The following is a 144,179-nucleotide window of genomic DNA, read 5'->3' as shown; positions in this document are numbered from 1 at the left end:
CTAGGTGTCTGGTTAGACTGTAAACTCTCCTTCCAGACCCACATTAAGCATCTCCAATCAAAAAATTAAATCTAGAATCAGCTTCCTATTTCGCAACAAAGCGTCCTTCACTCATGCTGCCAAACATACCCTTGTAAAACTGACTATCCTACCGATCCATGACATTCGGCGATGTCATTTAAAAAATAGCCTCCAACACTCTACTCAGCAAATTGGATGCCAACTATCACAGTGCCATCCGTTTCGTCAACAAAGCCTCATATACTACCCACCACCTCGACCTGTATGCTCTCGTTGGCTGGCCCTTACTTCATATTCATTGCCAAACTCACTGGCTCCAGGTCATCTATAAGTCTTTGCTAGGTAAAGCCCCGCCTTATCTTTGCCTTAGCTCACTGGTCACTGGTCACCCACCTGTAGCACTCGCTCCAGCAGGTATATTTCACTGGTCACCCCAAAGCCAATTCCTAATTTGGCCTGCCTTTCCTTCCAGTTCTCTGCTGCCAATGACTGGAACAAATTGCAAAAATCACTGAAGCTGGAGTCTCATATCTCCCTCTCTCACTTTAAGCACCAGCTGTCAGAGCAGCTCACAGATAACTGCACCTGTACACAGTCCATATGTAAATAGCCCATCCAACTACCTCATCCCCATACTGTTTTTCTGCCTTTGCACCCCAGTATTTCTACTTGCACATTCATCTTCTACACATCTATCACTCCAGTGTTTAATTGCTAAATTGTAATTATTTCACCACTATGGCCTATTTATTGCCTTACCTCCCTTATCTTACCTCATTTGCACACACTGTATATAGACTTTTCTATTGTGCTTTTGACTGTATGTTTGTTTTTTCCATGTGTAACTCTGTGTTGTTGTTTGTGTCGCACTGCTTTGCTTTATCTTGGCCAGGTCGCAGTTGTACATGAGAACTTGTTCTCAACTGGCCTACCTGGTTAAATAAAGGTGAAATAAAATACATTTAAAAATACCCCATAATGTCTAAGGGGAATTATGTTTAAATTTCATTTTTATTATTAATTAAAAATGAAAAGCTGAAATGTCTTGGGTCAGTAAGTATTCAAACCCTTGGTTATTGCAATCCTAAATATGTTCAGGAGTAACAATGTGCTTAACAAGTCCCATCATTTTTACATTTTTTTATTTGACATTTATTTAACTAGGCAAGTTGAGAAAACATTCTTAGATGGCCCACCCTGGGCCAAACCCGAACAGCGCTGGGACAATTGTGCGCCACCCTATGGGACTCCCAATCATGGCCGGATGTGATACAGCCTGGAATCGAACCAAGGATTGTGGTGACGCCTTTTGCACTGAGATGCAGTGTCTTAGATCGCTGCACCACTCAGGAGCCGTAATAAGTTGCTTTGACTCACTATGTGTGCAATAATAGTATTAAATATTTTTTTCTGAATGACTACCTTATCTCTGTACCACACACATACAATTATCTGTATGGTTCCTCAGTCAAGTAGTGATTTCGAACACAGATTCAACCACAAAGCTGAGGATGGATCAATTACATTGTAGTTACTTCCCAATACTAACTTCATTGACAAAGTGAAAGAAGGAAGCCAGTACGGAATACAATACAACACATTACTGAGTACCACTCACCATATTCAAGCATTCAAGCATAGTGGTGGCTGCATCATGTTATGGGTATGCTTGTAAATGTTAAGGACTGGGGAGTTTTATGGAGCTAAGCACAGGCAAACTCCTAGAGGAAAACCTGGTTCATTCCGCTTTCTGGGAGACACTGGGAGATGAATCCAACTTTCAGCAGGATAATAACCTAAAACATAAGGCCAAAACTACACTGGAGTTGCTTACCAAGAAGACAGTGGATGTTCCTGAGTGGCAGAGTTACAGTTTTGACCCGGAAATGGTTGTCTAGCAACGATCAACAACCAGAGCTTGAAGAATTTTGAAAAGAAGAATGGGCAAATGTTTCACAATCCAAGTGTGGAAAGCTCTTAGAGACTTACCCAGAAAAACTCACAACTGTAATCGCTGCCAAAAGTGCCTCTGCAAAGTATTGACTCAGGGGTGTGAGTACTTATGTAAATGAGATATTTCTGTATTTCAATACATTTGCAAAAATGTCTAAAAACATGTTTTCACTATGTCATTATGGAGTATTCTGTGTAGATGGGGTGAGGAGAAAATATATTTAATAATCCATTTTGAATTCAGTCTGTGACAACAAAATGTGGAATAAGTCAAGGGATATGAATACTTTCTAGCACTGTTGTGGATATGCATTTTTGGATTCATTCCAGTATGCATATGTCACACTGCATATTGTCTTTCCATAGTGAAGGCCTCATTAAAGGGGAACTGCACCCGTTGATATGGCCTCATTATTTGGCTTGCTCCTCAAGAAATAATGGTGACCAAGACAGAAGCCAAACCTGAGTTGGCTTGGGGTTGTAGTTTGAAGTGGGTGTTTTTGGGGTGTGTTCTTGCCACCACCAAGACTGTCAGAACCTTACCTGCAGCTATTCCCCCCCCCCACTCATTCACAAAAACAAACCCTCTGCAGGATGTGTTCAATAACTACAGGCAGATGTATGGTGAGATGCTGGAAGAAGCTTTGAATAGGTAAATAGCCTACAGAATAATATGAGAAATATGCAATTGCTGAATTTATGTGGATATTTTAATAAAAGTGTTTTGATAACTTTCAAATGTATCCATGTAGAATAAACAACACTTTACATAATACCATAGAAGCAGTGTTCTGCTAATATAACAATGTGGACCTTTCATTGTCATTCCCAGCCGATACAGATCCTGTGTCTATCAGCATTTTGTCTGGTGGTAATGGGGCTACCGTATCAAACATGTCAGGGTGGTCATACCTTCCTGTGTCGTTCAGTCATTTCATTTTTAATACATTGGCAAACATTTCTAAAAACCTGTTTTTTGCTTTGTCATTATGGGGTATTGTGTGTAGATTGATGAGGGAAAAAACTATTTAATCCATTATACTGTAACGTAACAAAATGTGGAAAAAGTAAAGGGGTCTGAATACTTTCCGAATGCACAGTATACAAAAATCAATGTCTTATATATATACACACAAGACCATCCCAATAGGTTACACAATAGGCATTCTATTTTCACTCACTTTTGAGGCATGCTACTTTTTTTTTATCAGTGTTTTCAGTTAGAACTTGAAACTGCCTATGGAGGTTATCATTTTCAAATTCTTTGGAAGACTGAGTACAAAATGGTTTCTTTCCCCATCCCACTATTACATCTAAAAGTGGAATAGTGGAATAGTTATTGTTATCTCGGACCAAGTTAAAGTAGTTATATTGGGGACCATAATGTGGATAATATTATGTACAAGACACAATTTAATCTGAGACTCTCTCCTCTACTGAGCCATCTGAGGCTTTCAAAGTGGGACTGGTCAAGATGGGTTCGTGCTGGAAGTTTAATAATAATCCTGACTAATTTGTTCTGAGATGTCTGCAGTTTGTTTTTAATTATCTTAGGGGCACTATTGTACCAGGAAGAGCACACATAGTCAAAGTGGCACTGAACAGAGCCTCCGCCAATGCCACCATTGCAATCTAATCTAGATATTTGAAGGGGATCTTGCCAGAAACCTAATTTTATGGTTCACTTTGGAGAGCCATGCTCTCCCCTGTCAGATGATTATCTAGCACACATCCAAGATACTTAACAGAGTCTTTTGCTATGATCACTATGTTACCTACTCCCATCTTAAAGTCAGGGGATTTCCTCAGTTTGGACCCTTACAAGCACTGACGGCTTTCTCAACCACATGTTTTGTCTTTGTGGGAAACCAACAGTGCAGAATCATCTGCATAGAGGAAAAGGTCATGTACAGGAAGATTTCAGATCATTTTTGTACAACAGAAAGACAAGTGGACACAGCCCACTCCCTTGGGGTACCTGCAGTTCAAGGTTTTGGGTTTAGACAGGGTCCCACCCACATCTACCATCTGTTATCTTCCTTGCAGATAAGAGATAACCCACTTTATGGCTAAGTTGTTAAAGCCCATGGCTCTTAGTTTGATTAACATAATTTCATGATGCTCTATATCAAACGCCTTTTGGAGATATAACATAACCATACCACAAATGTTCCCTCCATCTACTTCCTTCCTGATGTGGCCAGTTAGATATAGTAGGCAAGTGTTGGTAGAATCGGATTTCTTAAAGCCAGTGTGGAGCTCATATAGTAGGTTATGTAAGGAAATCTAACTGTAAATCTGGTCGAACATAATCTTTACAATGTGAGTTACGCAGGGGGTGATAATTACCACAGCAGCCCTTAGAAATCTGCCAGGAATATTGTGAAGGCCAGTTGCCTTGGAATGGTCAAGTTTTTCAGCTTCTTTTTACAGTTGACACTTTTTCAAGCGGAAAAAAAAACAACATCTACTTGAATCCCTCGCCGCGAGTCAAACTGCTGGACTTGACTCTTCCCATAACAACCTGATTGACCATGTAACTAATGTATTAGCTATAGTTGTAAAGTAGCTATTCAGAGTGTCTGCAACCATGGTCTTGCCTGATGTAACCTTTCCTCCTATGTCCAGGCTAAGATTTGGATCTTTAGTCTTTGATCTGTTACTGTAACCTAACAGCTTCAGACACTTCCATAGTTTATTTGGATTGTTCCTGTTCTCAAACATTGTGTTATTAAAATACTCTTTATTGGCCTTCTCTATCATCCAGGTAGTCTCATTTCTCACTTTCTTGTAGTTTATAAAAACATAATGTACCCTGGATATCCTGAACTCCAGAAAGTGTTCATTTCTTAGCTTAATTGCTTTTGAAATGTTATCGTTTATCCATGGTGCTGTTCTTTGCTTAATTCCCCCCCAAAATTCTGAAGCCAGCTTGTCAACAGCATCTAAAAACAATTATTTAAAATTGCCCCAGGCATTTTCCACTTTATTGCATTTCAATACAGTGACCAGTCCGATTTGCTCGAACAATTAACAAAAACATCTGCACTATAGTTCTTCATATACCAACTTTTTATTGAGTTATGACAAATAAAACCGTTTTCTGAACCTTCCTATTACAGAAAATGATGGAACGATCACTGAGCCCGTAGTTTACAACCCCACTCTTTGATATCCTTGATCTCTCTGACACCAACATGAGGTCAATGATGATTTAGGTAGAAGGACAGACCCTGGTGTGCCCTTTAATCAGCTGGTGTAAAGTATGCAGATTACAAAAATTCTGAAGAGCTTTAAAATAAGCATTTTTCTTTTGAGCATGTCTGTATTAAAATCACCAGTAACAATAACCTCTGATTAAATCAAGCTAATTCTAGGGCGTCGCTAATCATAAACAGCTAATAATCCTATCTATTATTATGTCTCACAATGTGTCTGCATACCAATAACGGACAAAGACATGACCAGAGGTGACTGTGGACAGATTTACAGCATATAGAGGGGAAACAGATTTACACTCTGATTAAATGTGACATTAATCAACTTCTATCGTCGGCCCATGAACTCTATTTCTACACTACAGCCATTGACTCTATTTCTACACTACAGCCACATGACCTTATGTCCAAGCCAGTAACCTCCCACTAACCAAACAAACCCCAACAGGAAAGCACGAGCCTATGCCAGAATGTCCTGGTTAATGTAGTGTTTCGCAAAGTGTTTCTGTGAAGCATAAATGCCCATAGATGTTCTATATGTGTACCAATTATACAGTAAGTTGTACCATACTATACTGTGTTGTATAGTGCCGTGTTGTGGTCTCAACATCCCAAGGACTCCACGCCACCAGTCGCTCTAAACATCCACCATTGTTACATTGTAAACCCTCACCAGATGAGGCAGAGCTGACTCAATAATAACCACCTGGCATGACGCATTTCAGGTCACTGAGCCGGGATAGAACCGTACAATGCTGATTCCTCAGGGTGTTCTGAGGAAGTCGGTGGGAGTGGGGGGGGGGGGGTGAAGGGGAGCACAGAGATCCTCTCTCCTACAAGAAAGAACGTTTAAGTTCAAAGCATGGAAGACTTGTCTGCGAAGTGAAAACAATTGGCCAGTTCAAGTTCCCATTCATCAAAGTGACAGTTGTCGCCACTTGGAAATGAATTAATAAATAAAGGGAATGCATTCAGTGTGCAGATTAAGTGGAGCTGACTGTGTAACGCAGTCAGCTAAAGTGAAGACTGTCAGTGACAGTGTCTGGCAGCACAAGCCCATGTCAGCAAATAACATTCTGATGGTTGGAGGAGCATTCATCTGTTTTTACCCTGCATGATTCTCTCACTCTCTCTATCACTGCGGCCCACATATGCTTTTTGAAAGGGAAGTGATTTTGTGTGTCCCCAAAAAATCTTGTTTTTTTCACCTTTTTGTGGTATTTTTCTTTTTCACGAGAGTAGTCCAGGCCAGGGGTTTGTGTTTGTGTTTGTGTTTGTGTTGTGTACACGCATGGAGAATTTTAAGATGACTTTGAATGTTTATTGATTACCACAGGTACAGTATTTGTATGCATGCAATGTGAGTCATATAGAAATATGTGTTTACCCATCACTGCCCTCCACTTGAGCTATGACCTGTCACATATTTATTATTGACTATCATATTCTGGGGATGCTGAGTGCGGAGATTTCAGTTGCCTTGGTTACCTATTAAAGAAATCCATGTTGACCGAAATGTCCCCTTCTGTTCCGTGCTGTATTTAAAAGTGAATAAAAGCCTTTGATACAAAGCCTCACGTTCCCACGGAGTTTGAACTCACAAATGATCTCACTTCTCTTATCGTGACCGGTTAAAAATGTACCATGAAAGTAGATTCAGACTAATAATGTAGAACTCATTTAAATATTTTTTTAACTATAGTTATATGGTATAGTTTAATTTCAATCCATTGTTTATGAGGCAAGGATCTGTAGGATCTACATACGAATTAAAGCACCATAGTTCTGTCTCATCTGCCCTTCAAAATCACTTACTATTCTTCACTTGAAACCAACTTTTCATGCGATATGTTGGATCAATCTATCATCTTGGAGTGAGACATTGCATAGAGCTAGCAACTTTTTCTGAGGACAAAAAGCTGTTATTTTCATTATGGTGTAGAACCTCTCATCCATAGAGTATCAGTCTAAGAGTGACACCTTCATCATAAATTACACGGCAGCAGACGGCTTGTGTCGCCCAACTTTGCGGAAAGTAGCCTATAACCAGCAGGTGGGATGACTTGCAGCGAACCTTATTGATTACCACTCATGTTCCTTTTGAATCAATCTCCATCACCCAATGGCCATTTTCGCCATTATATTTCATTTGGAGAGACATATGATGGGATGGCCTAAAGTAGAGGCCTATCTGTTCTCTAGGAGAGATTCCATCATGTAAAGGGCTTTGTGTCCCTCACACACAGCACAACACCGGCTCATAGAAGGGGCAACTCCCTGCACTGCCTCGATTCCCCTGAGGATTCCACAGAAAACATTTACTTTGGCTGATTAAAACTGCTGCCAAATAACATTACTCCCTTTTTATTTTGGATCAGAACCCCTGTAAAGAGCAAATGAATGCACCGATTCCATATGTGTTTCTCTGTTGCTCATTAAACTTCTTAGGGCTAGGCCCCTTTTTTCTCCACTTTCTGTCTGAATGACGTGCCCAAAGTAAACTGCCTGTTGCTCAGGCCCTGATGCCAGGATATGCATATAACTGGTACCTTTGGAAAGAAAACACTTTGAAGTTTGTAGAAATGTTAAAATAATGTAGAAGGAGAATATAACACAATAGATATGGTAAGTGGAAATCCAAAGAAAAACCAACCATCCTCTTAGAAAGGCAAGTAAAAAGTCATGTTGAACATTTGCTCCCTGGGTGCAATTCCTATGGCTTCCACAGGGTCTCTGAAGTCTATGTTCAAGGCTTCAGGCTTGTAACTTCCAAATCAAATTAGAAATATCTGTTTTAGCAGAAGGACACAGTCTTGGAAATTTGTGCTCACTGAAGAAATGACGCACCTGTTAAAATCAGTTTCCTATTCAACATACTTCTTTCCGTAAGAAATATTATAGTTTGATTACATTTCAGGGTATCTGAGGAGTAAATCGAAACCCATTTTAACTTGTAGATTTTCGGATTCCTTTCTCTGTATGTTGAACGAGTGTATTACTCAAATCCATGGCGCCAATTAAATTGACTTTTTTGGGATATAAAGAAGGATTATATCTAACAAAACGACACTACACGTTATAGCTCCTCCTCTCCACCCTCTCCGAGTTGGGCATCTCCGGCGCGGCCCACGCTTGGATTGCGTCCTACCTGACAGGTCGCTCCTACCAGGTGGCGTGGCGAGAATCTGTCTCCTCACCACGCGCTCTCACCACTGGTGTCCCCCAGGGCTCTGTTCTAGGCCCTCTCCTATTCTCGCTATACACCAAGTCACTTGGCTCTGTCATAACCTCACATGGTCTCTCCTATCATTGCTATGCAGACGACACACAATTAATCTTCTCCTTTCCCCCTTCTGATGACCAGGTGGCGAATCGCATCTCTGCATGTCTGGCAGACATATCAGTGTGGATGACGGATCACCACCTCAAGCTGAACTTCGGCAAGACGGAGCTGCTCTTCCTCCCGGGGAAGGACTGCCCGTTCCATGATCTCGCCATCACGGTTGACAACTCCATTGTGTCCTCCTCCCAGAGCGCTAAGAACCTTGGCGTGATCCTGGACAACAAACTGTCGTTCTCAACTAACATCAAGGCGGTGGCCCGTTCCTGTAGGTTCATGCTCTACAACATCCGCAGAGTACGACCCTGCCTCACACAGGAAGCGGCGCAGGTCCTAATCCAGGCACTTGTCATCTCCCGTCTGGATTACTGCAACTCGCTGTTGGCTGGGCTCCCTGCCTGTGCCATTAAACCCCTACAACTCATCCAGAACGCCGCAGCCCGTCTAGTGTTCAACCTTCCCAAGTTCTCTCACGTCACCCCGCTCCTCCGCTCTCTCCACTGGCTTCCAGTTGAAGCTCGCATCCGCTACAAGACCATGGTGCTTGCCTACGGAGCTGTGAGGGGAACGGCACCTCAGTACCTCCAGGCTCTGATCAGGCCCTACACCCAAATAAGGGCACTGCGTTCATCCACCTCTGGCCTGCTCGCCTCCCTACCACTGAGGAAGTACAGTTCCCGCTCAGCTCAGTCAAAACTGTTCGCTGCTCTGGCTCCCCAATGGTGGAACAAACTCCCTCACGACGCCAGGACAGCGGAGTCAATCACCACCTTCCGGAGACACCTGAAACCCCACCTCTTTAAGGAATACCTAGGATAGGATAAAGTAATCCTTCTCACCCCCCCCCCTTAAAATATTTAGATGCACTATTGTAAAGTGGTTGTTCCACTGGATGTCATAAGGTGAATGCACCAATTTGTAAGTCGCTCTGGATAAGAGCGTCTGCTAAATGACTTAAATGTAAATGTTAAATGTAAATAGCTGGGACCCTTTGGATGACAAATCAGAGGAATATTTTCAAAAAGTAAGTGAATATTTAATCGTTATTTGTGAATGTATGAAACCTGTGCCTGGGGAAAAATATTTTGATGTGGGGTACCGTCCTCAAACAATCGCATGGCATGTTTTCGCTGTAATAGCTACTGTAAATCGGACAGTGCAGTTAGATTAACAAGAATTGAAGATTTCAGCCGATATAAGACACTTATATGTGCATAAAGGTTTAAAATCTATATTATTTATGATTATTTATTTGAATTGCACACTCTCCAGTTTCAACGGAAGTTGTCCCGCTAGTGGGACCCCTAGCCAACCTCTTGCGACGAGCAACCCCTTATCCGGGAGCGTAATCATAGCCTCAAATGCATTAGCATAACGCAGCAGACATAAATACCCCTAGAAACTTTTCCTATTCATGAAAATCGCAAATGAAATTAAATAAATATATTCAAACACAAGCTTAGCTTTTTGTTCACAACACTGTCATCTCAGATTTTAAAAATATGCGTTACAGCCAATGCTAGACAAGCATTTGTGTAAGTTTATCATGACATAATGCTATGCTCTCTCTGCTGGCAGCAGCAACATTTTCACGAAAATAGGAAAAGCAACCAAATTAAATAATTTACCTTTGAAGAACTTTGGATGCTTTCACTCGGGCAACTTTCCAAAAATATTATTTTTGTAGATGAAATAGCTCCCGTTTCTTCATCATGCTTGGCTGAGAAATCGACCGGAAAATGCTACAACTATAACGCCAAACTTTTTTCAAAATTTGCTCCATAATATCGACAGAAACACGGCAAACGTTGTTTAGGATCCATCCTCAAGGTGTTTTTAACATATATATTCGATAATATATCCGTAGAGGCAATTGGTTTCTCATAAGAAGCGATTAGAAAAATGGCTACCTCAGTATTTTACGCAAGATTTTATGCAGGAGACACCATGTGACCACATGCTATATATGGTCCCTTACGGCCATTCGTCAATGGAAATGCCTAAAAAGACGTCACAATGTTGTAGACACCTTGGGGAATACGTGGAAAACGTAAGCTCATTCGTAGCTCATTCACAGCCATATAAGGAGTCATTGGCATGAGGCGGTTTCAAAAAATGTGGCACTTCCTGGTTGGATTTTTATCTGGGTTTCGCCTGTGACTTCAGTTCTGTGGCACTCACAGACAATATCTTTGCAGTTTTGGAAATGTCAGAGTGGTTTCTTTCCGAAGCTGTCAATTATATGCATAGTCGAGCATCTTTTTGTGACAAAATATCTTGTTTAAAACGGGAACGTTTTTCATCCCAAAATTTTAATAGCGCCCTCTAATGCATAACTGGTTTTAAGAAAACATTTGATCTTGGGGGTGTGGTTCAATTAGGCAGTTACTGATGTTTGTCCCCCATGAGACACTATAGGAACAAATCCTGTATCACTTCCACAAAATAGAAATCTGTAATTAGCTCTGCTGAGGAGGTTTTAGTCATACAAGTTTATATTTACATTTACAAAAATGTGTGACGTGTTGTCTTATGTGCTGCTGGGCAGTCTGTCTCACTGGCTGTGTGTTCTGCGATAGGATTGGATAGAGGCAATCACTGCAGCTGTGTATCCCATGTTAGTGGGCAATTGGGCATTGTCGAAATCAAATCCCAACCCTCAAAGTCATGACATACTCACAAAACTCCGTTTTGGACAAGAATTTATGACAAAAATTATGACAAAAATTTACACTTTGTTGTCAATTTCGACACTAGAATAAGTGTTTCGACACTAGAATAAGTGTTTCTGACTAAAAGGCCATTTTCTGTCAGAGAAGTTGTTTATTGCCTTCAGTTGCACTTTAATGGCAGTAATCTTTGTGTTCTTTGAGCTTCTCCTGGTTGGTTCTGACGCATCAGGGAATTATTGAAATGTTTTTATTACTGACACCAAGGAAAATCAATGCCTGATCTTAAAGCTTTTGTGTGAGATATGGTTTCAATTTACGTTTTTAAAATACTGTGCTGAGGGAAGTATGAATGGGGATATATTTACATTGAAATTGAAAGATTGCAAAGAAAGCATTGGAAAATGTATAAATGTACAATTTAGTAATACACAAGATTTATACCAAACAAAATCAGTCAAGACCACATTATGTTTGAGCAGTAGTAACCTTACTGGTTACTGCTGACACAAACCTTATTGTGGCCACACACCATGGGCTTATCCTTATAACCAATCTCCCCCTCTCCACTCAGTATCCTCATAAGCCCTTTCTGAGAGATATATCATACCTTATACAGACTCTCTTCCGGCTGGATTTATATCCCTCCCCGCTCCCAGAGTGAGAGCTCTGTCAGCTCTTGTCCTTCACTCGCCCAAACCCCTCTGGTGCTCTCACCAGTCTATCAGGTCCATCAGTGTTTCATGTGTCCTGTGGCACAACAGCGGGCAGCTCAACTAGCTCCCTTTTCTCCCTCTGCTTAAGCAGGCAGTGCCAGCAATGCCCTTTGCTCCTTCCACCAAGTATGGATCTCTCTCCTATAGTGTTTTTTCAGAGAAATGTTTGACTCCTCAGATCTCCTCGAAGTAAGAAAACTCTCCCCAGTGGTCCACCTGTACCATAAATAATTTCTCTGGGGTATGTATAGGAATGGGTTCAGTTAGATCAAGTGTGGCCAAGTAAATTGGTGGTCCAACTGGCATTTGACTTTGGGATGTTTCCTGTGTACTTTATCTGTTTGTATATATTTTAGTCTGTGTATTCATCAAAGTAGCATATGATATGCAGATTAGTTAGAAATCCCGAAGGAGATGAATGATTTAAAAGAAGGCCAAGTTTTATATCATCCTCCATAAAAAAAGTGTGCAACTCTAAAATAGCGGAGCCGATAGGCTTGTGAAGGACATTGCAGAGTGTTGATATACAACCAAAGCAGCCAGCATGTAGCAACCACATCTTCTCCTCCCTCAGCCCAGTCCAGTCCACACAGGCTTCCAATGCCAACACTACATGAGGAAGGTACGCCTTTAAATCAACTTGTCACCTATGCTTCCTGATCCAATTTACAAACAGTACAGTACAGTAATTGTTTGAAAAGGTCACCCTATTCAATTCCTCATGGAAAAAGTTGAAGGATGAAATAGCACTGTGTGCTCATAAATGCATTTCCTTCTAGGCACAGATGTCAAATCAACGTCGATTCCACATTGGTTCAACCAGTGTGTGCCCAGTGGGTTGTTTTGTCACACTCTTACTTGGATGTATAACATGTTGAAGGCTTATGTATGAATAAAAGGTCTTGAAGTATTACAGTATAGGGTGTAGGAATTATTCAAAACCCTATACTGCCTAACTAAACCCAAACTCCCTTCACATCACAACTGCTCACTTCTCCAACAAGCAGCTCTTAGCTGTCAGCCTGTGAATGCTACTCATGCTCCATTTTAGTGGAGTGCACCTTGGCCATCAACTGTATGGTTTTTAATAAAGGGATCTATTTACTCCGCTAGCACATGGAAGAATAAAGTAGACTCCTAAATCCCCATGGAAGTTTCATGGAGTTGGTGGTGCACTCTCTCTCGATGCTGCAGGTAACCTGATGTAAAAAAGGGCTTTATAAATACATTTGATTGATTGATTGATTGATTGATTGATTGATTGATTGATTGATTGATTGATTGATTGAGGTGGCACTGTGGTAATGCCAGAAATTAAAATGGTTGTGCTTTATTTTACAGGACATACAATTACCAGGTATTGTTTCCAATAAAAATACTTTCTGTAAAACCACAGGAAAAAAACTCATGATTAGTTTTCCAATGAAGAGTTTAAGACCACAGAGAGGAGTAAGTGACCGTATCAGTGTGATATAATGAACAAGCCGATGGGCGCAACCAGCCATATCTTCATTATAAATATCACACAATCATCTAGAGATGCATTACATTCTTAATGTTTTTATTCACATAATTTATAGATTCATTTAGACATCAAAAGTTGCAACTTCTTTTAAAATATCAGGCAGGAAATGGAAAATTGAACAGTGTTCTCTGAACTTCAACAAATCTTTCTATGTTTTAAGCAAGATTCCCCAGATTGAAACGTAATGTAACCAAAAACTTTAAGAATGATCAATTTGTTCTGTTGTCAGTAATATGTAATATTATATACGGTAACTGAGGATTTGTCTTATATTGTGCCAATACAGAGAGGGTTTCCAGTTGATTGCCAGAGCTAAGTTTGACCTCTTGTGCTTTTCTTTTGCATTGAGACTGGGAGAATAGAGTGGAATCTACCCTGACAGCCAGGGATAGGAGCCCTGCAGCGCTGTCAGCTTATCTTCATCCATTCATCCTCTCCTCTTCCTCCTCCTCCTCCTCCTCTTCATTTCCTGCACCAGACTAAATGCATCCTCCATGTTCCTTGAAATTGAGAGTGAAGAGTAGCCCAAGGTTTGCAAATGTTTCTACTGTCAAGATAATGTAATGACATTATATACACACTTCCATATACGGGCCCTATTCATTCCTACGGTACCTGTAAGAGACATAGAAATTAGGTGTGGTAGAGAGGATACACACACATATTGTACAATAAATGTCAATCGAGACAGGGAATCTGGTATTCGTTTTGATGCCAAACAAACATTTACTTGTTATGATAGTAATACAGAGGCAAATATGTTTCTATGTCATAACACAGTGGCTTCCATGCTTTTTATGGACGATTTATTTTCCTTGCCATGTAATGAAAGACATTTCCAATGTGTTATCAGACGGTAGAAGCAACCTTGTGAGAATTATTGCTCAACCTTGACATTGGAGGGAAGCTTAACCTGTTTTAGATGTTTTATTTTTAGAATAGGGAAATGGATTCAAATGTAATATTGTTTTTGTTTTGTTCCCTGCCGGGTAGCCTACAAAGCGTTGGACTAGTAACCGGAAGGTTGCAAGTTCAAATCCCCGAGCTGACAAGGTACAAATCTGTCGTTCTGCCCTGAACGGGCAGTTAACCCACTGTTCCTAGGCTGTCATTGAAAATAAGAATTTGTTCTTAACTGACTTGCCTAGTAAAATAAAGGTAAAATAAAATAAAAAATTGTTTGGGCATTTGTATTGTGGGTGTACTGTCGGTGAAGTTCAATCACTGGAATAAGTCTGATAATGGCTATTCAATCTCCCAGTCGGGTGTAAACAACAAAGTCACACATACCCTCCAAAGAGCATAGTGTCTTGGTCTCGTCATCATTGGTCATTGGAGTAAAGAGCTCCCTTGTGAGAAGTAGCAGTGAAATTCCCCTGTATTTTCTAACACCCTGCACACATTGTGCTTTCTGGCTGTTTGACTGCCTGGCAAGGCACGCAGGAGGGATCCCTCAGATCTGATCTGAGAGACCGTGGCTGATGTTCTATCTCCCGGGCATCACAACAACACTTACTCTTTTCAGACCCTGGGGGTCCCAAACTGTCTCAGAACGACTGTGGATCAAACACTGTGAAACAGAGCTGGTAAGACTGCTATTGTCTCTTTGTAACTTAAAAGGACTGACTCTGAGTAATGTTTATCAGTATGACATGGAGAATAACCGGACCTTATTTACTTGTACTCAAGTTGAATCTGGTTGTTGGTTAACATATTATTTCATAGTACTTATGTTTCAGAGTCATTGCACTGTCCTAGTTACTCACCACGCATACTGTAGGGTTAAATTGATTGCAGCTATACCACCTCTTTCATAATTCACAAGCTCTGATGTTCTGAATGATGCACTGGGGATAAGATGGCCTGTTTATTTTCCCTTAGAAACCTGTACAGTATGTAGCATATACAGGGGGGAGTGAATAAAAAACAACAAGGTACTCTAGATATACAATACGCTGGAAAGATTAATGACCATTCCTGAGTATCCCAAATTAAAACACGGTTGTTGTACACACTCCTCTGGCAAAACACAATTAATTACCAACCCAGTGCATACAATTAGTTTTAAAAATATTGTATTTACTACATGGGCAAAATGGCATAGTTTTGATGAATTGTTCTTGGGGATTAGTTAGACTCCTAGCCCTGATGTGAAGTCAGAATAAGCCCTGCTACATCCTTCTATTAATGAAGGGAAATGCATGGTGATTTTAATCATTCAGGCAGGGGGAAAACAGTACCAGCACCTAACAGTAGAAACTATAAACAGAAAACAACTATAGGAAAATTGGGTCCAATGCAGATGGTCTGATCGCAATATCAAATCATTTCTGGGTAACAATTAAGTACCTTAAAGTGATTGTTTTCAATGAAAATGGTCAAATACAAACAAAAATAGCAAAGAGCAATTTCTCAAGCAAGAAGTTTGCTCGGACTGTCTGGGAGTGGTCTGAGTGGGGACGGGGAAAACTGAAAATGAGCAGTTATTGGCAGAGGATTGGAACTATCTTTCTTATTGGTCTATTAACTAATGTACCTCTTGGTGATGTGACCATGCAGGCCAAAATTCCATCCCACTAAAACAGGCTGAAATCTCAGGCGGTCTTTTCAAACAGTTCTTACAACTAAAAGGGCATGTATCACAATGATCACAATTTCACAGTATTATTCCAACCTCATGGTCTGGAAATATATATAAAACCTAGACAAATTAAATGTTTGAATGCTCTGGGCCTTTAAGTCAAGGAGACTTATTAAAGTTTAGTTTGGGAAATGCCTAAATAAATTACGTCCCATCTCACAATATAGACACAGCAGCTTGTATGTTATTGAGAGGTATTTGGCAAGATGGAAAAGAGAGGAAGGCAGAGGAATCACAGACCAACCTATAAAATATACTCTGATCTGAATTGATGTGCCGTTTTACACTCTGAGTGGAACTGGAATACATTGACTGCATCCCAAATGGCACCCTATTATTGCCTATGCTGTATAGTGCACTACTTTTGACCAGGGCCCATAGGTTCATGGGGTTCTGGTCAAAAGTAACGGACTAAATAGGTAATAGCTTGCCATTTGGTACACACCCATTGCCTCTTAATCTAAGAATGAGAGAACAAAGAAAGGTTGTACAATATTGTCTGAGGTTGGTGAAATGTTCATTACATGTAAACCAGGACAGTGGCATGCCACAATATCATGAATATTCCATTATTTCTCCTCCAAACTTAGATTTGCCCTTTTCAAATGAGGAGACAAGGAAATGTACTACAGGAAGCAGGCTCCTTCCAATAATAATGCATTGTTGTTATGTAAAAGCAAAATACGGCATGTGTCATTTCAGATTACAGCGATATGACATGGCTGCTAGAGTGGGCACAAGGTGAACAATGGGGCGGCAGGGTAGCCTAGTGGTTAGAGCGTTGGACTAGTAACCGGAAGGTTGCAAGTTCAAACCCCCGAGCTGACAAGGTACAAATCTGTCGTTCTGCCCCTGAACAAGCAGTTAACCTACTGTTCCTAGGCCGTCATTGAAAATAAGAATTTGTTCTTAACTGACTTGCCTAGTTAAAGAAAGGTAAAAATAAATAAATAAATAAACAGTGCAATTTTTCAATTATGGGACAGCTTATAGCGAAGGGATAGCATGCTGTTCATAGGCTCCAACATAAGGCACATTTGATGTGCCTTATGTCTCACTCATGAGTTCCATGAGTGAGACATTCAGCACAACAACATCTACATGTCAATGATAGATGACATGTTATTTCCACATCATCACATATGGCTTGCTGATGATTTAATCGGGCTAATAATTTCTTACCTTTTTGTAGACACTGTTCAGACAAAAATAAATTACAGGGGTAATGTTACACCTGAAAAATCTGTTTTGATTATATGGACAGACTGTGCTTTGTGTTATTACATTCTCCCAATTACCTGTGTGCTTCCTGAGTAAAATACATTGGTTTCCTGAGTATAATACATTGGTATGCATTAGTCCACATAGTCCCTTTTTAAACAATGGGCTACTTTCCCCTAATGATAATCATCTTCCTGGTGCAGCACAGAAATGGTGATTAAATGTTGATTTTCCATCTGAGAGAAGCTGCGGGTAATGTATTTTATCACATCTCATAGGGCCGATTACAGAGGTAATCTAAGAGCAAGAAAAACTCTCCCTCCCTCTCCCCAGGAAAGACCTTGAGGATACTAGCCCTCTTCTCTGTCTCCTGGTAGTACTAGAAGGCTATAATTCCTTCCACACTAAAGTGGAACTCCTTGTTCTCTTTTGAAAATGTCTGTGGACTCATGTCATTACAGAGACAGGAGTATGTATAATTGCTGACCTTGTCACTTATGTGTGCTGTGCAAATTTCCCTTCTACAAACGAAATCAAGGGTGAGGGGTTATGCATAGATTTGAACAGACATGGTTGATTATTGAATGAGATAAAGCAAGAATAATTTTCATTCACATGGCCGTGGAGAGTACATTGTGGCCTCAAGTCAAGGCGGGTATCAGTATTGCAAATGAAAATAGACTATAAGTGGCACCCTTGGTCAAATTGACACTATGACAATAACAATAAATAGGAAGAGAAATGAGTCACTGACTTAAAATTCATTTCATGTCCTTGGTTTTATAGCTAATATTCATTGGCAGCATGATACCAGTTTGAAAGCCACTGTACAACAGCATAAAGGCTTGTGTTCGGGAAAATATTCTTAGATTATGCCCAAATCCAGGTAGCGAATATATCTTTAGTAGAGCCAAGAAGCAGTCAAGTTATTTTACGAAGACATTCAAACAATAGTTGTTCAGAAATGCTTTGAGAAAACAAGAAATGGTTCATTTTCAGAAAAACTATACAAGTCAAAGTCTGCTCTCTCCTCATCCTAATATGAGCCACATCTGTTGAAACTGGTTCCCTAATTTGGTTAGGGAACCATGCCAGACTAATCTCTGACTGGCATTTAAACAAAGCTTAGAGTGTCCTGGAGTGGATTGACATTTGCTCTTAAGACAAGGAGCTTTGTCTGCTCTGCTTTCTGTACCTATCCCTGTAAAATCATACACCACATAACCAAAGGTATGTGGACACCTGCTCATCTAACATCTCCTTCCAAATGCATTGCCATTAACATGGAGTTAGTCCCCCTTTGCTGCTATAACAGCCTCCACTCTTCTGGGAAGACTTTCCACTAGATGTTGGGACATTGCTGCGGGGACTTGCTTCCATTCAGCCACAAGAGCATTAGTGAGGTCGGGCACTGATGTTGGGCGATTAGGCCTGGCACGCAGTCGGTGTTCCAATTCATCCCAAAGATGTTCAATGGGGTTGAGGTCAGGGCTCTGTGCAGGCCAGTCCAGTTTTTCCACACCGATCTCAATAAATCATTTCTGTATGGACCTTGTTTTGGGCACAGGGGCACTGTCATGCTGAAACAGGAAAGGGCCTTTCCCAAACTGTTGCCACAAAGTTGGAAGCACAGAGTCGTCTAGAATGTCATTGTATAATGTAGCGTTAAGATTTCCCTTCACTGGAACGAAGAGGCCTAGCCCGAACCACGACCATTATTCCTCCTCCACCAAACTTTACAGTTGGCACTATGCATTCGGGCAGGCAGCGTTCTCCTGGCATCTACCAAACGCAAAGTCCAATGGCGGCAAACTTTATACCACTCCAGCTGATGCTTGGCATTGCACATGGTGTTCTTAGGCTTGTGTGTGGCTGCTCAGCCATGGAAACACATTTTGTGAAGCTCCCAACGAACAGTTATTGTGCTGATGTTGCTTCCAGAAGCAATTTGGAACTCGGTAATGAGTGTTGCAACCGAGGACAGAATATTTTTTACTCGCTACATGCTGCAGCACTTGGCGGCCAAGTTCTCTGTAGCCTACCACTTTGCGGCTGAGCTGTTGTTGCTCCGAGACGTTTCCACTTCACAACAACAGCACTTACATTTGACCGACTGACTTTTTGGAAAGGTGGTATCCTATGACGGTGCCAAGTTGAAAGTCACTGAGCTCTTCAGAAAGGGCCATTCTACTGCCAATGTTTGTCTATGGAGACTGCATGTCTGTGTGCTCAATTTTTTACACCTGTCAACAACAGGTGTGGCTGACAAACTACGCTGAACAAATATCTAAACACAACATTCAACAATTTCAAATATTTTACTGTTACAGTTAATATAAGGAAATCAGTCAATTAAAATAAATTCATTAGGCCCTAATCTATGGATTTCACATGACTTAGAGTACATAAACTCAGCAACTGCATTTATTTTCAGCAAACTTAACATGTGTAAATATTTGTATGAACATAACAACTCAGACATAAACTGAACAAGTTCCACAGACATGTGACGAACAGAAATGGAATAATGTGTCCCTGAACAAAGGGGGGGTCAAAATCAAACGTAACACTCAGTATCCGGTGTGTCCACCAGCTGCATTAAGTACCGCAGTGCATCTCCTCCTCATGGACTGCACCAGATTTGCCAGTTCTTGCTGTGAGATGTTACCCCACTCTTCCACCAAGGCACCTGTACATTCCCAGACTTTTCTGGGGGGAATGGCCCTAGCCCTGGCGTTCTGATCCAACAGGTCCCAGACGTGCTCAATGGGATTGAGATCCGGCCTCGTCGCTGGCCATGGCAAAACACTGACATTCCTATGTTACAGGAGATCACGCACAGAACAAGCAGTATGGCTGGTGGCATTGACATGCTGGAGCGTCATGTCAGGGTGAGCCAGCAGGAAGGGTACTGCAGGAAGGGTACCACATGAGGGAGGAGGATGTCTTCCCTGTAACGTACAGCGTTGAGATTGCTTACAATGACAACAAGCTCAGTGCGATGATGCTGTGACACACCGCCCCAGACCATGATGGAGCTTCCACCACCAAATTGATCCCACTCCAGAGTACAGGCCTCGGTGTAACACTCATTCCTTCGACGATAAATGCAAATCCGACCATCACCCCTGGTGATACAAAACCGTGACTCGTCAGTGAAGAGCACTCTTTGCCAGTCCTGTCGGGTCCAGCGATGGTGGGTTTGTGCCCATAGGCGACGATGTTGCCGGTGATGTCCAGGGAGATCCTGCCTAACAACAGGCCTAGAAGCTCTCAGTCCAGCCTCTCTCAGCCTGTTGTGGACAGTCTGAGCACTGATGGAAAGATTGTGTGTTCCTGGTGTAACTCAGGCAGTTGTTGTTGCCATCCTGTACCTGTCCCGCAGGTGTGATGTTTGGATCTACTGATCCTGTGCAGGTGTTGTTACACGTGGTCTGCCACTGCGAAAACTATCAGCTGTCCGTCCTGTCTCCCTGTAGAGCAGTCTTAGGCATCTTACAGTACAGACATTGCAATTTGGCCTGGCCACATCTGCAGTCCTCATGCCTCCTTGCTGCATGCCTAAGGCATGTTCACGCAGATGAGCAGGGACCATGGGCATCTTTGTTTTGGTGTTTTTCAGAGTCAGTAGAAAGGCCTCTTTAGTGACCTAAGTTTTCATAACTGTGACCTTAATTGCCTACCATCTGTAAGCTGTTAGTGTCTTTACGACCGTTCCACAGGTGCATGTTCATGAATTGTTTATGGTTCATTGAATAAGCATGGGAAACAGTGTGTAAACCCTTTACAATGAAGATCTGTAAAGTTATTTAGATTTTTACAAATTACATTTTAAAAGACAGGGTCCTGAAAAAGGGACGTTTCTATTTTTTCCTGAGATTATATTATATGCATCTATTGGTCACAGGTACAAAAAAAGGTAGGGGCATGGATTCAAAAACCAGTCCGTATCTGGTGTGACCATCATTTTCCTCATGCAGCGCGACACATCTCCTTCACAAAGAGTTGATCAGGCTGTTTATTGTGACCTCTGGAATGTTGTCCCTCTCCTCTTCAATGGCTGTGCAAAGTTGCTGGATATTGGCAGGAACTTGAACACGTTGTTGTACACGTCGATCCAGAGCATCCCAAACATGCTCAATTGGTGACATGTCTGGTGAGTATGCAGGCCATGGAAGAACGGGGACATTTTCAGCTTCTAGGAATTGTGAACAGATCCTTGTGACATGGGGCCGTGCATTATCATGCTGAAACATGAGGTGATGGCGGAGGATGAATGGTACGACAATAGGCCTCAGGATCTTGTCACGGTATCTTTGTGCCTAAAAATGTCCATTGGTCAAATGCATTTTTTTCCGTTGTCGGTAGCTTATGCCTGCCCATGCCATAACTCCACCGCCACCATGGGGCAGCATGCTAACTGCATGCTCCCTCTAGACTTAAGACATCTGTGGCATTGTGTTGTGTGACAAAACTGCACATTTTAGTGTCCTTTTATTGTCTCCACTACTGTGTAATGATCATGCTGTTTAATCAGCTTCTTGATATGCCACACCTGTCAGGTGGATGCATTATCTTGTCAAATGATAAATGCTCACTAACAGGGATGTAAACCAATTTGTGCACAAAAGCAGAGAGAAATAAGGTTTTTGTGCGTCTGGAAAATGTCTCTTATCTTTTATTTCAGCTCTTTACATGGGACCAGCACTTTACATATTGTGTTTATATTTTGTTCAATGTACCTTCAGTGTACCTCGTTCCTGAGTGGGGCAACGGTCTAAGGCACTGCATCTCACCCTGGTTTGAATCCAGGCTGTATTACAACTGGCTGTGATTGGGAGTCCCATCGGGCAGCGCGCAATTGGCCCAGCGTCGTCTGGGTTTGTCTGGTCTAGGCCGTCATTGTAAATAAGAATTTGTTCTAAACTGACTTGCCGAGTTAAATTAAAAAATGACCATAGTCATCTGCTTTGACATTTTGTGCTGAGAACATATTAAAAGTTACATATGAACTGTCGGTGCCATTATGACGTCCTTTACTTTGTATGTGGCTCTGGCTGGAATGGATATTGGAGGAAAACCTACAAGTTGTAGTAAGTGCAGCACCAACGCTAATGTAAGTCTTAATTGAGGTAAGACACATTAAAATGCTAATAAGGGAGTGTGGTCCCACAGCGAAAGCATATTCTAGAAACTTCAGCACATACTGCTCACTGAAGACTGTGGTCTGAGTGAGAATGGGATCTGCAGTTCTGTTTGTTTATTGAAAACAACTGACTTTTCTGTAGTTGTTTTCAATCAACAATATTATTTTCTGTGGCAGTTGACATTAGCATTTATAAAACACTTACCCACTGTTATGAATGTGTTATGAAGTACTCATATACTGTAGGTACCCTTCAAAGAAAGTAACACCACTTTTCTTTGTGTAGGGAAAGTCAATTATTTTTTGTTTTGCTGCGAAAGTCACTTCCTTTGGTTTTAAGTGAACACTGAAGGGCCCAGCCTCCGTCAATGATAAGTGCTGGTACTTTATCAGATAGGCTGCAGAGGCATATTGTATTTTCAGCACGATTCTTTAGTGACTTTCAGGAAAAATCAAGGGACGTTTGGCTCAAAGTAAGACTGTTGAGTACTTTTAGTTGGAGAGCGTTGTGAACCAAAGTGCTGCAAACTAATGTAATTAACTTTGTTAGACTTGAAATAGCAAACGTAACTCCCATTGACGGAAATAAAAAGACAATCAATCATTCATGCAAGCACGCACACACACACGCACTCACACACATACACACACACAAACACAAATGTCCAGTGCATCGCTAAGGTTTAAGAGACACTGAACAGATCAGCACAGATCATCTGTTCAACTGTGTCCACTCTACTGCAGTACTTTATTCCACTTAGCCCTCTGCACACATAAAATAATGCATGTCGCATTACCACATCAGTGCTAGGGGAGATTGATTTCATTCAGCTGTATTATTAGAGAATTGGAGGAGAGCCAATGGACAGGCAGTACAGGGGTTGTCTGTGACAATTCAATTACATGGCTCCATCTTTATGCCATTGTCAGCTGACCTGCCCAACTCAGTGGCCTTGTGGTTAGAGTGTCCAACCTGAGTTTGAAAGGTTGCGAGTTTGATCCTTGGTCGAGTCATACCAAAGACTGCAAAAATGGGACCTGATGTGTCTCTGCTTGGCACTCAGCATAATACGGAGGCCGTATGCACCACTTCCAGACGTGTTTTTCTGCTGATAGTTAAGAAAAAACAGATTTTGGTCTTGGGGGTATGGTTTGATGTGGGTGTGTCATGTTCGCTATATCGTACCTTGGCAGTTATAGTTGTTTGTCCCTCTAGAGTCACGGAGGCAACATTTCCCCCTCTAAATAGTCAGAATTAGATAAGTCAAGAAATCTGTAATTAATTTAGATTTTTTTGGTCAAGGAAGTCTTAGTTGTACAATTTTACATCTAGCTAAGGTGTTTGGTGCAATATTTCTCCAGTAAAAAAATGCATTAAAACAAGTAGTGCACTGCAGTGCAGACAGTATCGAGTCATCGGTTGCTGCATTCCAGACTGATTTCTGAAACATGTTTACAACTTCAACAAGATGTCAAACTATCATAAATACAGCACAACGTACATGCTGTTTATCAGTGCCTAAAATCACTATCTGTTCTGAACAAAAATCGAAAGTCAACTTGCAACAATTTCTAAGATTTTACTAAGTTACAGTTCATACAAGGAAATCAGTCAATTGATATAAATTCATTAGGCCCTAATCTTTGGATTTCAAATGACTGGGAATACAGATATGCATCTCTTGGTCAGAGACACCTTTAAAAAATGTAGGATCAGAAAACCAGTCGATTTCTGGTGTGATCACCATTTGCCTCATGCAACGCGACTCCTCTCCTTCGCATAGAGTTGATCAGGCTGTTGATTGTGGCCTGTGGAATGTTGTCCCACTCCTCCTCAATGGCTGTGCACAGTGACTGGATATTGCCGGAAACTTGATGATGTTCTTCGGCTTGCAAGCCTCCCCCTTTTTCCTCCAAACATAACGATGGTCATTATGGCCAAACAGTTCTATTTTTGTTTCATCAAACCAGAGGACATTTCTCCAAAAAGTACAATCTTTGTCCCCATGTGCAGTTGCAAACCGTAGTCTGGGATTTTTATGGCGTTTTTTGAGCAGTGTCTTTTTCCTTGCTGAGCGGCCTTTCAGGTTATGTCGATATAGGACTAGTTTTACTGTGGATATAGATACATTGTACCTGTTTCCTCCAGCATCTTCACAAGGTCCTTTGCTGTTGTTCTGGGATTGATTTACACTTTTCGCACTAAAGTATGTTCATCTCTAGGAGACAGAACGCGTCTCCTTCCTGAGCGGTATGTGGAGACTTGTGGAGGTCTACAATCTTTTTTTCTGAGGTCTTGGTTGATTTCTTTTGATTTTCCCATGATGTCAAGCAAAGAGGCACTGAGTTTGAAGGTAGGCCTTGAAATGCATCCACAGGTACTCTCAAATGATGTCAATTAGCCCATCAGAAACTTCTAAGGCCATGACATAATTTTCTGGAATTTTCCAAGCTGTTTAAAGGCACAGTCAACTTAGTGTATTTAAACTTCCGACCCGCTGGAATTGTGATACAGTGACTTATAAGTGAAATAATCTGCCTTTAAACAATTGTTGGAAAAATTACTTGAGTCATGCACAAAGTAGATGTTCTAACCAACTTGCCAAAACTATAGTTTGTTAACAAGAAATTTGTGGAGTGGTTGAAAAACAAGTTTTAATGACTCCAACCTAAGTGTATGTAAACTTCCGACTTCAACTGTATATACTGTAGCTATGCAGATTACCCATTACACAAATTTCAGGGTAGGATTCAATTTATTTAAAAAATCTAAAATGTGCTGCCCATTTATTAATGTATTTACCTTTAGTGATTTGGTGCCCAGAATTATGTGCATTTTGGTTAGGCCAGAATGAGACAGTAAAATAAATATTGGATGGGGAAATTATAATTTTATCTCAGGGAGCTCATAAACATTAACATTAATACATTAGACGCGACTTATTCAAATTCAACATAAAGTTACCTCTGACAAATAGTCAGGAATTGCACAGGGTGTTTCTTGAACTGAACTATTATTCTTAATTAATTACGAGTTAAGATTCAACAGAATAGATAATAGATGGATTATAATGAATGTTTTGGGGCTTTCAATTGTAGACCAATGGGACATTTTATTTTACATATCTTCAAAGTATCCTATATCTACAGCCTACAGTGGGTTTATGTTTATTTTGAAACCTCATTAAACTATATGCTTCAGTGCTCTCCTCTTTCTTGTACGTCCCAGTAATTGCCATCAATGTTTCTGTAGAATAATTATCTGATTGCAGTAACAAGCTGCCTACATATATATGTGATCAGACAACGCAACACAGTTTATAGGCCAATAGTTTGCAATGTTCCCAAACCAAGTCTGACAGAATCTCACAGCAGTGTGACTGACTGTATTTCGCAATGGGTCCTATGAGATTCTGTGTGACTCACCCTTCCCCCTTCATTTGTCAGAGAGTGCTCCCTTCGTCTGTCTGAATAATGAAGTCACCTCTCCCTGTTGGCTGGGATCCAGGCATAAAAATACTATTGTCAGCATGACAATGAGAAACTACCAGGTCTCCTTCCCATGAGAGTTATGTGTCCTTTTCCACCTGCACCTCTCGCCCCCACACCGCTCCCTTTTCTACCACCCCTCTGCCACCCAGCTCATCACTCACTGTCACACTATCTGTCTGTACGGCACGTGAGCGAGAATGAAACGTGTAATGCATACCCTGTCCGACGAACCGCTTTGGTCTCCGCTAGGAGGTGCACAATATCTATTGTCTCGTATTCAACCGCTTAATGCTAATCCACGAGATGACATTCAATGACATTTCTTGCAAGTCACATTCATCAGCTTTCAAAATATCATCCCTTTGTAAAGAAAATGTTATGGGCACATGAGTCATAGCAATCACAATCCCCTTTGCACGTACATTTTGACCATTCAGTATAAATAAATGAGAGACAAAATATGAGAGGCACCAAAAAAGGTTTAGAGAGAGTTATTTATCTTCAAAGCTGTTCACTTTTTGGCCGGGCATCAGAAAATACAGTGGGAAAAGAGTTTCTTGCTGAGCGTAATAAATTGGAACGCTTTCAGTACTTTGTGAAGACCTGTTATTCTGTGGGTGGGTTTTAACGATTAGAGAGTTGCGAGGCCATTATCCAGTAGGAGGCTGTAAGTGGAAACACAACAAAGGCAGGTAAGTGGGCTTACACTGTCAAAGTCAAACAACCACCCGCATCTGGCTTTACATCTGTAAAAATAGGCCCTGGCTTCCATGTAACATGCAGTGAACATCATTGTGGGTAAGGAACATCTTTAGAAATCCTGAAATGTTCCCATATGTACACTGCCTGGCTCTGTACACAGTGGTTTAAAATATAGCTTCTTTTTTTATTAATGCAGTTAATTAAAACATTTTATTATCCTAACTTTTCTTGGAGGACTGATACCAATTTCTATTTTACAATATATTACTATTATTTAGACATCTTTACATTGGCTTATATATTAATTACTTTAACATAATTTGTACATGCTTGTGGAATTGACATTCCCTGGTCAGATGAAGCATAAGGATGTAAAAAGGCACGCTGTTGCTCTGATAATTAGTGGCAAGCAATACAGTCAAAAGAAAAATACAAAATAATATCCTTTTGTATTTGTAAGAACAGTAGTTGCTTTGCATTCTTATAAGTTCATCAGGAAGATGAACAGCTTTTTGAGTCATATAAACAAAATCTCTTATCAGGATTGTGAAATGTCCAAAGCAATTATCCAAATGACAGCCTGAAGTAATTACAGATTGATATGGCGACTGATACGCAATTTCATATTTTGATCTGCTCAGTCGAATTAACAAAATGACTCGCTCCAACCTCATCTGCAAAGATTCCTGGGATTGGCTTTATATCAAAATCACAATTCTTGTCATTGTCAGTGTTGAACTACATTGGGAGTTTCATTCAAGTGTCTTATTATTATTTTGTACAGGTTCTGTAAGAAATGTAGAGTATTTCAAACAGTACTATATAGCTCGCTGTAAGCCTATGGTATGGTCTCCACATTTGACCCCCAGCTCAGCTGAACACATACTGTATATTGATCATATTCTTCTGAAGATTCAGCAGTTGAAAGCTTTTTGCTCTAAGGGGAGGGCTCAGTGCACACAGTCCATGGAATAATCCATACACTGTGAACTCATCTCATCAGTCCCAGGGCCTATAGCTATCTCATATGAAATGCTCTCTGACTGTCTGTCCATTGGTTTGTCTTCCAAGACTGAAATTATATAATTTTCTCATAGGTAATGTCTTGCCTCAATGCCTCGGATGCTTTATCCAGTTCCGTATCACCCACTTTTGACCAGAACACCTCTGCACCACCAGTCGAAGGCCAAAGTTGGCATCTTTGGACATCTCCACCTCCAGGCACCGTCCAGTGTCCCTGCTGATGATTGGACCATTCTGCAAAACAAGACATGAAAGGATCCTATCAAAAACACTGATGTTTAAATAGAACACATTGTATCCTCAAATCACTCTCTATATTCCTGATGGTAGGTATTATGTTCAAATAGTGTTACTATTACCCGCTCCATACAGGCACACTTGGTCATGTGACAGTTGTGAATGCAAATGCACTGAATGGACGTGGGATTTGGCATACTCTTCTACAATGGAGGGACCTTTATCAGCAGTAACATTTAACACATAGCTCATACTATTATAGAGAACAATTGATTTTCCTCTATGTATGCAATACATGACTCAGTTCATTTGAAGGCTCTTCCAGAAACATGGATCAATTATTGTATTTGAATCCATTTGTGTTTTGATTTTACCTGTGTAAAATCCCACAGCCTCTGCGAAACCCGCGAAACAGAGTCACATTTTTTCAAGCTGGGCGTGCGCCCTCTTCCGTCGTCAATGAGACATTTTGTATTGGGCAGGAAGGTGGTTGACCCTAGGGGTCCTAACTGCAGCAGGCCCTCTGTTGAGTAACGGGCAAGCTGAAAAACAGAGATGAGCATCAGGCAGTTAATTTGATTATAACAAAAAGAAACATGGATCCAAAATGCTGTACATTTGAGAAATAGTTGGCTGCAAATACAATTGGTAAGTAGTGCACCAGGAAGTATTTTCACCATCCAACTCTAATTCAGTGAGCCAATTCATTAGCTGTATGCAGACTGTATGTCTTAGGACATGATAATACAGAACAGAGGCACAGTTTATTAATGCTAAAGACATTTTCAACCAGACATAATCCCTGGTCATTCAATCCAGTACTAGAAAGTGTGTGCGTCTGTCGTATCTGTTACTTAAGGATACAGTAGAAATAGCATCCATTATTCATTACACTGATCCTCTCACAGAAATGAGTAGATAATGATAGGTGGGTCTTCAATACAGCCCAACATCGCAATATTCTGCTCTTCCCCATTGTTCCACAGTCATCCAGGTAAAAGGGGGTGTTGTAACGGAGGTAACTGTATGAACCAGAACAAGAGGAGGTCGGGGTCGATCAATATAACGGAATGCTTTTGAACCCATATTGTTGACGACCCGGCTTAGATGGACATTATGTGAGCCTTGCAGCTGAATGAATGGCTGCTGCTGCAGGCTGATATTTTCTGTTACCACTCCCTTAAACCACATACTCAGAGCTGGATAAACAATATACAAGCCAGCTCATGTGGGGACAGTGGCGGTCCTGGAGCTCTGGCTGAAGGTTACAAAGAGCTCTTTGTGCAGAGTGCAGCACATAAAGAGACACCGATTTGGAACAGATGAAAAATGTGGAATTAGGTTCATCACTTACTTGTCCAGACTTTTTCTACCTTGGATCTGGTGAAGGTCCTGTGGCTGATTGCCTTTTCACTATTTCTATTGAAATACCAAGGGAATGTACTTCAAATACCATCTTTTCAAATCTTTTTCATGCTGAAAACAAGTGTATAATGTATATCCTGGAGGAGTAAAGTCGATCCTTGATGTTAAACTCCATCCATATTTTTCTGTGTCTTGGGATGTTAAAGTGACCATATTGCCAACACACCGGCAGTCACGAATCATGACCAGTCAAACTCCACCTGACAGTTGAGACCCCATAGGCTTCTCCAAAAGTGCGCTCCGATGCCGCTGATGGTCATTAGTAGCATGCCAAACTTGCCAATGGCTAGTCGCTAATGGCCTGGTACTCTATTGGTACTCTATTGTCCCTCTAATCACTCTGACATCAATGCAAATGGATTGAAAATCAAATCAAAAACTTAATCAGAGCCCTGGCATTAAGAGTCTGAGCGGAATAGGATCACCTATTGAGCAGCGAGAGCCTGCTCCTCATAGCTGGTTGATGCATAGAATGAAATGTGTTCATATGAGCCCAACGTATACTGCCTATGCTATGTAATTGCGTGAGAAAACAGAGTTTTGATGGCCTCTATTAAAAAGAGGAGGATCCCATCAGCTTTCTATAAACTAGGCCTACTAATAGCCTATTAAGCATATTGCTTCACTTTACAACCGGAGTAGCCTACCTGGCTGGCACGAAAAAGAACAGCGGGAAAAGTGTCCTCCATTAGTTATTGAAGTGCATGTCTATTTTCCCCCCTGCTCCTGTTCTGACAGTTGCATAATAATTGCCCATTCTACAGTAAATCAAAACTAATTTCACACATTTATTATGAAGTACATGTAAAGACAAGATTACATTGAGAATAGTCTGATGGGTGAGAATATTATCACTTGTGAATGATGCCCAGCAGGTGCAGAAATATGTATTTTTATAAACCCGGTCAATGTGCAATCACGTGTGAAAAGTTTTGACTTGCAACTATTAAAAAGAGGATCCCAGTTTTCTTGTGATACAGTATATTTATTGTTCAATTCTTAAAAGTAAGCACATGAATACGCTTTACAACCGGTGTAACCTACCCGGCATATTAAAAACTGTAACCACCGGAAGCTCTTCCTCCAGTCACTATTGGAGTGCATGCTATGTTTTTTTGTGGGCCATTTTCAATAAAACAAATTCCCACACTTATATTAGTAGGCTAATTAGTAGACTAGAGCAGATAAGTTTCATGCAACTTTTTTCAAATCATCATCAGACTCGCATCATGCAGCTTTAGTTATGATACAAACCATAGCCGAGATGTTTTGATTTCTAATATATCCTAAAGTTGCATAAATCCCTCATACAGTTATAAATGAAGCATACAGTGCCTTCAGAAAGTATGAACACCCTTTGACTTTTTTTTCACATGCTGTGTTACAGCCTGAATTTAAAATGGATTAAATTAAGATTTTGTGTCACTGGCCTACACACCCCATAACGTCAAAGTGATGAATAAAACATGAAATATTTAACCCATTTGTAATTGTCAGCCTAAATAAAATGACTACCTTATTTCTGTACCACACAAACAATTATCTGTAAGGTCCCTCAGTCGAGCAGGGACTTTCAAATACAAAGGCCAGGGAGGTTTTCCATTGGCTAGCAAAGAAGGGCACCTATTGGTACAGTACATGGGTAAAAAAATGTAAAAAGCATACAATGAATTTCCCTTTGAGCATTGTGAAGTTATTAATTACACTTTGGATGGTGTATCAATACACCCAGTCACGACAAAGATGCAGGTGTCATTCTCAACTCAGTTGCCACAGAGGAAGGAAACTGCTCAGGGATTTCACCATGAGGCCAATGGTGACTTTAAAACAGTTACAGAGTTTCATGGCTGTGATAGGAGAAAACCAAGGATGGATCAACAACATTGTAGTTACTCCACAATACTAACCTAAATGACAGTGAAAAGAAGGAAGGCTGCACAGAATACAAATATTCAAAGAAAATAACTTTACAGTATGCCCTGAATATAAAGTGTTATGGGTATCCTTGTCATCAGCAAGGACAAAGGTGTTTTAGGATAAAAGGAAACAGAACAGAGCTAAGCACAGGCAAAATCCTAGAGGACTTCCGGCGCCGACTGAGATGGCCGCCTCGCTTCGCGTTCCTAGGAAACTATGCAGTTTTTTGTTTTTTTACGTGTTATTTCTTACATTAGTACCCCAGGTCATCTTAGGTTTCATTACATACAGTCGAGAAGAACTACTGAATATAAGATCAGCGTCAACTCACCATCAGTACGACCAAGAATATGTTTTCCGCGACGCGGATCCTGTGTTCTGCCTTACAAACAGGACAACGGAATGGATCGCATGCAGCGACCCAAGGAAACGACTCCGAAAAAGAGGGAAACGCGGCAGTGTTCTGGTCAGACTCCGAAAAAGGGCACATCGCGCACCACTTCCCAGTATTCTTCTTGCCAATGTCCAGTCTCTCGACAACAAGGTTGATGAAATCCGAGCAAGGGTGGCATTCCAGAGGGACATCAGAGACTGCAACGTTCTTTGCTTTACGGAGACATGGCTTACTGGGAAAACGCTATCCAGGGCGGTGCAGCCAACGGGTTTCTCCACGCATCGCGCCGACAGAAACAAACATCTCTCTGGTAAGAAGAGTGGGGGGGCGTATGCCTCATGACTAACGGGACATGGTGTGATGAAGGAAACATACAGGAACTCAAATCCTTCTGTTCACCTGATTTAGAATTCCTCACAATCAAATGTAGACCGCATTATCTTCCAAGAGAATTCTCTTCGATTATAATCACAGCCGTATATATCCCCCCCAAGCAGACACATCGATGGCTCTGAACGAACTTTATTTAACTCTTTGCAAACTGGAAAACATTTATCCGGAGGCTGCATTCATTGTAGCTGGGGATTTTAACAAAGCCAATCTGAAAACAAGACTCCCTAAATTTTATCAGCATATCGATTGCGCAACCAGGGTGGTAAAACCTTGGATCATTGTTACTCTAACTTCCGCGACGCATATAAGGCCCTGCCCCGCCCCCTTTCGGGAAAGCTGACCACGACTCCATTTTGCTGATCCCTGCCTACAGGCAGAAATTAAAACAAGAGGCTCCCACGCTGAGGTCTGTCCAACGCTGGTCAGACCAAGCTGACTCTACACTCCAAGACTGCTTCCATCACGTGGACTGGGACATGTTTCGTATTGCGTCAGATGGGAATATTGACGAATACGCTGATTCGGTGTGCGAGTTCATTAGAACGTGCGTCGAAGATGTCGTTCCAATAGCAACGATAAAAACATTCCCTAACCAGAAACCGTGGATTGATGGCAGCATTCGCGTGAAACTGAAAGCGCGAACCACTGCTTTTAATCAGGGCAAGGTGTCTGGCAACATGATTGAATACAAACAGTGCAGCTATTCCCTCCGTAAGGCTATTAAACAAGCTAAGCGTCAGTACAGAGACAAAGTGGAATCTCAATTCAATGGCTCAGACACAAGAGGCATGTGGCAGGGTCTACAGTCAATCACGGACTACAAGATGAAATCCAGCCCAGTCACGGACCAGGATGTCTTGCTCCCAGGCAGATTAAATAACTTTTTTGCCCGCTTTGAGGACAATACAGTGCCACTGACACGGCCTGCAACGGAAACATGCGGTCTCTCCTTCACTGCAGCTGAGGTGAGTAAGACATTTAAACGTGTTAACCCTCGCAAGGCTGCAGGCCCAGACGGCATCCCCAGCCGCGCCTCAGAGCATGCGCAGACCAGCTGGCCGGTGTGTTTACGGACATATTCAATCAATCCCTATACCAGTCTGCTGTTCCCACATGCTTCAAGAGGGCCACCATTGTTCCTGTTCCCAAGAAAGCTAAGGTAACTGAGCTAAACGACTACCGCCCGTAGCACTCACTTCCGTCATCATGAAGTGCTTTGAGAGACTAGTCAGGGACCATATCACCTCCACCCTACCTGACACCCTAGACCCACTCCAATTTGCTTACCGCCCAAATAGGTCCACAGACGATGCAATCTCAACCACACTGCACACTGCCCTAACCCACCTGGACAAGAGGAATACCTATGTGAGAATGCTGTTCATCGACTACAGCTCGGCATTCAACACCATAGTACCCTCCAAGCTCGTCATCAAGCTCGAGACCCTGGGTCTCGACCCCGCCCTGTGCAACTGGGTACTGGACTTCCTGACGGGCCGCCCCCAGGTGGTGAGGGTAGGCAACAACATCTCCTCCCGCTGATCCTCAACACGGGGGCCCCACAAGGGTGCGTTCTGAGCCCTCTCCTGTACTCCCTGTTCACCCACGACTGCGTGGCCACGCACGCCTCCAACTCAATCATCAAGTTTGCGGACGACACAACAGTGGTAGGCTTGATTACCAACAACGACGAGACGGCCTACAGGGAGGAGGTGAGGGCCCTCGGAGTGTGGTGTCAGGAAAATAACCTCACACTCAACGTCAACAAAACTAAGGAGATGATTGTGGACTTCAGGAAACAGCAGAGGGAACACCCCCTATCCACATCGATGGAACAGTAGTGGAGAGGGTAGCTAGTTTTAAGTTCCTCGGCATACACATCACAGACAAACTGAATTGGTCCACTCACACTGACAGCGTCGTGAAGAAGCGCAGCAGCGCCTATTCAACCTCAGGAGGCTGAAGAAATTCGGCTTGTCACCAAAAGCACTCACAAACTTCTACAGATGCACAATCGAGAGCATCCTGGCGGGCTGTATCGCCGCCTGGTACGGCAACTGCTCCGCCCTCAACCGTAAGGCTCTCCAGAGGGTAGTGAGGACTGCACAATGCATCACCGGGGGCAAACTACCTGCCCTCCAGGACACCTACACCACCCGTTGTTACAGGAAGGCCATAAAGATCATCAAGGACATCAACCACCCGAACCACTGCCTGTTCACCCCGCTATCATCCAGAAGGCGAGGTCAGTACAGGTGCATCAAAGCTGGGACCGAGAGACTGAAAAACAGCTTCTATCTCAAGGCCATCAGACTGTTAAACAGCCACCACTAACACTGAGTGGCTGCTGCCAACACACTGTCATTGACACTGACCCAACTCCAGCCATTTTAATAATGGGAATTGATGGGAAATGATGTAAATATATCACTAGCCACTTTAAACAATGCTACCTTATATAATGTTACTTACCCTACATTATTCATCTCATATGCATATGTATATACTGTACTCTACATCATCGACTGCATCCTTATGTAACACATGTATCACTAGTCACTTTAACTATGCCACTTTGTTTACTTTGTCTACACACTCATCTCATATGTATATACTGTACTCGATACCATCTACTGTATGCTGCTCTGTACCATCACTCATTCATATATCCTTATGTACATGTTCCTTATCCCCTTACACTGTGTATAAGACAGTAGTTTTGGAATTGTTAGTTAGATTACTTGTTGGTTATCACTGCATTGTCGGAACTAGAAGCACAAGCATTTCGCTACACTCGCATTAACATCTGCTAACCATGTGTATGTGACAAATAAAATTTGATTTGATTTGATTTGAAACATGGTTCAGTCTGCTTTCCAACAGACACTGGGAGACAAATTCACCTTTCAGTAGGACAATAACCTAAAACACAAGGCCAAATTTACACTGGAATTGCTTACCAAGATGACATTGAATGTTCCTGTGTGGCCTAGTTACAGTTTTGACTTAAGACGACTTGAAAATCTATGGCAAGACTTGAAAGTGGCTGTCTAGAAATAATCAACAACCAACTTGTTAGAGATTGAAGAAATTAAAAATAATAAGTTAGCCAACAACACAGCTATCACAATCACTTCAAACTGAAGCTGGAAAGACTGAAAACTATCTACAATTAATTTTGTTTGACATGTTTTCTATTGGCATTTGTTTGTATATATCCATAAAAATTAAGCCAGCTGATTCTTGATTTCGACTGGCTGAGAAAAGCGGTCTGCCCTTCTGTCTCAACCCAATTCCTGACATGTGCATTACTATGGGACAGCTGATGATCGAATTTCAGTAGTGAAACAATGTACAAATGTCAGAAAGACAGACAGTAAGGTTTATACAAACTTCCGCTGTTGACAACCAAATGCTAGTCTAAAAATTTGGGAGATAATGTCTAGATACTTTTATAGTGGAGATCAAGATTATAAATTGTCTGCATGGGCTGATGAGACAGTGGATTGGAACAGAGTAAATAGGCATTTCAACATCATAGTTTTAGCCGGTTATAAATTGTGGAATAGATACCGGCTGGAATGTGGTTTTAACCAATCAGCATCCAGGATTAGACCCATGTGTTGTATAATGTGCAAATATTGTACAACTGTGAGAGAAAAATAACACATTTACCTGATTTGTTTGATATTAACAGCTAACAATTAATAGTTAACAAATAGTAAGACATTTATGTTATATTAATGCTGTGTTTCTGTAAAGGGATGGTTTCCACTCTAGCTTCCTGCAGTTAGTCTGGGCGTATGGTCAAGAGAATGGGTTTTTGCTAGAAATAGCTTGAGCTGACAATGACTTGGTGATACATATCTACAGCTGGCATTCCATAGACAAGATGTGGTGTGTGTGACCCGAGACAGAGATAGCCTGGAAGAGTTTAGAACAATCCCTCATTGTCTCATCTTCATCCTGGCATCTGGGAAACTAAGCCAGGTTGGGGGTAAAACAACATCTATGCAGATAACCAGGAGATGAACCCAAGGTGGCTTGTGGTGCCCCTAAGTCAGCACAGGAGGGGTGGAACCAGCCCTGACTAAGCATTTTTAGGTCTCCTATATAAGATCTCTGTTTATTCATTATCGGTTAAGCTCTCTGCAACATGCACTTCAGAGTGTGCTGTTTACCAGCTTCGTTATTGCAATAATCAATCGCTATTAAAGAAAAATGATTGTTTGAAGAAATGACAAAGTCTCTCTCAGTATAAATTTCCACGACACAACCCAGGTGTGCTAAGCTTTTAGAGATTTATTCAGAAAATACTCACAGCTGTAATCGACGCCAAAGGTGATTCTATCATGTATTGCCACAGGGTGTGAATACTTATGTAAATTAGATATTTCGGTATTTAATTTTCAATAAATTTGCAAACATTTTTAAACACACTTTGCCATAATGGGTGTTGTGTGTAGATGGGTGAGAAAATTATCTATTTAATCCATTTTGAATTCAGGCTGTAACTCAACAAAATGTGGAATAATTCAAGGGGCATGAATACGTTCTGAAGGCAATGTAGGAGGACCTGTTTCAAATGATCACTTTGTTAAAGAACAGCTGCATGTGCACACTCCCTCAGAAATCGTTTGGGGAAAATGTCCTTTCTATTTTATTCAGCTACATTCAATTGTTTACTTCTTACCATATAATAATATAAAATAATGCCCCAGGAATTTTAAGCAAATCTTATCTGCTAAATGAACTAGTGTAGCCCACAGCCATATGGCATAGCCAGATCTGGGCCTGACATAAGGACAACTCAGAATATGCTATTCTGTTCTTCTGAAATAATCCACATTTTCTTCACATCATTATGTTTCTTTAGACCTGCCTATAATAATGGATGTATTGTGATGGTGTAGGCTATATTACATTTATTTACTCAATTTTTTCAAAAGGTCTGCATCACTGGCTTGTATGCAATGTGTGGAAGCCTGGAGATGCTAAATGTATTTATGTTCATTTATGGTCAATTACCATGAGACCGGCAGTTATGTGCTTGACAGTTACCGTCTGACAAAATGACCGACACAGCTCTATCTGTATCACAAAGTGGTAGCCGTTTTCCATACTGTTTTTAATCACTATAACCCTGTTTGAACATGGATTCCTTCCTGGCAGCAAGACAAATACATCATAAACGATTATGTGATTTCATTTGTCATTCATTCATTTCACTCTTCTTTTTTCTTCTTTCAAATGTCCTCCAACTGACTTTCCATCCTGGTGTTTAGGGGTTGTGTAAATGTGTAGCAACTGGCGTGATAAACCGATTCATCAGTAGTGGAAATGAGAACTGTAGACAGTCCAGCAATATAATCCCTGTTAAAATGTGTTTACAGTGTTAAGGAGTGGATGCCTTTATTTCCTAACCCAATTAAAATCTGACTATAACAAATCATTTGCCACCATAAGGAAAGTATTATGCCAAGCCAATCAACCTGTTCTCAAAACATTAGAGCCTGATGCTCAATTACTTGGCGCAGTAAAGTTTGGGTGGGAGCCTCTTTGGGTCAGGCTAATCATGAGTTTCCTAATTGGCTCATTAACACTAAGCTGGGGTACAGTATAGTAAATATGATGTATGTGTGTTATTGTATAGCAGGAAGTATTTCAGAGTGAGACTTCTTGCTATGGAAATCCACCCCTCCGCACCTCGGTCTACCACGGAGCGACAGCTCTGCAATGTGCCACTCTGAGATTGCTGTACTGTACTCCACTGTACAATTACATTAGTTTGAGGCCTATCATCCCATTTCTATAAAGCTGCTGACTATGCTCTCCGAACAATTACACTGCATTAGTAGCTTTTCAATGTAAATAGTATATCTTTTTATGACTGTCGTGCAGGTGAAAGAGGACCCAAACGCGACTTAACAGAAACAGAGTTTATTAAAGTCCAAAACGGAATAACAGAAATCCTCTAGATTTGTAGAGGGGAAAACAACTGGAGAAGCGGCCACAGACTGCAGGTCGCTTCGGGTAGGCGCAGGCCGTAGTCGACTGAGACACCTGCTCACACGCAGCGTCTGATGAAGGCACAAAACACGACAGGACAGGGTGATACACAATCACGGCAAAAACACGACAGGACAGGGCGAAACGCAATCACAGCATGGTGAATACAATACAAGGAACCGACGGAACAGGAACGGATCACAAAGGAATAAATAGGGACTCTAATCAGGGGAAAGGATCGGGAACAGGTGTGGGAAGACTAAATGATGATTAGGGGAATAGGAACAGCTGGGAGCAGGAACGGAACGACAGAGAGAAGAGAGAGCGAGAGAGTGAGAGAGGGAGGGGGAGAGAGAGGGATAGAACCAAACAAGACCAGCAGAGGGAAACGAATAGCATGGGGAGCACAGGGACAAGACATGACAATAAATGACAAACATGACAGTACCCCCCCACTCACCGAGCGCCTCCTGGCGCACTCGAGGAGGAATCCTGGCGGCAACGGAGGAAATCATCGATGAGCGAACGGTCCAGCACGTCCCGAGACGGAACCCAACTCCTCTCCTCAGGACCGTAACCCTCCCAATCCACTAGGTATTGGTGACCCCGTCCCCGAGAACGCATGTCCATAATTTTATGTACCTTGTAAATAGGTGCGCTCTCGACAAGGACGGGAGGGGGGAGGGAAGACGAACGGGGGTGCGAAGAAAGGGCTTAACACAGGAGACATGGAAGACAGGATGGACGCGACGAAGATGTCGCGGAAGAAGCAGTCGCACAGCGACAGGATTGACGACCTGGGAGACACGGAACGGACCAATGAACCGCGGAGTCAACTTACGAGAAGCTGTCGTAAGAGGAAGGTTGCGAGTGGAAAGCCACACTCTCTGGCCGCAACAATACCTTGGACTCTTAATCCTGCGTTTATTGGCGGCTCTCACCGTCTGTGCCCTGTAACGGCAAAGTGCAGACCTCACCCTCCTCCAGGTGCGCTCACAACGTTGGACAAACGCTTGAGCGGAGGGAACGCTGGACTCGGCAAGCTGGGATGAGAACAGAGGAGGCTGGTAACCCAGACTACTCTGAAACGGAGATAACCCGGTAGCAGACGAAGGAAGCGAATTGTGAGCGTATTCTGCCCAGGGGAGCTGTTCTGCCCAAGACGCAGGGTTTCTGAAAGAAAGGCTGCGTAGTATGCGACCAATCGTCTGATTGGCCCTCTCTGCTTGACCGTTAGACTGGGGATGAAACCCGGAAGAGAGACTGACGGACGCACCAATCAAACGACAGAACTCCCTCCAAAACTGTGACGTGAATTGCGGACCTCTGTCTGAAACGGCGTCTAACGGGAGGCCATGAATTCTGAATACATTCTCAATAATGATTTGTGCCGTCTCCTTAGCGGAAGGAAGTTTAGCGAGGGGAATGAAATGTGCCGCCTTAGAGAACCTATCGACAACCGTCAGAATCACAGTCTTCCCCGCAGACAAAGGCAGACCGGTAATGAAGTCTAAGGCAATGTGAGACCATGGTCGAGAAGGAATGGGGAGCGGTCTGAGACGACCGGCAGGAGGAGAGTTACCCGACTTAGTCTGCGCGCAGTCTGAACAAGCAGCCACGAAACGGCGCGTGTCACGCTCCTGAGTCGGCCACCAAAAGCGCTGGCGAATAGACGCAAGAGTGCCTCGAACACCGGGATGACCCGCTAACTTGGCAGAGTGAGCCCACTGAAGAACAGCCAGACGAGTGGAAACAGGAACGAAAAGGAGGTTACTAGGACAAGCGCGGCGACGCAGTGTGCGTGAGTGCTTGCTTAACCTGTCTTTCAATTCCCCAGACTGTTAACCCGACAACACGCCCATAAGGAAGAATCCCCTCGGGATCAGTAGAAGCCACAGAAGAACTAAACAGACGGGATAAGGCATCAGGCTTGGTGTTCTTGCTACCCGGACGGTAAGAAATCACAAACTCGAAACGAGCGAAAAACAACGCCCAACGAGCTTGACGGGCATTAAGTCGTTTGGCAGAACGGATGTACTCAAGGTTCTTATGGTCTGTCCAAACGACAAAAGGAACGGTCGCCCCCTCCAACCACTGTCGCCATTCGCCTAGGGCTAAGCGGATGGCGAGCAGTTCACGGTTACCCACATCATAGTTGCGCTCAGATGGCGACAGGCGATGAGAAAAATAAGCGCAAGGATGAACCTTATCGTCAGACTGGAAGCGCTGGGATAGAATGGCTCCCACGCCTACCTCTGAAGCGCCAACCTCGACAATGAATTGTCTAGTGACGTCAGGAGTAACGAGGATAGGAGCGGACGTAAAACGTTCTTTTAGAAGATCAAAAGCTCCCTGGGCGGAACCGGACCACTTAAAACACGTCTTGACAGAAGTAAGAGCTGTGAGAGGGGCAGCAACTTGACCGAAATTACGAATGAAACGCCGATAGAAATTAGCGAAACCTAAAAGCGCTGCAACTCGACACGTGACCTTGGAACGGGCCAATCACTGACAGCTTGGACCTTAGCGGAATCCATCTGAATGCCTTCAGCGGAAATAACGGAACCGAGAAAAGTAACGGAGGAGACATGAAAAGAGCACTTCTCAGCCTTTACGTAGAGACAATTCTCTAAAAGGCGCTGTAGAACACGTCGAACGTGCTGAACATGAATCTCGAGTGACGGAGAAAAAATCAGGATATCGTCAAGATAGACAAAAACAAAAATGTTCAGCATGTCTCTCAGAACATCATTAACTAATGCCTGAAAAACAGCTGGCGCATTGGCGAGACCGAACGGCAGAACCCGGTACTCAAAATGCCCTAACGGAGTATTAAACGCCGTTTTCCACTCGTCCCCCTCTCTGATGCGCACGAGATGGTAAGCGTTACGAAGGTCCAACTTAGTAAAGCACCTGGCTCCCTGCAGAATCTCGAAGGCTGATGACATAAGGGGAAGCGGATAACGATTCTTAACCGTTATGTCATTCAGCCCTCGATAATCCACGCAGGGCGCAGAGTACCGTCCTTCTTCTTAACAAAAAGAACCCCGCCCCGGCCGGAGAGGAAGAAGGCACTATGGTACCGCGTCAAGAGACACAGACAAATAATCCTCGAGAGCCTTACGTTCGGGAGCCGACAGAGAGTATAGTCTACCTCGAGGAGGAGTGGTCCCCGGAAGGAGATCAATACTACAATCATACGACCGGTGAGGAGGAAGGGAGTTGGCTCGGGACCGACTGAAGACCGTGCGCAGATCATGATATTCCTCCGGCACTCCTGTCAAATCGCCAGGTTCCTCCTGAGAAGTAGGGACAGAAGAAACGGGAGGGATGGCAGACATTAAACACTTCACATGACAAGAAACGTTCCAGGATAGGATAGAATTACTAGACCAATTAATAGAAGGATTATGACATACTAGCCAGGGATGACCCAAAACAACAGGTGTAAACGGTGAACGGAAAATCAAAAAGAAATAGTCTCACTGTGGTTACCAGATACTGTGAGGGTTAAAGGTAGTGTCTCAAATCTGATACTGGGAAGATGACTACCATCTAAGGCGAACATGGGCGTAGGCTTATCTAACTCTCTGAAAGGAATGTCATGTTTCCGAACCCATGCTTCGTCCATGAAACAACCCTCAGCCCCAGAGTCTATCAAGGCACTACATGTAGCGCCCGAACCGGTCCAGCGTAGGTGGACCGACAAAGTAGTACAGGACTTTGATGGAGAGACTTGAGTAGTTGCGCTCACCTGTAGCCCTCCGCTTACAGATGAGCTCTGGCTTTTACTGGACATGAATTAACAAAATGTCCAGCAACTCCACAATAGAGGCACAGGCGGTTGGTGATCCTCCGTTCCCTCTCCTTATTCGAGATGCGAATCCCTCCCAGCTGCATGGGCTCAGTCTCAAAGCCAGAGGGGGAGATGGTTGCGATGCGGAGCAGGGAAACACCGTTGATGCGAGCTCTCTTCCACGAGCCCGGTGACGAAGATCTACCCGTCGTTCTATGCGGATGGCGAGAGCAATCAAAGAGTCCACATCTGAAGGAACCTCCCGGGAGAGAATCTCATCCTTAACCACAGCGTGGAGTCCCTCCAGAAAACGAGCGAGCAGCGCCGGCTCGTTCCACTCACTAGAGGCAGCAAGAGTGCGAAACTCAATGGAATAATCCGTTATGGACCGTTCACCTTGGCATAAGGAAGCCAGGGCCCTAGAAGCCTCCCCACCAAAAACTGAACGGTCAAAAACCCGAATCATCTCCTCTTTAAAGTTCTGGAAATCGTTAGAGCAAACAGCCCTTGCCTCCCAGATAGCTGTGCCCCATTCTCGAGCCCGGCCAGTAAGGAGTGAAATGACGTAAGCAACCCGAGCTCTCTCTAGAGTATGTGTTGGGTTGGAGAGAGAACACAATCTCACACTGCGTGAGAAAGGAGCGGCACTCAGTGGGCTGCCCGGAGTAGCAAGGTGGGTTATTAACCCTAGGTTCTGGAGGCTCGGCAGGCCAGGAAGTAACAGGTGGCACGAGACGTAGACTCTGGAACTGTCCAGAGAGGTCGGAAACCTGAGCAGCCAGGTTTTCCACGGCCTGGCGAGCAGCAGACAATTCCTGCTCGTGTCTGCCGAGCATGGCTCCTTGGATCTCGACGGCAGTGTAACGAGCGTCTGAAGTCGCTGGGTCCATTCCTTGGTCGGTTCCTTCTGTCGTGCAGGTGAAAGAGGACCCAAACGCGACTTAACAGAAACAGAGTTTATTAAAGTCCAAAACGGAATAACAGAAATCCTCTAGATTTGTAGAGGGGAAAACAACTGGAGAAGCGGCCACAGACTGCAGGTCGCTTCGGGTAGGCGCAGGCCGTAGTCGACTGAGACACCTGCTCACACGCAGCGTCTGATGAAGGCACAAAACACGACAGGACAGGGTGATACACAATCACGGCAAAAACACGACAGGACAGGGCGAAACGCAATCACAGCATGGTGAATACAATACAAGGAACCGACGGAACAGGAACGGATCACAAAGGAATAAATAGGGACTCTAATCAGGGGAAAGGATCGGGAACAGGTGTGGGAAGACTAAATGATGATTAGGGGAATAGGAACAGCTGGGAGCAGGAACGGAACGACAGAGAGAAGAGAGAGCGAGAGAGTGAGAGAGGGAGGGGGAGAGAGAGGGATAGAACCAAACAAGACCAGCAGAGGGAAACGAATAGCATGGGGAGCACAGGGACAAGACATGACAATAAATGACAAACATGACAATGACTGCTGAATACCAACTATCAATCACTTAGATCGTGTACTTTCAGATAGATAGCTCATGAAACAACTACTCTATATCCCTCTAGATCGTGCGTTCTTCTGTCTCTTCTCTCAACTCCCTACTACATCGCACAGTTTGGGCTTGATCTAAATTTATCTCCAGAGAAACTGCACATTGCGCTCACAGAAGAAAACTTAACAAAATGGAAATCAATTCAAATGAACTGACGTTAGTAATTTAGTTGTTTAATAAACAAAAAATACACTTAAAGTCGTTAGTTTACATACACTTGGAGTCATTGGTTGGAGTCATAAAAACTTGTTTTCAACCACTCCAAAAATGTATTGTTAACAAACTATAGTTTTGGCAAGTCGGTTAGGACATCTACTTTGTGCATGATACAAGTCAAATTTCCAACAATTGTTTACAGACAAGTTATTTTACTTATAATTCACTGTATCACAACTCCAGTGGGTCAGAAGTTTGCATACACTAAGTTGACTGTGCCTTTAAACAGCTTGTAAGATTATGTCATGGCTTTAGAAGCTCCTGATAGGCTAATTGACATCATTTGAGTCAATTGGAGGTGTATCTGTGAATGTATTTCAAGGCCTACCTTCAAACTTGGTGCCTCTTTGCTTGACATCATGGGAAAATCAAAAGAAATCAGCCAAGACCCCAGAAAAATAATTGTTGACCTACGCAAGTCTGGTTCATCCATGGGAGCAATTTCCAAATGCCTGAACGTACCACGTTCATCTGTACAAACAATAGTACGCAAGTATAAACACCATGAGACCACACAGCTGTCATACCGCTCAGGAAGGAGACGCGTTCTGTCTCCTAAAGATGAACGTACTTTGGTGCGAAAAGTGCAAATCAATCCCAGAACTGCAAAAGACCTTTTGAAGATGCTGGAGGAAACAGGTACAAAAGTATCTACAGTATATCCAGAGTAAAACAAGTCCTATATCGACATAACCTGAAAGGCCACTCAGCTAGGAAGGAGCCACTGTTGGTCTGATGAAACAAAAATGTAACCGTTTGGCTATAATGACCATCGTTATGTGTGGAGGAAAAAGGGGGAAGCTTGCAAGCCAAAGAACACCATCCCAACTGTGAAGCATGGGGTTGGCAGCATCATGTTGTAGGGGTGCTTGGTGCAGGAGGGTCTGGTGCACTTAACAAATTAGGTGGCATCATGAGATCAGGAAATTATGTGGATATATTGAAGCAACCTCTCAAGACATCAGTCAGGTTAAAGCTTGGTCGCAAATGGGTCTTCCAAATGGACAATGACCGCAAGCATACTTCCAAAGTTGTGGGAAAATGGCTTAAGGACAACAAAGTCAAGGTATTGGAGGGCCTACAAACCTGACTCAGTTACACCATGTCTGTCAGGAGGAATGGGCCAAAATTCACCCAGCTTCTTGTTGGAAGCTTGTGGAAGGCTACCTGAAACATTTGACCCAAGTTGAACAATTTAAAGGCAATGCTAACAAATACTAATTGAGTGTATGTAAACTTCTGACCCACTGGGAATGTGATGAAAGAAACAACGTGCCGTCCTTGGCCAGCTCTCCCGCTATCTCTCTCAGAATGACCTTCTTGATCCAAATCAGTCAGGTTTCAAGACTAGTCATTCAACTGAGACTGCTCTTCTCTGTATCACGGAGGCGCTCCGCACTGCTAGAGCTAACTCTCTCTCCTCTGCTCTCATCCTTCTAGACCTATCGGCTGCCTTCGATACTGTGAACCATCAGATCCTCCTCTCCACCCTCTCCGAGTTGAGCATCTCCGGCGCGGCCCACGCTTGGATTGCGTCCTACCTGACAGGTCGCTCCTACCAGGTGGCGTGGCGAGAATCTGTCTCCTCACCACGCGCTCTCACCACTGGTGTCCCCCAGGGCTCTGTTCTAGGCCCTCTCCTATTCTCGCTATACACCAAGTCACTTGGCTCTGTCATAACCTCACATGGTCTCTCCTATCATTGCTATGCAGACGACACACAATTAATCTTATCCTTTCCCCCTTCTGATGACCAGGTGGCGAATCGCATCACTGCATGTCTGGCAGACATATCAGTGTGGATGACGGATCACCACCTCAAGCTGAACCTCGGCAAGACGGAGCTGCTCTTCCTCCCGGGGAAGGACAGCCCGTTCCATGATCTCGCCATCACGGTTGACAACTCCATTGTGTCCTCCTCCCAGAGCGCTAAGAACCTTGGCGTGATCCTGGACAACACCCTGTCGTTCTCAACTAACATCAAGGCGGTGGCCTGTTCCTGCAGGTTCATGCTCTACAACATCCGCAGAGTACGACCCTGCCTCACACAGGAAGCGGCGCAGGTCCTAATCCAGGCACTTGTCATCTCCCGTCTGGATTACTGCAACTCGCTGTTGGCTGGGCTCCCTGCCTGTGCCATTAAACCCCTACAACTCATCCAGAACGCCGCAGCCCGTCTGGTGTTCAACCTTCCCAAGTTCTCTCACGTCACCCCGCTCCTCCGCTCTCTCCACTGGCTTCCAGTTGAAGCTCGCATCCGCTACAAGACCATGGTGCTTGCCTACGGAGCTGTGAGGGGAACGGCACCTCAGTACCTCCAGGCTCTGATCAGGCCCTACACCCAAACAAGGGCACTGCGTTCATCCACCTCTGGCCTGCTCGCCTCCCTACCACTGAGGAAGTACAGTTCCCACTCAGCCCAGTCAAAACTGTTCGCTGCTCTGGCCCCCCAATGGTGGAACAAACTCCCTCACGACGCCAGGACAGCGGAGTCAATCACCACCTTCCGGAGACACCTGAAACCCCACCTCTTTAAGGAATACCTAGGATAGGATAAAGTAATCCTTCTATCCCCCCCCCCCTTAAAAATTTAGATGCACTATTGTAAAGTGGCTGTTCCACTGGATGTCATAAGGTGAATGCACCAATTTGTAAGTCGCTCTGGATAAGAGCGTCTGCTAAATGACTTAAATGTAAATGTAATTTGGCTAAGGTGTATGTAAACTTCTGACTTCAACTGTAACTGACATTTTAGTTAATCGCTCAGCACTACATTGAGTAGAACTTTCAACTTTAAATATTTTTTTCTACAAAACTTAGAAATATGCTGTTTTCACATATGTTGACACTGGTATTGTGCTGGAGATAATGAAATGAGGTTGAAAAGTGTTGAAATTTCACTTAATAAATCCCCTTTGGGCTAGGGGTCCCGCTAGTGGGACAACTTCCAGTGAAACTGGAGGGCACGCAATTCAAATAAATAATAATAAATATGATGGATATTAAACATTTAGGTACATAAGTTTCCTATATCAGTTGAAAGCTGAAAAGAAGTATGTTCAATAGGAAACCGATTTTAGCTGTTGCGTTCTGTCTTCATTGCGAGCAAATACATGAATTTCCAAGACTGTGTCCCTGTACTAAAACTGATATTTCTTATTCGTTTTGGAAGTTACAAGCCTGGGCTCTCAAAAAAAAGAAATCCGGTTGATTTTTCTGTGGGTTTTCTCCTACCATCTCTATTGTGTTATATTCTCCTAGGCAAGCCGACCATACAGTACAGAATCATTGGACAGAACACATGGGGGTTGAGCAACAACAGGAGACCAGCGTCTGATGTGAAACACCCTGCTTGCGTGCACAATGGCACCCTATTCTGTATGAGAATGACATCCTATGCCATTTGGACGCAGCCCCTGACTACTACAGATCCCTATGCTGGGGTCTTAAAAAGCCTCTTAGCATAAATGGTTCAAACAGAGTGCAACAAACATCATCCACTGCTCCATGTACACCACACACATCAGGTATTCCTGCTGGGATGAGCCAGATGGGTTGAGTGGGGCGACCCTGGCCCTGGAATCACCATCCTCTGCCATGCCCTATATCAGGATTAGCCCAAATGGACAAGGTGAGCCATTGTCATCTTGGTTTTAAACCTCCTTACAAGAGGCATGAGGGAAACAGAGAGACTAATAAAGATTTATTCCGCACAATTACATTTTTTAGACATAATAGGAAAAGTTCAGTAAAATCAAAATGACTCTAAAAATGGAATTGGATCCTGTGTAGTAGCTTTGTAATCTAATGATACAATGACATAACATTCATTTCCATTTGTTTATTTCCCCTGAGGGTCGGATTAAAGACTCAGTGTAGCTTTACTGGACCGCACTGAGCTCTCTCCGGAGGAGGGAAGGGGAAAAGAGCCAGCCAACACTGCAACTATTTTATATTCAGCATGCGACTGATAATAAACATGTCACTCCGCATCCAGAGGGGAAAAAAAATCAGCCATGAATAATATTTGCATGATTGCAGGCACAGAAAAATAGTTGCAAAGACCCTTTTGCCCTCACACTCACAGGTCAGCACCTAGTGAATATTCTATAATAGAACTACCAGGGAGGACATTGATTAAAATATTAGAATAAACAAATGGGAAAGAAAAAAATCAATCGAATTATGAATTTTACTGAACAAAATTATAAACCCAACATTCAACAATTTCAACGATTTTACTGAGTTACAGTTCATAAAAGGAACAAAGTCAATATATGTTTTATTTTATTTATTAGGCCTTAATCTATCGATTTCACATGACTGGACAGGGGCGCAGCAAATGGGTGTTCCCAAGAGAGCATAGGCCCCTCCCACTTGGGAGCCAGGCCCACCCAGGCCCAGCCAATCAGAATGATTTTATCACCACAAAAGGGCTTTATTACAGACAGAAATACTTCTCAGTATCATCAGCTGTCCAGGTGGTTGGTCTCAGATGATCCTGCAGGTGAAGAACCTGGATGTAGAGCTCCTGTGCTGGCATGGTTACAAGTGGTTTGCAGTTGTGAGGCCATTTGGACATACTGCCAAATACTCTAAAACCACATTGGAAGCAGCTTATGGTAAGGCAATTAACATTACATTATCTGGCAACTGCTCTGGTGGGCATTGCTGCAGTCAACATGCCAATTGCACTCTCCCTCAAAACTTGAGACATCTGTGGCATTGTGTTGTGTGACAGAACTGACCTTATAATGTCCCCAGTGTAATGATCATGCTTTTTAATCAGCTTCTTGATATGCCACACCTGTCAGGTGGATGGATTATATTGGCCAAGGAAAAATGCTCACTAACAGGGATGTAAACCATTTTGTCCATAGAAATAAGCTTATTGTGCATATGGAACATTTCTGGGTTCTTTTATTTCAGCTCATGAAACATGGGATCAACATTTTACATGTGGCGTTTCTATTTTTGTTCATTATATTCTAAATATAATCACAATTCTGAGCTTATTTCCCCAAAATGAAAAGTGATTTGTAGATTTTGCTTGGCTGTCAATATTGAGATAAGTGTTATACCAAGGCAATACACTGCATACTGTAAGAATGATGTTTAAATTATTTTGTGAAGAAAGAAGGTACCTTCATGTTCAACCAACCGAAAATGTAAACAGTCTTTATATTATTTGTAAATATACAAAAGAGAGTGAAATCTGCTAACCTGTGAGGACATCCCATGGCAGGGGTAGAGAATTGCTTTGTCATCGTCCTCTGATCCTTGGTCCAGACAGTAGCCACTGGCCTTACTGTTCCTGACCTGCAACACACCAAAAAGCATAGACACTTTACTGTTCCTGACCTGCAACACACCTAACAATAGACACTTTCTGTTCCTGACCTGTAACGTACCAAACACAACATATACAGTAAGGCAAAAAAGTATTTAGTCAGCCACCAATTGTGCATGTTCTCCCATTTAAAGGGATGAGGCCTGTAATTTTCATCATAGGTACACTTCAACTATGACAGACAAAATGAGATTTTTTTTCTCCATAAAATCACATTGTAGGATTTTAAATTCATTTATTTACAAATTATGGTGGAAAATTAGTATTTGGTCACCTACAAACAAGCAAGATCTCTGGCTCTCACAGACCTCTAACTTCTTCTTTAAAAGGCTCGTTACCTGTATTAATGGCACCTGTTTGAACTTGTTATCAGTATAAAAGACACCTGTCCACAACCTCAAACAGTCACACTCCAAACTCCACTATGGCCAAGACCAAAGAGCTGTCAAAGGACACCAGAAACAAAATTGTAGACCTGCACCAGGCTGGGAAGACTGAATCTGCAATAGGTAAGCAGCTTGGTTTGAAGAAATCAACTGTGGGAGCAATTATTAGGAAATGGAAGACATACAAGACCACTGATAATCTCCTTCGATCTGGGGCTCCACGCAAGATCTCACCCCGTGGGGTCAAAATGATCACAAGAACGGTGAGCAAAAATCCCAGAACCACACGGGGGAACCAAGTGAATGACCTGCAGAGAGCTGGGACCAAAGTAACAAAGCCATCAGTAACACACTACGCCGCCAGGGACTCAAATCCTGCAGTGCCAGACGTGTCCCCCTGCTTAAGCCAATACATGTCCAGGCCCGTCTGATGTTTGCTAGAGAGCATTTGGATGATCCAGAAGAAGATTGGGAGAATGTCATATGGTCAGATGAAACCAAAATATAACTTTTTGGTAAAAACTCAACTTGTCGTGTTTGGAGGACAAAGAATGCTGAGTTGCATCCAAAGAACACCATACCTACTGTGAAGCATGGGGGTGGAAACATCATGCTTTGGGGCTGTTTTTCTGCAAAGGGACCAGGACGACTGATCCGTGTAAAGGAAAGAATGAATGGGGCCATGTATCGTGAGATTTTGAGTGAAAAACTCCTTCCATCAACAAGGGCATTGAAGATGAAACGTGGCTGGATCTTTCAGCATGACAATGATCCCAAACACACCGCCCAGGCAATGAAGGAGTGGCTTCGTAAGAAGCATTTCAAGGTCCTGGAGTGGCCTAGCCAGTCTCCAGATCTCAACCCCATAGAAAATATTTGGAGAGAGTTGAAAGTCTGTGTTGCCCAGCAACAGCCCCAAAACACCCCTGCTCTAGAGGAGATCTGCATGGAGGAATGGGCCAAATTACCAGCAACAGTGTGTGAAAACCTTGTGAAGACTTACAGAAAACGTTTGACCTCTGTCATTGCCAACAAAGGGTATATAACAAAGTATTGAGATAAACTTTTGTTATTGACCAAATACTTATTTTCCACCATAATTTGCAAATACATTCAGTAAAAATCCTACAATGTGATTATCTGGATTTTTTTTCTCATTTTGTCTGTCATAGTTGAAGTTTACCTATGATGAAAAATACAGGCCTCTTATCTTTTTAAGTGGGAGAACTTGCACAATTGGTGGCTGACTAAATATTTTTTTGCCCCACTGTACTTTACTCTTCCTGAACTGCAGCACACAAAACAGCAGACACTCTACTGTTCCTGACCTGCAACACACAAAACATAGACAATTTACTGTTCCTGACCTGCAACACAATAAAAAAACACAGGCACTTTACTATTCCTGACATGCAACACACCAAACAACATACTGTTCCTGACCTGCAACACACCAATCACCACATCAACTTTATTATTCCTGACTTGCAACACACCAACCAACAGATAATTTACTGTTCCTGACCTGCACCAGACCAAAGAAAACAGACGCTTTAATGTTCCTGACCTGCAACATAACAAAGACCACAGATACTTTTCTGGTCCTGACCGGCATCACACCAAAAAACAGATACTTTACTGTTCCTGGCAGGCAACACACAAAACAACATACACACTTTACTGTTCCTGACCTGCAAAACACGAAACAACACAGATATACACACATGAAGATGGAAATCAGGCTATGCTTAGATTCAGCGAAAGATGTACTAATTCCACTGGATGTCATAAGGTGAATGCACCAATTTGTAAGTCGCTCTGGATAAGAGCGTCTGCTAAATGACTTAAATGTAAATGTATGCATGTGTCTGTGCAAAGTTTACATTTATTATTTTCAGAAGGGAATTATTAATGGTATAAACACAAAACTGTTGATATAACAGTCTTATCGAACCTATTTTCTATCATTTTTAGAACCTCTTGTCCAGAATATACTGTAAAAATATATATTTCTGTAAATATTAGTGACAAGAAACAGCAGTTTATCATTTCACATCTCATAAAGTAAGAATGTACACACTACAGTGATGAAAGATTCCATTTTAACCCAATGAGTCCCACCGTAACACCGGGATGTTTTGGACCCCTTTAAAACAGCTACAGACTTATGGGATTTGTTCTGGACCATTGTATTTGTCTATTTCTTCCGCATCCGTATATACTGTACCAACCATTATTCTGTGTTTGTGAGACAAGGGCGGAACCAGAGGGAACCCGGAGTTGGGTCTTTTTACAAAAGTATGTGTAGAGTCTTAATAGTTTGAGCTAGTAAAAGCTGAGACTCTCATGAATACGCACGGGACATGTCTATGACACTGACAAGCATTAGAAGGTAAGGGGTTCTTCTACGTAGAAGATCATTGGAAATCCCAGGACATAGTGTCTATAATACTCTAATAAGCTCACATAGTTGCTGTCACAAACTCCAAACTCCACACAGTTGTCACTGAATAGTTGTATATTCATTTCCCAGTGAGCAAACAAATCCATTTTTATCAGGTTTTTGCTTTGGCAGACCTTATTTTTTTATTGACATCTGTCAATAAAATTCATGAATGCTCCCAAGTTGCGCAGTATCACATCCGGCCATGATTGGGAGTCTCATAGGGTGAAGCACAATTGGCCCAGTGTCATCCAAGTTTGGCACGGGGTAGGCCGTCATTGTAAATAAGAATTTGTTCTTAACTGACTTGCCTAGTTAAAACTTCTCTGGGATATGTGGGACGCAAGCGTCAACAACAGCCAGTGAGATTGCAGGGCGCCAAATTCAAAACAACAGAAATCTCATAATTAAAATTCCTCAAACATACAAGTATTATCCACCGTTTTAAAGATAAACTTCCTGTTAATCCAGCCACAGTGTCTGATTTCAAAAAGGTTTTACGGCTAAAGCACACCTTGCGATTATGTTAGGTCAGCGCCAAGCCACAGAAAACCATACAGCCATTTTCCAAAGAAGGAGAGGTGTCACAAAAGACAGAAATAGCATTAAAATGAATCACTAAACTTTTATGAGCTTCACCGGATGGCACTCCCAGGACTCCATGTTAGACCATAAATGTGTGTTTTGTTCGATAAAGTTCATCTTGGTGTCCAAAAACCTCATTTGAAATTGGCGCGTTATGTTCAGAAATGCATTGTCTTAAACAAACATCCGGTGAAAGTGCAGAGAGCCACATCAAATTACAAAAATACTCACCATAAACATTTATCTAAGATACAAGTGTTAACTTCACTAGGGTAGGGGCAGCATTCAGAATTTTGGATGAAAAGCGTGCCCAAATTAAACTGCCTGCTACTCAGGCCCAGAAGCTAGGATGTGCATATAATTAGTAGATATGGATAGGAAACACTCTAAAGTTTCCAGAACTGTTAATATAATGTCTGTGAGTATAACAGAACTGATATGGCACGTGAAAAACCGAGTAAAATCCAACCAGGATTATTCCAACTATTATTTTGAAAGGCTGTTTTTCCATTGAATGCGTATCCACTATACAAAGACTTAGGACCCAGTTCACAGGCTCTGTGGCTTCCTCTACATGTGACCATTCTTTAGGCATTGTTTCAGGCTTTTACTCTGAAAAATGAGGGAGATACTGCACTTTCAATCAGTGGCCAGTGGAAATTTATATTCATCAGCCATGTGCCTGATCGGGAACACACCTTTCTTGTTTCTCCTTTCATGTTGACGAAGCTTTTGTCCACTTGAAATATTATTGATTATTTATGACAAAAACAAATTGAGGATTGATTTTAAACATCATTTGGCATGTTTCTACTGACTTTTATTGTACTTTAAAAAAACGTTTATTCTGGACTTAGTGCACGTGCCTTAAGCATTCGGATTACTGGACAAAACACGCAAACAAAAAGGAGGTTTTTGGTCATAAAGAGGGACATTATCGAACATAACAAACATTTGTCTAACATGGAGACCTGGGAGTGCCACCAGATGAAGATCATCAAAGGTAAGTGATTCATTTTAATGCTATTTCTGACTTTTGTGACACTCTCCTTGGCTGGAAAATGGCTGTATGGGTTTCTGTGGCTAGGTGCTGACCTAGAAGAAAAAGGAACGCACACCTATTAAGACGAGGTGCTGGCTAGCGGAGTAGAAACTTGATAATAAAAGAGAGCAGCACACTCTAGGAGCTCATATGCAAAAATGTAATTACCAACGTTTCGACAGCCAAGCTGTCTTCATCAGGGTATAATCACAAACACTGCGGGATGACTCATTTATATAGTGTCAAAAGACACAGGTGTCTGTAATCATGGCCAAGAGTGGCATAATATCATTGGTTAATAATCAAATATTAAAATGTCATACAAAGAACAGCATACAAACAACAAATGGATAGCATACGATCATAGATTAATTTGACTACACAAGTTTACAAACAATTACAATGGCAAAGTCACAATAATCACAATAATGGCTTCAGATAAAAGTCTACGTCAAAGTCTAACATAATCGCAAAGCGTGCTTTCTCCGTAAAGCCTTTTTGAAATCTGACACAGTGGTTACATTAACCTCTCTAGGGTATGTGGGACGCTAGCGTCCCATCTGGCCAATATCCAGTGAGATTGCAGAGCGCCAAATTCAAATACAGAAATGCTCATTATAAAAATTCAGAAAACAAAACATATTTTCCATAGGTTTAAAGATTAACTTCTTGTTAATGCAACCACTGTGTCAGATTTATAAAATGCTTTTCGGCGAAAGCATACCGAGGCCAGAACATACCTAGCCCAGATCATAGCCCAGTTGACAAATTATTACAAACAGTAAACAGCCAAGCAAAAGCGTTACAAAACTCAGAAATAGAGAAAATTAATCCCTTACCTTTGATGATCTTCATATGGTGGTACTCAGAAGACATTAATTTACTCAATAAATGTTTCTTTTGTTCGATAAAGTCTCTATATATCCAAAAACCTCTGTTTTGTTTGCGTGTTCTTTTCAGTAATCCACAGGCTCAAACGCAGTCATAACAGGCAGACAAAAAAATCAAAATTGTATCCATAAAGTTGTCAAACAATGTTTTATATTCAATCCTCAGGTTGTTTCTAGCCTAAATGATCTATAATATTTCAACCAGACAATAACGTCGTCAATATAAAATTTCAACAAGAAATGCACTCTCTCGGGATTGCGCATGAAAAAGCTCTGTGACATGTCAGCATCCACTCATTCAGACTGGTCTTACTCCCTCATTTATAAGAATACAAGCCTGAAACCATTTCTAAAGACTGTTGACATCTAGTGAAAGGCATAGGAACTGCAAATTGAGTCCTAAGTCAATGGATACTGTAATGGCATTGAATAGAAACAAAAAAATAAACTTCCTGAATGGATTTTTCTCAGGTTTTCTCCTGCCATATCAGTTCTGTTATACTCAGACACTATTTTAACAGTTTTGGAAACTTTAGAGTTTTCTATCCAAATCTACCAGTTATATGCATATCATATCTTCTGGGCCCGAGCAACAGGCCGTTTAATTTGGGGATGCTTTTCATCCACAATTCTGAATGCTGTCCTCCTACTCTAGAGAGGTAAGGAGAAGTATCTTTATTCGTATGTTTAACACTTGTATCGTTTATCAATGTTTATGATGAGTATTTCTGTCATTTGATGTGGCTCTCTGCACTTTCACCGGGTGTTTGTTTGAGACAATGCATTTCTGAACTTAACGCGCCAATGTAAACTGAGATTTTTGGATATGAACTTTATCGAACAAAACATACATGTATTGTCTGACATGAAGTCCTATGAGTGCCATCTGATGAAGATCATCAAAGGTTAGTGATTCATTTTATCGCTATTTCTGAGTTGTGAGCCCTTTCCTTGGCTGTAAAATGGCTGTATGGTTTTCTGTGACTAAGTGCTGACTTAAGATAATCGCATGGTGTGCTTTCGCAGTAAATCCTTTTTGAAATCAAAACTGTGGTTGGATTTAAAAGGAGTTTATCTTTAAAGTGGTGGATAATACTTGTATGTTTGAGGAATTTTAATTATGGGATTTCTGTTTTGAATTTGGCGCCCTGCAATTTCACTGGCTGTTGTCGAGGTGGGACGCTAGCATTCCACTTGTACCAAGAGAGATTAAACATATGATTCAAGATAAACTTCTCCTTAATGCAACCGCTGTGTCAGATTTCAAAAAAGTTTTACGGTGAAAGCACACCATGCAATTATGTTAGGTCAGCGCCTAGCCAAAGAAAACCATACAGCCATTTTCCAAAGAAGGAGAGGTGTCACAAAAGACAGAAATAGCATTAAAATGAATCACTTACCTTTGATGATCTTCATCTGATGACACTCCCAGGTCTCCATGTTAGACAATAAATGTTTGTTTCGTTCGATAAAGTTCATATTTATGTCCAAATACCTCCTTTTGTTTGCGCGTTTAGTCCAGTAATCCAAAAAGCATAAGGCGCGGGCACTAAGACCAGATGAAAAGTCAAAACTTTCTATTGCAGTTCGTAGAAACACTTCAAACGATGTATAGAATCAATCTTTAGGATGTTTTTATCATAAATCTTCAATAATATTCCAACCAGACAATTCATTTGTCTTTAGAAATTAAAAGGAACTGAGCTCGCGCTCACGGCTGCAGGCGAGACTTAGCTCATGGCTTTTAGTCAGACCCCTCATTCAAACAGCTTTTATTCTCTCCCCTTTGATAGTAGAAGCCTGAAACAACGTTATAAAGACTTGACATCTAGTGGAAGCCTTAGGAAGTGCAATATCACCCCATAGACACTGTATATTGGATAGGCAATCACTTGAGAAACTACAAACCTCAGATTTCCCACTTCCTGGTTGGATTTTTCTCAGGTTTTCGCCTGCCATATGAATTATGTTATACTCACAGACATCATTCATACAGTTTTAGAAACTTCAGAGTGTTTTCTATCCAAATATAGCTACTCAATACTGCCCCTGTTCACATACTGCCCCACCTCTTTAAGGAATACCTAGGATAGGATAAGTAATCCCTCTCACCCCCCCCCACCCTTTAAGATTTAGATGCACTATTGTAAAGTGACTGTTCCACTGGATGTCATAAGGTGAATGCACCAATTTGTAAGTCGCTCTGGATAAGAGCGTCTGCTAAATGACTTAAATGTAATGTAAATGTTCACAAAGAAGTTAAATAATGGTTAAATATAAAATAAATAAATACATGTTTTGTGTTCTAATTATATTTAGCCTCTCTTCATAGTGAGGCTAAATATAAGGGCTGAACATGCAACTCAATTAATGTCAGATATATGAAAAGCCTATTTTTGCTGGGGTCTCGGGACTAATTGGCTTAATCTAAGATCATGTAAGCAAAATAAACCTCTCTAATCTCTTAGACTCCTCCTAGTCCAGATGGTAGTGTGGATTAATGTGCTTTTAAGACTATGTGATTGAATGTGTATCACTTTATTTCCACCTTGTGAATGTAACTGGTGTGAAATGGCTAGCTAGTTTGCAGTGCGTGCTAATAGCGTTTTAATCAGTGACCACTCTCTCTGAGACATTGGAAGTAGTTGGTTCCCTGCAGCAGCTTTTGTGAAGCGATAGCTAACGATGCTTTGTAGGCAGCAGTTGCTGATGTATTCAGAGGATCCTTGATTCCAAGCCCAGGTTGTGGTGAGGAGAGGGACAGAAACAATACTGTTACATGAAGATATCTATCATGTTGTGATGGCTGGTTAAAGTTTAAAGTTTTATTAGTCGTATGTATTTGATACACATGGTATACACTGTCCAACCAAATGCAACAACAATAAGAAATAATAAAACACAAGAATAAAGACAACTATAAAGTAAATGGCTCAGTAGAACAGAATAAACATTTTAGCATAAGTATAATACAGGAAGGCAGAATTTATAGTCGTGTGTTGACACGTGTTTTGGGGAAGGGGGGATTGGGGAGGCAAATGTTTAAATTGTGCAGTATTGACAAATCATAGTAAGAAACTGGTAGCAGCAGTTGTGATGTGTGTGTAGCATGAATGTGTTTGTGTGTGTATGTGTGTATGTCTGAGCTGGTGGTCAATCCAGTTCAAGTGTTCAGCAGTCTGATGGCTTGTAGATAGAAACTGTCTCTGAGCCTGTTGGTATCCGACCTCATGGTCCGATAACGTCTGCTCGACAGTAAGGGAGTGAATAGCTCGTGGCTGGGGTGTGTGGGGTCCTTGATGATGCCGCGGGCCTTCCTCAGGCACCGTTTTCGAGTAGATGTCCTGGATGGATGGGAGCATGGTCCCAGTGATGTACTGGGCCACTGGTCTGGTCAGTGCAGGGGGTGCAGCTGTGGTTCAGCTGATGAGGTGTGGCAACACAAGGTAACTGTTCCAAGACTTGAATCCATTTGAAAGAAGCAGGGCTAGCAGCATTCATGGGGCCAGGGCCGCCAACATTGTGCTGCTTGATGAAGTTACGGCCTATTTTAATTCTGATATATGCCGACCATAAACTTGAAAAGCTTATTGATTTTCTCCCCCGACTCTGATGTCGAAATCAATAAGTAAAAGTCTTTTTATTTTACAATGATTCTGAATTGGCTGTCTGACTTCTTGCGCTCAATTTCTCATCCTGTCATAATCTTTTCCGCTGTGCAGGGTTGTGCAGCCGAGCCCAAACAATCAAGTCGGCATCGAAAGCTAATAAGTGTGTAATTAAAACTCATTACGGGCAAAATTGCATCAAATTTTGTAGCTGCGCAGCGTTTCTGTGGAAACATGATACCTTTACCTTTCAATGACTCCCTGTAAATGAATGTATTTCCTTCAACATGTAATCTTTGCAGAAGTGGTGAAATATAATGTCAATGGTAGATTGATTGAGTGTACATTATGTAAACATAGCTTGTGTAGTACTGTATGTGACACTAAAGAAAACACTGCTTCTTATATGGAAGCTCTTATATGCAAATACAGAGAAAAAAAACAAAGCACACCCTGCAATCACTGCAAGAGACAAGTGCGTGCCAAATAATTCAACAAAAGACTGAAGGGAAGATTTCAAGAATTGGTGGGTTTGCAAATTAACTCATTTGAAATGTGTTTTTTTTTTGTAGAACGTGTCTTCAAACACACAGTAGGCTGCAGCTATTCCACTCAAATATATTTTTTTATAATTTTTTTTTATTGTGTCATTGATAGTGAAAATGTAATCAGGTATTCCACTACATATAGTATAGGTATTCCACTCAAAACATGTTTTTGTATCGCTATCGTTGATAGTGAATAGTGAACAGTGAATGTCTCACCTCCCCATATGTGATTGTGTTGTTGTAGATGCGCATCTCTGGGTAGACATTTTCCAGGTACCAGCGGAAGCTCCGACACTGCAGCCTCTTCCGCAGGGCTACCCGCTCAGACACGTCCCCATAGTCAACCCCAGGGTTCTGGTAGCAACAGGAAAATAAATCACATTTAACATTTATGCAGGAGGCTATTACTTATTATCTACTTAGCGAAGCAACATGTGACTACACTTGTTTGTGGTTTGAATAGAAAAATGGAGGCCTGGAAAGACTGCTGGAGGGAGGAAGGGTAGAAAAAAGGAAAAGAAAAGAGAAGCTGAGAGAGGAATAGTGGATTTGGTTTAGAGATGGATGGATGGTGGCCTGTCATGTGGGACCCTCATTGTTCTTTCATTAGACATGTATGCTGTGCAAATTCTAATAAGCTGCTTAATTATGAGTCCTCACGGCCCCGCCGTGCCGGCCGGTGTTGTGCATGGAGGTGTCTGCTTAATAACTGCTCTGCACTGTGCCCTGGCCTCTGCAGCAGACATACACTGCCTCGTTAAGAGGCACACTGACTTTAAAAATCTCCCCTTTCCACAGGCATCAACCATATTTTAATATCTGAGAATAATGGCATTGTCCTCTGTCTTTCTAACTAGCTGTAACATTAGGCTAACAGATGCATTCCATTTGGGAGACGTTATTTGGACTACCTGATGGTGGTAACCACAGTGAATCATAGACCCTGCCCTCCTAGCAGAGTAACCAATAACCAATTATTCTGTGTGTGTGGTGGAGGGAATGGGAGATGGATTAGTTAGAACATTATATGTTTTGTACAGTACATAAAATAACTTCTGTGCCATGGGACAGAGAGGCAAAAACACCATGCCACTGGGATTGTAATTACATAAAGAATGTTATGCAATGAGCTAGTTTGTCTATAGGGTGCTGTCTTAGTTACTGTCGGAGGCCTTCAATCAGTAGGCTCCTCCTCCTGCATGCATCCATTGTACCTCTCCCTTCTTCTCCCTAGCTTTCTGCCACATTTACAGAGGCATTGGCCTCCCTAGGATTCTTACCTTAATGTGCTCCTGTGCAGGAGGCCTTGTTTGAGTGAAACACAATCCAAAGCTTGTTTCTACTGACAATAATGTTTTGAAAAACATACAATTTCTACCAGGCTGTGTTTTAATAAAGCATTGTCACCCGCACCCTGTGACACACAGATCATTTGCAGTACAGAAATTAGTGTTCTGCATTAAGCTCTTTTTATTTTTTTATTTTATTTTTTATTATTATTTTCAAAGCCCATCTCAATGGCTCTTGAAAGCAATTACATCTAAACTGTTGTGTATGAACGCGGACTCTGATTAAATGAAAGGCCCCCTCATTCATTTGGTTTCAGCTCTCAGCTCCAACACCCAGAGCCAGACGTCGTCGTTCAGATCTCACTGAGCAGCTCTGAAGGTTGAGTGGGATGAAATCTGAATTCTGAATTTCTATCGAGGCATAGTCTCTCTAGAGGGGCTCTGCCCGGCACAGAACAGGATGCTGGTCTGAATGAACAAGTTGTGAGGATGGATGGATAGATGGATGAATGGATGAGTAAAAGAGCAGACAGACTCATGTGACCAACTGTGTTCAAACTCGGTCTCCTGTGCCCCATAATACTGTGTTACCCTGCTGAGCTAAAGCTTTGGTATGAGCTAACACAAGTCTTCAGGTCTTAGACAAGGTTTCTCATGAGCTTGGTTCATAGAACCACCTCCATTACACTCAATAGAAATAAGCCCTGTTTTGTCATAGAATGTCATTATATTTATATCATCAATAGATGATAGCCTTGACCTTGGCCATATGTTTCTCCATAGGTCCGGCGCTGTCAGACTATGGCTATGCTCACATTCATAGGGATGTTCCAGGCCATGTAGACGTGGGACTTGTACTCATCCATCCAGACCTCGGCGGCCCGCAGGGCGTTCCTCTTGGCGTAGTAGTCAATGTCATTGTTGTACGGCTTCTTTGTCCGCTCGATGTGTGCCACTCTGGCGCAGGGCAGCACCTCCATGCTCCCACCACACTGCCACACCTAGAGAGGAGACCGCAGAGAGAGGACAGAGTCAAGCCTAGTCTAGAGGATTGTTTAGTAGTTCAGACAGAGAAAACATCTGTATCTGCAAGATTTCCTGCTAGCTGTGATAGCTGCCTCCTTGTTTATCTTTTTACGGAGGAGGGTGTTTGCTTGATGCAGCAATTAGGTTCCACAGGCCATTATTTTCTGCTGAAGTGGGTGAAAACAGGCCTGATAAATGTGTCTGTATGGGAATGGCCCATAAATATGAGTGTCCCTAGAGAGTTTCCTGTGACAAACAGTAACCCTGGCACTGGATTGTGGTTGAATAGTGTCTGTCTGTGAAAAAGTGGTAATACATAAAAATAGGTGGTAAAAGCATGTAACCCTGGAGAAAAACGTCCATCACTGCAAAAAGTATTGACTGACTACGGGCCTGAAAAATGCAGTGATACTCAACTGTGACTGACTCAATACTCAAGGAAGGAAAATGGTGGCTGCATCATCAGCAACGACTACCAGAATGAATTCTTCCAGGTTATTGGAAAACAATTCCAACCTAAGGTGTCACACCCTGATCTGTTTCACCCGTCTTTGTGATTGTCTCCACCCCACTCCAGGTGTCACCAATCTTCCCCATTATCCCCTGTGTATTTATACCCGTGTTCTCTGTTCTTCTGTTGACAAACAAGACAAACTGGCAAGTCAACCAGTGTTTTTGCCCCACCTCCTGCTTTTCCCAGTCTCTCTTTTTCTCACCCTCCCTTGCCTGTCCTGAAAATGAGCCCGACTGCTTGCCTGACACTGAGCCTGCCTGCCGACCTGTACCTTTGCCCCACCTCTGGATTACTGACCTCTGCCTACCCTGAGCCTGCCTGCTGTCCGGTACCGTTGCCCCACCTCTGGTTTACAGACCCCTCCCTGCCTTGACCTGTCTTTTTCCTGCTCCTGTTGGATTATTAAATCCTTTTTAATTCGATGTTGTCTGCATCTGGGTCTTACCTTCATACCTGTTATAAGGATAACACTTGCCCAGACACACAATTATAGCATACAAAGGAAAATCAAAAGTAGAGAGGGAGAGAGAACTTAAACGAGAACATTTCCAACACCAGAGCAGGAAAGATAGAGAGGACAGCATATGGTAATGTAGTCCTCCTGTCTTTTGAACTGCAGCGCCACCAGCACTCCGAGAGTCTCTTAATGACAATCTTCACAATGCAGAACAGATGTTCCAAACCATTAACATTCCACTGAACCCAACATTTACCTCATGCTCAGCACAAGAGGACACAGATAACTGCCTGCATGCCGCAGAAAAATACCCTGAAGAAACCAGGACATCCACCAGTCAAATTTATAGTACCGAAATACTAATACGTTTTTTAAATTACATACTGATGAGTCACCCCCCTAAAGTAAAAAAAACAACATTTAGACTAGCAGTGACATCACCATTGTTTTGGAGGGGGTAGTAAGGAATACTTGACATGATTGTGACTTACTGTAGGTGTACCACAAACTTTTCATATTTTGTGTTAGCATGGATTCCACTGTGCTCCTACTTTACGTCAAACCTAAAAGGGTTTCATTCCAAACTGCATGCAATGACGTGTGTTGGTCGACTGAGTGAGTGTGGGCATGAGGCAGAGCAGAGGGAATTGAGTCAGTAGGAGAAATGTCATTGCTCAGATTCCATTGATTGATGGATCCCCAGTAAGGATACATTGCGGCAAAAGTTTGTTCTCCACCCTTTTTGCTGGACAGGGCAGCATAAATTAAACCCATTGCATTTACTTGGGCTTTCCACTGACACTAAAAACATTGGAAAACATCCCTTTGTTAAGTGTATGACCCCAAAAAGACTGCTGCTATGCAGAGCATATACTCCATCTTTTCCCTCGCAGTTTGTGGCAGTTTATGTTGGAACTTCTTGTACTTCACCGCACATCTTGTACTTCACCGCACATAACACAGAGATAGTTGAGAGATTGTATTACAAGCACTATACAAATAGAGTATGTTGCGCTGAGTGCTAACAAAAGGAGAAGTCAAATCAAGTATTCAAATAAACCAAATGCATTCTTGCTGGTCTGTGAAATTCATTGAGGAAAGATGTTGGAGCCGCTAAGCCCCCATGCCATATGGTACTGTGTGCCATGTTCATGGAAATTAAATACAGCAAATATTAATCAAGTCACTGTTACCATAATTTGCATGTACTGTACAGTAGCACTCAAGTGTGGGTGAGTGTTTCATTGAGTGTTAATAAAGGCATAGCATTAATACATTTGTTTTCTGATCCATTCCCTAGCTGTGAAGGCCTTTGCCCTCCATCTCACACCCTCAATGGTCGCATTTGACTCAATCAACCCTCTCTTAGATTAAACAGCAGTGAAGTGAGGAGTGACCCTGGACTAATAAATCAATCAGCGCTATTACCATTACATGACCAATATGCTCCTTCATGGCTACGGCAAAGAAACTACTTGCATTCATTGTGTGTCTGTGGATGACATTGCATTCACTAATAGATGACTTATTATTTTACTGATCAATGGTTAGGTTTCAAATAACAAAGACCTAATAAAAAAAACAGACTCATCTTCCAGCCTGCCTCTACTAAAGCACAAGCACTTAACTGATGAACACGCAGTGGTAATACACTATTATCAACATATTCGAATAATGATTGACATTTTAATTAAAAACGTTATTTTGATGAATTTATTTATACTAGTTCATCCTTCCACAATATATTGTCCCGACACAAATCTAGGGTTGCTACCCAAGCCGACTGGTTGTTCGTTCTATCAGTTCGGTTGCCAGAGATGCTACCCAGTAGTTCATTCTTTTTGCTCTGTATCTATGGACGTGACCCAGTCGTTTGTTTTAAATGTTTCATTGCCAAACTGGCTGGCAACGTTCGTATCTCTTGCTTGCTAGCTAGCCAACTATAGCTAACTTACAGTCACGTCAAAAAGTGCAGCCAAAATAACAGCAAAGTAGCTGCATTTGCATTTGTTTAAGCTGTTTTCTAGTGACATTTATTTGGATACATCCATAACGATGAGCTAATGAGTTGCAATTTTGCCTGGCATAGAAAATGTGCTCACTCGTCGGGAGCTAGCCAACAACGCAGCTAACACAATCACTTCCATTCTCAGTCAATGTGCAGACCAGAGTAATAGCTGGATCGTAAACAGGGATTTGCCAGATAAACGCTGTCACTTTAGTCTGTGCATAAATCATAACCCTCTGTGGTGTTTATCAGCTTCAACAAGAAACTCCTAGCTTGGCCTCTGTTACAGTCAGGACATTTTCAATGTGTTCTTTTTAAAACTGTGTAGGGTAGCATTTGGTGATTGCAGAGATGGATCTGCACAGGTAATGCTTGTTTACTTATGGGAGAATCAAGTGTGTCAGAGTGGGTGTATCAAATCATATCCAGTTCTATTTGTCACATGTACCTATTATAAATGGTGTAGACTTTACTGTGAAATGTTTGCTTACAAGCCCTTCCCAACGATGCAGAGTTTAAAAATAAAATAGTAACACAAGAGGAATACAATTAAATACACAAGCATGTGCCTATGCAGGGAGGACAAGTACCAGATCAATGTGCAGAGGTACGAGATATGAGGTAGATATGTCCTGTACATGAAGGCAGGGTAAAGTGACTAGGCATCAGGATAGATAATAATAAGAGTAAAATAAGGAACAGAGTAGCAGCAGCAAAGGATCCGTGTAAAAGTGTGTGTCTGTGAGTGTGCATTTGTGTTTGTGTCGTGTCGGTATGCGTCCCTTTGGGACGTATGGTTTTAACAGTGTGCGTTTATCTAAGATTGTCCTTTCTGTCCTTTCTGTCTATTTTGGTAATCAGCCCGAATGACATTGAAAAAGCCTAATCAGACCAGACAAATCCTCTATGACAGGGTAGGTTTGGGAAATAAATAGCTAACAGACATCACAGAACATGGGAGTCTGAGGAGAGTCAGGTCAGTTCCTTTTTTAAAACACACAAAATCATCCGTGATAATGTGACCTTTGCAGCATAAGAGAGAGAGTTTTAGCCAATCCGAGAGAGAACAGGTGGCGTGCAGCAGGCCAGGACCAGGCAGAGGAAGGAGCAGACTGCAGGCTTCTCATGTACGTCACGTCACGTCTGTTCCGGGATGTCTTATGACGCTGCTGCCACTCTCTAGTAACTTTGGAGGTCTCAGCCAGGGCATTAGCTAAACAAATCAGACCAAATGCCTTTTTGTCCCTGGACACAAAAGGCATAATGATGATGTGATGATTGCACCAGGGCTGCGTGGAAAACACATTTATGCCATGCTGAGAGAGCCTCGCCAGCACAGCTTGCGCCTGATCTCCTCAAATAGACAATAATAGATCTGTATGTGAATCATCTGGCCTGTCAAGTCACGTTAAAAAGTGTTTTCTATAAGCAGTAATCAAACTTCTCACTACCACAGTAAACCAACAATTATCTCAAATATATTAAGTTAAATTGGAGTCTTGCCCTGATATATGGTTGTTGATTCATATGGCATCATAGGAGTCAACAGTCATGCATCAGGGCAAGTTGGTGACCAACACAGACGTATCATACACACATTACCTTTACACCTCTAAATAGATTAGGAAACAAACATCTTTAAGTATTCAATTCAATTCAAGGGCTTTATTGGCATGGGAAACATGTGTTAACATTGCCAAAGCAAGTGAGGTAGACAACATACAAAGTGAATATATAAAGTGAAATACTATGGTTTCATAGTAATATATAGTGAAGTCTGATTTGCATAAATTCGTATTTAAACACAGGATAGAGATCGCATCACTTAACATAGGAGACTGTTTACTTTGATGTAGAGGTTATTTAATTGCTAATATAATTGCCGCTGTGTGGCGTTAGTTAATTGGCACAGGACCATTTGGGTGAGCTAAGCCCTAGAGGGATATAGGAAACATCAACTGTAAAAACCATAAAAACTATTAACAGCAGTAAACAGAATTGGAAACAGCACCATTACACAGTATCACTACTAACCCAACATATTGGATAATCTAAGGTCTATATAAGGTTCTGTTATTCAGAGGATCTCTTACATTAGTGTTCTTCAAACTTTCTTTTCCCATGTACTTTCTTTCATGAACACTGCTACGCAGAGTCTGCATTTAATCCCTCTAATCTACCAGAAGTCATGAAGTAAGGAGACAAGGAGAGGAGACAAGGTTGGAACACCCAGCAATGAGACTTAGTCGGGGATCATCATCATCAGAAGGTTTCCTGAAGTCCTGCTCACTTCATTTTCTGCCTCATCTTGCTTGGTCGCTGTCTGATTTGACAGACAGCTTGGAAAATTGTTCAGTAACGCAAATAATATAATTCTAATTAAACTCTTTATGACAAAACATAAGGCCTTATTTTGAGGCATAGCTTTACCTGTAACATCTGCTTCCAACTCACACCCTCAAACATGTAGATCCCCTGAACGCAACTCACTTTCCAGCCCACTTTCTAGCCCACTTTCCAGCTCACACTCTCAAACACCTCGATTCCCTGAACGCAGCTCACTCTCCAGATCTCAATCACCTGAATTCTAGTCACCTGTTCACACACCTGCATGTCATTATCACACATTATTTAGTTCAGTTCTTTGCACTCCATCACACTCCTGTGTATGATAGTTTTTGCCTGCCTCACGAATGATGCCTTTTGCCTATTCCCTGCCTGTAATTTAGCCTATTGGACTTCCTGTTATCTACCTATTACCTGATCTCCCGGACTATGTTACTAGCCTTTCCCCTGCTTGTACTTTAGCCTATTGGACTTCCTGTTATCTACCTATTGCCTGATCTCCCGGACTATGTTACTAGCCTTTTCCCTGCCTGTACTTTAGCCTATTTGACTTCCTGTTATCTACCTATTGCCTGTCTCACCTCATGTTCATTACATTACCCTCATTCAGTGGCCTGAAACTCATGGTTTAAAGGCCACAACAGGCCTGTAAGTTGGGTTGCAAAATTCAGGTAACTTTATCCAAAATTCCCCGATTTCCAGGAATCTTCCAACTGGGATTTCTGGAAAATGTTCCGGAATTTTGTAACCCTACTTGCAAGTCACAGGTAGGGTCTGGGCCCTGATCTCTCTTTTGACGAACATATCAAGACTGTTTCAAGGACTGCTTTTTTTAATCTACGTAAAATTTAAAAAATCAGAAACTTTCTGTCCAAAAATGATGCAGAAAAATTAATCTATGCTTTTGTTACTTCTAGGTTAGACTACTGCAATGCTTTACTTTCCGGCTACCCGGATAAAGCATTAAATAAACTTCAGTTAGTGGTATATACGGCTGCTAGAATCCTGACTAGACCCAAAAAATGTGATCATATTACTCCAGTGCTAGCCTCCCTACACTGGCTTCCTGTCAAGGTAAGGGCTGATTTCAAGGTTTTACTGCTAACCTACAAAGCATTACATGGGCTTGCTCCTACCTATCTCTCTGATTTGGTCCTGCCATACATACCTACACGTACGCTATGGTCACAAGACACAGGACTCCTAATTGTCCCTAGAATCTAAGCAAACAGCTGGAGGCAGAGCTTTCTCCTATTTATAGAGCTCCATTTTTATGGAATGGTCTGCCTACCCAGGTGAGAGACGCAAACTCGGTCTCAACCTTTAAGTCTTTACTGAAGACTCATCTCTTCAGTGGGTCATATGATTTGAGTGTAGTCTGGCCCAGGAGTGTGAAGGTGAACGGAACGGCTCTGGAGCAACGAACCGCCCTTGCTGTCTCTGCCTGGCCGGTTTCCCTTCTTTCCACTGGGATTCTCTGCCTCTAACCCTATTACAGGGGCTGAGTCACTGGCTTACTGGTGCTCTTTTCATGCCGTCACTAGGAGGGGTGCGTCACTTTAGTGGGTTGAGTCACTGATGTGATCTTCCTGTTTGGGTCGGCGCCCCCCCTTGGGTTGTGCCGTGGCGGAGATCTTTGTGGGCTATACTCGGCCTTGTCTCAGGATGGTAAGTTGGTGGTTGAAGATATCCCTCTGGTGGTGTGGGGGCTGTGCTTTGGCAAAGTGGGTGGGGTTATATCCTTCCTGTTTGGCCCTGTCCGGGGGTATCATCGGATGGGACCACAGTGTCTCCTGACCCCTACTGTCTCAGCCTCCAGTATTTATGCTGCAGTAGTTTTGTGTCGGGGGGCTAGGGTCAGTTTGTTATATCTGGAGTACTTCTCCTGTCTTATCTGGTGTCCTGTGTGAATTTAAGTATTCTCTCTCTAGTTCTCTCTTTCTCTCTTTCTTCCTCTCTCTCGGAGGACCTGAGCCCAAGGACCATGCCTCAGGACTACCTGGCATGATGACTCCTTGCTGTCCTCAGTTCACCTGGCCATCCTGCTGCTCCAGTTTCAACTGTTCTGCCTGTGGCTATGGAATCCTGACCTGTTCACCGGACGTGCTACCTGTCCCTGCTGTTTTCACCTCTCTAGAGACAGCAGGAGTGGTAGAGATACTTTTAATGATCGGCTATGAAAAGCCAACTGACATTTACTCCTGAGGTGCTGAGGTGCTGACTTGCTGCACCCTCGACAACTACTGTGATTATTATTATTTGACCATGCTGGTCAATTATGAGCATTATAATCTCCACCCGGCACAGCGAGAAGAGGACTGGCCACCCCTCATAGCCTGGTTCCATTCTAGGTTTTGGCCTTTCTAGGGAGTTTTTCCTAGCCACCGTGCCTCTACACCTGCATTGCTTGCTGTTTGGGGTTTTAGGCTGAGTTTCTGTACAGCTATATAAATACATTTGATTTTGCTTGCAAAGTTATGTTGAATTTATTTTGTTGATGTGACATTTAATTGAGTCAGTACCACGACCATAAGTAACAATGACTTTTTGAGTTTTGAGACAAACAGTTTTGAGTTTTGAGTTCAACTTACAAGAAGTATTTGTGTAAAAAATGCAATGGGTTTTGTCATGTAACTTCTGTGCCGAGTTGGTCCTTTTCAGTGACTATAGGAGCTTCCTGGAGGGTCACGGAGTTAAGCGCCAATATTTATTGGTCATATTGTAAGCATGGTTGACTAAGCTAAGGACAATGGATCCTGGCATGACCCCAGCGGACCTCATGACCCCAGCGGACCCTCATGTTGTGAATGTCTGTTATTCAGAAAACTGTGGGGACTGGAGGGCATTTGCTAAATGAAGAACATACATTTTTCATAACTATTTCACAGACAGTCAACTCTAAATGTATTGTAAAATGCCCTTGTTCTGCAAATTGCACACCTTTTGAGATTGGTAATCATATATACATGTACAGTGCCTTCGAAAAGTATTCAGATCCCTTGACTTTTTCCACATTTTGTTACGTTACAGGCTTATTCTAAAATGGATTAACTATTTTATTTTAATAGTCAGCAATCTACACACAATACCCCATAATGACAAAGTGAAAACAGGTATTTTGTTTTTTAAAATGTAATACAAATTTAAAAATACCTTAATTACATAAGTATCCGACCCCTTGACAGATGCATCCTGTTTTCATTGATCATCCTTGAGATGTTTTTACAACTGGATTGGAGTCCACCCGATGGTCACTCTGACAGAGCTCTAGTGTTCCTCTGTGGAGAATCCTACAGAAGGACAACCATCTATGCAGCGCTCAACCAATCAAGCCTTTATGGTAGAGTGGCCAGATGGAAGCCACTCCTCAGTAAAGGGCACATGACCTTTACATGACCTTTACTAAGTTTTAGATGCACTATTGTTAAGTGACTGTCCCACTGGATGTCATAAGGTGAATGCACCAATTTGTAAGTCGCTCTGGATAAGAGCGTCTGCTAAATGACTTAAATGTAAATGTAATGCTTGAAGTTTGCCAAAAGGCACCTAAAGACACTCAGACCATTAGAAACAAGATTCTCTGCTCTGATGAAACCAAGATTGAACTCTTTGGCCTGAATGCCAAGCGTCATGACTGGAGGAAATCTGGCACCATCCCTACGGTGAAGCATGGTGGTGGCAGCATCATGCTGTTGGGATGTTTTTCAGCTGCAGGGACTGGGTTACTAGTCAGGATCGAGTGAAAGACGAAAGGAGCAAATTACAGAGAGATCCTTGATGAAAACCTGCTACAGAGCGCTCAGGACCTCGGACTGGGGCGAATGTTCACCTTCCAATAGGACAATGACCCTAAACACACAGCCAAGACCATTTAGGAGTGGCTTCGTGACAAGTCTTTGAATGTCCTTGACTGGACCAGCCAGAGCCCAGACTTGAACCCGATCGAACATCTCCGGAGAGACTTGAAAATAGCTGTGCAGCAACGCTCCCCATCCAACCTGACAGAGCGTGAGAGGATCTACAGAGAAGAATTGGAGAAACTCCTCAAATACAGGCCATACCCAATAAGACTCTATGCTGTAATCGCTGCCAAAGGTGCTTCAACAAAGTACTGAGTAAAGGGTCTAAATACTTATGTATATGTGATATTTAAAAAAAAAAATGGGGTATTGTGTGTGGATTGATTAGGGGGAAAAAAACACTTTGATCAATTTTAGAATAAGGCTGTAACGTAACAAAATGTGGAATAAGAAGGGGTCTGAATACTTTCCGAAGGCACTGTATGTGTACATACAGGGAGGTTTGCCATCAGCCATACGGTTATGAAAATCTACACGTTAGGTTAGCTAATGAATGGTCTTCTCCCATTGACAATCACACAAATCACATAATTGAAATTGAGTTCTAGCACTTGATACATTCAAAAAATATATTCACCTCTCCCCACTCTTACATACTGTAAATGTATCCAATTAGCATAATCAAAGTTCTGGTAAATAGTCAAGCTTCTCAAAGACAGCGGCTCTCTTAACCCGTTTTTGTATTGAGATATACAGTCCCAGCTACAATGCCTACAATCTTTTGAATATTCTTGTGACCTGTCAAATAAATTAGCTTTGACTCAGTTTTCCTTCTATATACTAATAATAATATAATAGTATATACCATTTAGCAGATGCTTTTATCCAAAGCGACTTATGCAAGCATACATTTTTACGTATGGGTGGTCCTGGGAATTAAACGCAATAACCCTGGCATTACAAACTCCATGCTCTATCACATGACACAAGGGGACCAGCCACCAGTGTCTCCTGACCCATAGTTGGGAGGGAGACACACTGACTGCCCTAAAGGTCCTCATTTCCATTTCTGCCACTGAGCTGCAATTCTGGGATCAATTTTGTGTCAAGTCAGAGCGAAGCAACCAATGGATGAGAGAGGATTAAAGGGATTGGGATATCTTATCCCTTTTAAACAAAGCCAGGTGAATTCCTTTAACAGTTTTACCGCCAGAGCTCCTACAGAGATTAACACTACAACACAGAATGGAAATATTCACAATAAAAAATAAGACATACTTGCATTTGTGGGCTTGTTTTACCACTTGAGCTGTGTGTGTGTGTGTGTGTGTGTGTGTGTGTGTGTGTGTGTGTGTGTGTGTGTGTGTGTGTGTGTGTGTGTGTGTGTGTGTGTGTGTGTGTGTGTGTGTGTGTGTGTGTGTGTGTGTGTGTGTGTGTGTGTGTGTGTGTGTGTGTGTGTGCTTAGTTGTGTCTTAGGACTTTGTGTCTCTGATCTTAATTGAAATGTTTCTCACTGGCTTCTAGAGTCTCTCTCTACCCAGGAGAGCTCTCTTCCTTTTAATGTAATATCTGATTTGCCCATTTCAAAGACATCCTGACCACAAAGTGATATATTCTCCCATGAAGCTGTTTGGCTTTATAAAATGAAATACATACTCCTCACATCTGTTTCTTGTATGTTTTTGTGATGTACAGTGTGACTTTAAAGATGAATTCAATTTGAGAACCCCCACTGTGTAGTGTGGACATCTATAGCATTCAAACCACTGATGTAATCACTCCTCCATGAAAATCCCAAATACATCAATTGATTCAGTATGTGGATATGAAGAACAAAAAAGGCATGATAGCATAACATCTTTCCCTCAAAGCATTAGCTTGAATAGTAGAATACTTAACATTTCCTCTATAACAGGCCATACTAATAAATAATGAGTGGTAAACCTTGGTTTGAGCACAATTCATTGGGCCTACACCCCTCAACTGATGCTTTTGTCAGCATCCATTTTACATGCGTGCAACACCATAGTTAACACATTCAGAACTAGTCAGACCATTGTCTCTAAGCTGTTAAGAATGACTAGAAGACCAGGCAGCAGCATCATAATGTGTTGTAATGCAGAGTCTATCCCACCCCTCCCAATGGGGTGTCCAATGAGATGAGTGATGTTTCAAGCAGAATGAACCGAAGGTCTCTCTCTCTCTCATACCCAAGATGTATAGTTCAAATCATGATGTCTCAGTGATGTGATGCAGCGCTTTCAACTCTACTGTCAAACCGCGCAAAGCAATTGAATCCCCTTTCTCATCGGCAGTCCCCTTAATTGTAGTGAGTTTGTCTGACATACCAGTGCTTTCCTCACTACTTAAGTGTTTTTTTTTGTTACAGTAGATTAGCTGTCAAAATCATTTCCATCTTGTCAAACACATCTAACACCATCAAACACCCTCCAATTAAACTAACAAATTAAAAACATGTTTTCTAAAATGAGAAGGATGATCCAATTTCAAGTATGTGGATTTTAAAGTTTATTTAAGTAAGTATGGTGACTTCAGACAGAGTTGGATGGTTAATTAGCTCACTTTTTCTTTTTGCATAACAGGCTCTGAAAACAGAGGGTTATGAAATGAACAATACGTCTTAAAGTATCTTAATTGCCTCGTCAATGTGTGTTTAAAGATAGGTGCAAGAGCAGTCACACTTGAAAGAGACCTATAATGAAGTTTATGACTCATGTAGATAATAAGTGCGCTGACAAGTTCTGCCTAATTGCTACTCCCTGTGGCCCTGAATAGGAAAACTCTCTGTCTGGCTGTCGAGCGCTACAATATGTATTGAAACCCACATAACCTTGTCAAACTCCAAAAGGCATTCTGGGATTTCAAATACTTGAAAATAAGCTGGATGGGCTGTTGTTAGGGAATCATTTTGCTTTTCAAAACGTGACCTGTTTAAGCATTTGGTGGCAGATTTCTGGGTCAGCAATATACCTTACAAAACAATATAAACCCAGTCCAATTTCTGTGCGCACAGACACAAAATGTTTTTTTAAAATTAAATACACTAATATGAGATGTATATGTAAAACATTTACATATGACATTTTAGTAGTTTAATCACTTATCTGATGCTCTTATCTAGAGCAACTTACAGTAAATGTATTACCGTAATCTTAAGACAGCTAGGTAAGACAACCACATATCACAGTCAAATATACAGGATACAAACATTCCTTTCTAGCTAAAGAATGGATTGGCCTGTATATCGTTTAGCAAAAAAAACATGTTTTCATACACATCTAAAATATACAAATTCAAGATCTGAGAACAGAAATATTTTAAATATAAATGAAGGTACCCATAAGCAATCATTTCTGATGAGAAAACACAAAACATTTGTGGATATAACATTATAAAAATAAACTCTTGATTTATTTACACTTATTTACTTCAATATGAACTTATACAACTAGGATAGCCACACTGTAAACTCAAACCATTGAATGAATGGAGCATTAAAATAGTTCCTATGTGGTATTTAAAAAAAGGTCTATATCCTATTCTCCTCTGTTTCCTCCCTCCTCTGTGTCCTCCCTTCTATGACTAGTGGTGAGGTAGTGAGATAGAACCTACTGTAATGAAGCCTAGAGTAAATACCTCTCAGTCCATTAAGCCCCAGTAGATTGATTCAGGCCCTCTAAATAATGTATGTCTTGAAAAAGACAAATAATTGATCAATATGAAATGGTCGACCCATTGTTACCTTTACACTGTTCCTATTGATGAAAAACAGATCTTTCCTCCCACGTCTTCTCAGTTAAAGGACTGTATTCTCTGAGAATTAATCATTCATGTGACGGGGAGATGAGCCAGTGGAGGAACGGAAAGGAGAGGAAGAAATCCACATGAGAGATACAGTATATTTGTAGTCGATATACGACACAGGCCAGGTCTCCTGTTGTACTGATCTCTCACACAAATGTAGATATTTCTCATCATCTATCTCCATCTTCTCCCATGACTCTTCATGTCTGCCTTCAGACTGTGACGAGTAGCCTAATGGGCAAATTCCCTCATGTAATGGCTCAAATCAGTCCCCTTTAAAAAAAATGGTCTATTTGTTTCAGTGGGCCCACATATGGTCAGCCGCTTTGTCATTTTCTGCCTGGTGGACGTGGGCATGAGGGTGATTTTAGCTAGCCGCGGATGGAACTGGAATGGCTGGTGACCACAGATGGCTGAGGCTTAATGTGGGCTCATAAAGATAGGGCTGACCTTTTCAACGTGACTCTCTCTTTGCTATAGAAGATGCTATAGATGTGAGGATATGGAGGAAAGCAAAGTAAAGCAAACACCACTAGAGAGAGATCCCCTCTCCTCTTCGGATATAATGATTTTGAACATACTTCCCAGTATCTACTGCATGGTGGTGGCTCTGTCAACATCATAGAGATATAACAAGTTAATTCTGTGGTCAGCATGAACTGTAGTTACACACTAAAAAGTGATTGCTCATCAAGGTTTCTTTGGGAAGGGTTCTACATTTGAAAATGTGGGGTCGTGGTTTGCTCACAGCTCTTTTTGTGCAACCGTGAGTGAGAGTGTCTTTCCAGTTGATCTAATGTTTTGTGTTATGACATTACATATTATATATGGCTATGGCTAATGATTGTGTTTTGTGAAAGACTGGCCTTGCGATAATTGTTCACTGATGCAATAATCAACCATATCAAATAGCTGACCGGAATGAAAAACCCTGTATGGTTCTTCAAAAGGATCTACAAAGAACATTTCAGATGTGAAGGTTCTATAAAGAACCATAAAAAGGGTTCTCTATAGCCCCCCCAAAAGGTTGCAACCAGAGCAGAACCCTGTTTTGGTGCTATATAGAATACGTTTGAATGGTTATTTATAAGACCTTAGGAAAGAGTTCTTTATAGATGGGTTAGCTGACAAGGTCACAAAAACGATGTGCACGCTTCAATGGGGCGTCTGTGAGTTGTTGTGATTCTGGATCGCCAGATACTGTAGCTACCAACGACGACAATAAACTGCCATGTAGGGAATTGTAAGTGACTCGTTTCAGCAAGTTTCAGCTGGTTCTTGATACCATGTCTTGTTTTGAGGTGTTTTGACTGAGTTCATGTCCATTTCAATGTGGCAAAAGAAATTGCTAGCTAGGTAACCAACATCTGTAATTATGTATTTGACAGACAACAAGTACTCATTGTGCAAATGTATTTATGTTTTCAATAAACATTGGAGACGAAATATAGTTTAGATGTGCTCAACAATCTAAGCCCACCCCATCTGTTTTGTCCCATAGTTGCGCAAGCATACGTTTTCTTGCTAAACAACCAACCCATCTATAGCACCATACAGGTCCAATTTAGAACCTTGTGAGCATGCTTCTTTATTTGGGAGAGAGTTGGTCTCCCAGGCATAAAAGGAGCATTTAATTGCAAGAGGAACAAACAATTGTTGTTTGAGGCACAGTGGCCACAAACTAGCCACAGCATCTAAACACACCACTTCAAAGCTGTGAGTGTTTTACTTGAAAGCTTTGGCATTACCCAGGTTCAGGAATGTACTGATCTGTGTCTGTTGTTTTTTAATTACAGAAAAGACACAACCTCACTCCAATATATTCACCTGTAGAAAATAAGGCAGTCTTAGTTAAGGGCAGCGGTGTCAATTGGGTATCCCAGGGTATGGCAGTACCCATACCCTAGCTCAACACCAACAATTTTAAATAGGCTAAAATCATTCCAATCCCATTAAACGGTAAATACAGTTTAGTGGGATTAAAGGGCTAACTTTAGGATGATGCAGACACCTGGGAGAGGCAATGGTGTAAAGTACTTAACCTCTTGAAGCTAGGGGGCACTATTTTTATGTTTGGAAAAATAACTTTCCCAAAGTAAACGGCCTATTTCTCAGGACCAGATGCTAGAATATGCATATAATTGACAGATTAGGATAGAAAACACTCTAAAGTTTCCAAAACTGTCAAAATATTGTCCGTGAGTATAACAGAACTGATATTGCAGTGAAACCCTGAAGAAAATCCAATCAGGAAGTGCCTCTTATTTCGAAATCCTTCTGTTCCTTTGCATGCCTATCCTCCATTTAAAGGGATATCAACCAGAATCCTTTTTCTCTGGCTTCCCTAAGGTGTCATCAGTCTTTAGACATAGTTTCAGGCTTTTATTTTGAAAAATGAGAGTGAAAAATAATCTTTATGGAACAAAATAAACATTTGTTGTGTAACTGGGAGTCTCGTGAGTGAAAACATCCAAAGATCATCAAAGGTAAACGGTTCATTTGATTGCTTTTCTGATTTTTGTGACCAAGCTTCCTGATGCTAGGTGTACATAATGCTATGCTTGGCTATCGATAAACTTACACACACTTGGATTGCTTTCGCTGTAAAGTATAATTTCAACATCTGAGACGACAGGTGGATTAACAAAAGGCTAAGCTGTGTTTTGCAATATTGCACTTGTGATTTCATGAATATGAATATTTTTTGGTGATATTATTTGACTGTTGCGCTATGCTATTCAGCGGTTGCTGATGAAAATGATCCCGCGACAGGGATGGGTAACATCAAGAAGTTAACTTTAAATAAGTACCTCTAGTTTTCTGGGGTACTGTACTTTACTAGTGATATTTTTTGACAACTTTTACTTTTTTTCCACCACATTCCTAAAGTAAATAATGTACTTTTTACTACAAAAGTACTCGTTACATTTCGAATGCTTAGCAGGACAGAAAATGTTTCCAATTCATACGCTTATCAAGGAAACATCCCTGGTCATCCTTACTGACTCTGATCTGGCAGACTCACTGAACATAGATGCTTAATTTGTAAATTATGTCTGAGTGTTGGAGTGTGTCCCTGGCTATCTGTAAAATAATCAAACTATAAAATTGTGCCGTCTGGTTAGCTTAATCTAAGGAATGTGAAATGATTTACTTTTGATACCCTCACTAGGGTACGTGGAATGCTAGTGTCCCACCTGGCGAACATCCAGTGAAATTGCCAAATTCAAAAACAAAAATACTCAAATACTCAATACTCAAATCAATTCTGTTATACTCACAGACATTAGTTTAACAGTTTACGAAACTTTAGAGGTTTTTCTATCCAAATCTACCAATTATATGCATATCCTAGCTTCTGGGCCTGAGTAGCAGGCAGTTTACTTTGGGCACACTTTTCATCCGGAGGTGAAACTAGAACTAGTGAAGTTTTAAGTACATCAAAAAACAAGAAAATTGTGTCTGGTTTGCTTATTCCAAGGAATATGAAATTATTTACTTTTGATACTTAAGTATATTTTAGCAATTACATTTACTTTTATACTTAACTACATTCTATGTATCGTTAATTTTACTCAAGTATTGTCACGACTTCCGTCGAGGTCGGCTCCTCCCCTTGTTCGGGCGGCGTTCGGAGATCGACGTCACCGGCTTTCTAGCCATCATCGATCCATTTTTCATATATCCATTTGTCTTGTTTTCATACACACCTGGTTTTCATTTCCCCAATCAATCTATTTGTATTTAACCCTCTGTTTCCCATCATGTTTTGTGTGTAATTGTTTTCATGTCAAGTGATGTTATTGTTCCGTTTTCTGAGCGCGTTTGTTTTGTTGTGCTCCCGGTTTGGAACTATAATAAAGTGTGCTTTATTTAATCATACTCTGCTCTCCTGCACCTGACTTCGACTTCATACACATCCTGACAATAATGACAATTGGGTACTTTTTTCCACTACTGGGGAGTGGAAGGTTGGCTGTTTGTATGGCTGGCTGGCTCCGCCACTGGCCTTGACCCTGAAAAATCATCTTGCTTCCGACTTGCAGCTGTAGTGTCGCCGGCTGGGAGAATGACGGGTGAGGGGTGGGTAGGCTGTGTAGAAAAACGACAGGAGCGCGTCTGCCACGCGTCTGCCACTTAACAAAGCGACCTATTGCGGTGCCCCATGAATGAAGCAATGGGCAAAACAGATGTTGCGTGGCACTCGACCACCCTGGAGGGACGCCGGCCTCCCGAGTGCTGACTGGGTGTGTTTATAGAATGTTAAGTGCCTTATTGACTGAGGTGAATGAAGCCACAGCAACAAGGCGATAATGGCTGGAGTCAAATTTGCTTGTTTTTGCTGTTCTCCAAATTGGATTTTAGAGTTTAAAAAAGTGTAGAAATTATGTAACTTTGCCATACTCTAGGTTTAGCTGAAATGATGCCCCTGTCCTGTTCATTTGTCTACACTTAAGTACCTGAAACTATCTGGCCGAACAATAAACCCGGAAAGTGACGAGGCATGAGTGTATCTTATCTTTTGAGCAGGAGAGGACCCAACTGAGTTGAGCGATCAATCACCCTCTCCCTTTCTTCTACTTTGTGTTGATGTTTCTGGAGTTTTAATTAAGTTAATTCCACATCAAACAGAAGCGAGATTATGACCATATGCCAGGGATGAATGAGAGCCTGTGTGGATACAGTTGATGGGCTTTCAGAAAACTAATTATTACAACTTTATTTTGTTAAATAAATGTAAAATAAAAATAATATTGGGTTGGTTGAGTTCATTTGAATATCCCAGGAAAAGTGCCATGGTGCAGTCACTCACAGATGAGTTGAGATAAAAACACTTTACAAATACTTTCAAGAAGACACCATCAAGTGCATTGTCACCCTGACCCCTAGATACGTATATATACAGTTGAAGTCGGATGTTTACATACACCTTAGCCAAATACATTTAAACTCAGTTTCACAATTCCTGACATTTAATCAGAGTAAAAATTACCTGTCTTAGGTCAGTTAGGATCATCACTTTATTTTAAGAATGTGAAATGTCAGAATAATAGTAGAGTGATTTATTTCAGCTTTTAATTCTTTCATCACATTGGGTCAGAAAGTTTACATACACTCAATTCGTATTTGGTAGCATTGCCTTTAAATTGTTTCACTTGAGTCAAACGTTTCGGGTAGCCTTCCACAAACTTCCCAATATAAGTTGGGTAAATTTTTTCCCATTCCTCCTGACAGAGCTGGTGTAACTAGGCATCCTTGCTCGCACAACTTTTTCAGCTCTGCCCACAAATATTCTATGGGATTGAGGTCAGCGCTTTGCGATGGCCACTCCAATACCTTGACTTTGTTGTCCTTAAGCCATTTTTCCACAACTTTGGAAGTATGCTTGGGGTCATTGTCCATTTGGAAGACCCATTTGCGACCAAGCTTTAACTTCCTGACTGATGTCTTGAGATGTTGCTTCAATATATCCACAAAATGCTCCTTCCTCATGACGCCATCTATTTTGTGAAGTGCACCAGTCCCTCCTGCAGCAAAACACCCCCACAACATGATGCTGCCACCCCCGTGCTTCAGAGTTGGGATGGTGTTCTTCTGCTGGCTAGCCTCTCCCTTTTTCCACCAAACATAACGATGGTCATTATGACCAAACAGTTATATTTTTGTCTCATCAGACCAGAGGACATTTCTCCAAAAGGTATGATCTTTGTCCCCATATGCAGTTGCAAAGCGTAGTCTGGCTTTCTATGGTGGTTTTGGAGCAGTGGCTTCTTCCTTGCTGAGCGGCCTTTCAGGATATGTCAATATAGGACTTGTTTTACTGTGGATATAGATACTTTTGTACTTGTTTCCTACAGCATCTTCACAAGGTCCTTTGCTGCTGTTCTGGGATTGATTTGCACTTTTCGCACCAAAGTACGTTTATCTCTAGGAGACCGAATGAGTCTCCTTCCTGAGCGGTATGACGGCTGCTTGGTCCCATGGAGTTTATACTTATACTATTGTTTGTACAGATGAACGTGGTACCTTCAGGCGTTTGGAAATTGCTCCCAAGGATGAACCAGACTTGTGGAGGTATATAATTTTTATTCTGAGGTATTGGCTGATTTCTTTTGATTTTCCCATGATGTCAAGCAAAGAGGCACTGAGTTTGAAGGTCGGCCTTGAAATACATCCACAGGTAGAACTCCAATTGACTCAAATGATGTCAATTTGCCTATCAGAAGCTTCTAAAGCCATGATATAATTTTCTGGAATTTTCCAATCTGTTTAAAATCAACTTAGTGTATGTAAACTTCTGACCCACTGGAATTGTGATACAGTGAAATAATCTGCCTGTAAAAAAATTGCTGGAAAAATTACTTGTGTCATGCACAAAGTAGATGTCCTAACCGATTTACCAAAACTATAGTTTGTTAAGAACAGATTTATGGAGTGGTTGAAAAACAAGTTTTAATGACACCAACCTAAGTGTATGTAAACTTCTGACTTCAACTGTATATACAGTGTGTGTGTGTGTATGTACAGTGCCTTGCGAAAGTATTCGGCCCCTTGAACTTTGCGACCTTTTGCCACATTTCAGGCTTCAAACATAAAGATATAAAACTGTATTTTTTTGTGTAGAATCAACAACAAGTGGGACACAATCATGAAGTGGAATGACATTTATTGGATATTTCAAACCTTTTTAACAAATCAAAAACGTAAAAATTGGGCGTGCAAAATTATTCAGCCCCCTTAAGTTAATACTTTGTAGTGCCACCTTTTGCTGCGATTACAGCTGTAAGTCGCTAGGGGTATGTCTCTATCAGTTTTGCACATCGAGAGACTGACATTTTTTCCCATTCCTCCTTGCAAAACAGCTCGAGCTCAGTGAGGTTGGATGGAGAGCATTTGTGAACAGCAGTTTTCAGTTCTTTCCACAGATTCTCGATTGGATTCAGGTCTGGACTTTCACTTGGCCATTCTAACACCTGGATATGTTTATTTTTGAACCATTCCATTGTAGATTTTGCTTTATGTTTTGGATCATTGTCTTGTTGGGAGACAAATCTCCGTCCCAGTCTCAGGTCTTTTGCAGACTCCATTAGGTTCTCTTCCAGAATGGTCTTGTATTTGGCTCCATCCATCTTCCCATCAATTTTAACCATCTTCCCTGTCCCTTCTGAAGAAAAGCAGGCCCAAACCATGATGCTGCCACCATCATGTTTGACAGTGGGGATGGTGTGTTCAGGGTGATTAGCTGTGTTGCTTTTACGCCAAACATAACGTTTTGCATTGTTGCCAAAAAGTTCAATTTTGGTTTCATCTGACCAGAGCACCTTCTTCCACATGTTTGGTGTGTCTCCCAGGTGGCTTGTGGTAAACTTTAAACGACACTGTTTATGGATATCTTTAAGAAATGGCTTTCTTCTTGCCACTCTTCCATAAAGGCCAGATTTGTGCAATATACGACTGATTGTTGTCCTATGGACAGAGTCTCCCACCTCAGCTGTAGATCTCTGCAGTTCATCCAGAGTGATCATGGGCCTCTTGGCTGCATCTCTGATCCGTCTTCTCCTTGTATAAGCTGAAAGTTTAGAGGGACGGCCAGGTCTTGGTAGATTTGCAGTGGTCTGATACTCCTTCCATTTCAATATTATCGCTTGCACAGTGCTCCTTGGGATGTTTAAAGCTTGGGAAATCATTTTGTATCCAAATCCGTCTTTAAACTTCTTCACAACAGTATCTCGGACCTGCCTGGTGTGTTCCTTGTTCTTCATGATGCTCTCTGCGCTTTTAACGGACCTCTGAGACTATCACAGTGCAGGTGCATTTATACGGAGACTTGATTACACACAGGTGGATTGTATTTATCATCATTAGTCATTTAGGTCAACATTGGATCATTCAGAGGTCCTCACTGAACGTCTGGAGAGAGTTTGCTGCACTGAAAGTAAAGGGGCTGAATAATTTTGCACGCCCAATTTTTCAGTTTTTGATTTGTTAAAAAAGTTTGAAATATCCAATACATGTCGTTCCACTTCATGATTGTGTCCCACTTGTTGTTTATTCTTCACAAAAAAGACAGTTTTATATCTTTATGTTTGAAGCCTGAAATGTGGCAAAAGGTCGCAAAGTTCAAGGGGGCCGAATACTTTCGCAAGGCACTGTATGTACATACATACATACATACATACATACATACATACATACATACATACATACATACATACATACATACATACATACATACATACATACATACATACATACATACATACATACATACATACATACATACATACATACATACATACATACATACATACATACATACATACATACATACATACATACATACATACATACATACATACATATATATATATATATATATATATAGTAGCTACATATTCCTGAGGGGACTTGAAAATGAAGGGCAGTGTGTTGGTCTCATGAGATGCTGTATCAGCAAACAATAAGCGAGAGATGGAAAATGCATGATGCAATAAATGTGTATTGACACCTCTGGCAGAATTCATTTCTATTCTTTCTTGATATTTTTTTATTTTTGCAAACTCAGCCTCATGGTAAGCAATGTTTTAATCTCTGATACCAGGGTATGGGTTTCAAATTAGACTTATTTATAAGTCACAGTGAACTGCAGCAAAAATAAACTACTTTAATACTAATATTTTGGAAGAGCTGCAATGGCACCGATAATCAACATCAATAAATATCATGACTAAATTAACTATTTTGTACACATACAGTACTGGGATAAATGGTAAAACTGTGATATCAGGATACAGCAGAAACATTTACTTTAACATCTATAGTCTATAACTTCCTCTCTTTATGATATCTCCCACATTTACATGAAAACCCCTCCTATTCCCTGTAGTGTAAATAAATCTCTAAACTGTTCAGTGGAGGCTCCTCAGGGGAGGACCAATATATTCACGTCACCAAATAATTGATTAAACACACACTTTGGAATAAAGGTCTACAGTAGCCTCTACAGCAGTCTGTAGGGTTGCACCAGCTGGCTATCAGGGTTGGTAGGTTACTTTCTAAATGTAATATATTAGTTACTAGTTACTTGTCCAAAAAATGTCATCAGTAACGTAACTTTTGGATCACAAAACCTCAGTAACGTAATATGATTACATTCGGTTACTTTTATATTACTTTCCCCTTAAGACTCATTCGAAGAAGACAAAAATGTATGTTATTAATTGAACCACATCTATTGCAGGATAAATCAATGTTAAAATGTACATAGCTGGCCATATATGGGATGTTACATTTTACTTTATGGGTTGGTTATGTAGGCTTCTTGTAACCCATTGTCACATCCTGACCATAGAAAGCCTCTATTTTCTATGGCAGAGTAGGTCAGGGCGTGACTAGGGGGGTTAGTCTAGTTTATATTTTCTATGTGGGGTTCTAGGTTGTTTTTTCTATGTTGGGGTTTTGGTATGATTCCCAATTAGAGGCAGCTGGCTATCGTCTCTAATTGGGGATCATACTTAAGTATAATTTTTTCCACTTGTAGGTTATGGGATATTGTTTGTTTTGAGTTAATGTTGTCACAGTTCGTTGTTTGTTAGTTTATTGTTTTGTATTTGCTATAGTTTCACTTCTTTAATAAATTATGTGGAACTCAACATACACTGCGCCTTGGTCCGACTTTCATTCCAACGAACGTGACACCTATCGCTTTCTACTAAATATAATAACATGATTAAATGATATCTTTACATTAATAACCAAAGTCTCAGAACTTCAGTCATTCCAATAAATATTATACCCTTTGATCAAGAATATGACTTGGAAATAATGGAAGTATAGATTAGCCAAATGGTTTTACCTGAGCATAACCCCAAAACTAAGGATTTATTAGCCAGCCCTACTCTCTTGTTGATGATTTTGTGGTCATGGAGGACTGATTGGGCTCATTGATCAAGTTGAAAAATAAATGCTGTGCTCATGGAATGGCATGCACTGAGCACTCGTGAAAAATTATTGCCATATGCGGCAATTGCAATAGGCCTATTGTTTACCTTTTCGTTTGTGACACTTTAATGTCTTGATAATATGCAGCTGTTTAAATCCATAGTTGAAACAACAAACTTTGAGTTAAAAAAAGTTATCCTCGAAGTAATCATCTACTTTTTTCAAACGTATCTATAATCTGATTACAATATTTTGCTGGTAACAAGTTAGTTACATGTTAGGGATTACATTTTTTTTTAACGAATTACATGTAAACCATTACTCCCCAACCCTGCTGGCTATGGCTATCCAACACTGGAAATCTTTTCAAGTCAATGTCAATTTTTGGTTTTATTAATATATTGCCACCGAGTAGCTATGTTGACCATGACGTTACTTACGTCATTAGCTTATATGGTGACAACCGTGTAGCTGTTGGCTTGGAAAGTTTTTTTAATTCTCAGTCACAGACAGCTGATGTGTTGTGCACTGAAATCCACAAGGGGAGGGAAACAGTGACAGGAGGAGAAGGAATTACACAACAAACACATTTTTCCCGCTTTTTGTAGGTGACTGCTATGAAAGTGCATTGTTTTAGTGGGTTCAAATGGTGAATTAATTCCGCCGATTCTGTTTAAAAACGTTTCTTAAATGGTAGCAAACGAAACGGGGATAAACATACCGGAATTTGTCTCAAAGAAACTCACGTTTGGAACTGTTGGACTAACGAGTACACCCTAGATACGCTTAGCGCACAACCGTGAGTCAAGGACATTCCTGGTTGCGACAACCAATCATATCTCCGTCGGCAACCAAGAATTGCACTCGCCAACCAATCCGAGACACCAGTGCAACCAAGTGGTAACCAAGAATTAACCGATGAGGTTATAGCTATGGCGGGACCTTTAAACTCTAGAAGAGGACAATGGAAAAATACTGTAACCCCAGGGTCGTCACAATGTTTCTTCTCACGAAATTTTGTTCGGGAGTTATTTCTTTTATATTTAAACGCTAGAAGAGGACCATGGAAAAATATATTTCCTCTCAGGTAATTTTGTCGAGTTATCTTTCTTTTCTGAAGTAACGTTAGCTTACAATTTTATTGTTGTCAGCGGTTTTTATTAATCATCATCATCATCATCGATCGGAATATCTAGCAGGTAAGATCAGTGTATTAGGCCACAGTAATATGTTAGCACGTTGAACAAGATTTACAGTGTAGCTACAGTAACGCGTTCTAATGCGTTAGTAAACTGGTGTAATGACACTGACACAGGTTATCGAAGTAAAGTAACATTAGCTAGCTTTTAACGTCCGATGATTCTGACCATCAACATAGTCTGTTAACCCCACTATTTGCAAACTGGAGTTATTATTTGCTTTTTTACCGTAGCTAGCTATCTAAACAAAGTGTGATTTTATAGCTAATAGTTGTGTTTTGTCACTAAACTCAGCATCATCAAACCTCTCCTTTTTCTCTTTTAATTAATTTCGCTAGTTGGACTAGACATAGCTATAGGGCAAACACTGTCTTCATATCAAATCGGCTAGGGTCATGTCAATTATGAATCAAAAAGCACGAGCGATATCCTATGCTCTTGCTTATGCTGGTGTTTTTGTGGTAGAAATGTCCTTTAGCAAGTAGCTAAAGATAGCATAAGTAGCTGGAGTTTATATACTTCATTTTATTGATCCATCAATTAACCCAGTCTGCTCACTGTGATTAAAATGTATATAATTTATGCTTATTAAATACAAACTTTCCCCTTTATTTTCTCAGCAGACATGGAGCCCGGGTTCAGAAAACTGCCAAATGGAAGCCTTGTCTTAACAGACAGTAAGGATTCTAGGATTTACAGGACATAAACTACTAAAAGAGTGTGGAGCCAGGCTGTGTCTCCAGGCAATGTGGTGGAATCAGCCAGGAGGGCTGTACTGCTCAGATGTGGCAACCCAACAAGCAGGGCACATTTGCTGGGTCAGCATGAGATACAGTTTGGCCTTTATAAGGAGCAGTCTTTCAAGTGGGTGGTTGAAAATGTGCAGGGCTGGGCTGGGTATTTGGTGGCATCGATGCAGAAAGAATCTGCCTCTCAGCCAGCGAGGAGTGATTTCAAAAGCCATGCTGCTAATAAGATGGCTTTCAAGGAATACATGGAGCTCTTCCACGAGGAGGCCGGGAGGCTATCAGGATTAAGTCCACCACCAATCCATTCAAAGACCAGATGACCACTGGTTCCCAGAGGTCCTCAACATCCTCACTCAGGTCATTGCTGGTTGGACAATTACGCCGCTCATGGATATCTCAACAGCACAATAAGGAAGCTCATGTCTCCTCGGAAGGTTCAGCCTAGTAAGCTCTATATTATGTTAATATAAATGATTTCATAATGTTATATTTTAGTTTATGGAGATAATAGATAAGTAAAACAATGTTTAATCTGTTGATCTAATTTATTGAATAGTTCTACTTTTCAGCCCTTCCAGCCTCTGAGCCTGATGATGGTGAGCTCCTTATGGCAGCAGAGCAGCTTGAGTCACAGGAGTCAGACGTGCCACGACCAATGGAGTTACAAGTATGAAGTTATTACATATAGTACTCACTGCTCAGCCTCTAAGTCTCATTCTACGTGTTTGTGTGGTGTATTTATAGTGATGACTTACATCATTTAAAATGTATCAGGCCTACACAGTATGTCTCATGTGATATGAGGACCTGTCCTTGGGGAATTTATCATCAATACATTATTTATTGTGTTGAGATGTTCTCTTTTGATTTCAGAGAGCGACATAATATGCCTTCCCAAGGATTGGCAACGCACTTTGCCTGATGTGGACCATAAGTGGGTGTCCAAGGCATTGTTCAGGTGGTCGGGGAATAGGATTCCAGAGATGACTTTGCCAGGGTTGACAAAATGTGGTGGGACGCCCCTCCACCACCCCTCATCTGCAGCTCAGCACCGGTGATGGAGAGGTACTTTGTCCATCCTCTGCTGCTCTGGATACCCAGGAAGCTCTTGCGGGTGAAGCTGTATTGCCCACATTCTGGTTGTTAGGGGGAGCTGACCTCATCAGGACTCCACCAGAAGATCAGGCAGGTTGTGGATGTGGACAGATCTTACTATCTGGCAGCAGAATACCTTCAATGTCCCAAGTGCAGTACGAAGGTCATCAATTGGAAACACAGCATCCTTTCCCAGCTGGACATAGGCCACAGCATCCAGTTTCCCTGCATTTTGACAGCTAAACCCGTCTGTGACATCAAGGTAGTTCATCTGATGAGACAGCGAGGTCTAGGGAACAGCAGCAGCCATATACAAAAGAAGGTGACATCTGTGCCCAAGTACCGCTGGCTAATGCAGATATACACCCAGGATGTCCTGCCCCAACTGGATGAGGTCAAGGCCAGCATTACCTCCCACGGTCCTCAAGATCGACTCAACCAAGAAGGTAGTAAAGAAGTTGGCAAGCCACAGTGCCAAAACTGCTGTGTGGGCCACTAATGTGGGAAATGAGCATGGACAAGTCCTCATGTCCGTGCTCACAGCCAGTGAGGGCAAAAGGACTGGGCCCTATGGTCGATGGCCTCATCAAAAAGTATGCGGATGCTGGAATCACAACACCTTCCATCCTGTATATGAACAGGGACTGTTGCGGAGCAAGCCACATTCAGAAGATGTTCGCTGCCTGGCCACAGCTGAAGATAAAGCTGGACATGTGGCGCATTGCAGTTGGTTGCAACACTAACTCCCACCATCTGTATGCAACGTTCATGAATTGTCTCAGCCAGTGCATTTTCCAGTACGACCAGGATGACCTAAAAGCACTGAAGGATGCAAAACGAAAAGAGCTGGAGGCAAAGCTCATGGGTCCATTAGATGCTGATGTCATGCGTAACATCACTCGGAGTGAGCTGGCCCTGCCCTGCCGAAGAACCACACGTGGCACAGAGGAGACCCAGACTCTGATCACTGAGCTCATCAATGGCTGATGGTGAGAAGGGGCGTGACTCCTTGGGTGTGCCTCTGATCAACTCCTGCAGGATGGAGGACATCTGGAGGACACAGATCAAGCATGTAGCCTGCCTGCAAGACCCAGAGGGTGCCCAGTTATATATCCAGACTGGCATCAGCATCAAGGGAGGACTTCCCCTGCCCACATACAGATGTGCCAGAAGTTCCACATCACTAGAATGCTTCCATCTTCACCTGAACCGATTCCTCCCAGGGAAAAACACAATCAAAACAATTCACTTTTAATGTACAATTACTGTTGTCTCTGTTTGAACTGGTGGTTGTATTCGAATGTACCAACCTTGTGAATTTATATTTCAGGTACACTAGCCAGTGATACCTTCTATCAGATGTACCTGGTTGATGGATTGGCACGGTGTCATCAGGACCATGCTGTTGCAGCTACAAGTGACAAGAAGGAGCCACACTCCTACAGTGTCATCCTTCGTCACACTGCCAACACCCTCAGGGAGGATATGCTTGGAAAGATTATGGTTCCTTACACTGTTCCAGGCAAATACACTGATGTCCAAGGGGAGGATGAGGGCTTTGTGGAATTTCAGGACCTGACAGTTCCAGTGCTGGAGACAGCCCTGCCTCTTGGCATCTTTCGTCCTATTCCCACCCCCTCTACCAGCATCCAGTCCACAGCTGCATCAGTCAGTCACCTGGCTTCCACTCTTGTACGTGCTACTCCACCACCTGGGCCTCTGTCCTCTACACCTGTGCTCGCCAGTCCATCAGTCAGTCCCATCCTCTACTCCTGTATGGGCTACTCCCCCCACAGGCAGGCAAGAGTGTGCAAGGCGGTATTGAATGTGTCGCTGTCTGTTGCCTTGGCTGTGTTTGTAAATTCACTCTGGAATGCCAGAGTCTGCTCAGTGCGTTCTTGGGCGTTCATAAAATTCAGAGCGTTTTGCTCCTGGAGCGTTTTAAAACACACACTGGACGCTCTGGCCAAAGAGTAGGTTTGATGCAAGCTAGCGTTCTGATCTCACAACAGCAGCACCCAAGCTAACTGACTGAAGTTGGCTAGCTTGCTAATGAGAGAATACCTCACTCTGACCATTTTATTGGCCCTAGCAGAGCTGGTTAGGCTGCTTTCATGTTATCTAGTGCGTTGACTGTAACTGCGGCTGGCAACAATTTACTGACACCCGTCATATTCAACAGGTGTTGCGTGTTATTAAATGAATGTTACCCCTTGATTACTCACATTTCTCTTGACCTGTGCATCTATACTGAACAAAAACATATAGGGCAACATGCAATATTTTCAAAGATTTTACTGAGTTACAGTTCATATTACATTTACATTACATTTAAGTCATTTAGCAGACGCTCTTATCCAGAGCGACTTACAAATTGGTGCATTCACCTTATGACATCCAGTGGAACAGCCACTTTACAATAGTGCATCTAAATCTTTTAAGGGGGGGGGGAGAAGGATTACTTTATCCTATCCTAGGTATTCCTTAAAGAGGTGGGGTTTCAGGTGTCTCCGGAAGGTGGTGATTGACTCCGCTGTCCTGGCGTCGTGAGGGAGTTTGTTCCACCATTGGGGGGCCAGAGCAGCGAACAGTTTTGACTGGGCTGAGCGGGAACTGTACTTCCTCAGTGGTAGGGAGGCGAGCAGGCCAGAGGTGGATGAACGCAGTGCCCTTGTTTGGGTGTAGGGCCTGATCAGAGCCTGGAGGTACTGAGGTGCCGTTCCCCTCACAGCTCCGTAGGCAAGCACCATGGTCTTGTAGCGGATGCGAGCTTCAACTGGAAGCCAGTGGAGAGAGCGGAGGAGCGGGGTGACGTGAGAGAACTTGGGAAGGTTGAACACCAGACGGGCTGCGGCGTTCTGGATGAGTTGTAGGGGTTTAATGGCACATATAAGGAACTCAGTCAATTAAAATAAATTCATTAGGCCATAATCTATTGATTTCACATGACTCAGAATACAGATATGCCTCTGTTGGTCACAGAGATAAAAAAATATATATTAAAAAACAGTCAGTATCTGGACCTAATGCAGCAAGACACATCTCCTTCGCAGAGAGTTGATCAGGCTGTTGATTGTGGAATGTTGTCCCACTCCTCTTCACTGGTGTCCAAACTTTTGATTGGTACTGTATATATTTTTGTTCTGTATACATTGTAAACTTTCATTCATAGGCTAGGTTGTAGCAACCTCATGATGGGCAATATGGAAAATTATAGTATCATGTCGTAGCCTAAACCTATCGATGTTACATTGAACTGGTTGAATGGAATATGAATGACAGTCATCCAATATTCTGTAATAGAAATAAGGCCAAGCTCATCAAAATTGTCCTCCCTCATCTTAAACATCACTGAACGCCACTGATAACGTACATTGAAAAATTCCAATAAGATCATACACTTCTGATCTTGATTCCCTCCAATGACTGTTTTATTCAGCTACTGCTTACCCCAAGATCTCCTCTACCACACAGAAGACCACTGTGGCCTGTGAACCCAGCATCTTCTCTCGTGCGCTATGAATCAATGAGATGGCCTCAGAGACATAATTGCTCCATGCAACAGAGAAGCCAATCTCCATTCCATCAGAGGCTGTACAATACAGTATTTATGGTGGTGAATCAAAGTTGATTTGTTATTCAACCATTCTTATACAGGTATATTTGTTTCATTTTCCTCACAAAGACAGAACTAGAGAAGAAAAGGTACTAGTATTTGCATAGACATTATGGTGAAAGACAAAGAGAGACTTATGTTACGACATTTGTGACATTGGTGTTATTATTGCATGGAATCAAGGAGAGTGCAATCACTTTATGTAAGTATTGTGCACATGTCAGACCTGATGCAAGTCATTCAATGGAGCAGAATGACAAAGTGGAGTACATCAGTATAAAAAAAACACACTCCAATGGGTTTCTTATAACACTCTATTTAGTGGCCGTATCTGAATCAATCTCCTACCTTATGAACCGACCACTCAGTGGCAAGGTTTGCTGCATAACGGCAGGTCCGGTGAATAACAAAACAGAGTTTAACCTTGAAGACTGAAATTCGGGGGTGGCATACTGAACATTGAAGTTACTATTAGGCTCAATGAAGAATGTGACTTCACTGGTAACAAACCTGAAACAAACATTTACTTGTTGTCTGAATGTCTCTTACTATTCAGCGGGAAAACCTTTCTATTAATGAGGATATGTCATGCTAGTCCATTTAGAATGATGGGGACTTTGAGACGTTCATCACCTACTATAATATTCAGTCCAGGTTCCTCAGAGGGGTTGAGTTATCAATAAACTAACCAAGATCTATCCCCTCGCCTCTGAAGTGAATTTTCAAAGACTGCAGAAACCCTTCTGAAGCACCGTTCAAGCAATCTGAAGATTTTAAACTGGATGTGATGACATTAATGAAGGATACTTTTTCAAGCACGTCTCATTCCAATAAGCCCAGAGTGAGTTTAGATTCAGAGTGGTTCCACTTGGCTGAGGAGAAACATTTTCTGAATTTAAACGCGACCAATTCTTCAACCAAGCCTCTGCTCACATGAAGCGTTAAATTCAACTCAAAGCAGTTGCAAAGAGATTTACATTTTCAGTATAGGGCTTTAAAGCCATAGGGTTGACTGAAATATTTGCATTAAGGATTTTCCCTCCCATCTGAGAAACATATTTCTAACATCTCTCAGTTGACGCCTTTGGGTATTGTATCTTAAGCTACTACCCGTATTCTACAAAACATAAGGAAACTTAATCGTGAGCCATTCCAAAGAAGGGAATATAAACACAATAAATCATTTCAATAGGACTTTCCAAGTGAGCCGACGCTGTACCTAATATTGGATTTGTAATTACTGGTATTATGTTCCAGCACACTAGTCTTTCTTTTCCAATCCCACTCGCTTTAGCTGAATAGGCTTATTAAAAACCTCAACTTCCAATGACACTTCTAACTCCTTTTTTTGTGTGATTATGATTTTGTACCTTCATGTTGTAACTTCTCAAAATAAATGTGTCCATTTGAGTCTATCAAAAGAATGTGGATGTATTCAATCGGCAGAATGAATCAGTGTTGTACTCACGCGCATGCCAAGCTCAATGTTCTCGCCTCCATAGACCTCCATGCCAGGATCGAGGAGGCCGATCTGGCCAAAGTATTCTCTGTCCACCACAAAGGAGCAGCCGATCATAGCTGGTGTCCTAGATGAAAAGACAGGTGGAGAGAGGCTTTTAAAAACAGTGTTCATTCCCCTGTCTGTCTTGATCAGCCTCAGTGACACCCACAGTGCACTCTGTTGAGTAGACACTTTACTAAAATAAAACAGGATTCATAGTAATGTTAATAATCACTGCACACCAGGCTGTTTGCACCCTGGGCTACACTGCAGGCCGATACACGATTTACTTGATTTCATTTCATTTAACACAAAAATCTGCATGATTAACCTGGGAAAACCCCTGAGTAACAATGCATTTTACAAATCGGAGAACACCATTCTCCTCTCTTAATTGTACATCTACATGTGGGGTACAAGTGCACCCAGACCTTCTGTGAAAATAACACAGGCTCAGCGTTTGATATATCTTTCGAAATGCATTTTTCCATAAGTGTCTGTGTTAAAACATCAAGAGGACCAGCTTCCAGAGACATCTCCATAATACAATAGAACTGGGTCTATAAAGCTCTTCAAGGAAGAGGGGTGGCAGGTAGCCTCGTGGGTCAGCGGGGGGAAAAAAAGAAACATTGCTTTAGGGATGTATGAGAGGGAAGCTATGATGGGGACAAGGTCCTCTAGTAAATATAGATGGTCAGACACACACACAAACCTCCATGAGAGAGCCACCTGTGCTGGCCTGATGGATGGGCCACTGTCCTCTCCACTACAGCCTGCTCTCTCTAGGTCTCTAAAGTTGTTTTTATTTCCGGGCCACTGTCACCCTAGGCTTGCTTTTACTGGCTTTAGCAAATGCATTTAGTGCTCGATGACAGACTTCATAAAAATGTAATGTAAAAATATAGCAGTCCATGATGTGCGATGACAAATGGAGTCAAAAAGCTTATTTTCAATCTGATCAGTGGGTAGCTGTAGTCTACTGCAGCATGGAGCCTAGTACACCATACATTAACATGCACAGTGGAGAGTGCAGTTCTGTACGGCTCTACTGTATGTTATCGGGAGGAGGTTATTAGAGAGGGAGGATGAAGAGGGAACGCTATAATGATTAATTGACACTGTGTTAATATTCAAAAGGAGGTTGTTTAGGGATATCAAGGATGCTGTGCATGTTTATATTTGTTTGCATATAGTCGTGTTTAGACGATAATTGCAGTAGTTTTGTCTTCCCAAAATAATCTGCATGGAGTGTGCTTTATGAAATTACTATGAGGGGTAAGGAAGAGAGACACGCACACACACACACACACACACACACACACACACACACACACACACACACACACACACACACACACACACACACACACACACACACACACACACACACACACACACACACACACACACACACACACACACACACACACACACACACACACACACACACACACAAACCAACATCTGCGCAATCACTGCTCTATAGATATCTTGCAAAAATATCCCTTTTCCAGTGGTCAAACTGCTTACACACTCATCCTCGGTCTGTTTTTTCACCTCCTTTTCTTATTTCATGATGTTTTTCAGTCAGTCAAAGTTCATAAAAGCGATGTTTTTTTCTATTACAGTGCCTTCAGAAAGTATTCACACCCCTTTACTTTTTCCACATTTTGTTGTGTTACAGCCTGAATTCAAAATGGATTGCATTGAGATTGTTACTGGTCTACACACAATACCCCAATGTCAAAGAGGGATTATGTTTTAAGAACGTGTAACTAATTAATAAAACATGAAAAGCTGAAATGTCTTGAGTTAGTAAGTATTCAACCCCTTCGTTATGGCAAGCATAAATCATTTCTGGAGTAAAAAATATCCATAGTCACATAAGAAGTTGTACGGACTCACTGTCCAATAATAGTGTTTATCATTATTTTTTGAATGACTACCTCACCTCTGTACCCCACACATGCAATTATCTGTAAGCTCTCTCAGTCAAGCAGTGAATGTCAAACACAGACTCAACCACAAAGCCCAGGGAGGTTTTCCAATGTCTCACAAATAAGGGCACCTATTGGTACATGGGTAAAAAATCAATAAAAAGCAGACATTTAATATCCCCATGATAAAGTTATTCATTACACTTTGGATGGGGTATCAATATACCCAGTCACTACAAAGATACAGGCATCCTTCCTAACTCAGTTGACAGAGAGGAAGGAATTCGCTCAGGAATTTCACCAATGGTGACTTTAAAACAGTTACAGACTTGGGAAATGTTCTTGTTATGTACAACCTCGTTAGCCTACGTTAGCTCAACCATCCCGTGGACGGAAGACACCGATCCTGAAGAAGTTGACCTTGATAGGAGAAAACTGAGGATTTGATCAACAACAATGTAGTAACTCCACAATTACTAACCTAAATTACATAGTGAAATGCCAGTACAGAATACAAATATTCTAAAACATGTATCCTGTTTGCAATAAGGCACTAAAGTAAAACTGCAAACAATGTGGCAAAGAAATGAATCTTATGCCCTGAATACAAAGCATTATGTTTGGGGCAAATCCTAAACATCACATCACTGAGTACCAATCTTCATATTTTCATGCATGGGTGGTGGCAGCATCATGTTATGGGTATGCTTGTCATCGGCAAGGACTAAGGAGTTTTTTTTTAGGATAAAAAGATGTGGAATAGAGTTGAGCACAGGCAAAATCCTAGAGGAAAAACTAGTTCAGTCTGCTTTCCAACAGACACTAGGAGACAAATTCACCTTTCAGCAGGACAATAACTTAAAACACAAGGCCAAATATACACTGGAGTTGCTTTCCAAGGTGACTTTAAATATTTTGATTGGCCTTGTTACAGTTTTTACCTAAATTGGATTGAAAATCCATGGCAACACTTAAAATGGGCTGTCTAGCAATGATCAAAACCAACTTGACAGAGCTTAAAAAAGAATCATGTGCAAATATTGCACAATCCAGCTGTACACAAAGCTCTTAGAGACGTACCCAGAAAAACTCACAGCTGTAATGACTCAGTGGTGTGAATACTTACTGCATGTAAATTATATTTCTGTATTTAATTTGATACATTTGCAAACATTTATAAAAACACGTTTTCACTTTGTCATTATGGGGTATTGTGAGTAAATGGCTGAGAAGAAACAACAATTTAATTAATTTTGAATTCAGGCTGCAACACAACAACATTTGGAATAAGTCAATGGGTATGAATACTCTCTGAAGGCACTGTTGTGGATATATTTTTGGATGCCCAAACACCTCAGCTCTGAATAGCCATAGGCCTACGCTACATTATTGTTGATGGGCAGAGAGATGTAGGAAACAGGAATGATCTCCAATAGGGATCAACACAGCCAACACACTCCACCTGCCTCTTGAGGTGTGGAGTGTCAATAACAGGACTGCAAATAGCACCTGCAATGTTTGCAGTCATTCCACTGCTGTTATCTTACAACTGATGTCTTACAACATAAACTATTGTTTTACTGTAGTCCATATGAAAAGGAATCATCTTACAATATTTAAAGTTGAGTTTTTCATGCGTGTTCTCCTGTATGTCCGTTTAATCTGTCTCAGGGGCAACAGTAACACCACTTAACAGAGCCCTGCTTGACATTATTTCCAGTGCTTAACATTTCTGTCTCTAACTGGCAAAGCATGGTTCGGTTGTAATTCAAACAGTGATCAGCAAAGTAGCATAGCCATGATGTCAGAACAGTCTGATTGAAATGTTCCTCAGAGGAGAAGTCTCATATTGTCTCTTCTGTCTCTGTTGGTTGGCTTCTGACATTGTGTTAAATTAGAATCATAAGCTAAATGAGGCTTTAATGTCTCAACCAGAAGACAAATCGCCCATCGCACATGGCTCAGCAGTCACCTCCAGTCTTCAGATACAGCATTAGGGGCTATATGAATAATTAATTACAACTATTTTATGACCTGATTTGTGTGTATTGCCATGACCTTGCCCCAGCCAAACACATGTCCGGAGAAATAAGACTATTTCTGTGTAATTTAAGAAATATGACAAAATAATAATAATGCTGAACATATAAAAAATACATAAAACATGATTTACCTGAGGCTCCGAGGTGAATATTTACTGTAATAATCACCAACTCTATGATTACAGTGACAACATTTATTCCATACAATACAGCACCACACTGTAGACTAAAGTCATATATAGCGCTCACCGTATGAAATTACACTAATGACCCAATATCAAGGTTTCCTCATGAAAATGGAGGGGGTGCTCAACTATGGTGAGGTGTGTTACCTGATGGGGGCTGTCTCGTCGCCCTTGTCCAGCCACTCCTGAGGGGGGATAATGTACATGCACCACAGGCCCCAGTTGTAGCCGTGGGCCGCGTTGGCGTACTGCTGCACCTCGAACGTGTTGAACTTGATGTTGTCGATAGCCGGGAGGATGATCCGGGTATGGTCCTCCTTCACTCTGGTCAGGATAGGCTCCGCCCTTTGATAAGAGAAGAGAGACATCAGGGTTGAGCTATTGTACTGTGACACTGTCACAACCATCAAACATTCACTCACTCACGCCGCCAAACTTACCCTAGTAAAACTGACTATCCTACCGATCCTCGACTTTGGCGATGTCATCTACAAAATAGCTTCCAATACTCTACTCAGCAAACTGGATGCAGTTTATCACAGTGCCATCCGTTTTGTTACTAAAGCACCTTATACCACCCACCACCGCAACCTGTATGCTCTAGTCAGCAGGCCCTCGCTACATATTCGTCGCCAGACCCACTGGCTCCAGGTCATCTACAAGTCCATGCTAGGTAAAGCTCCGCCTTATCTCAGTTCACTGGTCACGATGGCAACACCCACCCGTAGCACGCGCTCCAGCAGGTGTATCTCACTGATCATCCCTAAAGCCAACACCTAATTTGGCCGCCTTTCCTTCCAGTTCTCTGCTGCCTGTGACTGGAACGAATTGCAAAAATCACTGAAGTTGGAGACTTTTATCTCCCTCACCAACTTTAAACATCTGCTATCTGAGCAGCTAACTGATCGCTGCAGCTGTACATAGTCCATCGGTAAATAGCCCACCCAATTTACCTACCTCATCCCCATACTGTTTTTATTTATTTACTTTTCTGCTCTTTTGCAAACCAGTATCTCTACCTGCACATGACCATCTGATCATTTATCACTCTAGTGTTAATCTGCAAAATTGTGATTATTCGCCTACCTCCTCATGCCTTTTGCACACAATGTATATAGACTTTTGTTTCCGAATGTGTTATTGACTTGTTTATGGTTTACTCCATGTGTAACTCTGTGTTGTTGTCTGTTCACACTGCTATGCTTGATCTTGGCCAGATTGCAGTTGTAAATGAGAACTTGTTCTCAACTAGCCTACCTGGTTAAATAAAGGTGAAATAAATAAATAAATAAATAAAAATCATCCATCAACATCCCTTTAAAACACTGCAGAGAAATAAATGTAATACAGATGGCCAGCAATAAAAAAAAAGCAGTGTTGGCTCCCTCAAAATCTTTATTTCTCCTCCACAGGGTTGCCAGGGATTCTCAATAAAAGCCTTTTTCCAAAAGCCTGCCAAAGTCTTCAACAGTGGCTTACTCTAGGGTGTTTTGATTGCCACGTTCGGTGTCAGAGTACATCAAACTGTGTGCAGCACCCTTGGTGTTGTTGTCCCAGAGTCATTGAAGTGGCTGGCTACAGAGTGTGTGTGTTTGTTCCCTTCATTTCCTACTCACTTGGCCTATGGCATGCAAGCTGATATCTTTGGGTAGATGGAAGGGGAATAAGGGTCTCTGCCAAGGGTCTCTTCATTTGCCATACTGTTAGCCCTGGCTATACATGTACTTTGATCATCTGTCTAATGTTAGTTCTGCTTCAGTACAGCTTCAGAGCAACTACTCATACCTAGAAGCTGCATTTCGCACAATGTTCAATCTGACAGGCTGCAATTATGATCCATAATTACCGTAACTCTTTAGAATACCCTCTCCCTCATCTCCCTCCATTCTCATCCTCTATCGCTCTCACCATATTTTCTTAAACTCTCTCTCTATCCCCTTCTCTCTCTCTCTCCCTCCCCTTTCTCTCTATTTCTTTAAAAACCAAACCCATTTATCTTCCAAAAGCAGAAGTATTCTTTATCACATCAGGGTAGTGGACAGAGTGCAGGGGAATGGATCCAAATGGAGCTATAAGTGGGTTTCCGCTAAAAATGACTGACAGATGCACTACTAAGTAAAAGCAATCATTTAATAAGAGCGGCATGATTGTAAAAACCTTCCCATCTCATTCGGAAAGATTGGCATATGAGAGACCTGGGCCTCTACTTACTTTAAGGTGTAATGGAAAGGATAAAAGTACGCGTGGGAGAGAGGTTGACTTCCCCATCTGCTGTTGTAAAGTTGGTCAGTGTCCAGGTAAAGAAATGTGTTGATGAGCTACATTTTCTGACAAACATAATTTACCGACTATGCTTTGAACGAATAAAACATAATAATTGAAAGGGGCTAAAAAATATTGCAACGCTGACTTATTGTCACTGAACACTTGAATTGAAAACGACTGCATTTAGATTCATTAAACGTTAGGATGTTTGTGTAGCCCTAATCCCCAGGTTAGTTTTGATATATCTATTGTTATTTCTCAGCCAGCAAATAAATATTGTATAGAGTTAATTCTACTTAGAATGAGTAGGCTAAGTTTTACTTCCCTCAACAACCTTCTGGAAGCGTCATATTGTAACGGCGTTCGTCTGTTGAATGAAGAGAGTCGGACCGAAATGCAGCGTGTAGGTTACTCATGACTTTAATGAAAGTATCGCGGTACATGAAATAACTGAACTAAATACAAAAACAACAGAACGGAACGTGAAACTAATACAGCCTATCTGGTGACTACAACACAGAGACAGGTACAAACACCCACAAAATACAAAGCGAAAGTCAGGCTGCCTAAATACGGTTCCCAATCAGAGACAACAACAAGCACCTGACTCTGATTGAGAATCGCCTCAGGCAGCCAAGCCTAACAACTCCCCTAATCAGCCGCGATCCCAAATAATACAAACCCCAATACGAATACAACATATAAACCCATGTCACACCCTGGCCTACCCAAACATATAACAAAAACACAAGATACAATGACCAAGGCGTGACAGAACCCCTCCCCTAAGGTGCGGACTCCCGGACGCACCTCAAGAGCATAGGGAGGGTCCGGGTGGGTGTCTGTTCATGGTGGCGGTTCTGGCTCGGGATGTGGACCCCACTCCATTAATGTCCTATTACCTCCCCTTCGCGTCCTGGGATAATCCACCTTCTCCGACGACTATGGCCTAATAGTCCTTACCCAGATCCCCACATAACTGAGGAGCAGCTCGGGACAGAGGGGCAGCTCGGGACAGAGGGGCAGCTTGGGACAGAGGGGCAGCCCGGGACAGAGTGGCAGCCCGGGACAGAGGGGCAGCCCGGGACAGAGGGGCAGCCCGGGACAGAGGGGCAGCTCGGGACAGAGGGGCAGCTCGGGACCGAAGCAGCCCGGGACTGAGGGGAAGCCCGGTACTGAGGGGAAGCCCGGTATTGAGGGGAAGCCCGGTACTGAGAGGAAGCCCAGTACTGAGAGGAAGCTCAGGCAGGTAGTAGGCTCCGGTAAATCCTGGCTGGCTGGTGGAACTGGATGATTCAGGTTGTCTGGCCGATCTAGAAGATCATGGCTGACTGGCACTTCTGGCGGATCTTGGCAGACTGGCACTTCTGGCGGATCCTGGCGGATCCTGGCAGACTGGCGACGCTGGGCAGACTGGCGGCGCTGGGCAGACTGGCGGCGCTGGCGGCGCTGGGCAGACTGGCGGCGCTGGGCAGACTGGGAGCACTGGGCAGACTGGGAGCACTGGGCAGACAGTGAGTACTGGCGGCGCTGGGCAGACTGGGAGCACTGGCGGCGCTGGGCAGACTGGGAGCACTGGCGGCGCTGGGCAGACTGGAGACTCCGACAGCGCAGGAGAGGAGAAAAGTGCTGGCTGCGCTGAACAGGCGAGGCGCACTGGAGGCCTGGTGCGTGGTGCTGGAACTGGTGGTACTGGATCGAGGACACGCACAGGAAGCCTGGTGCGGGGAGCTGCTACCGGAGGACTGGTGTGTGGAGGTGGCTCTGGATAGACCGGACCGTGCAGGCGCACTGGAGCTCTTGAGCACCGAGCCTGCCCAAGCTTACCTGGCTCGATGCCCACTCTAGCCCGGCCAATAGGAAGGGCTGGTATGTGCTGCACCTGGCTCTGCACCCGCACTGGAAACACCGTGCGCTCCATAGCATAACACGGTGCCTGCCCGGTCTCTCTAGCCCAACGGTGAGCACAGGGAGTTTGCGAAGGTCTCCTACCTGGCTTAACTATTCTCCCTTCTATCCCCCCCCCAATAATTTTTTTGGGCTGCTTTTCCGGCTTCCAACCGCGTCGCCGTGCTGCCTCCTCATACCTGCGCCTCTCCGCTTTAGCTGCTTCTATTTCTTCCTTGGGACGGCGATATTCTCCAGGCTGAGCCCAAGGTCCTTTACCGTCTAATTCCTCCTCCCATGTCCAATTCTCCAAGTGGTGCAGCCTCTCCCACTGCAACTGCTCTTCACGATTAACAGGGAGAGTAGGCTCAGGTCTGACTCCTGACTCAGCCACTCTCTCTCTGCGCTTTCCCCCAATAAATATTTGGGGGTTACTTTCGTTTTGCGCTCTGCGTCGCCGTGTTTTCCTTTTAGACTCCATTCGTCTATAGCCCTCTTCGCACTGCTGAAGCGAATCCCAGGCGGGCGCCTGCACTCTCTCTGGGTCGGCCGCCCACCTGTCGATTTCTTCCCACGTCGTATACTCCATGCCTTTACCTTCCATAACGTCCTCCTTTAGCTCCTGCCAGTTATCTACGTCGTTGCCAGTTACACGCTGCTCGGTCCGTGAGAGGTGGGTGTTTCTGTAACGGCGTTCGTCTGTTGAATGAAGAGAGTCAGACCGAAATGCAGCGTGTAGGTTACTAATGACTTTAATGAAAGTATCGCGGTACATGAAATAACTGAACTAAATACAAAAACAACAGAAAGGAACGTGAAACTAATACAGCCTATCTGGTGACTACAACACAGAGACAGGTACAAACACCCACAAAATACAAAGCGAAAGTCAGGCTGCCTAAATACGGTTCCCAATCAGAGACAACAACAAGCACCTGACTCTGATTGAGAATCGCCTCGGGCAGCCAAGCCTAACAACACCCCTAATCAGCCGCGATCCCAAATAATACAAACCCCAATACGAATACAACATATAAACCCATGTCACACCCTGGCCTACCCAAACATATAACAAAAACACAAAATACAATGACCAAGGCGTGACACATATTGCCAAGTGCCTAACATGGATAGGCAAGGATGAATAGAGTATATCTACCACATGCTGAGATCTTGCTTTTGGTGGATCCTATATGCATTCTCTAACCTTGAGAACTCATAACCCCCATCCAGTACACTCCATCAGTCATTCATCTTCACCTGTCCCTCGACAGTACAGTAGCAGCCCAGCGCTAGCTAGCAGCGTGCTCAACACTAGCTACCTCACCAGGTACCTCAGAAACAATGAGGGATCAGGTATGACTGATGAGGTTCTTCATCCCCCCCCCCCTTCTTCTCCTATCATTTCATTTGCACCATCACCGTGACGGTTATTCACCCACATCGGTCCAGATTCAATTTGGTTTCATATTCAAGTAGTGTTTTTTCCCCACAGTGATGACTCATGTAATCTTGTTCAAATACATTGTCGCAATAGGTCTCATTGTTTTTCTGGAGCTTCTCTCATTTTATTACTACCTGGTCTGGTCTCAAGCCTTTTTCAACATATACATGTACAGACATTTTGGACAAATGGAACATTATGAGTTGTTTACTTGATGTCTACATGCAAAAAAAATAAACAGCCCTGCGTGTTTTTTAACCCACTCAAAACCAACGGAAGATGTCTAATATTGCGATCAACACTTATTTTCCTGACCTAAGCAAACACGCCTGCCTGGGGTTGAGCAGCATCATATGGCAGGATAGAAATGCCCTGATTTCAATCTGTGTGTACTTAAGTCTACATGCCATCTTCTGAGGATGGCTTCTCTCCCTATCTGTCCTACCTTTGTCCTCTGCACAGAGCCCAGAACGCAGGCCGGTGAGATTACGACTCCATTCTTCCAGATTAATGGAATTCCTGTGTGACACATCTTGAATATTGGAAAGTTTCTCAAACACAGATTTATCACATAATGGAATCTAGCTTCATTCACAAACATGCAGCCACAGGACTGCAGGCGCTAAGTGCCTAAAACAGGATCTGTTTCATTCGTTTACAGGTTAATGCACCAGAACACGTGAGTTGCCCATGTAGAAAGTCGAGGGGATTTCATTGTGACCTACTGTAGCTTTTATGAGCGAGGTAGATGTGAGCATGTGTGTGCATGCACATTTGTTTGTGTGTGCGAGTGCGCGTGGGAGTGTGAGTGTGAGTGTGAGTGTGTGTGTGTGTGTGTGTGTGTGTGGTGTCTGCATGTGAGAAGCCTTTCATCGCCTCCAGCCATGTTCTAGCACATTAAGACTGCACACTGTGCACAGATATTGGACTACCCAGTCACACAGTTGTCTTCAGGGCTGTTTTGGATAGATAATGCATGAATCTGTAGCAAAAATATTCATATTAGGCGATACTACTCCTGTAAAAATGGCTGAATGAAATGTACAGATGTAGGATCTTAAATTGATCACCCTGTTGCAGGAGAACTTTCCTGCATTGCAGGAAATTAAAAACCTGTCATGCCTTGGTCATTGTATCTTGTGTTTTTGTTATATGTTTGGGTAGGCCAGGGTGTGACAGGGGTTTATATGTTGTATTTCATATTGGGGTTTGTATTAATTAGGAGTGTGTATTAGTAGGGGTGTGTCTAGTTAGGCTTGGCTGCCTGAGGCGATTCCTAATTGGAGTCAGCTGATTCTAGTTGTCTCGGATTGGGAACCGTATTTAGGTAGCCTGTGTGCGCGTTGTATTTCGTGGGTGATTGTACCTGTCTTTGTGTTAGTCACCAGATAGGCTGTATTAGTTTCATTCGTTTGTTGTTTTCTTCTTCCGTTATTTCATGTACCGTATTAGCGTCATTAAAAGTCATGAGTAACCTACACGCTGCATTTCGGTCTGACTTTCTACAAACAACAGACGAATATCATTACAGAATCGCCCACAAACGATTCACAGACCGAGCAGCGTGTTAACTGGCAGGAGCTAAAGGAGGACGCTATGGATGGCAGAAGAAGGGATTATACGACGTGGGAAGAAATCGACAGGTGGGCAGCCGACCCAGAGCGAGTGCAAGAGCCTGCCTGGGATTCCCTACAGCAATGCGAAGAGGGCTATACACGGATGGAATCGAGAAGGAAAGCATTGCTATACAGAGTGAAAACTGAAGGTAACAGGGGAAAGCGCAGAGAGAGAGTGGCTGAGTCAGGAAACAGACCTGAGCCTACTCTCCCTGTTAATCGTGAAGAGCAGTTGCAATGGGAGAGAATGCATCATTTGGAGATTTGGACATGGGAGGAGGAATTAGACGGTCAAGGACCCTGGGAGCAGCCGGGAGAATATCGCCGTCCCAAGGAGGAAATAGAGGCAGCTAAAGCGGAGAGGCGTATGTATGAGGAGGCAGCACGGCGACGCGGTTGGAAACCGGAAAAACAGGAAAAACAGCCCAAAAAAATTATTGGGGCGGAGCTAGAAGGGAGAATAGTTATGCCAGGTAGGAAACCTGCGCATACTCCCTGTGCTCACCGTTGGGCTAGAGAGACCGGGCAGGCACCATGTTATGCTATGGAGCGCACGGTGTTTCCAGTGCGGGTGCAGAGCCAGCTGCGACTCATACCAGCCCTACCTATTGGCCGGGCTAGAGTGGGCATCGAGCCAGGTAAGCTTGGGCAGGCTCGGTGCTCAAGAGCTCCAGTGCGCCTGCACGGTCCGGTCTATCCAGAGCCACCTCTACACACCAGTCCTCCGGTAGCAGCTCCCCGCACCAGGCTTCCTGTGCGTGTCCTCGTGCCAGTACCACCAGTTCCAGCACCACGCACCAGGCCTCCAGTGCGCCTCGCCTGTTTAGCGCAACCAGGGCTGTTCTCCTCTCCTGCGCTGCCGGAGTCTCCTGTCTGTCCAGCGCCACCAGTGCTCCCAGTCGGCCCAGCGCGTCCAGTGCGCATCGCCTGTTCAGCACAGCCAGTGCTTTTCTCCCCTCCTGCGCTGCCGGAGTCTCCCGCTTGTTTAGCGCAACCAGAGCTGTTCTCCTCTCCTGCGCTGCCGGAGTCTCCTGTCTGTCCAGCGCCGCCAGTCGGCCCAGCGTCACCAGTCTGCCAGGATCCGCCAGAAGTGCCAGTCTGCCAGGATCCGCCAGAAGTGCCAGTCTACCAAAATCTTCTAGATCGGCCAGACAACTTTAATCATCCAGGTCCACCAGCCAGCCAGGATTTACCGGAGCCTACTACCTGCCTGAGCTTCCTCTCAGTACTGAGCTTCCTCTCAGTACTAGGCTCCCTCTCTGTACTGGGCTCCCTTTCAGTACCGAGCTTCCTCTCAGTACCGAGCTTCCTCTCAGTACCGGGCTTCCCCTCTGTCCCGGGCTGCCCCTCTGTCCCGGGCTGCCCCTCTGTCCCGAGTTGCCCCTCTATCCCGAGTTGCCCCTCTATCCCGAGTTGCCCCTCTATCCCGAGTTGCCCCTCTGTCCCGAGTTGCCCCTCTGTCCCGAGCTGCCCCTCTGTCCCGAGCTGCCCCTCTGTCCCGAGCTGCCCCTCTGTCCCGAGCTGCCCCTCTGTCCCGAGCTGCCCCTCTGTCCCGAGCTGCCCCTCAGTTATGTGGGGATCAGGGTGAGGACTATTAGGCCATGGTCGGCGGAGAAGGTGGATTATCCTAGGACGCGAAGGGGAGGAACTAGGACATTTATGGAGTGGGGTCCACGTCCCGAGCCAGAACCGCCACCATGGACAGACGCCCACCCGGACCCTCCCTATGCTCTTGAGGTGCGTCCCGGAGTCCGCACCTTAGGGGGGGGTTCTGTCACGCCTTGGTCATTGTATCTTGTGTTTTTGTTATATGTTTGGGTAGGCCAGGGTGTGACAGGGGTTTATATGTTGTATTTCGTATTGGGGTTTGTATTAATTAGGAGTGTGTATTAGTAGGGGTGTGTCTAGTTAGGCTTGGCTGCCTGAGGCGATTCCTAATTGGAGTCAGCTGATTCTAGTTGTCTCGGATTGGGAACCGTATTTAGGTAGCCTGTGTGCGCGTTGTATTTCGTGGATGATTGTACCTGTCTTTGTGTTAGTCACCAGATAGGCTGTATTAGTTTCATTCGTTTGTTGTTTTCTTCTTCCGTTATTTCATGTACCGTATTAGCGTCATTAAAAGTCATGAGTAACCTACACGCTGCATTTCGGTCTGACTTTCTACAAACAACAGACGAATATCATTACAAAACCTTTCATGTATTTGAGGTTTAAAAATGCTTTTGAAGTTTGTAATTTCCACTTTGAAATTTCAGACTTGATTTTCCGTTACGAAAAAACGTATCAACCCCTATAAAAATTTGCATGAATTATAATACACATAATAATTCACATTTCCTGTTGCTGCAGCACTACAGTATTTTCCTGCTGTAGCAAACTGTCTCAAATTAAGATTCTACATCTGTAGGGATCATTATTCACACTGAATTTAAAGTTAGTGTCAGGTCCACTGAATAAGGTTTTGGCAATATCATTATAGAGGTTAGGAGCTTGCAATACTATCTACCTTTAGCTTTTATGTCTTGATATTACTTTGATCATTTTCAGTTGACCTGGTAGGTATATATGCTTGGGGATAAAAGCTGATAATACTGTAGTATTAGCAGGACAAATATCTGTCTATTCTGTATTTTTGGATGCCCGCCTAGTGTGTGGTTTGTGAAGCACTCACTGTGTAAGCGTTACGCCATCTTCCTCCTTTCAAGATGGATAAACACTGAACCAAGACCAGTCAGTCAGAGCAAGAAGAAAGGTAAGACATGTTTCAATTTAGCTGTGAAAAAAAGGCCACAGGGTTTCTAGAGCTCAGTACTGTTAAATGAAAAATAATACTTTTAGCACACTTGCACAGCAAGCAGACTGAGCTCATTATATCCACTAAAAGAGATACAAGCTTTGAGAAGAGACCACAAGTGTCAAAATATGTCCGATTTTTAAACTTTTTTGGTACAATGAAAAGATGAACTACTCAGTATAAGGTCTATGAGATCTTATCTACCCTTTTTTTTAAACTTTTTTTGGAAATCAAGTGTTTAGTTCACAAATGTATCCAAGAAAGGCACCTCATTGAATCCTGTTAAAATATATTTCAATTTTCTGAACAACGAATGCAAAGCACACAATCCAAACCAATTGAGAGGTCCTTGGAAGTGGTTGGAACGGTCTCTAATTTTTCCTATTCTCCATTCTCTGACCTCAATCTGAATCCTGGGATACGGTGGGATCACAAGGTGTAGAAGCATCACAGCACCATCAAAGCGTGGGGTTGTGACCTGTGCATTTCATTACAGCCATGCAGACTACATCAACACGCACAGCCTTTAATCTTCCCCCACACACATACACCGCTCGCATGGACCAATAATGAATCATTAATAACCTGATTGAAACAGTGCAGAATTCAAAAAACAAATAAATATACATATATCTGGGGCTGCTCCCCCTGTGGGAGTTCAGAGTTCAAGAGGCACGGATGCTCATTACAACCCTGTCGTATTTCCACCACATTAATTGTATTTACAGAAAAATGGAGGTTAGCCTCGGAATGGATGACCCTAGTTTCTCAGCATTGGATGTATAGTTGTACTGTTGTGGCTTTGGATAACAGCAATAATGCAATGCAATGATATAACATCTACCCATCGAGGAAAATGTCAAAATGAATGTAAATTTGTTCCATCCATTCCAACAATGAAAACTATTCAAACGCAAACTATTCATACTTAATAAACCAACATGGGTTCAAGGAAATTGAAAGTGTCAAAGTACATTTTATGATGCAATTACATCAAACTGTCGTAGAATTCCGTATGTGTATAATCAATTCTATGCTAAGGGTAAACAATATCAACTGGACAGTTTCTTGGCTTTCAGAGTGCCAGCACATTCACTTGGCTCAGAAAACTGGATGCCTGCATGCATTACTAGCTCTAACAAGGTTATTCACTATGCCTCATGACAAAAAGCAGGGGAACAATCCATCTCACTTATCACTTATGTATGTGCCATAATGCATATTCATATGATGATGAATAGAGGGGCTTGTGATTGCAGCGAATGGACACATCTAATGTTTCTTCTAGTATTTGAATAAGGGCTTGCAGCACAATACGCCACATACTGTACATTCAACACGTGTCATATTTTTTTGCTATTCACACTGAAATCTATATACTCGGCTCTGTGCAAACACAGAAGCACACTCACAGTTGAAGGGACAAAAATGTGCTGTATGCAACACAAATCAATTTCAATCAAATTCTATTTGTCACACGCTTCGTAAACAGGTATAGACTAAAAGTGATTTGCTTACTTACGGACCTTTCCCAACAATGTAGAGAGAAAGAAAATAGAGAAATAATAGAAAAGTATTGACATGTAATAATGAATACACAATGAGTAATGATAACTTGGCTATATACACGGGGTATCAATACCGAGTCGATGTGCGAGGTAATTGAAGTAGATATGTACATATAGGTAGGAATAAAGTGACTAGGCAACAGGATAGATAATAAACAGTAGTTAGTGCAAAAGGTCAATGCAGATAGTCCGGGTGGCTATTTGGTGAACTATTTAACTAACTATTTAACTAACTATTTAGCAGTGCTATGGTTTGGGGGTAGAAGCTATTCAGGGTCCTGTTGTTTCCAGAATTAGTGCATCGGTATGGCTTGCATTGCGGTAGCAGAGAGAACAGTTTATGCCTGGAGTCTTTGACAATGTTTAGGTCCTTCCTCTGACACCGCCTGGTATAGAGTTCCTGGATAGCAAGGAGCTCGGCACCGGTGAAGTACTGGCCCGTACGCCGTATCCTCTTTAGCGCCTTGCGGTCGGATGCCAAGGATTAACCAAAACATATTTCCTAGAGTGGTGTAGTGCCTGATGTTTTTTTCATCTCGTCTATATCATTCTTTTTTTTCTACATTCTATGGCTTCTTTGAGAGAATAAGTCGAATCCAAGGGCACAGTTGTACATTTCATAAGCTGATGTACAAATATAATGTAGACTCATGTAGTAAAATAAATGAACGGCTGCTGTACCAAACAAAGAAGCCACACTATAAAAAAAAAGTGAAATGTGAAGTGTGTGTGTGTGTGTGAGTCGCGAAGGCAGCAGGTGAACTAAATCAAAAGAAATTCAGACTGATCCCTGCATGTAAAACAAGAGAGTGAACATCAGAAACAAGGAGGGTGGTTCCTGTGGAGGTGAAAGGGTGGTGAGGGGATGGAGAGGCACATCCATTTTTTTCAGGAGCAGATGGGGAAACAGATGAGGGAACCACCAGGGAATCAATTATCATCACTCACTCCAAGTCCTGATGAAACCAACCAACCGACTCCCCCATGTAGCCGGCTGGCAGAGACAGCTGGGTTTGGTGTGGCCATTAAGTTCCCACTAAAAGCCCTCCTGGTCCAGGATAAAGGTACTTGAGATTATCGTCCGCCCAGAAGTTGAAAGGTCGGCGGTGTTGAATGTATAGCGGATCAGATCACAGTAGACTAAAAGCCCTCCTGGTCCAGGATAAAGGTACATGAGATTCTCCTCCGCCCAGAAGTTGAAAGGTCGGCGGTGATGAATGTATAGCGGATCAGATCACAGTCGACTAAAAGCCCTTCTGGTCCAGGATCAAGGTACATGAGATTCTCCTCCAGAGGACTAGACTAAACTCAGAGGGCCTTGAGCCTTTTTACCTTTAATGCTGTATGTTGATTTGTTATAGTCAAATGTGTGTAGGAATCACATAGTCGTTTACTCATAACTAGGGAGGAGGGGACAAGGAGTTTTTATGACCATGTGATCTCACTTGTGACCTTACTCCAGGCCCTAGATTTTCCTGGACCAGGGCAACTCTAGGCCCTATTCATTACAAATGATTCCATCCAATACTCTTGAACAAGATATTTAACCACAATTTTATTGAAGTGATAAGTAAATATATTTAGCAAATATTTGTCATCTGTCTTCTCTTCCTGTTATGTCTGATGTTTGAGTTATGAAGCAATGGCAGTATCTTGTTAGGTGAAGTACCTGAGCTACAACCAGGGAGGCAGAGAAACAATTTATTACCCAAACCTTCGGTTCCAGCCCTCACCCAGCTTCCCCACAGCTTCCCCCTAGCTACCCCAGGAACACACCACACACTCAGTCTTAAAAAGCCTGACAGGATGACAGGCTCAAATTAGGTGCCAATTTCAATGCGCTTGAGTGACATGTTTGGTGGTAACCATGACTGTCAGCCAGACATTGGGTTGAGACCCCCATCATGCTTATAAGACTAAAGTCTAAGGCCTGAGCAGGGTGGGAACAGTGTGACAAACACAACATTTGAGCTGTTCTCTATTAAAACGTCAGTGACTTACAGGACAGCACAGTACAGTACATCGTTGAAACCCAACATGTATTTTCTATTGGCCATTAGTCACAGTTCAGGAGTGATGAGGAAAAGCTTATTAACTGTTCTAACTCTTTCAAAATGAAGGTCATATTCCCTGAATGTGCTGCCTCGGTAAGAATTCCTCGTAGCGTAAGCACTGTTTAGCTGACGCTTAATCAAAATGCTTAAGGAGCGACCCGCATATTTCATTGATGATTATGTAGGACTACAGCCGTTGCACTCTAACATGAACCCCAAGAGGGAAAATGAGAATGAAGAGTGTATGAAGATGAAGCACAGTTCTTACCAGGCAGTGTTGAACTCTACATGGGCATCAAAGAAGCCTACGACCGGGGCTGTTGCAGCGTTCCAGCCGTGTATCCTGGCTCGAATTAGGCCCTCCCTCTTACTGTTGCGGACGATCTTTACCAGGCCTGGGTAACGCTTGTTCACATACTGGTCCAAGTTGAACTTCAGCTCCACTGGAGAGACAAGAAAAAGAGAATCAGTTCTGTTGGAAAACAACAACAAAAAATAGTATTGGCTTCACCACAAATGCATAGTTTGCAGAAAGTGTTGTGTGAATCTGGTATACAACAATCAATTAGCATTGTTTGTCTGAATAAAAATGGGGTAATGAATTGCCCCAAGAAGAACACAACAGAGCTCAGAATCATGAGTTATGTAGAAGTAGAACAACACAGATGACTTTATTATTTCTGCACTGTAAAAACATTCTCTCCCTCTCCCTTCACTCTACTCCAAGGGATGAGCCTGGCTTTCTTTCCGTGTCGCTATCTTACCTGTAAATAAAGTCTGTGAGGTAAACAAGCAGTTCCACAAATGGCCCGACTGACTGAGCCCACATAATGTTTTTGGAGGATTGGTGAGTGTTTGAGGTTCTCCCCCCAGGTTGCTGAGTGCTCTACCTTCTATGGAAGAGAGAGAATAACAAGGGCGAGCAAAGCTTCATAATGGATCTGACGCCTGGAGCTGACGCCTGCTCTGTACATAAATCAACCTCTGAAAGAACACCTGGTCTAATCGGTAGGTCTCAGTTGGATAGAGGAGGTGCTGTCATTGGAGGTGTGTTCAGTACTTTTTGTCAGAATGGGTAAAGCTGGTCTGCCTCTAACATTAAAGTGGCAATCATCAGTAGAAACATTTCCAAAGCTGCCTCCGCACCCCTGGTTTGGTAAAAAGCTAAGGGATGCGCCTGGGGAAATGTAATCACTCTCAAATTCATAGGCAGAGCTATGGAGCTATGCAAGGATTGACCAACCATGATATAAACCTTATAGTTCATAGTTATAAACATTATAGTTTGAACCATGTGTTGAGGCTACATAGTGTTTGTTCACAAACATTGGGGTAAAACAAGTTTATATTTGGGTTCTGATGGGGTACGACAGTTGAACAAAGCTCATGTGGCATTTATATTATAAGTTATATTCTTCAAAAATGGGTACTTATCATTCATTTATAAGTCCAAACATGTATGTAGCAACTGCTGATTGCGCCTTTAAGCAACCTTTGACTACAATATGACAATAACAGACAACAAATGACTAAAACCAAATGTTTTTCCCGGGTCATGTGATCTGACCACGGAAAACTCTGGGCCGTAGCGATAGACGACTGTGACCTGACCTCTACACCCCGAGTTGAAGTTTTTCCCTGGGCTTTTTTTTCTGTTTGTCTATGTTTAAGTTTACTAGAATGGCTTGTGAACTGTGTGAAAACTGCGGCACCACTGATGCAGCTAAAAGATGACGAAACCCAACAAAAAGCGCAATAATTGCATGGCTGTTCTGCTGGGGGGAGAAACGTTATAGGATCTCCTCTGGTGCCCAGCAAACAAATAGAAATGTGGATTGCATCCGTGGCACTGAAGAATTACGGACCATGGACTATGTTTTAAAGGGATCGACGATGCAAAACAGCAAAGAATAAATAACTATCCATCATACTGTGAATATGGAATGAATACATATTTCACCATACAGGGAGCCAAAGGATTTCAGGGTGAAATGGTCAGATTGTGAGAGGCCTTCTGCTGTGTCTGATAGATTTTTCTCACATGCATTGGTTTTATTTGATCAGTCTAAAGGCTTACACATTTTCATCTGCATACATGTATATCAAGTGGTTTATTTTGATGAATGACTTCTAGACTATATGCCTATTGCCAAATATGTCTTGTGTGGTCACCAGAGATCAAAGGCCAGTGTGTAGCCATGTTGATTAAGGCCAATTGGCAGCGGGTTCCATCATATATTACACAACTTATATGGCCTATACCACTGACAGAGAGAGAGAGAAAGAGAGAGGAGAGATTGGTCATATTTCTTGTCTTGATGATCAACTGCAATCCACTTGTATTTGGATTCAGCTCTCATGTCACGTTATGAACTGCACTCAATTTCGCTTCAGTTCAACAGATCCCAGCTAGCACATAACGTTCTGAGACCTAGAGCTTGGTGAGAGTGTGGTTGTCCTACGGTTGTTTTTGCATACAAACAAAACACAAGATTCTGGGAATGGTGCAGGAATGCCCAGCTAGCAAAAAAAAGTTATTTAGAAACATACACATTCTGTTCTCATCGTTAACCAAACTTTCTCGATCTTCTATCTTGTTAAGTGTGTTCAGGTGTGTTGGCCGCGCGCACTAACTGGCCACAACTCATGTTAATGAGTGCTTGTTTCCTTTAAAATGGGGTCTGTTTGAATAGACTAAAATCAACACCCTAATAGGAGTTTTAAATGGATGTAGCTCCATCCTGTGTGGACTAATTCCATGGATAGAGAACAGAATCTCACCAATTTTGCATGAATAATGACTAAGCAAATGAATTTCCATGTGTCCTATCTGTGCTTGGAGTTCAAAACAGTTAACCCAAACTAAGCTAACAGTGTTATTAAAAGTGTTATTGAAACATGTTCTAAGAACATTAATAGAATCTCACAGGAACACTTTCAGGGAACCATAGCAAAATGTTCTCAGAATCTCCCTGCAACCTAAAAACGTTCCCAGAACAGGTGAAATGTTCTGTTTAGTACATTAAGTTTTACCATTCAGGACACTTAACGCTTCGTTCCCAGAACCAATGGGAAACCAAAAACGTACGTTCCATCAACCTCCATGGAACCAAATGTGTCAGCTGGGATGCTATTTTCATTATATGAACCATTAAGTTATTAATTTACTTGCCATATTTGGAGTTGAAATTCCAGAAGGCCTATTAATGAAACATTGTCCTTCTGATAATATTTAAGCTGCAACAATGAATGAGTGTTTGTGACTGTTACTGTTATGATATACACAGCTAGCTAAACTTCATCAAGTAGAACAAGCATTTAGTTTCCCCGCGCGCCCGGTGCTCACTAAGGCTAAGGAGCAGCCCAATAACTGTCACTCTGTCCCAGCTAAAGGATATGTCAAAAAGACAAGGCAAAAATCCCTTTGGGCACGGACAATTCAACGTCTATTCCAAGTTGGTTCAACGCAATGTCATTAAAATGACGTGGAAACAACGTTGATTCAACCAGCTTGTGCCCAGTGAGATGTTCCCTGTGTGTGATTCATTATGCACCAAGTGAGCCTCTGTGCCTTACCTCTAGTCATTTCTCAGAGCCGTGGTCAAATGAGAGGTGACAGGCATAGCCAGCAAGAAAAGGTCAAGTAGCCCAGCCTGCATATTAATAGTCTGTCACTGGAGAGAACAGCTTAAACATCTGCACAAATTATCATCACCAATCACAACCAGTAAATATTGGGGTAGACGGATAGGGGGAGTACTTGGTTTGGTATTTTGCCGCGGCTGCCATTTGTGCCTACTTTGTTTGGTTTAAATGGATGCCTATTTAAGAGCCTCTACATGGAGAGTGGGCAGGTGCCAATGTTGACTCTTACTTGGTCCTCTTTCAGTACGTTATTTGTGCCTCCTCTCTACGCCTGCCGGGGGGAAACTGGGACTGAAATCCAGCTCCATGCCAAGTGATGGAGGGCCAAGTGTCATTTGGAATCTAGTTCATTGTCCCTCTCTGAAACAGGCAGGATTTTGGGAGTCGTGGCTGAGCGGGGCCGGCTGCCACGGGCCATGCAGGTGTGTGGAAGCAACCAAAGCCCCATGTCGACCAAATCACAATGAAGGCTGTGCACTGCACATCAGTTCAACAGAGGATAGAGGCCTCTCTTTTTTTCTGGATATTTTTAAACTCACTAACAGTGTTTAAGAGCACACCCCCAAGGGTTCTCCATTCCTCTCTACTCTGCCCTCGTTCCTTCTCTTCTCTCAACACATGCACAACCAACACACACAGAGAGAGAGGGAGAGAGAGAGAAAGAGAGGGAGAGAATAACACTTGAGTTAGTAATGTATTTTGTTTAACTTGACTTATTCGATCACGGCTGTTTATTTCTTTTATAAGGGAATTGACTCCTTTGGCTCTTTTCCCCAAACACAAACAGATGCAAAATCCTACGTTTGTGACTCCACCCTACACTTTTAAAGAGACAAAAATGAAGTGGAGAGGTAATGTTTGTGGAGCAATTAGCCACAAAAAAAACAATGCAGGAATACGGGGATTGTGGTTATTCAAATGAGATATGGGAAGCAAAACACTAGGTCAGGTAACAGTAGCAGCACTGTGACAAATGTAACAAGGGCTTTATAAATTCACTTGATCGATCATTTGATTGAGCACAGTCACAGGGAATGAACAGTTAGATGGTTATGCTAAAGAAGCATCTGAACTAGACATTTTACCACTGTCGCTGTTGTCGTCCACCAGGATGATCTCCTTGAGAAGGTGTGCCGGGGTGTGGTTGACCACGCTGTGGACGGACCGCAAGATGACGGACAAGGCCTCGTTCACAAAGATGAAAACCACTGAGATCTGAGGGAGGTCCTCTGGGTAGGTCAACTGCTTGCACCTGTATGGAAACAAATCCTACGGTTTTATAATTATGGAACACAATTCAGGATTTGGCCAGTGAACCGGTAAAAGTGAGCTGCCCTCTTTCATTTGAATAAACCAAGTCTTGTTTGAAGGTTCTGAACTTTCATTGTAAAAGGAAGATATTGAAATGCAAAAACAAATGTGCATATATTCAGAACATTCAAACATAAAACACTATTCATTCACTGAGCATACATACACAAGTCTTCATACATGTAATATAGGAAGACTTGTGTATGTATGCTCAGTGAATGAATAGTGTTTTAAGTCGATTGCCCTTAAAGCATACCACGGTCCCGAAACGTTTTCTGACAAAGCAAAGTAGGGGAAATAGGAACACTCTTTAATGTGAGGGTTGTGGCAAGGGAAAGCTGCAGCCTGGCTGCAAATGAAAGATGCAGCCCCTTCCTGGCTAGCTAGATCTATAAGCTGGAGGTGAGAGGCAGATGAGGTGTAGAGAACAGGGCTGGGAATGACACCAACACTGATGGGCTAGGCCTTTCCTCTCCCTCTCTCTGTATCTCTCTCTCTGGCTTCCCTCTCCAGTCTCCAGCGCCAACAGTCTCTCTCTCTCTGTGTCTCTCCCTATCCCCCCTCCCTCCATCTCCCACAACTCTCTCTCTACAGCCCAGGATCTCAACTAGAGAAAATGCTCTTGCAGCCACTGATTAGGCCTCTCACACCAACGCATGGTAACTGGAGCTGTGGAGCAGTGATTCTTGTGATTGCAATCCAATTTCATGTTGTCGTTTTCAATGACCCAGTTAATGGAATGAATTGCACACGCCCACAGTAGTGGTTGCTGCTGTACACAAGCACGTAAACAGGCACCATACAGTAGCGTTTAGATTTAGTATATTTTTAAATGCAGTTCATCATAGTCTTTTTGACTCCTCCCATTGCGTTTCCCTAGGGCTTTCACAGTAGCATAAGGCTTTGCAGGCATCTAAAGGTAAAGCTGGTCATACTGAAACGGATTCCTATGGCAACAGCCACATTTTGTAAACCATCCCCCATCAGCACCTTAATTATATTTCAACTGCTGTCCCACTGGGCACACACTGGTTGAATCAACGTTGTTTCCACATCATTTCTGTGAAATTACGTTGAGCCAACGTGGACTAGGCGTTCAATTGACGTGTGGTGTTATTTAATCTTGATTTCTTTTGGTGTGTAATCATATTGCACCACAATTAGGTGTTAATGAAGTACTAGTCACAATAAGATGTGTTTATATTTTCAACAATGTTCTCACCTATGGTTGAAATGAATGGTTTATGAGGCGGTGGTGGCAAAACGTCAACACAACAAATTAATTCAAAACTTAAATCGGCTTGGCTCTGAGTGGATGAGAGCAGAGGTCACAAACACAATTAGTCATTTAAAGCTGGAATCCTTAATGGTGAAACTGCCACAGTCCGTTTGCGAAATTACAACAACAAAGACTTTTACTACAAACGACCACAGTTTTTTTCCCCCTTAGACATCATGCATAATAGAACAGCAGTATATGTGCTGCAATTATTTTTACCAGGAAGCACGAGGATCCCCAGCTCTGCTTCATGAACAAAACAAAAACAACAGCCGTGGGGCAGACAGTGGCGCTGTTTTCCCTACTGTTTCCATAATCTTCCCCACAAAAAGTTTAGTATTTCGTCCCATATTTCTACTACACAATGACTACATCAAGCTTGTGACAAACTTGTTGGATGCATTTGCAGTTAGTTTCGGTTGTGTTTCATATTATTTTGTGCCCAATAGAAATTAATGGTAAATAATATATTGTGTGATTTGGAGTCACTTCTTTTGTAAATAAGAATAGAATATGTTTCTAAACACTTTTACATTAATGTGGATGCTACCATGATTAAGGATAATCGTGAATGAACCATAGATAATGATGAGTGAGAAAGTTAGAGGGTGAAAGATCATACCCCTAAGACATGCTAACCTCTTACCATTACCAACAACAGAGGATGTTAGCATGTCTTGGGGGTATAATATTTGACCCTGTGTGTGTGTGGTGTGGTGTGGTGTGGTGTGGTGTGGTGTGGTGTGGTGTGGTGTGGTGTGGTGTGGTGTGGTGTGGTGTGTGTGTGTGTGTGTGTGTGTGTGTGTGTGTGTGTGTGTGTGTGTGTGTGTGTGTGTGTGTGTGTGTGTGTGTGTGTGTGTGTGTGTATCAGATGGAACCCAGCATTGCTCTGCGTCCTGTCTACCCACCTAAACTTGAGAATAGCGCAGTCAGTCAGTTCTGCATAAACCAATGATGTGTGTGTGTGTGTGTGTGTGTGTGTGTGTGTGTGTGTGTGTGTGTGTGTGTGTGTGTGTGTGTGTGTGTGTGTGTGTGTGTGTGTGTGTGTGTGTGTGTGTGTGTGTGTGTGTGTGTGTGTGTGTGTGTGTGTGTGTGTGTGTGTGTGTGTGTGCGTGTGTGTGTTTGGCCTGCACTAACTGTTTCTCACCTCACAGCAATGGGAAATGACAGGAGAGAAATGTACAGTGATATGGAGAGGAGGAGACTGTAAGGGTGTTATACATGGGTCCATTTTTAGGGCCTGTCCTTTTTTAAACTGTACACAAATGATGTTGGTAGGAATGTTTAAAACACCACCTGTATGCTGACGACACAATTGTTTACTCCTGTGCCTCTTGTATAAATGGTTAAGTGGCATCTGGTTAAATGACAAGCTAAAATGTAAAAACAGCACATTAAAAACTTGGCGTAGAAACTGAAAATAGGTTTTTATTTGAAAAACAAAAATCAGGTTTCTCTATGTCAGTTAGAAAGGAATTTGTATTTGTGTTGGACTATGGTGACACTGTTTACATGCAAGCTTCCGCCAGTACCTTTAGGGTGCTGGCCACAGTGTATCATGAAGCACTTAGGTTCATAACTTATGCAAGATCACTCATATCTTTGCTCCTCACTAACAACAAAAATCACAATCCTACAGCCTCCGCTCTCAGGACTGAAAGGGGGAAACAATCCTTCTCTCCTACAACGCTCCAAGGCCGAGCTACAAAAAAAACGACGCTGTACTGTACATTATTTTGTCTAAATGGGTCATACTGTTAATGTATTATTTGCAGTATATTACCCTTTTCAAGTTCAAAGTGAAGTTCTATATACGATTATTTCAGTCACAGTCAATTTCTATTTTATTCTGTCAGGAAAAGATTTGATTGAAAATCAGAATTGGTTTACGTATCAGTTTATATACTGTAGGTTTCCTCGTTTGTTTTTGATTCTATACAGAAAGTTCCATGTTTCCTCTCAATAATAGCAAACAGGACTGTTTTGATTGATACGCTTTTCAGTGTATTCCTGAAATCCTTCCGAAAGGATTCCCTTTCTCTCAGCAAGTTTATTTTTTCTTCTCTTTCATAGCTGTTCCACTGCCTCTTTCAATCAGCCATACATGCATTTATACGTAAACACGAAGCCATGTCTGGCAGTGAATACAAGTGAATCTTTGTGCAATAGTTTTCCTTTAGTGGGGGTGACAGCCACAAGCTGACAACCATGCCAAATCGAATGATGTATGTTTTATTTGGGCAAAGTTTCATTTGTCATGGCTAGTATGTGTATGAATATGGTTACCATAAGAATGAAAGCCAGAAGGGACTGGAGAAAGGCACCAGATCACTTCAGCTGAGTTGTGTCTATGGGCAAATTCAGTATTGAGGTTGTTAAGTGATATTGTAGTTCCAATGCCCTAGTTACTGAATTCAATTTAGGACATTGCTCAACCTTAAATTTGTGCCTGTCTGCTGGAACGGGGAGGTTTGCAGGTCCATAACAGTATGAGCGATCGACTCATCTGTTTGTAATGGAACTAAGCGCACTGGCAAGCTCTCATAATTCAACCTAGAACGATCTGTGACAGAAACAGAGCGCCAGATTAAGACTTATTCCCATCACACTCCCTTTTCGGCCTGCGACGCTGGCTGGCCGGCCCGTCTGCTTTTCACAGCCATGTTATTCGCTTTGAAATTTCACATTAACCTGAGATAACCTGTGCTGCACAGGAAATGAAAGCAACTCTACCCCTATAGAAAAGATTGTTCTCAAAAAGACATTAGTTTGCCTTGTCATTTCGCTGCCTTGTTGAGGAGATAAACTCAGCTTTTGTGGGAGAAACATTAGAGCTGAAGCCTTTTACTTACAAATGGCCGCTGCAGTGACCTTGCGATCCCATTCCAGGGTATCAGAGGCTTAAGAAATTAGGTAGCACCCAGCCGCGCGACCTTCCTGCTTTATAGTCTAGTTCTCCAAGTCCCAGATACGTCTATGGGGAAGTCTATGGGGAACCAACCTCAACATCTGTTGCATTGCTTGATCTCAATGAATATAGGAGCAAAATTGTGACATGTCTTGCTACAAATGATTACAGATGATATAGATGAATTGAAATAGAAAATATTGTACAACTTCGCATCAGGGGCTAAAAGGGCCAAACTAGAGAGCAACAGAGAGCTAACAGCATGGAAATTACATTTTCACATTGACTGTGAGGTATAGGCTAGACGTGTCTTTCATTTTCTTTCTCATTCAGATGCTATTCTCTTCTGCCCTGTGAACCTCAGGTGCTAGCTTGTGCATTATTCTTATTGGCCCAACCCTTCTCTAAGAGATAGTATTGCAGCATTGTGCTACAGGCCACCCAAGGATGGGCAACATGGTGTGGTGTGAAATCAGTTCCTGGATGGGATAATAAAGCCTCAAGTTAACTTCCTCTGGATCAATGTTAGAAAATGTCACCGCTGGAAGGATTGGCAACATAAAGCTCAGACCACTGGACTGTGAATGGGGGATAAAAGGGTTTAGGAAAATGGTCCGTCTTGACAAGTCTTGATTTGACCATGATGATAGTGGGCTGTAATTAGAATGAATAGATCGGAGGTAGGTCTTAAAACCCTACAAAAGGAGAAAGACAGTGTGATACAGAGGGGATGAGGAGTGTGGATGTAGAGACCATTCAATAATCTCCCCCCTTCTCCGCTCCATGACTCCCGTGCAATTATGGCATTTGACCAGAGGTGTCTTGTGTTACCCTTTCCACACTATCCTACAGACCACAATCCTATACTTTGCTGGCTAAGGTATTTTCTTTTCACATTGTCCTTTCAGGCAATGTTTCAGAAATCAAGGCGGCCGCATAAGCAGGGCAATGCGGTACAGATCGGCTTTGCTCGGCTCAGTAGTGTGGAAATGGTGTCAGTATATTGAAGGTGTGTCTTGTGTGTTTCTGTACAGCCCAGTTCAGTCCAATACGCAATGCAATGCACCCACATGGTATGAAAGTAGCCCTATCCCGTTCCTGCACCAAGGACCCATGTTTTGATTACAATCACAGTCCTTTGTCTTGTTCCAATCAGTAGACATCTTGCTACCTATGTCTAATTAATTACCCCAACAAGGTCGTTCAAAGTGCAGGGACAATGTTTGTTTTATATCATTGTTAAGCTTAAACATATTGATTTCCTTTATGCATAGGGAGCCCACTGTATCTTCATCAAACACTGTGTCTATATGGTTGTTATGAACTGCTTGGCTTTGGGGAAGGGTTTCACCCTCTGGAATGACATCTAAAGAAAGAGCATATCTTGCTGCACATGTTTGTGAATGGCGTGACCAATTGTGTTGAAATAGAGACACACGTCTCACACACACACACACAGCATAGAACTGCATGAATCATTATCATTTCCACAGGGTATACATAGCATACAGCTGCCCCTTGCATTATATGTCAAACACAGGACTGGGGGTATGATTATCTATCACGAGGGAGTAAACAATATATGGAAATACATCGTCTAGCCAAACCGTCAACACTGACTTCCTGTACACACGATCAAACCGTCAACACTGACTTCCTGTACACACGATCAAACCGTCAACACTGACTTCCTGTACAAACGATCAAACCGTCAACACTGACTTCCTGTACACACGATCAAACCGTCAACACTGACTTCCTGTACACACGATCAAACCGTCAACACTGACTTCCTGTACACACGATCAAACCGTGAACACTGACTTCCTGTACACTCGATCAAACCGTCAACACTGACTTCCTGTACACTTGATCAAACCGTCAACACTGACTTCCTGTACACTTGATAAAACCGTCAACACTGACTTCCTGTAAACTTGATCAAACCGTCAACACTGACTTCCTGTACACACGATCAAACCGTCAACACTGACTTCCTGTACACTTGATCAAACCGTTAACACTGACTTCCTTTAGACATTATCCTCCTCATAGAGAATCATTTCCTCAAATCCTCTTTTCCACCAAGCAATTTTCAGCTGGTTATTAATTAGTAACCCGTCTTTTCACTTGTTCCCTTGCTCGCTCTCTCCTCTCGTTGATTTTCCAGCATGAAAGAAAGGGGATTACAAAGCGGATGTGGATGAAATGAATTGTTATCCCCAGCAAAGCCCAAAGAAGTCTCTGGACGTCTCTCTCGGTCTGTCTGTTTTTGTTCTCTGACACGGGCTGGTCTGAACACCAGTGGCATGCCTTATTATTCGCTCACAGTCATTGTATCATAGATGTAGTCCCACATTCTAAATATAAGATTCATTTTAAAAAGGCCATTAATATTCCTACTGGGGTCTCCACGGTCTCTTTCATAAGAAATACTGCTGGACTCTCTTTTATTGCATTATTAACTAGCCTGCCGCCCCACTATCAACATCTTCTCTCGCTGTCTGGGACAATGTCTTTCCATGTAAGGAATACTCATGTCTAATGCAGCTGCCCTGGCCTAGCTACTGTACGGAGACAAGACAAATCTAAAAACCCATTTTGGGGTTCTCGCTGTTTTACCTCAATTCAGTTGGCTCTTCTATTACCTACAGACAATTTTATTTTATTTTCCACAAATAAATATAATACAAAATACTAAATGAATAAATAAATAAAGTCAAACCTACTTTTTGGGTCTGTAGTCTGGGATGCTACGGTCCAGGGATATGCGGTCACTGAGCTGGGCATTGTAGCCATACTCCTCGTACTTCCCCTCCCCGTCAACATGGCTGTCGTCCCCCAGAGTGGCAGCTGCTCCTCCCTGGCCCAGACCCCCAGGCCCCTCCACCAGCCCCATGGGCTTCGCCAGCCCTAGAGGACACACACACACAGAGAGTGAGACGGACAGACAAAAAAAGAGACAGAGAGTGGTAGGTGAGAGGAGAGGCCATACAGAGGGACAGGTGATTGACATTCATGGGCTGTGAGAATCATGGGGAGTGCATCATTACCCTATCTGTCTTTAAAGGTGCTGAAAATACCAGCCTGGGCGTGGATTTCTCAAGATGACAGAGTAGAGCGAGCAGCAGAGAATAAAACAGTGGTGCAAGACATAGAGAGACATATAAAGTATAACATCTGCATTCTACTTCTATGGCACAAGCATTGCATTGGAGATATGAACACTTGAGTGTACAAAGCATTAAGAACACCTTCCTAATATTAAGTTGCACCCCCCCTTTGCCCTCAATTTGTCAGGGCAAGGAATCAAAAAGGGGGCGAAAGCATTCCACAAGGATGCTGGCCCATGTTGGCCCATGTTGACTCCAATGCTTCCCACAGTTGTTTCAAGTTGGCTGGATGTTCTTTGGGTGATGAACCGTTCTTGATGCACACAGGAAACTATTGGGCCGGCAGGTAGCCTAGTGGTTAGAGCGTTGGACTAGTAACTGAAAGATTGCAAGATCGAATCCCCGAGCTGACATGGTAAAAATCTGTCGTTCTGCCCCTGAACAAGGCAGTTCCTAAATTCTTAGAAAATAAGAATTTGTTCTTAACTGACTTCCCTTGTTAAAAAGGTAAAATATTGAATGTGAAAAACCCAGGAGTTTTGGCACTTACTACCATACCCTGTTCAAAAGCACTTAAATATATTGTCTTGCCCATTTACCCTCAATGTCACACATACACAATCCATGGCACACATACAGATGGATTATGTATGTGTGGCAGTGTCTCAAGGCTTTAAAACAAATCTTTAACATGTCTCTTCCCTTTGATCTACAGTGATTGAAGTGGATTTAACAAGTGGCATCAATAAGGAATAATAGCATTCACCTGGATTCAGCTGGTCAGTCTATGACATGGAGAGCAGGAGTTCTTAATGTTTTGTACACTCAGTCTACATTTCCCTGGTACTGATCATTTTCCAGGATATCAGGTCTAAAATCACTGTTGGAATTATCCTCATTTGGAGAAGCACATTAGATACGATTTCCTTATAACCTAATTAGAATTAGACAGAAACTGATTGGGACTGACAGGTTTACAGATACTATTGGTCACTATTGCAGTTCTCTAGACTGTTATAATTCCCTGCAGAGGAAGGGGTCAGCGCTGTAAATACAAAATCTATCAACAAACAAATACAGCTTTTCAACTACACATTGATGGCCGTTCACTAAGTGATTTTACTCTTCCCACTGGGCACACAGGTTGAATCAACGTCGTTTCCATGTGATTTTCATGAAATTATGTTGAATTGACGTCTACCGTGCACAGTGGATCACACATCAGAAATACATTTGTCAGTTAAGTCTCCCACTATTGTAACCAGTGGTGGACAAAGTACCCACTTTTCATACTTGAGTAAAAGTATAGACACCTTCCTTAATAGTATAAAGCATTTCAAATTGCTTATAATAAGCACATCAGACAGATTTCTTTTTACGGATAGCCAGAGGCACACTACAACACACAGACATAATTTACAAACAAAGCATTTGTGTTTAGTGAGTACTCCAGATCAGAGGCAGTAGGGATGACCAGGGATGTTCTCTTGATGAGTGAAGTGAGTGAATTGGACCATTTTCCTGTCCTGGTGTCAGGGAAAATGTACATTATTTTCTTTAGGAATGTAATGGAGTAAAAGTAAAGTCGTCAAAAATATAAATAGTAAGTACAGATGCCTAAAGAAAACTACTTAAGTAGTACTTTAAAGTATTTTGACTTAAGTACTTTACAGCACTGATTGTGACTGACATCCGATTGAATGTATCAGACATTGTTCCCCTGTCTGTGACATTTGTAAAGGGGAAAGGGTTATCAGAAATTAAGGGTACAATGGGTTATCAGAAATGAGATTTTCCGAGATCTAAGTCTCATTTAAAAAATTTTTTTTTAATTTAACCTTTATTTAACTCATCAAGTGAATGCTCTTGGAAGTTCAGTCTTTAATCACAGACAGTGATATTTTGCTGTTAAACTTTCCAGAACGACTTCAAAGTCTGTCTCTTAATGATAGTTTTGGTTTGTATTTATATATTTATATTATTCCTGGCTCTTTCTTTTTTTACCTTTCACCTTGTCTGTTTAAGTATGGAGACTCTGCTGCACCTTGTCTACTATAGGTATGAAGTCTCATAGCGTTTCTGGTTTGGATATGTTAAACCATGCTGCACAGTGACATTGTAGGGGCTTAATTGTATCTGTGTGTCATACTTCCAGTGTAATCTCCACAGGTAAACCATGTTGCCTCTTCTCAACAGATGAAAAGAAACAGCAAGTAAACAGGCCATACTAATGAAGATCTTCTCCCCAAGCCATTGCAAAGAAAACATTTTGGGGATGAGGGCTTTGAGGTTCTGGGAGATTTGCAATTGGAGCTGAACGGTTGGCGGTTGCAAGCTGTCATCTGTCACGAGAGGGATCACATCAGGGGACACGCAGTGGTGTCATCTGACACCCTGGGTGGGGTTCAGTAGCGTTATGAACCCAGTCTGAATCCCAATCGCCGCTCTCATAACACTGAGGCAATCTAAGAAGCAACTGAAAGTACAATCTGGAGAGCCTCTGCGTGAGACTCGGAAACAGCCTAACATCCCTGCGGTTTTGTTTTCCGCAGTCCTTGTTGTTTTGCTCCCCTCACTCTCCGCTTCTTCTGGCTGGTTGAAGAAAATTCCATTAGAGGATGAGCGGATGCACATTGAGCCAGGAAGTCTGTCTGTCATTTGCTGCTGCCTAACACAGTGGTTTAAGAGGTATTTCAACATAGGCCTCGTGCTACTGACATGGTTCCAACCCTGGTCTCTTACACGTCAGACGAGCACATTAGCGCGCTAAGCTAAATCTTAGTCAGTGGTCCAGGAAGCCAAAGCAACTCTATGTCTAAAGCAATGTTACTCATCATCAGTGGTGTAGTGGAGGGTAAATACAGTTTACCCACCTTTTTCTATTTTGCGTGACAGTTAACCCACCTTGCAGAAAAATCCATTATAAGTCTAGGGAACGTTATTTTTTTCACCGTGACTGAGGATCTCATCATGGGAGTGTGGTCCAGAGTACTGGTTTTATCCTGTGTTGTTTTTACGCATTATTGAGCAGCAACAGCAAACAAAACCGTCTCAGGGATTTGGTGGTGATTGGTTTGGAGCTGCCTTTGTTGTGCTGCTGCCAAAACATTTGGGCTTTGATAACACCTCAGAGAACAATTTGTTGTAGTTACAATTTCTCACTCTGCTGCTGATTCATCTTTTCATGTTTTTTTTTCTCTTGAGGGTGAATATTCTGTTGATTGGAGCAAAGCAAGGAATCCTTACAATGCCACAACATATTAGTGTAAATAGAGGGGTTAAGCTTTGGATGAAAAATGACAAGTCCGCTACAAGGATGTATAAATTAAATTGGGTTTGATTACAAACCACTCTGAATTGGTACAGTAGATATTGCTAAGTGTGTAAAGCTACTTGATATATTAAATTAGACAAGCCTCAAGCCATTTAATGTAATTCATATTCCAGACCGAATCAAACATTGAATGATTGCATTCACTAAAACCCATGAGTAGGTTGACTCATTATCTACAACAATGAGAGACGTCCTCAGACAAGGCAACAAAATACAACAGTAATATGCTTGTGCGATTCATCATTGAAATATATTGGACTCTCATTCAGAGTAAAGATTATTGTGAATCAGGTTGGGCAAACTACTGGGGAAACAACAATGGCATATGCTCCAGCTACCACAGTGTTTGGCCAGAATGTCAGTGCACCTCTATGACTAATCGTGTTACTGTACAGTTGACCACAGTGTTTGAGCACTGTGCTTGCTCCATTGGGTTGGACCTGTATACAATGTACAGAAACATTAATTTGTTCAGTCAAGGCCTACCATGATGTCGTTCTGTGACTATGAAGCAGAATAAATCTGGGAAGGAAGGGTAGGGGAATCAAGTATACAAGATTTGTCCAGGACAATGACAACAGGTTTATTAGACTGACTTATAGGGCACTTTTAAATGACTTTTCTGTCTGGGGTAAAACTGTACATTGCTTATTCACTATGGCAAAGCCACCAAAAAGAGCGTCAAGCTTTTTAGCGTAAACACAAGCATATCAACAGACGTATGTAATCCTATTGTGAGGATTCATGTTGTATCACTGACACATCCTCAACCCAATATCCTCTACTTCCTCTAGTTTCATTCTTCAAACTACACATTAGCAAAACACCTTAATTATCCCACAATGAGGTAATTACAGGGAAACATCTGGTTGTTCCACCGTAAACACACAGGTGCTATTCCCTGTATTACGAGATTTGCAGCACGCTATTGGGAGATAAAGGTTTGCATTCAAAATGACACCCTAGTTCACTACATAGTGCACTACTTTTGACCAGAGCCCTGTTCAAAAGTAATGCACTCTATAGGGAATAGGGTGCCATTTGGGACTCAGAGGAGGATGATGTACTGTTCCTATGCACTCAGCTGGACAGATGTGTCTGTGCAGATATGAGAACGAGAAAGACTGACTACCATCAAACATCAATCTAGGTGCACTATGTCCAAGTGCATATCTATCTTGATGTTCAGTCGCTCACCTCAGAATCCATTTTGACAGAGGCGCCCGCAACATGATACATTAAAGGCATTACAGTGATAAATTATTCAATAACCTTAAAAAAAAGTGTCTAACTTGGGCTTTTCCGATAGATGTCAAACTAAAAGACATCACAATTTTGTGAATGATTTAAAGGAAAAGTGGAGTTATGCGTGTCAAAAGTGAAGCTGAGATGTTATAAATATTGATGTCTTGGATGTGGTCGAGTGATCTGTTGTTCAAGAAGAGGAAAATAACTCCCTGTGGTTGGTTTTAAAAGCTACAATGTGGGCGATCCATAAAACATTGGCAACGCGGGAAAGGCATTACGCATAAAGTCCTAATTTTCTGCTCTTTTCAAAAAACGCAAACCAATGAGTCATAGGGGTGACTCGTATCTGAAAATGATCAGAATGATATCTCTAGACCCAATGTGCCATCACAACAATCTAAGCCTGCATGGCAACACATGCAAAGGTCTGAGAGTGGAAAGAACTGTTTCAAAAGAAGAAGTGCACAATAGCACCATTTAGCAATTATAAGGAAAAATACTTTATTAATCTAGTACAGTATATCTGTCTATAAATGATGTAATATGCCAGTTTCCTAATGAAAAGGAAATATTTTCACACGAATCTAACCTCTCATTTAGGAGGCCAAGGACATATTCATATCAGGGCTTTGTAGGGAATCATCAAATTCATGTTTCAAAATAACCACCGTATGAAATCTCTCGCTCTTCCCAAAGTGTCATTATCCTGTCGATAGAATGCAGATTGTCAGAAGAGGCCGTGAATTCATTGGAGATTCAGATTCCTAAAGACTGGAACTGATGAAATGATTATCATCTGTTCCTGAAAATGTTTGGTAGATGATTCCTTATCGACATATCATTACTGGAAAATATATTGAATTCCTTCACAGGCTCCATTCCCCCACTCCAATCTGCTGGGGAGTTGTCTGTGGGCTCTCCAATATACTGTAGAATTACTGATGAATACTATTAAGGTATAGGGTATGGGAGATGAGACAAAATTACATTTCTAATTCCTTGTCAGGATTTCTCTCCCCCCAGGCTTTATTAACAACATTGCTCACTGCAGCATAATCGAAGAGTTTCTCCTAAATGCTTTACCCACCAATTTTTCACATTTGTTTTTTTTCCATTAGAAATGATTGCATATTGGTACCTTCATGGGTGTGTAAAATATTACTGTGCTCCGATTTTTATTAATCCATTTTTTTGCAAACCACTATATATCCATTGTTCAGTTGAAATGGAATGTTCGTAGCCTGTATATTTGACTGTCTCACCTTGCTTTCTTAAAATGAATGCACTTATTGTAAGTCGCTCTGGATAAGAGCATCTGCTAAATGACTAAACTGTCAAATGTAAATGTTTTACATACAGATCTCATTTTACTGTATTGAAGTTTTTTAATATTGACATCATAAATGTATCATTTGTAAATGTCTTAATTAGAAGTGGTTATTTGATACATTTGTGTAAAACCTAAAGCTAAGTTAACAATGTTTCAGAAAATGTATATATATATATATCGCGTTTTGAAATTAAACTCTTCCATTAGGGCATTAATGATATGAGTCATATATAGTGCTGCAGATGGAATGTCCATGCCATCTCATCACGTCCCTTAACACAGGATGAAACCAGGAGTGACATGCATCACTGATGACAAACACTCAGCCCTGCTCAGCTCAGCCTGTCTGTTTTAGGACAGCATTGGGTTGGAGGCTGTGACATCTGAATGCAACTGATGTTGAAACTAAAATAGCTGTGCAGCAACACTGACCATCCACCTGACAGAGCTTGGGAGGATCTGCAGAGAGCAATGGGTGAAACTCCCCAAATACAGGTGTGCCAAGCTTGTAGCGTCCTTCCCAAGAAGACTCGAGGCTATAATCGCTGCCAAAGGTGCTTCAACAAAATACTGAATAAAGGGTCGGAATACTTGCAGTATGTAAATGTGTTAAAGTTTATTCTTTTTTATACATTTGCAAACATTTATAAAAACCTGTTATTTGCTCTGTCATTATGGGATATTGTGTGTAGATTGATGAGGGGAAAAAACTATTTAATCAATTTTAGAATAAGGCTGTAACATAACAAAATGTGGAAAAGGTCAAAGGTTCTGAATACTTTCCAAAGGCACTGTATTTATTGATGATTATTGATAAACAAATACACTTCTGGCCCATAACATGAATACACCGATCAGAGAGGATCTATCTGTGAATCTAAAGTTGCACTGATAGTAAGTAGAGATCTGACATTTTGTATATACTGTTTAGGTCACAACACTGTCCTATAAGCCTGTTAACCAGAAGCTTAAACCCAGATAGACGTTTATCCATTAGAGGATAGTGCCTCTTCAGCAGAGGAGAGATGCTGATAACCCTTGTCAGTTATTTCCGTACTGAAAGAGTTGCTGATAACACACTTCACTGTTGTTTTTGTGAGCAATGACCTCATTGAAATATTAGATAGTGTTAGATGATATTAGATAGTGGTTGCATCCCAAATGTCACTATGCCCTATCCTGTATAGTGCACTACTACTTGCCCTATGGGTCCTTGTCAAAGGTAGTGCACTATAGGAAGTAGGGTGCTAACTATAGGAAGTAGAGTGACATTTGTGATGCGAGTGAAGCGGCCTTTGCAACCAAATTGACTGGTTCACAAATCTATGGAATATTTAAACCCACACATTAACCAATATCACACAGAGTCAAATACAAAATGAGGGCACATTGTCTAAATCACTGACTGAGCAGTACTGGAACAAATGCTTGCACAATGCACAGGAGCTGCATCACTTTGCAAAGCCATGTAATAGAAGATTGGGCATTTTAAATGTCCTCTAAATCTAATTGGGCCTTGTCTTAATCCATTGGCATGTCACTGTTGGACAATAAACAACTGAAAAATGGGCAATTACCTCAAATCGCTGCTGGACATGGTAATAGTTATTGGCACGCAAGTTTCTCACTCTGTACAGCCAATCCCAATTGCAATAGAATACAATTAGTGGTCTGTGCCCCATTTACATATTGGGTAATAAATCGGGATATAAATGTATGATTAAGTGTGTCAATAAATAGTTGGATGCTAAACATGGAGGAGTTGGTGACAGGGGGGGAGGATTCCTCCAGACTCTGTCTGACTCTGTACACTTCAGGGCAGAAACATTTTAAAAATGTTTTAAATAACAATGTTTTTATTGTCACACAGCAGATAGGTTCAGTGAAATGTCCAGATAGGTGCAGGATCTAACCTCTCATTTAGGAGGGCAAGGACATATTCATATCAGGGCTTTGTAGGGAATCATCAAATTCAAGTTTCAAAATAACCACCATATGAAATCTCTCGCTCTTCCCAAAGTGTCATTATCCTGTAGATAGAATGCAAATTGTCAGAAGAGGCGGTGAATTCATTAGAGATTCAAATTCCTGAAGACAGGAACTGATGAAATGATTATCATCTGTTCCTGAAAATGTTTGGTAGATGATTCCTTATCTACATACAGTGGGGCAAAAAAGTATTTAGTCAGCCACCAATTGTGCAAGTTCTCCCACTTAAAAAAGATGAGAGAGGCCTGTAATTGTCATCATAGGTACACTGTCATGTTTTGTCATTTATTATCTTGTCTTGTCCCTGTGCTTCCTTCTATTCGTTTCCCTCTGCTGGTCTTATTAGGTTCTTTCCCTCTTTCTATCCCTCTCTCTCCCCCTCCCTCTCTCACTCTCCCGCTCTCTCTTCTCTCTATCGTTCCGTTCCTGCTCCCAGCTGTTCCTATTCCCCTAATCAATCATTTAGTCTTCCCACACCTGTTCCCGATCCTTTTCCCTGATTAGAGTCCCTATTTCTCTCCTTGTTATTCGTTTCTGCCCTGTCGGTTCCTTGTCTAGAATTCACCGTGCTGTGTTTGTGTATCGCCCTGTCGTGTCGTGTTTTCCTCAGATGCTGCGTGGTGAGCAGGTGTCTGAGTCTGTCTGTTTCAAGTGCCTTCCCGAGGCAACCTGCTGTTCACCTGCTGTTCAAGATCGAGTCGCCAGTTTGTCCTCGTCATTTCGAGTGAAAGTTGTGTTTTTTGATTGTATTTACTTTACTGGATTAAAGACTCTGTTTTCGCCAAGTCGCTTTTGGGTCCTCTTTCACCTGCATGACATACACTTCAACCATGACAGACAAAATTAGAAGAAACAAATCCAGAAAATCACATTGTAGGATTTTTTATGAATTTATTTGCAAATTATGGTGGAAAATAAATATTTGGTCAATAACAAAAGTTTATCTCAATACTTTGTTATATACCCTTTGTTGGAAATGACAGAGGTCAAACGTTTTCTGTAAGTCTTCACACGGTTTTCACACACTGTTGCTGGTATTTTGGCCCATTCCTCCATGCATATCTCCTCGAGAGCAGTGATGGTTTGGGGCTGTTGCTGGGCAACACAGACTTTCAACTCCCTCCAAAGATTTTCTATGGGGTTGAGATCTGGAGACTGGCTAGGCCACTCCAGAACCTTGAAATGCTTCTTACGAAGCCACTCCTTCGTTGCCCAGGCGGTGTGTTTGGGATCATTGTCATGCTGAAAGATCCAGCCACGTTTCATCTTCAATGCCCTTGCTGATGGAAGGAGGTTTTCACTCCAAATCTCACGATACATGGCCCCATTCATTCTTTCTTTTACACGGATCAGTCGTCCTGGTCCCTTTGCAGATAAACAGCCACAAAGCATGATGTTTCCACCCCCATGCTTCACAGTAGGTATGGTGTTCTTTGGATGCAACTCAGCATTCTTTGTCCTCCAAACACGACGAGTTGAGTTTTTACCAAAAAGTTATATTTTGGTTTCATCTGACCATATGACATTCTCCCAATCTTCTTCTGGATCATCAAAATGCTCTCTAGCAAACTTCAGACGGGCCTGGACATGTACTGGCTTAAGCAGGGGGACACTACTGGCACTGCAGGATTTGAGTCCCTGGCGGCGTAGTGTGTTACTGATGGTAGGTTCTGTTACTTTGGTCCCAGCTCTCTGCAGGTCATTCACTAGGTCCCCCCGTGTGGTTCTGGGATTTTTGCTCACCGTTCTTGTGATCATTTTGACCCCACGGGGTGAGATCTTGCGTGGAGCCCCAGATCAAGGGAGATTATCAGTGGTCTTGTATGTCTTCCATTTCCTAATAATTGCTCCCACAGTTGATTTCTTCAAACCAAGCTGCTTACCTATTGCAGATTCAGTCTTCCCAGCCTGGTGCAGGTCTACAATTTTGTTTCTGGTGTCCTTTGACAGCTCTTTGGTCTTGGCCATAGTGGAGTTTGGAGTGTGACTGTTTGAGATTGTGGACAGGTGTCTTTTATACTGATAACAACTTCAAACAGGTGCCATTAATACAGGTAACGAGTGGAGGACAGAGGAGCTTAAATAAGTTACAGGTCTGTGAGAGCCAGAAATCTTGCTTGTTTGTAGGTGACCAAATACTTATAAATAAATTCATTAAAAATCCTACAATGTGATTTTCTGGATTTTTTTCTTCTCATTTTGTCTGTCATAGTTGAAGTGTACCTATGATGAAAATTACAGGCCTCTCTCATATTTTTAAGTGGGAGAACTTGCACAATTGGTGGCTGACTAAATACATTTTTTGCCACACTATCATTACTGGAAAATATATTTAGGGAACATACATTTAAAAAAATTGGGGAATAACAATGTTTTTATTGTCACACACCAGATAGGTGCAGTGAAATGTTATTTTTTACAGTTAACCATAGTAGTTCAGCGGCTCTGGAGCAAATTTAGCAGACGCTTTTATCCAAAGCGACTTACAGTCATGTGTGCATACATTCTACGTATGGGTGGTCCCGGGAATCGAACCCACTACCCTGGCGTTACAAGCGCCATGCTCTACCAACTGAGCTACAGGACCAGAAGGTTAAGTGCTTTGCTCAAGGGCACATCGGCAGAGTTTTCACTTTGGTGGCTCAGGTATTCGAACTAGCAACCTTTTGGTTACTGGCCCAGTGCTCTATCTGCTAGGCTACCTGCTGCCCTACATACATAAATACATGGTGGCTCCCCGGCCCCTTACACTAGATAAAGCCCCCTGATTGTGAGGATGCATCATATATTTGGTGAGGCAGTGCCTCCTGGCTTTGCTCCAAAGGCCTTGACAACTCTTGAGAAAGTTTATTCCCTGACTACAAACACCAAAATCCTGTTAAAAATAATATGCCTTTTGCTGGGCACCAAGGCCCAATTTCACTATGGTGGTTTGATACAGTGAGTACACAACTTATCTTTTAAGAACCTGCCTCTATGGAAATGATTTTATGTTAACATTTTCACCTTGAAGCGGAGTTTTGTTGACGGCGACTGAATAGGGAGATTGAGGGAATGATTCGCTACTTCAAACAAATCAGTAATGGCACAGGCTGCTTTTAATAGGATTTGTATATACTATTGATAACATATGGCTGATTCTTATTGCATTTCAGTCTATGGCTCTCACGTTTCATAAGCGAGTAGGACCATGGAACACACAGATGTTGATAACACGATTTAAAGGATGCTGTTTTGCCAGGCAGACCACATTTCCTACAATACATTTCAGTGACTAATGGCAACATAACAAAATAAAGCTGTTTTTTCATTTGATAAAGAACAATTTTTTTGGAACTTCTTTTCGATTTCAGACAGCCCATCAAGATGATTGTATTGGGGCCAAGGGAATGAGAAAAGCAGAACTCAGTAGCCAGAGGCAGGGTTGTTTTCCCCTATGGGAATAATATAAAACTATTGGCTAAGGTCCGTTGATTTCAGTTATTGATAGGGATCATGCCAAGTTAAGTGAACATATTAGGAACTGTAGCATTGATTCTACTTGAGTAAAACATATTCACTGGTTGGCAATAGTTTGTAACACCATGAAGAGCCACCATCCATTACAGGATGACTCACGCTGCACAAAATAACTGTATCGTACTGACTGACACCATCTGATTGGCTGATATACCAGTTGCATAATATCTTATTGACCATTGTCTGATCAAGTCCAATGTAACAAACATAGGCTGTTTATAGTTGCTCTGTAGTAAAATGACAGTAACTCAGGATGTACATAACTATAGAGATATGTCTCCAAAATTAATACTGACAATTAAAAAAAGATCTCATACTTGAGTAAAGAATATACTGAATGTTGTTAAGTAAGTATACTCCATACCGTTTAATTGGTTGTAGACAACGTCCTCGAGCCGCTCCAGCCTCTGGAGTATAGATTGCCTGTCCACTAAGTTGGACACTTTTCCATTCCTGGTTCTCAGTCTCTGGTCTGATATCCTGCCGATCTGAATGAGTTCCTCAGAACGGTCTTGTATTCTGCAGTACACTGAGAACAATATGATCCCCACAAAAACAAAAATGTTAACCGTGAGCAAAGTTTTTATTTTGCGTGCCACAGCCATGTAACCTAAGAGAACAGTCGGGCTTACTCCGTCAAGCCAAATAATAATCCATTTAGAGTATTTAGCTAACTCGCGGCTCTGTAGCAGTGAAAAGCAGACGCTTTCAGTGGAAGTCAACTTTGGGAGTCCTGAAACGAGGAGCTGTCTTTTCAGCACCACTGAGATACCGGCGGCAGCTTCTCTAGGGTTGGTGTGGAGCTACTACTGTTCAAGCTTATGGTCTCCCAGACTGTGTATCCAGATGCTGTACTGAAGAAGTTGAAGGTTGACAAGCATGCTGGACAAAACAATGTTTTCTCTTTAGATCAACGCAGTACCCCTATACCTTTACAGACTCACTGCTGGTGGAGAGAAATGTCTTGTGGTGTCCACTATAAACACATTACGTCAGACACGAACCAAAGTCTTAAATAGGAGATCATATGTACTGTAGCAAGACATATCTACGTGCACTGTAATGTGGTAAGTCGTCAAATCTCAGTCACAAGGACAACATCAGCTCGTCCATCCTTAACAGTGCATAATACCGTATTTGCGAAGCTGCATTCGATATCACTGCTTAGACATTTCCTCTCTCAAAGGCGTTGTGGTCACAGCATTCGGCCTGATCCTGAAATAGATTCGGCTGTATCTCAAAATGTGCACATGCCTCCCTCAATTATGCAGTGAGTTTCTTCCATCAATCCACCATTGGTCGCAATAGAACGTTGAGGTGGTGACAGAAGTTCAGAACGGGTTTGTCCTCAAATGCTGTCAAACGGTTCCGATGCTCGCACTGCCTCTCTGCATGGTGAGCGAGCCAACCATTCTCTGTTGCCAGCTCTCGCATGCTGTATTGCATCCCACCCTCACTCTGTTCAGACGTCTCTCCGAGGAAGAGCGCAGGGAAAGCGCTACTGCGTTGTGACGTTTAGCGGCACAGTCATGAATATTCACGAGCTGTCTCAGGGATAAAATACACATGAATATTAACATCTATTTTCTTTGAATTGTTACGGTGCACTGTTTCCGGCCACTTAATAACAATAACAATAATATGTCATTAGAAAATATATTATGCAACCCTAGGCTATGTCCACTATGTGTATTGACTATTGTACCTCGAGTTGATGAGCTTGTAAGTATCATAGCTACTGTGTTTCCCATTGCAGCATTAGTAATTATGTCCAGTCTGCCAACACATTCCAGAGGACATCTGCTCCTAATTTTTGTTCTTTCTAATGGACATTCGTTTTTGGTTCATATCTCTAAGGCCTTTACATGCCACTGTGTTGTACCTTTGAGAGGCTTTTATCACCTTGATACAGTTTCTTTCTGGTTCTTCAAAATGGCTAGCATCACAACTACCACCACACGTGTTTCTAATATGCAAATATCTCAGGAATAGTTTGGTGGGTTTTCAGAGTAGTGTAATAAATAATGTTTCACATTAAATAAGAGCTAAATAAGAGCTTATTAATACATGTTATCTGTCATGTACACCAGGATGCGTTAACTCTCGTCAGAATGAGGATCGGAACACAGCGCAGCGTGGTAAGTGTTCATGATTATTTATTACTCAAAACATTCGAACAAAATAACAAGGCAAATCAACTATACAGAAAACAACTACCCACAAAACACAGGTGGGGAAAAGGCTACCTAAGTATGATTCCCAATCATAGACAACGATAGACAGCTGCCTCTGATTGGGAACCACACTCGGCCAAAAACAAAGAAATAGAAAACATAGAAATAAAGAAACTAGAATACCCACCCTAGTCACACCCTGTCCTAACCAAAAATATTCCAAAACCTGCATCCTGTTTGAAATAAGGCACTAAAGCAGTGGTCACCAACCGGTCGATAGCGATCTCCAAGTCATTCCTAGTTAATCACCAAGCATCTCTGTAAAAAAAAAACAATAAAGCCTTGCGTTCCAAATTATTTGATTTGTTTCGTGTTGTTGGCGGTAGGTGCACTTGATTAAGGAGCCCTGGCGCTGGGAAGGCAAAAGTGTTCCCATTTTGAACCATTTCATGTGTTTGAAGGTAGAACTCTACCTACACGGCAGGCCCAGAAGAAGCCTTGAACGTGCAGCAAAATTGATAATGTGAGATTACAAAACTTTTAAAACCATGACTAGAGAGACTCAACGAATACAGCAAAGACCTGCTGTTTTTTTTAGTAAGTTCATGTTTAAGTTGTTTTTCAGCACTGTCAATACTTTTGGAAGCCAAAAAATGTGCATTCTCCCTAAATCCAATCACACTACAACCAGCTGCAATGAATGAGTATGAGCAAAGTGTTCCGATAATCTTCCGTTGTTATTTTAAGCATTTTGTGTCTTATATCAAGGAATATTTCACTTTCTCTGGTCATAGGAGTAACAACATGAATTGGTGTTTGAGGCAGAAATAATGCAGTGTGACTTGAGTTTCACCATCAGCTAGAAGACTGTGTCCCCTTTACTCAGTGGAGGGAGGGAGACGGACGGTGAGTCGGGTCGAAGACACCCCTCAGACTGACCATCAGATGCAGGTCACCTGTCCATTAAAAATAGTATGTGTGGTAATGTATTGGGCCTATAGCCTACTGCACAAACGTCATTGCTATAGAGCTGTTTTAATTGGTTGATATTACATAGGCTTACGTTTTTTTTTAAAGTCACGTTTAAAAAAAAATCTGAGTGGTTGATCTCAGCTTGCATTTTGACTCAGAAAGTGATCTTGACTCAGAAAAGGTTGGTGACCATTGCACTAAAGTAATACTGCAAAAATCTGGAAAATAAATTAACTTTTTGTCCTTGTCACACCCTGATCTGTTTCACCTGTATTGTGCTTGTCTCCACCCCCCACCAGGTGTCTCCCATTTCCCCCTATTATCTCCTGTGTACTTACACCTGCATTTTCTGTTGGTCTGTTGCCAGTTTGTCTTGTCAAGTCTTACCAGCAAGTTTGCCTGTTGTCCAGTATTTCTAGTTTCTGTTATCTAGTCCTCCCGATTCTGACCATCCTGCCTGCCGTTCTGTCCCTTATTGATGCTGTCTTGGATAACTGACCTCTGCCTGCCCTGGACCTGCCGTTTACCTGCCCCCGGTTTTCTGAGACTTGAACTGTCTGCCTCCTGTGTCATGCTAGTCCTGAATACAAAGTGTTATGATTGGGGCAAATGCAACACATCACTGAGTACCACTCTTCATATTTTCAAACACACTCTTAGAAGGAATGGTGCCATCTATAACCAAAAGGGTTCTTTGGGTGTCCCCATAGGAGAACCCTTTGAAGAACCATTTTTGGTTCCAGGGACAGGTGAAGTCAGAAGTTTACATAAAACTTAGCCAAATACATTTAAACTCAGTTTTTCACAATTCCTGACATTTAATCCAAGTAAAAATTCCCTGTTTTGGGTCAGTTAGGATCACCACTTTAATTTAAGAATGTTAAATGTCAGGATAATAGTAGAGTGATTTATTTCAGCTTTTATTTATTTCATCACATTCCCTGTGGGCCAGAAGTTTACATACACTCAATTAGTATTTGGTAGCATTGCATTTAAATTGTTTCACTTGAGTCAAATGTTTTGGGTAGCCTTCCACAAGCTTCCCACAATAAGTTGGGTGAATTTTGGCCCATTCCTCCTGACAGAGCTGGTGTACCTGAGTCAGGTTTGTAGGCCTCCTTGCTCGCACACGCTTTTTCAGTTCTGCCCACACATTTTCTATAGGATTGAGGTCAGGGCTTTGTGATGGCCACTCCAATACCTTAAATTTGTTGTCCTTAAGGCATTTTGCCACAACTTTGGAAGTATGCTTGGGGTCAATGTCCATTTGGAAGACCCATTTGCAACCAAGCTTTAACTTCCTGACTGATGTCTTGAGACGTTGCTTCAATATATCCACATAATTGTCCGTCCTCATGATGCCATCTATTTTGTGAAGTGCACCAGTCCCTCATGCAGCAAAGCACCCCCACAACATGGTGCTTCACAGTTGGGATGGTGTTCTTCGGCTTGCCAGCCTCCCCCTTTTTCCTCCAAACATAACGTTGATCAGACCAGAGGACATTTCTCCAAAAAGTACAGTCTTTGTCCCCGTGTGCAGTTGCAAACCATAGTCTGGCTTTTTATGGCGGTTATGGAGCAGTGGCTTCTTTTGCTGAGCGGCCTTTCAGGTTATGTCGATATAGGACTCATTTTACTGTGGATATAGATACTTTTTTTACCTGTTACCTCCAGCATCTTCACAAGGTCCTTTGCTGTTGTTCTCGGATGGATTTGCACTTTCCACACCAAAGTACGCTCATCTCTAGGGGACAGAACGCGTCTCCTTCCCGAGCAGTATGACAGCTGCGTGGTCCCATGGTGTTTACATGTACTATTGTGTACTATTGTTTGTATAGATGAACGTGGTACCTTCAGGCGTTTGGAAATTGCTCCAAAGGATGAACCAGACTTGTGGAGGTCTACATTTTGTTCTGAGGTCTTGGCTAATTTCTTTTGATTTTCCCATGGAGTGATGCAAAGAGGCACTGAGTTTGAAGGTAGGCCTTGAAATACATTCACAGGTACACCTCCAATTGACTCAAATGAGGTCAATTAGCCTATCAGAAGCTTCTAAAGCCATGACATCATTTTCTGGAATTTTCCAAGCTGTTTAAAGGCACTGTCAACTTAGTGTATGTTAACTTCTGACCCACTGGAATTGTGATACAGTGAATTATAAGTGAAATAATCTGTCTGTAAACAATTGTTGGAAAAATTACTTAAGTAGATGTCCTAACCGACTTGCCAAAACAATAGTTTGTTAACAAGACATTTGTGGAGTGGTTGAAAAACGAGTTTTAATGATTCCAACCTAAGTGTATATAAACTTCCGACTTAAACTGTATAAGCCTTTTGAGTTCCATGTAGAACATTTTACACAAAGTATTCTACATGAAACCCAAAAGAGTTTATCCTATGGGGAGAGCCAATGAAGCCTTTTGGAACCATTTTATGTAAGAGTGCATGGTGGTGGCTGCATCGTGTTATGGGTATGCTTGTCGTTGGCAAGGACTCTGTGAAGTTTTTGGGGATGAAAAATAAAAGGAATGGCGCTAAGCACATGCAATATCCTAAAGGAAAACCAGGTTCAGTCTGCTTTCCACCAGACAACGGGAGATGAATTCACCTTCCAGCAGGACAATAACCTATAACACTAGGCCAAATCTACACTGAGTTGCTTACAAAGAAGACAGTGTACGTTTCTGAGTGGTTGAGTTACAGTTTGACTTAAATCAACTTGAAAATATTTGTCAGCACTTGAAAAGGGTTGTCTACCTATGATCAACAACCATTTTGACTGAGCTTGAATAATAAAGAAATATATAATGGGCAAATGTTGTACAATCCCAGTGTGCAAAGCTCCAGAAAGACTCACAGCTGTAATCGCTGCCAATGGTGATTCTAACATGTAATGAGTTGTGAATACTTATGTAAATGAGTTATTTCTGTATTTGATTTTCAATAAATTTGCAATGAATTCTGAATCATTATTTTTTTAAACTTTGTCTCATTATGGGGTATCTATTGTGTGTAGATGGGTTAGAAAACCCATTCTGAATTCAGGCTGTAACACAACAACAATGTGGAATAAGTCAAGAGGTATGCATACTTTCATAAGGAATACTGTAAGGTTTTAATACCCTTGATAGCCTATAAAAGGGTGTTCTTGTCTTAGTATTTTGTGTTTTCGTTATTTATTTGCTCAGGCCAGGGTGTGACATGGGTTTATTTTGTTGTGTTTCATATTGGGGTTTTAGTAGGCATTGGGATTGCGGCTGAGTAGGGGTGTCTAGCATAGGCTTGGCTGCCTGAGGCGGTTCTCAATCAGAGTCAGGTGATTCTCGTTGTCTCTGATTGGGAACCATATTTAGGTAGCTTAGGTTTCACTGTGTGTTTTGTGGGTGATTGTTCCTGTCTCTGTGTTTGTAGTCACAAGATAGGTTGTATAGGTTTTCGCGTTTCGTTTGTTGTTTTGTATATTATTGTTATTTCATGTATAGTTCATTTTCATTAAAGACCATGAGTAACCACCACGCCGCATTTTGGTCCGACTCCTCTTTCAACAGACGAACGCCGTTACAGTTCTATTTTCTTTCCTTACATATTTTATTTTTTTTACAACATTTCCAGACAAATTCCTTGATTTCATGCCTCTGACTTCAATGGCTAAAAGGTTTCCTATTTCAAGAACACAATCGTCCAAGAAATCAGTCCCCCAGTCCTCGGAATGTAGGTTCCATCTACCCAATTGCCAGTTGAAGCTCTTATCTATGCTCACCACTGTGTACCCTGCCTGCCAGAGACCAACTGCTGCCTGATCAGTGGTTCCAAATAAATCACGATTCTAGTAAATTACAGTCAACAGAGCCAGTCCCTGTGTACTTTCTCTTGATTAGAGTAACCCAGAAAAGGGCCTTCCAAAACATTTTCATCCCTGGCCTTTCTCCTCAGAGGAGCCAAGTGCAGATTTATGCTCTTTGATTTGATTGACTTTCCAATACAATTAAAATTGGGCTATAACTATAAAACTCTTATTGAATGGTAGGGGTACGGAGAGCTCAAGGCTTAGAAATGTTTTCTCGCACTAGAGTACATTTCTTGAGACATTTTAAGATAAACGTTTTACAGATAGAGGTTGATAGTCCCTGCAGACCTTTTCTTTTTACCAATCCATGTTTTTCTTCAGGAAACTAGTCTGATACCAAGGCCTTCAAGAACTAGCATTCTTCATTTTACAACTGTGGTTCTTTTATCAGGACAACTTGGTTGCCAGCGTTAGACTTATCAGGGAGATCTTTCTCATTTCAAACTTTCCCACATTGGAAATGGCATTTTAATGCCCCCAAAATACATCAAACTGATATGGGTGCTCATTAGCCCCACCATTACTTTCTTCAATCTCCAAATCAAGAATGACAACATCCTTTGTACATACAGCCTTTCCCCCTAAACCAAGCATATGTTTTACTTAATTGAAGCCATTCTAGTTTAAACCAATCTGAATAGTGAATTTTCAATTTGTGAGATAAAACAGTACATATGGACCGGACCGTTTGACATTCAATGTTAATGAAAGACATTGCTTTATTGAACTTCACAACTGTATAATGATAGGCCATGGTCTATCCTGCTAGGCTCAGAAGAGGAAACACATTAGGTAACATGTTGGCTCCTCGGCTGTTATTCATACACATGTATCTATCCCTTTAGATATTATGCTCTGCATGACAAGTAGATTGGAAATAATTGGCTTTATCTGCAGAACATAATGAGGTTTCCTGCTGAATATGAATCACATTACAAAATACGCTGATTTGGTTTGTGGAGAGTGAAGTCTGCTGCTGAAACAGAGGAATTAATTCAGTAGCCCACTGGTCCACTGCTGTTCATACTATTAATATTAGTATTACTACTACTATTATTATGACTATGATTATGATACCAATATCACTGCTGCTGCTGCAATCTACACACAATACCCAAACACGACAAAGCGAAAACAGGTTTTTAGAAATTTTACCCAAATGTATTAAAAATAGAAAAACAGAAATACCTCATTTACATAAATATAGTATATTATTGTGCAACCTTCATTCTTCCCTCTTCTTTCCCCTCCTCTCCTAAACTTTCTATGTGACCGGTTCCTGTTTTGTGTATTCAGCACGTAGCCCAAGACAGCTTAGCCAGACATAAACTAGCTCTGAGGCCTTTTAGCCGTGTTAGCCTTGGAGGCTGTCAGACACACCTTACTCATCCACCTCACAGTGTCTCTGCATGTCTCTATCAAACCTATGAAAGTGACATGATGGAGAGGAGGAGGCTACGGGGCCTCATATTCTATGTTGAGCCCCAAATCAAATCAAATTGACATTTGACAAGAAATGCCTCAATTTGGAATGTTTTAATACGCTGTAATTGAGCATGTGTCCCTTGTATTAGTATGCTAAAGAAATGTCCCCCATATATACAATATTAAGAACAATGTTAAGAACTTGTAAGTAGAAATAAGTAGAAATGTTCAATACGAGCCTGCAGTTTTTCATGTAACTAGTCAGTCACCTAGTCAGGAAAACTCCTGTGAGCCATTTAGTCTACACAACTTGTTTCCCCAACCTTGAACGGATGCTTTTAAATGAGTGCGCAGAACGTTCTCATCCTCTGAAGCCTCTCTCACAGGAGTCAGCCATTGTCTGCATCCCAAATGGCACCCTATTACCTACATAGTGCACTACCTTTGACCAGAGCCCCAAGGGCCCTGATCAAAAGTAGTGCACTATACAGGGGAAATGGTGTCATTTGGGACACATACATAGTCTGCTGAATCCTTTAGAGATGTACTGCGGTCAGAAGAGACGCTATTATGCAAGAATACCCAGAGGTCAGACCGATCATGGACATCCACGCTGTGAGTCTACTGTAGAAATGTCCAGACCAAAGGAAACAGCAGACAGAGTGCAAATAGACACCCACTCTCAGGAAACAGATGACAAGGGCCAAATGTAGAGTTTATTGCACTACTTTAGCAGGTAAGAGGTGTTAAAGGAGGTTTCACTGTTCAGCCTTTTGTCCACTTTAATGGAGGTTTTGATATAACTTTTCCTTACCTATTAGACAAAGTTGTGGCTACTGTTGCTTTTAGCATATGGTTAATGTTTTTTTGCTACCAAAGAATTCATGGGTTATTACTGTGTAATTACAATTTCATCATGTTCATCATGTCAATGATCATTTCTGAACTGCAAAATAAAGTGCCAACACAACAGGTTTACATTTCAGAGTACAGTATATGAAAGCAACTAACACAATACAGAAGATAAAAAAAACTATGTGCGTCTGGGATTACAATAACTGGTAGTGGATGCAGAGTTAATTACTGTGCTTTTCTCAGATGTACACGTATACAGGCAAAAAATGTGTCTCGTTTAAACATACCTTCCTGTACAGTGGTGCCTGCCCTGAGAGTGTGCCAGTTCTAAGTTCATCATTTATCACTTTGACCTCAGGCTAACCCAGATCTATCTGCCTTAACTTGGCTGATTTTGACCCACCCAAGCCACTTCTCCTGCAGTACAAATGGGACCGTTGATTTGCCTAATGCTTTAACGTCAATTACAATATTAATAACCCTGTGGACTGTTAAGTTTCAAATGGGTTGATGGCGCTTTTGTTTTTCCCAGACTAATGCAGTCTCACTGAAAGGAGGCAGCTGAGCCGGCCGACGGGACGGAGTGTTTATTAGCAACAAGCCTCATTAAGAGACAATGTGCTCGCTGAGCTTCATACACTAGTCTACCGCTACCCATAATTCATCATTCTTAACCACTCTGGTCTCAGATGCAAGTCGTTTTTTTAATAAGTTCGACCAAACAGACACTCTTGAGGGAGATTGTCTGTTTGACAACAACACAACACATTGGCCTTGAGCTGAGATGGTTGTTCGGACAGCTGCTCAAAGGTATGGACATGATGTCAAACTGAAATTATGGGGTTTATCAATACAATTCAATACAAGCATAAACCTGACTTTTTCCATTTGACTAGGGTGGGAATGCTCCAGACTCCCCTGAAATGTTTCTTGATTTATGGCAGATGCAATTACGTTTCGCCAGTGTAGCGAGCGTTGATAGGAGATCGGTCCAGGTAATTAGAAATAATAATGAAACAGCTGGCCAAGGGAATGAATCACTGCATCAAAAATCTAATCAAAGATAAATGGACTATCCATATTACCTCATCATTATTCCAGACAGATTGTTGTTTTAAATCCCTGTGTGCACACTAATCATTATTCTATACTGACGATCCAGCTCTGTTCCTGTAAGTATGCAGATTGATTGGGTCTCTGTAGGTTTGTCGCTGGAGACAGTGAACGTTCCCAACGCTTATGGTTTATGATTTACTGTCTGAATGCTAAAATAGAAAGATCATTATTTCTTATGGTTAACAATTTACTGTCGTCGTCCTGGCCAGGCTGCTGGAATGAACATCCACATGTACTGTGTGCATTCCACATGTGGGTCTACTGTGCAGTGTGTGTGTGTGTGTGTGTGTGTGTGTGTGTGTGTGTGTGTGTGTGTGTGTGTGTGTGTGTGTGTGTGTGTGTGTGTGTGTGTGTGTGTGTGTGTGTGTGTGTGTGTGTTGGTGTGAGGGTGCGTGTGTATTTGTGGCTAAGGTCTCTACATTTGAGTCATTTAGCTTGGTAAGATGGATAGGTGAGACAAACACATATAACAGTTGTAGTAAGTACATTTTTCCAGCAAAGTCAG

General features: G+C 42.1%; 1 protein-coding gene and 1 long non-coding RNA gene across 3 annotated transcripts; one reads left to right on the top strand and one right to left on the bottom strand.

Moving 5' to 3' along the window:
* Nucleotides 1-26,403: 26,403 nt before the first annotated feature.
* Nucleotides 26,404-134,725, bottom strand: LOC124034189 (polypeptide N-acetylgalactosaminyltransferase 9). The gene is made up of 11 exons (XM_046347044.1): nt 133,650-134,725; nt 121,482-121,665; nt 114,340-114,506; nt 109,878-110,052; nt 96,129-96,326; nt 91,785-91,902; nt 60,555-60,740; nt 58,667-58,804; nt 48,822-48,917; nt 28,279-28,446; nt 26,404-27,901 (listed from the first exon to the last, which is right to left on the bottom strand). The coding sequence occupies exons 1-11, from the start codon at nt 133,888-133,890 to the stop codon at nt 27,755-27,757; spliced, it is 1,818 nt and encodes a 605-aa protein (XP_046203000.1). The 5' UTR covers nt 133,891-134,725; the 3' UTR covers nt 26,404-27,754.
* LOC124034190 lies at nt 84,326-88,918 on the top strand. Of its 2 annotated transcripts, none has more exons than XR_006838535.1 (4): nt 84,326-84,744; nt 85,480-86,049; nt 86,175-86,272; nt 86,479-88,918. It is a non-coding gene; the product is annotated as an uncharacterized LOC124034190 (long non-coding RNA). The 2 variants fall into 2 exon arrangements; XR_006838536.1 differs by having other exon boundaries at nt 86,162-86,272.
* Nucleotides 134,726-144,179: the final 9,454 nt, after the last annotated feature.

Source organism: Oncorhynchus gorbuscha, linkage group LG04 (assembly GCF_021184085.1).
Source record: "Oncorhynchus gorbuscha isolate QuinsamMale2020 ecotype Even-year linkage group LG04, OgorEven_v1.0, whole genome shotgun sequence".
NCBI classification, from domain to species: Eukaryota; Metazoa; Chordata; class Actinopteri; order Salmoniformes; family Salmonidae; genus Oncorhynchus; species Oncorhynchus gorbuscha.
The sequence above is the reverse complement of the archived record's forward strand: the minus strand, read 5'-3'. Positions and strand labels throughout refer to the sequence as shown.

Excerpts from the sequence above, each read along its gene's own strand:
- LOC124034189 (XM_046347044.1), bottom strand. The coding sequence starts at position 133,890 with ATGGCTGTGGCACGCAAAATAAAAACTTTGCTCACGGTTAACATTTTT. Across the intron at positions 60,741-91,784 it reads ACATTGAGCTTGGCATGCGC|GTGTGGCAGTGTGGTGGGAG; the intron begins GTGAGTACAACA and ends TCTCCTCTCTAG. Across the intron at positions 58,805-60,554 it reads CCTGGAACATCCCTATGAAT|AACCCTGGGGTTGACTATGG; the intron begins GTGAGCATAGCC and ends TGTTGCTACCAG.